Source organism: Diplotaxodon limnothrissa, linkage group LG13, assembly GCF_057381915.1.
Source record: "Diplotaxodon limnothrissa isolate DT_005_m linkage group LG13, D_limnothrissa_male_GT1.1, whole genome shotgun sequence".
NCBI classification, from domain to species: domain Eukaryota; kingdom Metazoa; phylum Chordata; class Actinopteri; order Cichliformes; family Cichlidae; genus Diplotaxodon; species Diplotaxodon limnothrissa.
The window spans coordinates 19,565,657-19,708,537 of record NC_140608.1 but is presented as its reverse complement, the minus strand read 5'-3'; the positions used below and the strand labels follow the sequence as shown (position 1 = coordinate 19,708,537).

Here is a 142,881-nt window from a genome sequence, read left to right as displayed (position 1 = left end):
TGTATTTTGCGTATTATCTGCACTGGTTTACCTGCACATTTCATTCTCCTAACTCATTTGCACACAAAAACACATGCAGTGGGGTTTTTTCAGATTTAGATTTAGTATAAGAGCGAAGGTTTTAGCAAACGCAGCTGGTGCCACACCACATTTACCACTAATGTCCATAGTTTAACGGCAAATGTAAAAACACTCAGGTTAACATGAGCAGCCACAAACAATAAAATCCTTTATCCCTCGCCGACAGCAGAAGCAGTTGCTCAACTAAATTTCCAGCATAATTAAGGCATTTTTTAACATCAGTTGCAACCCCCAAAATAGCAAATCTCACTTCAAAATAAGTTAATAATGTCTTTGAGAAATAAAAATGAAACTGCTGGAGACGAGTGGTCGTTATTTCCACAGCTGAAGCCTGTAATGAGCTTTCATTAGCACTAAAAACACCACACTCTCCTGTCAGATAAGAGACTGCTGCTGGAATGCGAGGAAGGCCAAAAGGCTGGGCTAAAGCTGTAAACCTTTGTTTGGATGGCATCCCTTTATGTATCTGGTGATGCTGATCACCGTCAAGGTGTTGATGCTCGCGAGGCCGAAGAGCAGCGTGAAGAAGCCGTCCACCTGGATGGAAAGAGAGAGAGAAAGATGGACTGGTAGTTCCTGATGTCACGTCTTCAAAATATCTGTGAGTGGTCAGTGACGCCTCGGGGTAGAGAGCCAGTGCCTGTCTAATGTCAGACCTTTGTCTGCCGAGTTTGCTTTAGATTTTATCAGATAGAGATGCTTCAGATAAAGAGCTCTTCCTCCCTTTTGGTCAATATGCTCCAGACACAGAGCCTTTCCTCTGATGTAAGCTGTACAGGTTCAATAAGAGGATGTTAAAATGGAAAATCTTTACTGCGTCTGCTAATTTGTAGATATTAACTTATATCACAGGAAAATTTGATTTGACTCTCAAATATGGCAACACATGGAGCTTTGTTGCAGTCAGCCCAATGTTTGGGAATCTTTTAATCACAGCTCTTCTTAAAGGAAATGATGCTACTGTGTTTCAGTCTGGCCCCAACTATGTAACACCCAGCTCCTGCTGTGCCATTTCCAGGTGATGGGGATCAGTTGAGGTCTGATTACTTTCTTGATCTTCCTTAAATGTAATCCTATTACTTCCAAGCATCATGTTTTTTCACCCTCATTTGGCAGAAAACTATCTTACTAACATTGGTATGGTTTTTATTAAGCGTTAATCTTATGTTTCATTTTAGTTCTTATAAAATTTCAGGACCCTTTGCAATAAAAATAGTGGTTTAGTGCAGTTTAGTGCAACTAATCTGTCTTTTATTTGGCTCTCAAGAAGGTGATGTAAACTTTCATAGACCTTTTACACTGCTGCATCATTTCTTCCTCCGAACTTTCCTTCTGTAATGTCACATGATCCTGAGAGGCTCTTTCATATCTAATAATGTCCTGCCCCACCGAGTGTGAAACACGGGGATGAGGCCCAGCTTGCAGCTCGCTCATGTCCCATCACGCTCCATGCAGTAATGTGCTTCTCACATGCCTGTCTCCTTCACCTTTCTATTCTTTTTCTCCACTATTTCTGTCACTTTTTACCTGATTCCCTTATTTACGTCTGAGGCTCCCTGCCTTAGCCCACTTCTCTTGGGGGAAGGTGAAATAAGAGAGGTGGGGTACTTCCCTTCCCAATATTTCTCTTTCACCGGAGATTGGATGACTGAGATATGAGATCATCTCTGTGACTGTAGGGAAGCCTAAGAGCAGCAGAGCTTGAGTTACAGTATCTCTTTCACTTAGATTTTTAAAGTTTACGTTCTCCAGACTAAAATATATTCTGGTTACACCGGCTTGTTTTTGTATGACTCCTCAGAGACTTCACTCGCTGCAGCACGGAAATCACAATTTCTACCACGCCTGGCTTCGAGCAAGAAAATATCCTGGATGAATTCCAAGCTAAAGTATGACAAATATTTCTTTTCAAGCTGAGGCTGTAGGAAGAGAAAAACACAGAAATGAATGGTTAAATATAAGATCCTGCAATATAAGTGCATGTAGGTATAAAATTCAACAAATAGCCACCAAAGCAGCTCTTAACCGTTCACTGTTTGGTTGTTGACAGGTGCCCTACTGCTAGAAGAAAGGCCTCCACAATGGTAATCTTATCACGATTTAACCTCCAGCCCACATGTCTACTAGAATAATCCCTTTCACGTACACACACCCACACGCATATACACCTTACTGTTACACTTCCACAGATTCTTTTAATGTACTTTATTAACTGAGGGCTGGCCAAAGACAGCAGATGCACACGGATGGTTTTTTGGTGACTCTGCACAGTCATAGCTCCTGCGATAAGACTTGTTGTTCCAAATGTCAGTATTTTGAAGTCTTGTTCGAGTTTGGCTTTTACCTGGCAGGTCCAGATCCAGGTGATCAAATATCCATCATCCTTGAAGATATTGAATATTTCTAGGATTCCCCGGGAGTAGCCGAATATTGAAATGCTGGCATCAGAGATTGCGAGGTTTAAGGTGAGCAAATCGGTTGATTGAAGTGTGGCCCGCTGCCTGTACAGGACAAACATCACTAAACTGTTTCCAAACCAGGACAGCCATCCTGCAGGGAGGGAAGCACACAGAATATTCAGGGGATACCTAATTAACCACATAGCATAGGATACTAAATCTTATGGTAGCATATGACATTGTATGGTGTTTTATTTTATTATATTTTATCATATTGTATCATATGTAGTAGTATAGTACTATTAGATAATATGTTACATACAGTATAGGAACATGTACGTATGTATCATTGCTGTTAGTTCTGGATCTCATCCTGAAGTGACTCCAATAGTGTGAATAACCCGTGAAGCTCAGAGTTAAACCCTTTTACTCTGTAGTCAGATAACAAGCCAACAGGGTCCCTTTCTTTTTATATCTCAGACTCTGTGTTACACAAAATCTCTCGACTATCTTAGCTGGCACGGTCCAAACCAAACTGTGGGTGTCAGCTGTGGACTGGCCTTTGGAAACAAGAGTCGGTTTTGTTCTTGACACTTGAATAATGTGTGACTCTTTCATGCGAATGTAGGAAATACAGTATATCAAGCAATACTGACACAGTAGCATAACGTACAATCCAAGTAAACATATTTCATCTGCAAACAATACACATAATGCAAAAAATAAACATTGCATTCTAGCGTATGGTGGTTTACTTACCCAGCACTAACAGGTAGACTCCAATGATGGTCTGTCCTTGATCAGACAGAGGAGGGTCTGTATGCAGGGTGCTCAGGTTATTATTCCTCCATGGAATATTCACCACCTTCAGAGTGAAAGCCTTCAGCGTCAGCTCCATGGCCTGAATTTCGATGCCTATGCATGAATTCTTTCTGTCCTCTTCAAAATCCCTGCTCTCCTCTGCTTTCAGTAGACACTGCAGTGACACACGAGCAGGGATGACCGGTCAGTTCATTTTAAATCCAGCTTAGACACAGTCACTAATACCTCACTACTAACTGTCCAAATGACTGCAGCTGTAATCCTATCTACTGCTTAACAACTAAGAAGATAGAGGTTTTGGGTGGAAATTTGAGGCAACAGGGAAAGGTTCAGTGGTCTAATTTTCAGAGTGGCTTCGTAAAGCTTAAAGACAAAGGTCTCGTCTCAAGCAAAGCTATCTTAAAGCCCTCAGCAGAGATCAAAGCGGTGCTGAACAATTTCAAACGCCATCTTGTGCATTTTCTTTGAATTGTGTCCTGCAGGTTTGTGTGAATGCCAAACAGGAATTGTTTTGAAGGGAGGAAGGTTCAGGGCTGAAGCAATCAGCTTCATGGGCTCATCCGGTTAGAATAAGAAAAGCAGCCATCTAATGCAGAATTATTTTCAGGGTACTCCTTTTATTCTCAAATAAATAAGGCAAAAAAGGAAGGAAACAAAGACACACATGGACTGCCAATGCTCAGCTGCCGCCCCGTGTGGAAGTGAGGAAAGAGTGAGCCAAAAGTGAATGCAGTCCTTATGTACTGTGTGACATATAATGTGTGACAGGTGAGTGCAATCAAGGACAAGCACCACACCCAATCAAAGGTGAGAGAACTAAACAAGGTGCATCTGGTGAAGTGAGTGGGTGTGCTGGGATGTGCTAAAAGGTGGGTCTCTACAACAGCCGCCCCCATATGTCTAGTGAGAAATATGTTGATATGATCAGGATCAGTCTTCTTCAGGAAGCGAGGGCAGGGGGATCAGACAGGAGACAGGGCGGATATAGGTTTTATCCTGTACTAAGACCTCCACAGTTCTGATGTGGTCATCTGGGCTTTTCAGCAAGCGCGTCACTCTTCCTACAGGCCAAAGGGCTCGTGGAAGGTGTGAATCCATAATCATGACGACAGAGTTCAATGTGAGATCTGGTTTTTCCTTCTGCCATTTGGGTCTTCTTTGGAGGGATGGTAGATAGTCTCTTATGAAGTGTCGCCAGAAGTGATCTGCCAATATTTGTGCATGTCGCCATCGTCGTCGGCCTAGGAGGTCAGAATCAGAATAGGATACCAGGGGGAGTGATGAATCATGTCGGCCCATAAGGAGAAGGTTTGGGGTTACGGGGTCAATGTCCGCAATGTCTGAGGATACATAGCCTAGGGGTTTTGAGTTAAGAATGCCTTCAATCTCAATTAGGACTGTTCTTAAGACCTCTTCAGTGACCATCTGTGCACCAATGGTTCTCTTCAGAGCATTCTTCACAGAACGTATCTCCCTCTCCCAGGCTCCACCGAAATGGGGTGCATGCGGGGGATTGAATTTGAAATGGATTCTTTTAGTCATCAGGACCGGCTGTAGAGTCGGAGCAAGGTTGTTAAAAGCTGCCCGTAGTTCCTTATCTCCTCCTTTGAAGTTAGTTCCTTGATCACATATAATTTCCAGGGGTGTTCCTCGTCGAGAAATGAATCGTTGGAGGGCCATGAGGAAGGAGTCTGTATCCATACTGTTTAGGAGGTCAAGATGTATACACCGAGTGGTGAGACATTTGAATATTATTCCCCACCTTTTCTCCGATCTGCGGCCTGTCTTGACCTTGTATGGTCCAAAGCAGTCTATTCCTGTGGAGTAGAAAGGTGGTTTGAATAACCTAAGACGAGCAGCAGGCAAGTCTGACATTTTTGGAATGATGGGCTGTGCTCTCCATTTCTGACATGCGACGCAGCTATACCGATGCCTGCGTACGGCTTCCCTTCCTCTGAGAATCCAGAATTTCCGACGTAGTTCAGCAAAAAGTCTTTCTGAACCAGCATGATGCAGTTTGTCATCATAATTTTGTATGATCAGTTTGGTCACTGGATGAGCAGGATCAAGTACTATTGGGTGAATGACATTCAATTCCAAGTCTGGGCTTTGCCGTAGTCGGCCTCCTACATGGATAAGTCCAGAATTCCTGCACAACACTGGTGACAAACACAATAGACGGCTGTCAGATGAGAGGGGTTTGTCTGACTGTAAACGGGCTAAATCTTCACCGAAACTGTCCAGTTGTGCCTGACGAAGGATTTCTTGTTCTGCTGTTTGATAATCAGCTGCAGAAGGAATGTTACCCTTTTGGTTGGAGAGTGAATGAGCCGTGAAATCCAATAGCTCTTGATACGTTCTGAAGCTGGGTGTGTATGTATGGGAGGGTATACTGACAATACCAAAAAAGTAGGATTTCTTTAACTCAGTCTGATCATCATCAGGATGGAGATCTGTAACTGTGGGCCAGTTATTTGGAGGTTCATGCAGAAACGAGGGACCCTCAGTCCACCTGTTTGGGCTAAGGAACTCTTTCAGGGATTTACCTCTCGTAACATCATCAGCAGGATTTGTGGCTGAATTGATGTATCTCCAGTCTTGACTGTTTGTGAGGTTTTGAATTTCTGAGACTCTGGCTCCTACGAATACCTTGAAACGGCAGGAATCTGACTGAAGCCAGTGAAGTACAGTTGTCGAGTCAGACCAAAGGGTGGTAGTCCTGACTGGTAAGGTGAGTTCTGTTTGTATGAGCTCACAGAGGCGTGCGCCTAGTAGGGCTGCGCATAGCTCCAGTCTGGGTATTGTTAAATGCCGTTTAGGAGCAACACGTGAGCGAGCTAACAAGAAACTCAGTTCTACATGGCCTTCAAGATCATCTGATCTCAAATATGCGACAGCACCATATGCTCGCTCTGAAGCGTCACAGAAGATATGAATGTCTCGAACTGTGGTAGAAACATCCATTTCCTTAGAAGTATAGCAACGTGGGATGGCAATTTGTGGGAGATAACAAAGTTCTTCTTCCCAGGACTTCCATGCCTCTAAGAGGTTGTGTGGAAGGGAAGGGTCGTCCCAATCTCTCTCTTTTCTCCATAGCTCTTGCACCAAGGTTTTGGCGCGTGTTGTGAATGGGAGTAAGTAGCCTAATGGGTTATACAGACGAGCAAGTACTGCATAGATACGACGCATTGTGGTGGGGTGTGAGGCTAGAGTTCTGTATTTATAGGCAAACAAATCAGTCTCACAATTCCACAATAATCCTAATGTGCGTTCATGTGGGCCAGATGGCTTGTCTTCAGTCAGGCAAAGTTCATTACTTGCCGTTCTTACCTCAGATGGTAGATGGCTAATCACAACAGGATTATTGCTGGCCCACTGGCGAAGGTCGAAGCCTCCTTCTGATAGATGGTTTCTTAATTTGTCTAGGAGTGTTCGAGCTAACTCTGCTGATGGAAAACTCTGCAAGCAGTTATCAACATAGAAACACTGCATTACTGAAGACTGCACATCTTTGTCAGATTGATATTCCTTCACATGTTTCTGCAGTGCATAGATTGCACAACAAGGGCTGCAGGTCGTACCAAAGGGGAGTACCTGCCACTCATACACTGAAGGGGGAGCTGCTTTGTTCATGTCACGCCACAGGAATCGGAGGAGTGGTTTATCAGGAGGCAGAAGACGGACTTGGTGAAACATGCCTTTGATGTCGCCACTTATTGCTACTGAATGTTGCCTAAAACGCAACAAAACACCAAGAAGTGTTGGGCCTAGGATTGGTCCTGGCAATAGGTACTTATTGAGACACTGACCTTGAAATGTGAAAGAGCAGTCAAAGACTATACGATCTTTATTGTTGTGACTTGTCATATGATGAGGGATATACCAGGTTTCTTTGCTATTGTGCATCTCCTCTGGGCTAAGTTTGACTATATAGCCTGCTTGCTCCAATTTCAAAATCTGATCCTTGTAAGACATGGCTTTGCCAGGATCTTTAGCTAACCGAGCCTCAGTGTTGCGGAGTCTAGACATGACTACATTTGGAGGGACATTCAAAGGAGGAAAGTTTGCCATCCGAAGAAGAGGAGTGGCGTAGCGATTAACACCATTGATCTCAACCCTTTTTGTGGCCTGTTCAAGGAGTTCCAGTGCCAGTTGATCTTGCTTTGATCGGATCACAGATTTCTCACTGTATTCAGGTAAAGTGTCTAGTTGCCATAGCTTCTCAACATGATAACGCAGTACATCTGCAGATGAACTGAGAGATGTGAACAAACACTGCACGTGCTCTGTACTGCTCTGGGGATGAAAATCTGTGATCGGGCCTTGAAGTGTCCATCCTAATTGGGTTTTAACTCCTGCAGGAGACCCATATGGTCCCTGTCTCAATGGAGCAGTAGGCGTGATGAGGTGAGTATGATCTGAGCCTATGAGCAGGAGTGGCGCTGCTTTATTAATAATGGGTAATGGGATACCTTGAAGATGCTTGTATCTCCGTTGGAGAGATGATACAGGGTAGGTGTGGTCTGAAAGTGCTAGGTGATTTGCAGTGAAGGCATTAGTAATCGTGTAGGTTTTCTCTGGGTGTGCGATGGGTGAGATTTTGAAACTTACGGAAGAACCATGAATAGTTTCAACTTCTTGACGGACCGTTCTAAGTGATAATCTCTCTGCTTCCCCAGTTAGGTTGAGATGCTGTGCAGCTGATGTCAGAAGAATGGTACGCTGGGAGCCATCGTCAAGTACTGCATATGTTTCAAGGGTTCTTTTGCCATTTCGCAGGAGCACTTTCACGACCTTTAAAAGGACACTAGGACAATCACTAGGTCTATCAAAGTATAGCGTCCTCACTACAGGATGAGTGTCAGTTTTAGATCTCTTATTTACATCGCATAGGATCTGGAGATGTAGTCCCATACAGGTGGCACATGCTTTCTTCAGGTCACACTTTGCGGCCTGATGATTCCTAGCACAACGCCAACACCGTTTGTTTACTTTTATCCAGTTTGTTTTCTCATCCTTTGTCTTCTGAATAAACCCAGGACACTTACTAATGTGATGTTCTGGTGAGCAGCAATATGCACATGTAGCCTTAGTTGTCATGATCGGCTGTGTTGCATGTACAGAATCATCAGATGTATTTGCTTCATGTAATATTGTTGTAAGTGGAGAAGCGTACTTACGGGCAGGTCGTGTCTGGTTGAAGGATGGAACAGGACTGGCCTTCTTTGGTTGACACCTGCATTCCATTTGCAACCAGGATGAGAACAAAGGCAAGGTATACGTCATTTCTCCCTGTTCCCTGTAAACATGCCGTTTGAAGCGACTGAAATGCTCTGCAGGCAACTTCACTAACAAGCGATCGACATGGGAGCCACAGTCTAGTTCTGCACGTCCTTGTTCTCCCATAGTGCTAAGCAACCCAACTAAAGCCTGTACTCGAAGAGCAAAATTATCAAGGCTCTGGCCATCACCTGCTCTGATAGGAGGCAGTTCCAGTATATTCTTTAGCTCTTTCAATGCCAGCTGTCTTGGTTGCCCATAACGCTCATCAAGGGCTTTGATGGCTTGAGTGTATGGGTCAGGAGCGTAGGAAAAGGCAAGAGCTAATCGTTTAGCTTGGTCTACTTTGAGGTGATCAAGAAGGACATGATATTTGAAGTGCTCTGTCTCATGAGGATCAAGAAGGTTTGTAAGGGCCATCCGTAACATCCTGTATTGCATTTCGTCTTCTCTACTAAGGTCTGGAAATGAAGGACCTTCAAGCTTATATACATGTGTTCTCGTGCTAGAGGAGTGACCCGAGCTAGCAGTACCAGATATCAAAGGTTTCTGTTCATATGAGGTATTGGATGTAGCTGGTTGCTGCTCTAGAGGAGGGCAATGCTTGTGGTCAGATATGCGAATGAGAGGTTGAACAGGGTCTTCAGCTAAAGGAACAGCAGGTTGAACACATGAGATCTGGTCGGGATCCTGCCGTGATAAGGCCAGGAAATCAAAGGGATTCTCATCTTCTGTAGCAAGGACTGGTCTAGGCAAACCAGTTGAAGGGATAGCAGCATCTAGTATTGTTGAATTAGGTAAAGGAGGGCTGGCAGCTGTAACTAAGCCAGACTGACGGCTAATCTGCGGGGGCTGGAAGGGTGATTGACAGGTTACTGTATCAATCACTGGGAGCTGCTCATGTTGTTGATGTGTTTGAGGACTGGCTCGTAAACTGCATACAGAAGCTTTGATTCCATCTGATGAGACTGTGCGAATGGAAGATCTGGAGCTACAAGAATGGGAAGGAGATGATTGAACCATAAATTGCTTAATCTCCCTCATGGTCGTTAGGAGTTCCCTCATGACCTCATCTTGGGTGGTGGGTAAAGGAACAAGGGATGTCTCTGGTGGTCTGTCTGACTCTCCGACAGGATCCTGCAGCCCATGTGTGTCTTTATCACTGTGCTGGCATTCAGTTTGGCTCTCTGTCTCACATGTAGCTCTTCTAGCTCCAGGGTACTGAACTTCATACTGTTGCAGGTAGGCAGGAGGTCTACTATCACGACTGGATTTTCTAAATGGCTGCTGTGTATCCATGATGCTAATACCTCTCCGGCTCGGAGGACCATGTTTTGAAGGGAGGAAGGTTCAGGGCTGAAGCAATCAGCTTCATGGGCTCATCCGGTTAGAATAAGAAAAGCAGCCATCTAATGCAGAATTATTTTCAGGGTACTCCTTTTATTCTCAAATAAATAAGGCAAAAAAGGAAGGAAACAAAGACACACATGGACTGCCAATGCTCAGCTGCCGCCCCGTGTGGAAGTGAGGAAAGAGTGAGCCAAAAGTGAATGCAGTCCTTATGTACTGTGTGACATATAATGTGTGACAGGTGAGTGCAATCAAGGACAAGCACCACACCCAATCAAAGGTGAGAGAACTAAACAAGGTGCATCTGGTGAAGTGAGTGGGTGTGCTGGGATGTGCTAAAAGGTGGGTCTCTACAACAGGAATTAATGACTGAAGCTTTTCAGTTGGGCAATAGCACAGAATTGGTATTAAAATTTCAATATATTACTATTAATAATGTTCTGAAAAATATAAATAAGAAATGTATTTACCCTTATCCAGTATTAACAGGCGCCTAACATCAAGTGTTTGGGCAGCATTTACATTTAAGAAAATTTTATTGTATTTAGTACATAAACATAATGTAGGTGTATCTACTGGATAATAGATACTGATTTTTAAATAACTGTACATGAATAACTTGACTTTATTATAAACTGTAATATTATGCTGCAGTATATTTCTAACCAGGCAGCTCATTCTCATTCTCTCGACAATACTTTTGTCATAGATATAACACATTTTGGGGTCAACTTGAAAGAGAAAGAGATATGAAATGTAAAAGTGAGGTCAGAGGTCAAATGTGATGTAATATTTGGATACTTAGAATCCCCATACAAAAGCCTAATTTCCTAAATGTTGCGAATGGCAGTAAGAAACATACTTTGAAATAGAGTTTCAGATCAATCTATTGACTTGAAGAAAAGATGAGAGCTCAAATGTGATGATACTTGAAGTCTTCATGCAGTACTTTCTGTATGCTGACAGCAAACATCACACTTGTACGAATTATAGTTAAAGTTATAAGGATTTTTGCCATCTTTTGATCAATAAATCATTAAGTTAACCTAGAAGACCTTGGTGGATGTAACCAAATTTTAATGGAGTTTTAACATGACTACGCTCTACACCCCTACAACGTTTTAGGGGTCAATTCAGAACATTTCAAGCCCATCATTTTAACAGAATGACACGCACACATGTAAACACTACTAAGAACATCTGTGGAGGTAACAAAAATCAATCCAAAAACAATAATAAAAAAAAAAAGTGCTGGGATACTAATAAAATTGAGCTTTGTCAGCTTTTCCATCTTGACCATTCAAATATCTGCTTACACTTTTAGTCCAACTCCTGAACTACTCTCAAGAGTTGTGTTCCTGTTTCTGTACTTCCATTTAGGAGGTGATGACTTTAGACCTGCTGCAGTAACCACACGTTGTCTAAACACAGATGACATTCATCTAAACATACACTAAACCCCAGAAATATCATATGAAGCATAATTTAGTTTGTTTGAGCTAATGTGTGCACTGAGAAATGTGCTCTGATGTCAGAGTGAGAACATCTGGCACTTCAGAAACACGATCTTTATTTAGCTCCACCAACAGATGCTGGTGCAGTGTTATTGATTAACATTGTTTTGTTCTGTGAAAACTTATAATTGCAGCACATCTCCCCTCGTCCACCTTCTCTCCTTCTTCTCTTCACAGTGAACTTCTCTGTGGTGACACACCCACCAAAGGGGTATCCTGAACACCCCCCCCTCAGTTTGTATTTAGTTCACAGTGTGCACCTTGTTTCTCTCTTCTGGCTGCCACAGTTCAGGATGTTGTGGGAAGGGCTGCTTGTGCTTCTGATGCCAGATGCCTCTGTGCTTCCGCGTCTTCTTTCAGCCTCTGAAAGCCAGCGAGCAAGAGAAGGAAGGAGCCAAAGGGGAAAATGAACCTCTGACCCCAACTGTCACCCGTCCAGCAGCAAACACTGAATGCAGTCTTTGCACACCATACCTTCAGCCAGAGACTCAGAATGACACTGTTGCTAGATGTTAAAGTTCCTATTTTTGTTCGCATAATATGAAGTCATGACACTGTTGATATCAATTTCCTGCAGCAGGCTGGAAAGCTATCCTCCTACAGTGAAATTAAGATGATTAGGAGTGCATGTTATAAAGTCATTGTTTAGTGCAGCTGCTCCTGAGATTAAACTGTTGCTAAAGGACAAAGGACAAAGAAGACCCCACATCCAATCTACAAGGACAAAGCTAAAGACAATGACATCTGTCCACAGAGGATAAATGTGTGAAGCTGGCATCTTGTGGTCTGTCAGCTGCTGTGCAGAGATGTGGGCTCTGTTCTGACAAAAATCCATGAATCAAATACAGGTTTTGCTGAGTTAAGCACAAAGCACTGGCACCTACCATACACCGCACAGTGCTTAAGTGTTGCCACATTACAGGAAGACGACAAGATTACCTTAGCGCTCACCTGTATACCTTGGCACGTGTTTGAGTTCACAAAGCTGGGCAATCACGGTGCACCTACAGTAGGTCACTGTATCTTTCTCTCGATCTCGCTCTGTCTTAAGCAAAGCCAGAGACAGAGCAAGCAATTTTCCAAATGGAAAATCACAGACACATATGCTATTATGAAGGTGTGTGTTAAAGGCTAAGAGCTGTCTGAAGGCCACAAAGCCTCTCTTCACTGGGGACATTCACCAGGTCAAGAAACCAATACAGGATCTGCTTGAAAAAAAGTGTGCGTACTTTTCCCCTCCCTGTCACTGAACGACAGACACAGGGACTGATTGTATGAAAGTAAATGGCTTGCCTGTCATTTTCGTCTGCTAGTCCATGCGTGGCATTCGTAGAAATACATTTTCACATCTACAGGAAATCTGTAATAAAAATTGTTCGAGGGGGTTTCTCAAAAGGTGGCCTCTAGCAAGGCTGGTAGTAGTGACGGTGATTCTACAATTTATCATAAATGGATTAGAAGTAAAGCTATTTACTGCCTCTCCATGCCCCTGTGTGCTGGGTCGTTAATATGAATAATAATCTCTGCAAGGCTGAAGCCTTTTAAAATTTCCTGCAGTGGCTCAGGAAGTAGAGCAGATCATCTACTAATCAGAAGGTTGGTGGTTTGATCGCTGGCTGCTCCAGTCTGCATGCCAAATTATCCTTGGGCAAGATACTGAGTATGAATGTGTGTGAATGTTAGATAGAAAGCACTTAGACATAAGAACAGTGCTTGTGTGAATGTGAGATAGCTGTGCTCAAGCAGAAAACTGCTATATAAGAACCAAGCCATTTATATTTTACATAAAATAGGGGAAAAAACTTCAAATCAAATCAAATCAAATCACTTTTATTGTCACATCACATGTGCAGGTACATTGGTACAGCACATGTGAGTGAAATTCTTGTGTGCGAGCTTCACAAGCAACAGAGTTGTGCAAAATACAATAATGTAAACAAGCAAAATACAAGAATGGCTACATCTGAAACTAATAAATATATGTACAATATATAATAGTATATGCATTTCAAGGAACATCGAGCTGGCTTACTGGCGATGGGATGGGATAGGTCCCATTAAAAAAAACACAAACCACGAATGCCTGCCCACAACATGTTCACACCTATGCTTCAAAGGCTTCGTCACTCTGCGCAAATATAATTTCACACAAGTGAGGAATATGTTTAAACACCGCGGGGAATCTTTTTACCCAATGACATAAACTTAAAGCTTCATGCTACAGTTAGATGCTTTGAAAAAGTTATAATTAAAATGTGGATATTACACGTTGTATGTGAAGCAAAGCTCTCATGAAGTAAACAGAGACCACAGTTCCTAAGTTCACCTCAGACAAAGACCAGACTGATTTTACTGTTCCCTCTGCACCTAACTGTTTCATGACTCCACAGCCAAGCCTGCTATAACCACAGATTGCTGCTCAAAATATAATTATGCTAAAATAGTGCATGGTGTTACAGTGTTAAGTTGTCCAGTTGAGCTGTCTGAAATTGCACAGAGGAAATGAACACTTTATATTATTGGTCTTATCTGCCAGCTTTTTATTTTCAGGACAAAAGTGCAGCACTTTTGTCTAAAATACCATTTTTTTGGATAACACCTTCATATAAAGCCCATATGAAATAATAGATGAATGGTTCAGTATGCATTTGAAGTGAACACAGGCTCTGTGTTGTGACCAGCAAGCAATGTGGACTGGTTTTGTGGCTCAAGATCTTTGGCTCTGGACCACATGCAAACATTTTTTTGGGCACTGGGTCTAGTTTGCAATTTCTCTTCCTGAGTGTGTTTGTGTAAGCAGGTAACTTATGTAAGAGAGTCTCACTGAGGGCTGAATGTTCGCCTTTCCTAAAGCGGTCTGCACATCACCTTCGACATAAAGGGATATTTGGCCAAAGTATAAATGCGGAAATATCAACCTACAAATCAAACTCTAGATCCTGTAAAACCTTACGTCCTAAAAGTATGTGAATACAACTGGTCACCTAGAGCCACGTGCTTTTCAAGACTAAATCTGACAGATGACGGCTTATGCTTCCATTTAAGTTTACATGGAAGCGCTAGTAGCTGATGTGAATGGCCAGCTCTTTGCATCAGCCTTCTTTACCTGTGCTCCAACACTGGAACTCTTCTTGAAACTTCTGGGGACTAAGAAAATTAGTGATCTCCTTTGACATCTTGAAGGAATCCAACCTGTCCCTTTGCATGATGCGTTGCAACACATAGGTGCCTGCTGGTGCGGGACAGGGGTAAACATGTTTCAGACATTTTAAACCTTTTAAAAAGCGTGACCTTATTAGTAACAGAAATGTCCACAGCTGTCCTAACGCCTCATCAGGGTGAGTGAGTTGACCCGTGTTTGACAGAAGGTTAGTGGGCTACATTATTATCCTCTCCCTGAGCAAAAACTTGTTATGCTTAATGATGACAGCTTCGCTACACCTAATCACCCATATGACACATGCCTGGCTGGGCTTAAATAAGACAGCTGTTACTGACCTGTTTACTTGGACGTCAGTGTAGCTCCTAAGCAAGAACATTTATACCTCTAGTCTTAAATTACTAAATTTCAGACAGTTTTAAAAATGTAAATGTTTTCTGCAACTCAGAGGAAGAAAAATCCAGTTTTTGTTGTCGTTAGCAATGTGCTAGGTGTCACTAAGCTAATAGCCAAGCTAGTTAGTGCTAGCTAGTGTGTACACAAGGCTAGATTAGTTTCCTTGTGATTACATTGAGTACCACGTAATTATAAGTCCAAACGGTGCATGTGCAGTTGTGGTCCGAAGTTTACATACACTCATCACAGGCAATGTCATGGTAATGTGGGGCTTTTAATAACTTCATTTAACAGTTCTTTTTCTAGGGTAGAATGATTGTACAGGATACATCTTCAACGACTTTAAAAACAGGAACTGGGTGGACAGGTTGGAATTCATTTTGAATTTCCTCTAATCCACATAATCAAATTTATACGTGAAAGCTCGAATATTCACACCACTTACCATTTGAACAATACTAATATTTGCAAATTTTATTGTAACTTGTACAGCCTCCAACAGAGAAATTGGGAAAGTACAACAATAGAAGAGAATGGTACTTTTAGGGATACTTTAACACCCCCACTGAGGGTCTAAACTCGACAATGCTAAAGACAGAAACTGAGGAATCTGAGAAGAAGAAGGAAGAAACATATTTGTAGTGACATCTATAAAAATTCAGTCCTTTTCTTTTATTTGCAGATGTGGAATGTGTACAAAATCACTATTCATGTGTAACAAAAAGCTATTTTTTCAGAGACACCCACATGGCAGGTAGAGGCTTTTATAGACAAATCATGTTTTTCGTGGTTTTAGTTCAGTTACAATGAACAACATCCACTTTGGGTCATTTTTCATCATCCCCACCTGCATTCCTACTCATTATCATTTATCCACCAACTGCAAAGTTTAAAATTTAAACTTGTTTAAACTTTCACTCAAACCAAAATATTCTAACAACATATTCTGTTCTAACTGACCGCATTCCTGTTTTCATGCTTTTTTCATTTGGCACCCTTAAAAGGATTAGTCCAAACAAATACATATATTTCTTTATAAAATAAAAGCAAATGGTTAAAGTGGGACTTTACTTGAGTTTTATTGTCAAATAAAGGAGAATTATTCTAGAACTATTGCCTGTCAACTCATTTTAATACAGTCATAAAAAAATAAAGTTTAAGTTATTCAGTACCATCAGTAATGTTTCTAAACAATATTAACATTGAATACGACTCTGAAGCACAGTGAATTATTGGATCATTTGCCCCTGTTGGAGGAAGATGGGTGGAGTCTTGTCAAGGCTGAACTGAAGCAGCAGCAGATTCTTTCTTCCAGAAAAACCTGAAGTGCTTTTTCTTCTTTTTCAGGCACAGTTCTTGGAGATCTTTGTTCTGCACTACGATACTTCACATCTCTTGGAAAAGCTCTTCATGCTGCACCTAAAGTTTTTTTTTTTTTTACACCTTTTCTTCAGTTTTTCTTATTTTTCTTGATACTTTCTCAAAGTTCTTTGTTTTTCTCTTGCAATTGTTTATATTTTTATTCTTGAACTTTCTTTTCATTGTGTGTGTCGTTGTGTTTTTTGTTGTACATTGTCATGGATGGCCAGTAACTCTTGATGTCTCCTCTGCAGTTCTTGAAGCGCAGACGGGATGTCTTGATGGTTTTCTCCTGTTGTCACTTCTCCTTTTGCATTTCAGTATTTGTATACTGCGCTAAGTTCCCTGCAAATGGGTATCTTTTCTCACCATTGCCTGGATTATACTCTGCATTTCAGTGCATATTTCCTCCAGTTCTTTTTTCTTGTACTCAATTTCAATGTTTTTGTCATTTATTTCCTTGTAAAATACTCATAATTCAATATTTTTCCCCTGGAAGTCTTAGAGAAGATGTTGCATCTCTCTCTGTCTCTTCCAGTCTTTCCTTGTCTTGTTTCTGTCGTGCATTTCTTTGGAGCATTTCATTAAACATCACTTCAAGCCCTTTGTTTTTTTCCCTCCATGTTCTAGAGCAGGGGTGTCGAGCTCCAGGCCTCAAGGGCCAGTGTCCTGCAGGTTTTAGACATCACCCTGGGTCAACACACCTAAATCAAATGATTAGTTCATTGCGAAGCCTCTGGAGAACTTGAAGGCATGCTGAGGAGGTAATTTAGCAATTTAAATCAGCTGTGTTGGATTAAGGACACATCTAAAACCTAAGGCCTTTGAGGCCTGGAGTTCGACACCTGTGTTCTAGAGCTTGCACTGCATCTCTTGGTGTTTTTCGTAAAGTTTGCCCTGCAGGTCTCTGTATTTAGCTTCCTTTTCTTCTTTCTCATTTTCCAGTTGTGCATTCTTTTGGAGCGCTTCATTCATTATCACTTGAAGCCCTTCGTTTTTCTTCTCCATGTTCTGGAGCCTGGACTGTATCTCTTGGTCTTGTTCTTGAAGCTTGCACTGCAGGTCTTCGTATTCAGCTTCATGCTCTTCATTTCTCTCTGCTTCTCCACTTGAGTTTTCTCCTCTTTCAGCTGGGTACACATTCAAATGTTACTGTCAACAGCTATGTAATTATTAGGATGACCTATTGTAGTTTCTACGAACAATTCAAAACAAATTTTCACAAATTACAATATAGTTGTAGTTGAAAACTGAGCCAAAGCCTTAATCATGTTGAGCAGAACTATTTACAGCAAAACAGACAAGCAGAGAAACATACACAGAATTGTTTAAGCCCTTCAGAATGAAAAATCAGACTGCCACTCCTTACATCTGGACAAAATGCAAACTGTTGACAGACTGTTGACAGACTCGCTTTTATACCCTCCCATTATTGTGCAGAATCAACTCACTCACTCAGGTACCCAAAGGACAGATTTGAAGTCTGTCACTGCCATGTAATGACAGCCATCCTGTTCAAGCCATATGTGGAATATTATGAATGCTGTTAAATGTTAGCAATTATTAATATGTTCTATGTCAAATCATCAAACAATGAATTTGGGCAAAACAGAATCTATCTTGGCTTCATAAATTTGTTGCATTTCTTTAACCATGTTCTCCAGGTGTTGTTTTTCCTTTATACAATGCTGAAATGCTCTTCTGAAGGCTTCATCCCACTGAGGAGTGCTGGAGTCATCTCTTTGTCTTAGGTTCTGTTTCTTCTCAGAAATTTTGGTACCTTGAAACAATGCTTGAAACAAAACTCCTTCAAATGTCTTCAAAAATATACAGACACTTATTCCAGTGTTAATAAAAACTTGACGTATACCTTGTGGCATCATGTCTTAGAACTGTCAAATCTCTTCCTATTGAATTTCTTGACTCGTTCAAATGGCACATAAATTTGTGCGTTTAGTTCCTCAGTAAGGCATGAAAATTTGGGATGTTAATCGTGACTCGTTACTTTGACGTGGAAGTTACTTTTTCTATCACCTGAATATTTACCACTTCTATATTTAACAACATTTTACAACTGCTAATATAATTGTGAAATTTTTGAACCTTCACAACTGAACTGTGTCATGAAATTACCTCTTCATCTTCTTTTTGTGAAGATTTTTCTTGCAACCATATTTCTCTTGAAATATGCCTTTAAATTACAATACAATCAATCTTTTTTTAAATTTATTAGTTTTCAAAAGAAAAAAAGAAAAATGTTCATTCTACCTTACTTGTATGCTTTAGTAAACAAGAAGCAAATTCAGGTCAGCGCCTTCGAACAATGAGGCCGCTGTGTTGTATCATGGAAACGTCGATGCAGTTTGTGGTCTGTTTATTGATTCCACTGATAGCTCCACTGATATCTTTGGAGAAAGTGGGTCAGCCATAGATGCTGAAAGAACAGGGAACTGTGCAAAAGGCACTGAAACAAAGTGAGTTGGTGAGACAGGCTGAATGTCAAATAAATGTGTTACAATGCAGTAGTCAATGAGTAGCCATGTAAAATACAAAAACAGCTCAGTGTTCTTATGAGATCATTTCTCATCCCTGAGCAAGGGTATTTATTTGGCTCACAGTGATCAGGTGCATGCAGACAGGTGATAAATGTGAGTAATTTACATAGATAAATGCACAGAACACAGAGGATTTTCAGCAGCTCTCTCCAGCTCATTTCCATATGTGTGGGTTCAACCTCTGAGACCTGGTCTCACTTAAAAGAAAGTGCTTTCCTGACCACCTGGACAACATACCAGACAGTCCTTAGTGGGTCACTTAAAAATGCAATGCACAGATGCAAAACACCTGGTACAGTCTGGGCCATTGGGTATCCGGTCTTTAAGTGACGACGTGATAAACCGGGGTCCAAACTACTCTGCGTTTTTATTACCACTATTCATTTTAAAGCTCAGTATATTATTTGAAAGTCCCAATGCAGCTTTCTTTAACAAAACAGACTGTACCGTCATGTCAAACACAGCAGGCAATGAGCAAGAACAGCTAATAAAGTTAGCACAGAATCTTGTTCATTTATTAGCTCCAGTCATTTAAAAGAACATGTCACAATCTTGTACAGATTCACAAATACCCTACCTAATCTCTGTTCTAGGACGCCCTCTGGACCCAGTTCAAATGCTCTCTACAGAAAAGGGCAGAGTTTTGGGTCCATAATTATTTTCTTTTTACATGTTTCCTTTAGCTGGCATTATGCAATCTTTTAGTGACATTTCTTAGCATTTCTATGCTGATGACATTCAACTGCATATGTCCTTTAACCTCCTATGACCCGAACTCTTCCATTACATGCATTTTTAATTTCTCTTTGATATTTGGGCCGATTGGGACCTGATGAATGTAAAAACAAAGAATTACCAGATCTTTTTTTTTTTTTTACCTAATTTTTGTTTCTAAGAAAAATGAGAGCCACATATGAGGATATTCGTTTAAAATTTCGATAGAACAGTGGCAGTATAATGTCCTCGTAAGTGGATATCAGGCCCCCGTAGAGCAAAGTTTAGTATTTTGGTCTAAATAACCCAAAATGTGATGTCCACATATGTGGACGCCAGGTCCTAGGAGGTTAAGCCTCATCAGATGGATAGGCTGTCCACCCTAGTCCAGTGCTTAACTCAGGTTTCTGATTGGCTTTCTAGCAACTAACTTGTTTTAAACACGAACAAGACAGAGACCATGATCATAACTCCTCCTGAGCTACACTCTAAAATCAGTCAGGTTCTTGCTTCTTACTGTCCTTCTGCTAAGTCAAATATTCGAAATCTTGGAGTAACATTTGATTCTTCTCTGGGCCTTGACTTACATGTAAAATCTTTGTCTCGTTCCTGTTTCTTTCGTTTAAGGAACATTTCTAAACTGCTACATACGGTCTCCTTAGGTGAACTGGAAACAATTGTTCATGCATTTGTGTCATCCCGTTTAGATTATTGTAGTGCTCTGTTACCAGCTTTGACAAATCATCTCTTTCTTGCCTCCAAGCTTTACAAAATGCAGGAGCCAGACTAGTAACTCGTTCTAGCAAGCAAGCTCACATTACTCCAATTTTATATTCTTTACATTGACTCCCAATTGATTTTAGAATTTATTTTAAAATTCTTGTTTTTTGACATACAGAGCACTAAATGGCCAGGCCCCAGGTTATTTATCCAAGCTTATACAATGCCAAATACAAATACACCACTGCTCGTTGTCTCCACTCACAGATAGTTTGTTGGTTGTACCCCGTATACGACTGAAGACAAAAGTGGACAGAACCTTTCAGTCTGTGGCCCCAAGGCTGTGGAACAGTCTACCAATACAACTACGTTTGGTTAACTCTGTGGAATCCTTTAAAAAGCAGTTAAAAACTTTTCTGTTTAAACAAGTCTTCTGTTGATCAGCACTTTTTAATTTTTTTAAATTTACATTTAACCTTTTATATTGCGTATATTGTCTGTTTTGTTACTTAACATTCTGTTTATTTGAATCTTTGTGTACAGCACTTTGTGACTTTCTATGAAAAGCGCTTAATAAATAAAATTTACTTACTTACTTAAGCACTCGCATACACATTCCAGAGAAATCAAAACAGAGACACAGAGAGCAAGATTAAAGAAAAAAGAAAAGCAAAAAAAATCTGCGCTAGAGGCATGTAGACCATGACAGACGTACTTTTAGCTGAAGCTCATGATAAGGAAATGACCATAATCCAAGCATGATGTAATGAATCCATGGATGACTTTTTTAAGGTCTGCTTGAGATCAAAATAATAATAATAATAATAAAAATAATTTTTGTAACATTTCTTAGCTGGGACAAACAGTTTTTAAATCAAACCAAAATTTAGAGTTCAAGGGTCAATATTTAAAAATAAACCTATACAATAAGCTTTAAACAAAGAATCATGTTTGACTTGACCCAGAAATATTTTTAAGGAGAAAAGATTTCTTCATCTTTTCAGAAAGTGCTGAACGTTGAAGTGACATAAAACGCTGAATGACACTGACTGATATAGAAACACATCATATTATTTTGATATGATGTTGTATTTATTAATGATTACTGCTGCTCCTCCTTCTTTTCGTGTCCCTCCTGCAGCTCTGTCTTCTCATGTGTCCTGCTTGTTCTTGTGTTCCTGCTGCTCCTATCGGTACTACTGCATCTCCAGCCGCTCCTGACACATTTCCTGCTGCTCCTGCTCCTCCTTCTGTTTCTGTCGCTCCTGCAGCTCCTGCTACTTCTGCCGCTTTTCCTACTCTTCTCGTCATTTCTCCTGCTCCTCTTTGTGTTCCTGCTGCTCCTATTGTTTCAACCGTGCGTCCTGATGCTCATGCTCCTCCTGGTCCTCCTTCTTTTTCTGTCACTTTTATGGCTCCAGCTTCTCCTACCACTTCTCCTGCTCCTGTTGATGCTGTTCCTAACGCACCTGCTACTCTTACCATTATTGTTACTCTTACAGCTCCGGTAACTGAATCTGAAATCTGGTAACTGAATTAAATGCCTATATCATAACAATTAAAGAATAATTTCATTCATACACACACAGACACACAAAGACAGACGCACACACAAATATATATTTTAAATCTTTTGTAAATTTGCACCAAAGCCAATTCTATCTATTGTCTTGCAAATGTCTTCCATAAATTGTAATCAAGAATTCTTTGCCTTTAATATCTTTCATATCTCAGCCTATAACCATGGCCTAATTTATTAGTGATAAATAACGTTTGAATAACAGCTAATTATTTACTTTTCTGTTGAAAGCATTTCACACTAAGTAGCAAGCAGGTACCTTAGAACAGCAACACATCTACAGGTCCACACTGTGTTTAGAAAAGTTTAACATTAACGTGGACACTGACTGTCAGCTTTACATGTCCACTTTATCATCTGTCACTTTCTGAGCAGTCCTTACCTTAGAAAATAATCTCTTCTTCCTTTTCTGTCCTCTGTTTTTCTCCACTGCAATCCAGAGCAATTGTGTATGCATCTTCCCAGCATCCTACAAAAATGTTTCATTCTGTTAATACTATGACAACATTCATTTGAATTAAAAGTATTCAAGGGCCTTTGGCACATTAGCAACAATCAACCTGGTTTCTATATTTCAAAATTTCATGTTTTTGTAAAATAACAAATTTTCCCCAGTCTCCAGGAGCCTCTGAAATGGCACAAGTCTCAATTTTTTTCAGGAAAGAGAAGCATTAAAGTGCCAGTGTGTGTTTTTTTTACTGATGGATGACACAAATTCAAGTGTGCTTTCAAGCATAAAATACAATTAAAACAAACACACACTCACACACACATGTACACATAGATGCATAGTTTCTGTAGCTAAATAACAAACAACACCAGATCCTAAGATACAAACATTTTCATGTCTCTGTTATAGGGTGTTGACTTTGTCTAGAGGCAGGCTGCAAAATGTTTAAACATGGTTGGTGTAAGAATGGGCTGTAAGAAAGTACTTGCTTTGTTATACCACACCAAAAGAATTACAAATACCCATGTACAATGCCATTGTCTCCTAAACCCAGTTAGACAAAATAAATAAGGAGGGATGCCAATCTGGAACAGTCTTTTATCTCCATGATCAGTGACAGGAGCATTTCTTTACTTCAGTAAAATTATTACAAATCCAGTAAGATAATATGCTACTACAGAGCAAAAACTTACTGAAGTAATATATATATAATTCAATTTTCTTTTGTAACAGCAACAGAAGTACAAGTCCACACTGCTTTTAGAAAAGTTTAACATTAACGTCACTGCCTTGTCACCTTTACGTTTCCACTTTATCATCTCTCACTTGCTGAGCAGAAAATAATCTCTTTTTCCTTTTCTGTCCTCTGTTTTTATCCACTGCAAGCCACGGCAATTGTGTGTGCATCTCGCCAGCATCTTACAAAATGTTTTATGCTATTAATGCTATGACAACATTCTAAAGGCACCTGACACATTTACTAAGCTCCACCCCTGGTTACGATTGAGTAGCAATCCGGTTGTTCAGTCTGACGTCACTAGCCGTGTCTGGGTCTAAACTCCGCTGCAGGTCCATATATCCAACGATCACTATGGCATTACTGAGAGTTGGAAAAACAGTCTAAAGTCTTTCATCTTTAATAAAATGATCAGCGTTCTGCTCTACCAGGTGTAACAATTGAGTTTAACATCCAGGCATCCATGAAAATGGAATTTATGACATTTAACGGAGTTAGAAGTTAGCAGGAAGTTAGCTCGCTAGCTTCTATCTAAATACAATATAGCATGTCCTGACTGCGGGGTTTTGGAAACAAATTAAAACGTACATCTCTGTTATCACTTCCAACATAAATGAAGACAGAAAACGAAACAGCAGTGACGTTTGTAGGGTTACTGAAGTTTGGCTAGCTGGTATATAATGATGTGCTACGTGACCGCTAGCGACACAGCTATGCTAGCATAATATGAACAAGCTAACTTTTTTCCCACTCGATAAAAGTTAACGTGAGTGTTTTCGGTGGTCAGGAACAAATGTAATCGCATGGCAGGGTGCTGTAAAAGGACAAAACTTCAGCCAGGAGAACAACTGAGATAATCCATCCACAATACGAGGTTAGTCATTCATATACTGCTGCATGGGCTGGGCTGTAGTTACATCCTAACGTTTTAAAAACTGAGCTTAAATAAATGATTAGCGGTAATAAAAGCCGAGGGAGGTCAGCAGTGATCACTGACTGTTTTAGGAGCTTTTTGAGATCAAATATAAGAAAATACAAAACATTAAACATGTTAACAACACAAAATCCATATTGAACGCAGACTACTTTAGGCCCGGAAGTAGGATTCGTCGCGTCATCACTGAACAACCGGATTCGGTCTTTAAGTGATGACGTGATAAACTTGCGTCCAAACTAAGGCTGTTGTTAGTTAAATGATTTTAAACTTGTTCTATTTAATCTGAACAAGCCTCTGAGAGATGCAGTAGTCACTGTCGGTTTTTCTGGGTTTTTATTACCACTATTCATTTTATAGCTCCGTTTTTAAAACCTTACGATGTAGCCCTTGCAGCAATAAATGAATGACTAACCTCGTATTCTGGATGTATTATCCAAGTTGTTCTCCTGACTGAAGTTTGGTCCGTTTACAGCACCCTGCCCTGCAATGGCATTTGTTCCTAACCATCGGGAACCCTCACGTTAACTTTTATCGAGTGTAAGAAAGTTAGCCATACTCCAGCTTTACTGTGCTAATGTGTTTATATTATGCTAACCGTAGCTGTGTAGCTAGCCACCACCTAACACACACAGCCAGCTGTATCCAGCTGTATCCAGTAACCATACAAACCTCATTACTGTTTAATTTTCTGATTTCATTTATGTCAGAAACATAGAAATCCCTCAGTCAGAACATGGTGTGTGTGTTTGCAAACAGCTGAGCCAACGGCTTAATCTGCTCTGTTACAATTACACCTAGCATCTTTTTTTTAAGCAGATGCAACACACCTTTCACCAAAAAGTAACACCTCATAAAAATTCGAGAAGCCATAAATCTGCGATGAAAGCAGAGCAAGGAAGGATATGATAAACTTGCTTTTCCTTTGAGGATTACACTGCCACATGTCCAATAAAAAAACATGCCAGCTTAGTAACTGATCTGATCACAGCTAGTATCTTAATTTTTGCTAACAAGCAGAATAAAAAACTAAAATCTGCAACCATATTTTACATGTTTAAAAAAACATAGTTTATATAGTAATCAATCTGTTATGAAAAAAGATTATTTGGAGCCATTTTTGGCTTCTTGGTGTGTTTATGTATGCACACTAGTCTCTGCTTTTGAGCTCACTGTTTGTGTGTACCATCTCCTGGGGCAAATATCTGTCTCTTTCGCTGCTAAAAGCCCCATTACGTTCACTAACTATGCGATAATTCTGTCTGCCAGCTGTTTGGTGATAAGTAGGTAGTGCACAGGTACAATGGAGTGGTGAGAGTGGGCCCATCAAAAACACTGACCTGGCAGAGCTTATGGCAGTTGATTCCTTCCTCTGAATATCCCCATAATTGCTGAAAGCAGCCACATACAATATGACGCATATGGCATTTTCATGCTTTTTACATTTCGTGTCACTGCAATAAGCTGTAAGCTCTGTGGCTTTGAGGCTCAGATGGGCATGCAATATAATGCCAGGTATCAGTGGTATCACTGGGCACACTGTAGAGGTAAATTCACACTTTACTTTAACTTTAATTATACAGTGGTTTCTACAGGATGCTGCAGTGGCACACATTAAACTTTAAAAGCCTCGGTGCTGTGCTACCCTATCATACACTGTATCAAAATTACTGTCTAAAACATTTAATAATTACAGCAGGATTTCTTCCTGTTCCTTATGTGGTACTTTCTCGGATGACATCACTTTGAAAGCAGTTGACACATGCAGCTTCTTCTGTGACTCAGCCCTCGTGACGTACATTTCGGCTCAGTATGCGTGTAATTAAAGTTTGTGATGTTTGTATTGTTTCCCTGGAAAGAAATCACAGCAAGCGCTGACTTGAGGGATTTCAAAAACACCGCTCTCATAGTGGCCTCATTCTTTCTCTCCAAGCGATTACGCTGCTTGATTCACTGCTTTGTATAGGGGCACCTCTGTTTTACAGGTCATGTGGCAGAGGTCAGAGTCTGCACTTGGATCAACTTAGTACTGCAGGGTGATCTGTTCGGTTCTGAGGCTCATGCTCAGTGGCAGAAACCAACCCAGAAGGGCAATTTCCACTTGGATTTCCTAAAAGAAGTCTATAAAATAGCGTAAAAATATGTGGTGTACTGGGTTATGTTTTGTGTTGTGAGCAGTGCTGTGAGAAACTGCAAGATGCTCTAGGCCCCATGGAGATGAAAGAGCTCCTGCCCTCTTCCTGTGCATGTGGCCAGGACATTCTGCTTTGAAACATCCTGATAAAACAAAATCTCACCATGGTGTCTTTGAGAGATTTTGTTGTGCTAGACAGAGGGACACCAGGGGGGCTATGGACACAGTATGTTGACTTAATCATGATAAACAGGCGGACATGACATATACCAACAGTAACAGTTTCGCTTCTGTAGCTCTCAGGGATGTGCTTTGATTGGATTGGAATCATCCTGTTACACATCTGTAAACGTTCCCTTGGTATGTTTTGCTGAAAACACGCAATGATAGATGAGCTGGAACTTATATAGAGTATTCAAAGTGCCTTTAACTACAAACCACACACACACAGTGCTTTTATTCTGCACCTTATAAGTACTTTCTAACTAGATGCATCAAGGGCAATTGGCAGAATACAGGAGCCAAGGACTGAACCACTAAATTTCTGATTGGTAGATAACTGGCTCTACTTCACTGCCTTTAGATCTGTGGCTAATACTGAAGCACTTTGTTTTAATTGTGTGCCTAACTCCTTCAGCACCTGGCAAAGCAAATCATATTCAAAAGGCATTTGATTACTTTAATCTTTACACATTCTTACTACATTACACATGGACGAATGTTTGTTTTTGATCCATATTTAATACTCTTAGGTGAGCTTATTTTATCAAGCAGAAGATTTGATGACCAGCCCATCTAAACCATCATTTTTGCTCTGATCAAGGGAGTGTGATTATGGTTTGATTTGTATTACTCTTTGATCAAGACTGAAATATTTCAAACTAATGAATGAGCATAAATTGCCTGGTTTTTCCTTTTGTGCCATTATAAGGTAGACTTTACTAGTTTTGTGAGCTTTCAATCGTTCATCAAACTAATGCTTTGTGTTTACACTAATTATTAAACTTAACATGCTACTAACCTAAAACTAATTTGAAACTGGAGATCCTGCTAAACATTAGCGCTGGACTAATCCAGACAGTGAGAGATGTAAATCAGCCTGTTGTCAAATTGCTTCACACTGAATCTGACCGGAATCTGAGGTGGAGCTGAACGTCACTCTTGTTCTCACTTGAATGTCCCAAGGGAAGGGCAAAGATGAGATAAAGCCAGAGAGGATAAGGAGAGTGTGAAAGGCAGAGTGACAGAGTATTATTCCTGTGAAAATGCTCAGTCCTTAACGGACTTGCACTTTTCATCAAGCGTTTTGGCTGCATATGAACTGAAGGAATGCCCCGCAGGGCAGCCTGCAACTCAACCTGACAGTGTACTGCTCCACCTCCCCCTCGCTGCACCAGGTCTACGTCTTAACATGTCCACCTCAGTCCAATTTAAGTCCTGAGCATCATCTCCGAGGGATATTTCTACAGAGCAAAAATAAAACACACCTCTCATTCCTTACAGATGTGGCCAAAATTAAGCTTTTCCACAAATCTTATGTTCGGTCTGGGAGTCATCTGGACGCGAGACTGAAAACTGTCCGTTTTAGTGATGTGTGGACAAACTGATGTCAAGTTCAATACAGCTGCACCAGTTCTGTGAAGTCAAAGTGAAGGGGGTTGGCTCCTGAGATTAATGGCTTTGCAGGACATGTGCAGGCATTAGTGATGGGTCGTTCGCGAACGAAATGGCTCTTAGAGCCGGCTCTTTGACGTGAACGACGCGAGCCGGCTCCTTATCGCGAGCCGTCACGTGGGTTTTTTTTTTTTTTTCCTTTCTCTCAGCCTCTCTCTCGCACTTTTTTTCCGCTTCACTCTGCACGCGAGCCTTGTGCTTTACGCTGGGCAGAGGGGGGGAGGGGCGGTAGTTACACTCAGTAGCACAGGAACAGAGCCAGAGAGAGAGAAAGAGAGGCAGGGACAACAACATTAGAAAGGTATAGTAATCATCCACAACTATTTTCGGTTGCAGATGATAAAGGATTGAGAAAGTTTATTCATGCAGGTCCATATGACAGAGAATATGCATGTTCTTTTAGTTTTCATATTATAATTTATATTTAATTGTGTTGTGGTTTGCAGTGTTTTGTGTTCTTTTCACTTTAAATTTGTGAAAGGAAAAAGCTGAAAATTTAAATAGTTAAAACTTGAAATGTGAATAGTTGATTTTTGTATTATATGATTTATTTATTACATTTTATGTGGAGTGAATAAATAAAAGTATATTTACGGTGGCCCCTAGAGACAAAGCACATACAAACTTCAAATCACGTACGAACTCTGAAGCATGTACAAACTCCAAAACACGTAAAAACACGTACAAACTCCAAAACACGTAAAAACACATACAAACTCCGAAGCACGTAAAAACTCAGAAGCATATAAAAACTCAGAAGCACATAAAAACTCAAAACACGTACAAAAGACAACAGAAGTGCTCCAGGATGCTGGGCGCAGTGTTGAGCCTTTGTTATCTTGTGGCTACACAAGCCAGCAAGTACCAACAACCGGATTTGGTGTGTGGTAATAACAGGTAAATGAACTTTTTTTTAAATTATTTGAATATATATATGAGTGCCTGTGTATAAATACACAAACAATACACACGTGCTTTCAATTGTGTAATTTAAGTGATCTAGTAGCTCTGCTTTGGAAGTTCAGTTCATGCTAGAAATGTGTTTTGGAGTTTGTACGTGTTTTGTCTCTAGGGGCCACCGCATATATTTATATATAAACATATATAAATAAAACCACTTGTTTTTACGTTAGTAATTCCTTTTGTGCATAATTTTATATTATTGTTAATAATAAATTAATTAAAGCAACAAAACAACCTGAAGAGCCGGTTCGGAGCCGAAAGAGCCGGCTCTTTCTAGTGAGCCGAACCGAAAGAGCCGGGTCTCTAAAAAGAGCCGGAAATCCCATCACTAGCAGGCATGACAGACAGTTTGTTCTTGTCCATCCACCTTGGCTTTCTTTTAGCTTTGTGGCTGCAGGAGGTCACTTCGGGCCATACAGACATGTATAATTTGTCTTTAAGAGGACTTTTTATTTCTTGCGAAAAAAGAAACAAACAAACTTGGTTTTAAAAAAGATTGTTTTTCCTATACACCTTGGCCTTTGAAAATTAGGTTGTGAGACCAACATGACCATGTCTTTTAACTTGCTACTTGAATCCTGTTACCTCTACAATCCAAATGCATCCACTTAACCCTAATTCTAAAGAGGCTTGGTTTATTGTGTAAAGTCAGTGTGAGCTGATATGGGCCACAGCACCCCAACAACCCTAAAGGTAAAGCTACCGTGGTTATGTTAATAGATGGATGTGCTGTAAAACTACCCATTACCGCCTCACCACATCTTTATCGGCCTCCTGGAGTGAACATTTAAGAGGCCTTCACTCGCGTCTGCACTGTAAACTCTTTCTGAAAATACAAATCAGACAGAAAAAAAAAACCCCAACACTCTACGGGCTCTTATAGAAGCAAAAGCTTCTATAAGCTCTTATTTTGGGGTTTTCCACAATGCATACTGAAACTGTGTGGAATGTCTGCCATCCTTTCACAGTCTGTATTTTTCCACTTACTTCCCAGTGCTTACATGTATTGCATGCATATCGGCCCATTGTTTAGACAAGAAACATGCAACATGAGCTCGGTTTTTACTAAATTAGCATTACTACTTATGGCAATTGTTTTCCTTTGTTTCACGTTCAAATAAAGCTAAAATAAACTAAGCTTCTTGTCCCGCTTTCTGAATACTGTCTTTAGTAATGACTTCATATGATCTAAATGACCCAGTTTTCCTCAGGCAGGAATAGGTCAGTTTTTCCATTTGTATATCGATTCATAACCATACACGAACAGCTCATTTGTTCTTAGCAAACACACCCACTGACACGCACGCACACGCACGCATGCATATATATATATATATATATATATATATATATATATATATCTCAATATCATTGTGCAAAAAAAATAAATGGGCTGATAAAGGACAGATGTTGCCTTTGGATAGATAATTAGTCTTGGTTTTGAGCTTCCCATGAGAGAGAAAGAGAAACACCCCTAAGATAAATGAAGTTATGAAGAGGGTGTAGCAGTTGGTTATACAGAAAAAGCCAGTGCTAGAAAGTGGATACAGCTCAGGTCTTGAAGGCTCTCCAGTGTTTAAGCCCTAAACCATATCTTTACTCCAAGGGCAACATCACCGAACTTCCCTCCAGCTCAAATGATTTACAATCAGACTGAATGTGGTGCTGTACACAGTTAGTTTGAACTTTCTTTGGAGTTTTAGCAGCTAATAGGGCAACTGATAAATTATATCACGGTAATAATTAACACAAGCTCAAAAAACAATCCTTTACAACCCAAACTGCCTTAAAGTGAGGCACGTGTAGTTGCTCCTTGCATAACTCTCCCATCCACATGCTGTTAAAATGGGCAACTCAAAGAAACAATCACCAGTCATTGTTTGCTCAGTCAGAGAGAGATCCTCACTATGCTAACTGTTTTACTCTCTACAGGGTGGGCTGTTAGCTGGCGGTATCAAATGATCACCAATTCTGTTTTCCCTTGAGTGGATGTCGTGGTCAAAGCATCAATGAACCACTGTGGAAGTGGAGGCCTGCTGACACGCAATCGAGAAGGGAAGCTGTCAATCATTTTATAGGTTTAGACCACCTCAGTAAAGCTCTGTCTTATGCCTGCTACAAGTAATGCGCAATGTGAACATATAATTGCTTTGTACTGTAATTGCAAGCTATTAAAAATACTTGTAGGAACGTTGCAATTACATGCTGCAGGTTTTTAGTTTCTACTCTTCTAAGTTCCAAGGTGAGAGAACAACATAAAATAGTCCTGCAACAAGTCTGCAATAAAATCTATTTGTTCACTGTCCAGGATAATCTCAGGGGAAGAGTAAACAGCAAGGGGAAAAAAGGTGATGACTAAACCCTAATGCTCTTCATCCCTGTCTGGCATCATGAAAGAAGCTCTTCAGTCATGACATGCAAAATGAAAAAAAAAACAACAACCCCAAAATCCTTACTCCATCCAACAAATCTCCCCTGAGGGAAAGAGCGCAGTCTTAGGTGTGGTTCTATGAGTGAATGTTTTGCATTTTAGCCTCCCCCCCCATTTTTAAAAAAGTCTTGAAGCAGTGTGGAAATAACTCATAAGAGTTTGAGAAAACTTCCTTAACTGCAGAAAATGTTTGCATACGTAGAGTCTGCAAACAGAACTGCAGGAACCAGATGATGCAGCTGCTCGGCCACATAAACCAAAAGCAACACTGCCAGCTGACCATAGGAAGGGCCGTAGGGAGAGAGCTGGAATTTAAGCACACTTTGACAGTGAAAGAGATTGGAGGGCACTTAAAAAAAGATCTAGTCAACCACAAGCATTTATGTTAGCTTGAATCAGCAAAGCTCCCACAGGTGGAACCTCCTGAATAAGCGGAGTTACGACGGGATAAGAGGTCTTGACCACAGAGCTGCATAATATAACTTCACTTACGATCTTGACTGCATATATGTTAGCACTGTTGCGCACACCCATGAAAATTGCATACTTCACTGATCTGTCAACCTGACAGTCAGCTCAGCAGAACATGATTTTTATTCTTATTAACAGCAATTTACTGCATACCACATAACTTTGGTTGCAGGCAAAAGAAAAAAAATCTGTCAGCTCTAAAAACATGCAGAATGAAGATGCAGAAAGTAGTGTGGAGCATGCAAAAACCAGATCTGCAGCACCATCTATCTACAAGGGTGAAGTACGTCAAAAGGCTTCATTCTTCTTTAGTTCACCTCACAGGTCTGTCAAAGATGTTTATTAGAAGTGAGAACTTCCCTACAATCCTCACGCCTGTAAGCATTAATATTTTAGATCTATTATAACTAGATGATAAAATATATTGTATGTAACAATTAGAATGACAGATACAAGCTGCTATTAAGTTCATGGGTATGTCTGGAGTGCTGCTGATATTAATCTTTTAAGCTCCCTTACTTCCCCAGGGATCACCATAGCAGAAGATGCTCGTGTTTGATTTGGCACAGATTTTCTGACACAAAGCTCTCATTTATCAGAGCTTGGGCTCAGCACAGGACTACACCAGCTTGCAATTCCTTAAGGCAAAGGAAATCATTCACATGTAAGGCAAACATGTTAATCACTGCACCACAGGGCTGCTATTGTGACTCAGATACACGTGACATGAGTTTTGCTTGTTTATGAAAGTTATCAGATTTCTGTTATTAAAGGCAAAAACACAGATGTAATGTAATGAATGCATTTATTGAAGAAGGAAAGTGGGAAACCACCACTGCAGTTTGGCTCAGTGAAATCATTTTCAGCTTATTGTAACAACACAGTTTACTGAGTCTCCAGCTGTCAAATACAAGTATTAATATCTATAGACGACTGGTGCAGATGGAAAACCTTCATAAACAAACTTATAATACAAAAAAGCCCACATAGGCAACTCTTCTCCCAATTATTGCTCGTGTTATGCATCTAGGCACGGAGAGTGTTAAAGTCAGTACCATCAATGTGTCAGAGTATCAGGTGACTAAATGATGTCATCTAAAAAAGGCGAGGTCACGCTCAAGATTGACTTGCTTCTTTTTGCGAGGCAAGTGGAAAGCTGTCATCTACAGGATGTTTTCAAAAATAAATATTACAATTTCAAGCAGCAATTCAATATTTTAGGAGTGTAAAATTACAGTTTCAAGAAAGCCCATAAGAATCGTATTAGCAAATTCCTTCTGTCAAACAAAAAAGGATCTGATAATGCATCCAAATGTCCCAACATTCATACATTATTGCTTTAACATTATTGCTTTAGGGTTTATTCCATCTTTAATTCAATTCAATTACCTGTAGAGGAAATGAAGGTAAACAAATTTGATTTAAATTCAGATTCTTTTCCAGTTGAGATGGTGAGTGAGTTTAAATTGCTGATGTATCACCAAAATCTTTGTTCCATTTTGTGTACATATTAAGAGTTGCTGGACTAACAGTTGGTTTGATTCGCTTCAGAGAATCCTCAAAGTCTTTCTTCTTAATGTTGCGCACCTGTGGATATACACGACAGTATAACTGTAAAAACAGTACAAATGAGACATATGTAGGATTGGAAGTAAAAGCTATTCTCTCACCTCAGCAGCAGCCATATTACGGACTTGGTCTGGTCCCAACTCTGTACAAAGCAAAGTTCATATAAGCATTAAAGATGTGGAAGTATGTGCGACTCTGTGACCAGCATGATAAAAGACTCATACCTCGTATTGGGCCAAGTGCAGCATCTCTGGCTAATGCTGTCAAATCGCTCCCTGAATATCCTGCAGTCACTCTGTGAAGAAAGTTTTGAGGGATTAATGCAAAGTGACATAAAATTATCCCTCTGAAGTCTTCAGAAGTGGAACTCACTTTGCAAGACAGGACAGTTCGTTTTGGCTCAGTGGACTCCCGTGCTTTCCCAAAAGATTTTTCAGCAGCGTAAATCTTGTCTGGAAGAACAAGAGTTACATCATATACAGTTATTAGATTTAACGGGCAACTGCTTTTTCCTCACAGGGACAGGTAGGTGTAGATAATCTTTTTCCCTTAATAAATGAAATAATAATTTTAAAACTGCATTTTGCATTTACTCAGGTTATCTTTATAAACAATTATTTCAGTATATTTGTGTATGTATATTTTTCTATGTATATACCTTCTCATCGGGTAAGGTCACATATACTCTTTTTGCAAAGCGCCTGAAGAACAAAAAACAACAAATGGTTGTAAGTCACGCATGAAAATAATCCTCCAACAAACAAAAAATATATTTACAGTATTTACAAATTGCTTTGTAAAATGTAAATACAGCCAGAATGCAATGATATGCAAATCTCATAAAACCTTATTGTATTCATGATTGAATATGGAAAACATAATATACTTAAACTGAGAAAATTTACCATTTTAAGAAAAATGCAAGGTCATTTTTAATTGGATGGCAGCAACATATTTCAAAACAGCTGCGACTTCTTTTCCCTATTTTTCATTTTATGATGTGACAAAAGTTTTCAACTGGTGAAAAGTCCGGACTGCAGGCAGGCCACTTCAGCACCTGGACTGTTCTATGAAGCCATGCTGTTCTAATAGATGTAGTATGCAGATTAATATTATCTTGCTGAAATATGCAAGGGCTTCCCTGAAAATTATGCCATGGGAGCATATGTTGCCCTAAAACCTGTATATGCTTTCAGCATTGATGGTGCCTTTCCAGATGTGCAAACTGCTAACGCCATAGGTGCTGATGCACCTCCATACCATTAGACATTTGAGCTGATTGCTGATAACAAGCCAGATGCTCCATTCTCCTCTTTAGATTCCTCTGACCACAGAACAGTTTTGCACCCGATCCATTTTAAATGAACTTTGGCCCTGACAACCCAAACTGTGTTCACAGATCATTTCTGGAAGCAGTGATTTCCATGATAGAATCACGTCTGTTTTTAATGCAGTGCTGCCTGAGGGCTCACACATTGAGCAGATTTTCAGCCTGGTCCCTTGCACACATTTCTCCAGATTCTCTGAGACTTTTAATAAGATTATGTACTATAGAGCAGCGGTCCTCAACCACCGTGCCACGGACCGGTAGCGATCCATAAGTCGTTTGGTACCAGGCCGTGAGAGTTGAGGCTCGGGTGTGAAATTTCAGAGTTTTTATCGTTAACTCGGTATCCCTGGGTCTTTTCCCGTGTTGTAGTTGAACGAAATGTTTACACGTTACCATAGCGACCAGAGAGCATTAAGGGGCAGAGAGGAGGACGTTACTTTCAGTGTTGTTGGCGCATTTCAGGAAGACACTGCTAATAAAGTTACACAATTACACAGTGAATTTGCATTTATTATTACATTTACAAAATACCACAGCTTTTGTCTTGATCGTATCATTTTATTTTGTTGTATTTATCCGCAACACCTAAAGGCTTGTCTGTGAAAATATTGGCTGACATTAAACCGGTCCGTGGCGCAAATAAGGTTGGGGACCGCTGCTGTAGATGATGAGATGTGAGTTTACACTACTATCATTTGTTCTGAAACTGTAGACTATTTGTAGACAGTATTTTGCAGATTAGTAGATTAGTGAAACTATTTACTTCTGAGATGCTCTCTAAGAGGATCTTTTTACACCCCATCGTTCTTACTTACGCATGTAGTTGCAAAAATTTCAAATGTTAAAATTTGGCTTTATGAGATCAGAAAATTGAGGCATTCTGCTTTTCTTTTGCATTTTACACAGGATTTAAACATTTTTGGAAATGTTAATGTAAAACAGCATAACATACCTTAATATTGCTTCATCGAGCTCCTGGGGCCTGTTAGTTGCTCCCATTACAAGTACCCTGTCATCCTTTCCTGACTGCACCTGAAACCCAGAAGAAGAACTTCAGAGAAAACACCACGGCTCTCCAAGTTAACTAGGATTTGAGCTCCTCTGACAATGTTTGATGAGTTAATTGCTGAGCTCTGCTGTGTTTAACAAATTTCTGAACTTACCCCGTCAAACTCAATGAGGAACTCAGTTTTTAAACGGCGAGAGGCGTCGTGCTCCCCCTCCCTCCTTTCACAGAGCAAGCTGTCCACTTCATCTGAGTGTCAAACAGTAAACAGTGAGGTTTATTCATGAGCTGAACATTTTTGAGATACACTGGTGTTTAAGGCACATCTATTCTTTAGTGTAACACACACCGATGAAGATTACTGAGGGCTGTAACTCTCTTGCAACCGCAAAGAGTGCTCGTACAAGCTTCTCGCCTTCTCCCACCTGTGATGGTGACGACATGAAACATTTAGAAGGACAAAAATGAGCTAGTAGGCAGAGAGAGCTCATTAAAAACTGTTAAAAGTGTTTCTTACATATTTGGAGGTCAAACTAGCAGCACTGATGTTGAAGAATGTTGCATTAGACTCTGCAGCAACTGCTTTGGCCTTGCAAGAGGAAATAAATGGCTGTGATTCAACTGAGGATAATAAGGGCTATCAACAGCTCTATGCAAAATACAAAACAGTTTAAAACATGACGCATATGATTTGTTGTGCTGTAAAAGGAACTTACGAGCATGGTCTTCCCATTTCCTGGTGGGCCAAATAAAAGCAAGCCACGTGCAGGAGCTCTCAGACCAGTAAAGAGCTAAACAGGAAAATGTAACAAAAAAAAAACTTTGCATCTTAACAAAGAAAAACTTTGAAAGTGTATTCATGGTAAGCAGACAGATAAAGGTTAAGAAGTAATAACCTCAGGTCTTAAGGCAGGAAGGATGACAATTTCTTGAAGTGCTTGCTTTGCCAGATCCTGCCCTGCGATGTCATCAAATGACACAGTCGCTCCACTGCAGTGAACAGAGGAAATATTTTAAATGTGCAATACTTTTTTTTTTTTTTTTTTTAATTTCACCCAGGGAAAAATGTCTTGTTGATTGTGATGCTTCTGATACCTTTCTACAATTTCATTCATAATTAAGTTGGCCAGTTTACTATCCACATTCTTGAAGTTTTTCATATCCCTCTTCGGGGGTTGTTTCACAGCTGCCGGTCTTCCATTCTGAGTTTTTCCCACCCGAGCGGTTGTCTTAGCAGGAATAAGATTGTCCCAGAAAGCATTACACATTAGAAAGGTAGCTTCAAATGGCATGTGCCTGCACTATTAAATAACCAAAAAAACCCACAAACCTTTGCATCAGTTAGTCTTAATGAAGGTCTTACAGGAGTGGAGGGTCTGATGGTGGTGGAAACACCTGCGGGTTGACTTTTAGGAACTGACTTTGGCTGTGGAAGAGCATGACGTGATGTCCCTTGGGGGTCATTTCTCCTTTTAGAGGCTAGTGTCGTCTCTGTGAAGGAAGACATTTGATGATTTCCAGCATGCCTTCTCAGCATACATTACTTTGATAAAAAATAATCAAGGCCAACTCACCTAAAAGGGTAAGCCTGTCTTTTGCCATGGTGAGGTTGGTGACCATTTTATCCTGGAGTCTCTTTGCTCGGTCATACTGCTCTCCTGCTTAAAAATACACTGAGTATGAAGTTACAGCTGATTGACAGCTCACAGCATACCTGAATGTATTTGTAATACCTTGCCCAGTGAGCTCTATTGCAATACCCCTTTCAAGCTCAGAAATCCCTTTCTTGTACCACTGCACAGCCTCCTTCTTCTCACCTGTTATGACAGAAAGGATGAGGTGTTTATTACTCTCTTGCACACGTACAACAGCATTTAATAACTCAATAAAAATTAATAACACAATAAACAAACCTGTGTCGTCCTCGTCGATCTTCAGTGCCTTGGATATATACTCAAACGCCTGCTTGTGGATGTTTTTTATAACTTCAGCGCTGTCTTTGGGCTTACTTGCGTTTGTTTTGGTCGACATTACTCTCGCGCTACTTCCCCCTGTTCTCAGTCATAACAAGCTAAGCTAGTCATAAACGAAAACGTTTAGGCTTTAAATCGCATTTAAAGGTGATGCAGTCCTCTTTCTTTGGGACAAAACACGACGCTTTAACTTCATAGAATAAAAATTCGGGCGCTTCGTGACAACACAAACATTTCCAACACAAGCTTCCGGTTTACCGAGCGACCCAGACAGACTCCGCCCCTCTCCGTTCGACGCAACAGCGCTAGAAGGCGCCCGCAGAGCTCGTCCTCGTGAATGTACCGTTACAGTCATTAATGGACATTTTACTAGGTAAACAGAAAATACACTATTTAAAGGTAAAAACAAAAACATATTTTGTTTTATCCCTTATATAGTATAAGTAACGCAAAAGAAGCAAAGACAATTTTAAAAAAACTTACGTAATTTCCTTTTTATTAAAGAAAAATTATATATCAGAACATGCAGGTTAAATGGGGAAGCAGTATTTCTGCCCCCTTTGGTGTCAGCAATGGTGTCAGACAGGGTGGGATTTTGTCTCCAATTTTATTTAATTTATATGTCGATGATTTGTCCATACAGCTGAGAGCCTGTAACACTGGGTGTATATTAGGTGAAGCACTGATAAATCATCTTATGTATGCAGATGACCTGGTTGTTTTTAGTCCAAGCAGTGCTGGGTTACAGGATCTTCTTAATGTCTGTACTGAATATGGTGTGCAATATGACATTGAGTACAATGCTGCTAAAAGTGCTGTTTTGATATGTAGAACCAAGCAGGATAAACAGCTAAATTTCCCTTTGTTTAAACTGGCACAAAAAACTCTTGAAGTTCATAAAAAGGTGAAATACCTCGGTCACTTTATTACTGAGCAAATGAATGATGATGATGACATATACAGACAACGGTGTAAGCTCTATGTGCAGGCAAATACTATTGCACGCAAATTCAGCTTTTGTTCACTTCCAGTTAAAGTGGCTTTGTTTAAAGCGTATTGCACACCGCTATATACTGCCCCCTTGTGGTCATCCTACAAACAATGTAGCATGCAGAAGCTGCATGTTGCATATAATGATGCGATGAGAATCCTTTGCAGGATACCTAGAAGTGGTAGTGCCAGTCAGATGTTTGTAGCTGTGGGTGTCTGGACTTTTAAAGCACTTTTAAGAAAGTTAATGTTCAGTTTTAGAGAACGACTGGATGGTTCGAGTAACAGTATAATTTTAGCACTTACAGATCCGACAGTGAGTGGTTCCCGTTACTCATCCAGTCTCAGAAAGCACTGGTTAAAGTGTTTGTGTATTTATTGATTTATTTTAAGTAATTGTGTTTTATGTATATTATGGTTTTATATTTTTACAAATGCTTTATATACTTATTTATATACATATATATATTTAATGGTATACCTTGTGTTGTGTGTGTGTGTTTCTTGTCTTGTTTTTATGGACATGTAGTCTGCCAATAAAGATTGAATTGAATTGAATTGAAATATAGAACAAGAAGTAACTTCCGGTTGAATTCCAGACTAAAAGTATGCGATGTCTGCATATTTCCGGGACACAAACTGAAAATCTTTTTTTCTAAAACCTTAATAATGTGCACATACTGGTTCTCTTTAAAACAAACAAACCAACAAAAAACAAAGCATGACATTTGATTCAAGATTACATTTTTAACAGAGGAAGGGTTAGCCATTCAGTCTTTTTTAATTCCACCCATTTCTTATCACTATACCTGTGTTGTGTGCTGCACCCATATGGTTGAATGAAAACTGAATTCAGGTATAACAACATGACTACAGCTTTATTTGATAAGTACGTTTTACATGAGTGGCACGAGACTAACCACTGAAGATCAGTGAGACAACTCTGAAGATCAGCTAAAAGTATGTGAAGATAAATAACTGTCACTAGACATTCGTATTAGTGTAATAATGTGCTCATACTGATTTGTGATGCTGATTTTTGTTTGAGAACGCAGTCTCACTTTAACAAGACTCAACCACAAATCTAAATGTTTGCAGAAAAGTTATGTCACCACCTACAGTGAAACATCTATTTTGACAAACATTTGTGTTCATTGTTATCCAAAACCCAAATGCTAAACAGAAAATAAATCTGAAGAGCATAATTATGGTAAACAGAATTAAAAACATTTAGAAGGAATAACCTCAGGTCTTAAAGCAGGAAAGTTGACAATTTCTTGAAGCACTTTTCCAAATACTGTCCTGTACTTGTTACAGCATAGGAGGGCCAGATATCCTTGGAAACATCTGCAAGGTGGATTTTGGAAACTGGCTTTGGTTTTGGAAGGACGAGATTAAGTGTCATTTGTCTCCTCTCCTTTTAAAGGGTGTTTTCTTACGTAAATAAGCTGATAAATAAGCTCTTTTCACATAGAGAAAATCTAAGCAAACAAAAATGCGCCACTACGAAGCACATTAGAATGTTCAGTCCGCCCCAAGCACATCTGGCCAATAAAGCAGATGTGTCTGACCAATAAGCCAATAAGCTGACTGAACTCAAGTTTAACAGGGTTTCACACCTTTGTTGTGAGAATGTTCAGCCCACTTACTGGACAGATGTGTCTGGGGCAGGAGTAACAAAAGTAAACAATTGTTGACAATTTTATCTTATTGTATGTTTGCTCTGTCATATTGATCTCCTGCTAAAATATGAAAGAGGGCATAGGACTTTTAGCTGTATTTTTATCAGTTTTACAGCTTTTTCAATAGACAAAGACCTTCCTCATGGCCGCTCATTCTACACACAGGACCTGAGTAACAGATTAACAATTAAGTTACAGAAGATAATGCTTTTCCCACAATGTACTACAGAGTTTTTTTGTTTTTTTGTTTGTTTTTTTTACTGTGGGTCCACAGTAAAAAGCCCAAAGTGCTGCACTGACCATATTTTTTTTATTCACTATGGCAGCATTTCTTTATCATGGAGAAAAACTGAGACATACTGTTGAAATTTTACTTCTTCCTATATTAAGATAGCTCAGGGATTAAATATGTAGTTAAAACATCTTTCCATTAACAAAAAAGGCAGTTTCTCGGGTACAGACTAAAGTGGACTGTAGGCCCACGATGTAATATGAGTTTGACATCTCTGGTTTAGACAGGTCTTTTTGAAAATAGAGAACACAAGTTTTGTATTTTGTCATCCAGTTTTCTTACAGTATTTAAAAGTAGAAAGGGAGAGAGAGCCTTCAGTTTTCAGGCCCCTCTTCTATGGAACCAGCTTCCAGTTTGGATTCGGGAGACAGACACTATCTCTACTTTTAAGATTGGGCTTAAAACTTTCCTTTTTTCTCTAAAGCATATAGTTAGGGCTCAATCAGGTGACCCTGAATCCTCCCTTAGTTATGCTGCAATGGGTGTAGGCTGGTGGGTGATTCCCATGATGCATTTAGTATTTCTTCTTCAGTTACCTTTCTCACTCACTATGTGTTAATAGACCTCATTGCATTGAATCATACTTGTTATTAATCTCTAGCTGTCTTCCACAGCGTGTCTTTTGTCTTGTCTTCCTTCTCTCACCCCAACTCTCACTCCAACCCAAATGGCTGGCCCTCCCTGAGCCTGGTTCTGCTGTAGGTTTCTTTCTGTTAAAATTGAGCTTTTCCTTCCATCCTCATAAAAGTGCTTGCTCATAGGGGGTCATATGATTATTGGGTTTTTCTCTGTATGTATTATTGCAGAGTCTACCTTATAATATAAAGTGCCTTGAGGCGGCTGTTGCTGTGATTTGGCACTGTATAAATAGTTGAATTGAATTGAATCTAAATCCATGAGAAAAGCAATTAGTTTTTAAACAGTCAAAAATCTCTCATGGTAGCAAACAATGACTGTAGAAATGACTGTTTTCTACAGTCACTGGTAGCAAAAGTACTCCTTTCAATCCTAAGAAGAGGAATAGGTACATTTTGGTGGATGCCCTATTGACGTCCCTGCTTTTTTGCCACGCTGTACCCGCTCACCTGACGGACAGCACAATTTCACAATCAAACAACATCTTAGTAATAGCTACGCCTCCTGGATTTTTTAACCAATCATGTAAAGATGAGCAATCAAACAGCCAATCGGACAGCTCTGACGTCTCTTCGATAACATTTTTTTCAGACCCGCCCCTTGCCTGGCTTGACAGACAAGTCTGTAATCCTCAGATCCCAACTGTGACATCGCTGCTTTTATTATTACTGTTCTGAGTGTTTCATATCGGCACATTACAAACATTCTGTAATTTGTGCCTTTCCGCATTGCATGCTGATATTAACAGACTTTATGCCAAACGGACCCTAGCTAACTTATTAACCGGTAACAACACAAGGGCCATCTGACGGTACACTGAGCTTGTTAGCCAGCTAGCTGCTGATTCTCCAGTCGAACTGCCCTTTGTCTTTTCAGGCAAGTCAGCTAGCAGGCGTTGGTTTCTTCTCTCGGGTAGTTAACCCAGGATTTTGGAGTTTTGTTTTTAATTTTTCGCCTGACAGGAGTGAAGCAAACCAAGATAGGCGGCTTGGGAACCAAGATGTCGAACCGAGTGGTGTGCAGAGAAGCAAGTCACGCCGGGAGCTGGTACTCTGCTTCGGGTAACTGTCAATGAAGCACCATCCGCGTTAGCACACCTTGTGCTAGCTGGCAGTCTTATTTGTTTGTTTTATGCTTTGTGTTCTATTAGTTTTTGAGGCTTCTCATTATGCGTAACTTACTGTCTTTGTAACTGGGCTCCTGGTGGCTTGCCACCACAGAAATGAATAGCCAGTGTCAGGGCTGTAACGTTAGTCCATCCGTTTTTGTTTTTTTTTTTAAGTCGGCTACCTAACTGTTATCGACTGCCGTCTCTGTATTATCCCATTTGGTGTACGATTGGTTTGAACTTGTTCAGCACCTCCTCCTCGGATAGTGCGTGGAAATGTCAAAACAAAGCATTTTTGACTATCAACTCAACCAACGCTAACTTGGCTAATATTGCAGAACTTCCTGGCCTACGTGCTAGCTAGCCAGCTACACTTAAGATTTCCCGAAGCTGATTATTGAGCATTATTGTGTTCTTGTTGGTGTCTGCCCCTGATCCGCTTAAGTTATGTGTACAAATGCTCCCTGTCACAGAACAAAGGATTGGGTAGGGCAGGGCAGAAAGCTGAAGGTTCATGTTGCACCCCTTCCCCCATTTCACAAGCTGTACGCTAGTTTATTTTTTTATTAAATCCCAAAAGGCTGCCCGATTATCCATTAGAAACTGCCATTTACAATCCTTTTTGAGACAACATATAAAGCAGATAAATACTGAAAACAACAAATGCTGAGCTAACATTGATTACCGTGATTCTGGTTGTTTTTCTAACAAATCATTCAGTTCTGTGTGCTGTTAATGTTGTCAACTATTGACACTGGTAAACATGAACTTTAGTAGTTTATACTGTAATATAGGCATTGTATTCCAGTTTAGTTAATCACGTTTAGTAAGGTTAAAATTGGATTATGACACAGTATAATGAGCTCCAGCTTTACAATGACAGTTGCCCAGAATATAAAAGATTGACAATACTATGTTAGGCTTTGTCAAGATGGGCTCTTATCCATTTCTTTCCCGTTCCAAAATAACTGACAAGGAATAATGAACTGCTGTCACAGCTGGATTTCAGCCCAGTGCATTGCTATTACAGTGCGACATTGGTAGGGATCTAAAATGATTGTAGCCTTATCAAAGTGTATTTGGACTATTTCTACAATTATCATTTGATTTTGTGACCCCTCTTTATTCTAGTGTTAGTCTACTCTAGTGAAATATACAGGTATATATCTTTTTTTGTTTGTTTACTTTTTCAGGATCCCAGCTGAATGCACAACTAGAAGGCTGGCTGTCTCAAGCACAGTCCACCATCAGACCCGCTAGAGCCATCATAGCACCGTAAGCACACATTAACAAACAGAAGGAAAATGTCTTCTGAATGTGTTCAATGCCTTCTTAATTGTAATATGGCTTGTTTTTGTTTGTAGCCATGCAGGGTATACTTACTGTGGTGCTTGTGCAGCACATGCCTACAAGCAGGTTGATCCCTCTATTACGTAAGTGATCCTGTTTTCTAGCTCTCTTCCTCATTTAAGAAGATGCTTTGCATGATTGTTTATCTTAATTCCACTTTTTCCACAGACTGAGCAGATGTGAGTGTAGATAGCAGAGTAAAGAAATGTTGGTGCTGTGCTTTTTGCAAAAACAGCTAATGAAATAAAGTTCTGTTGCCCTTCAGTCGTAGGGTGTTCATCCTGGGACCTTCACACCATGTGCCCCTCTCTCGCTGTGCCCTGTCACCTGCAGACATCTATAGAACACCCCTCTATGACCTGAGAATCGACCAGAAGGGTATTCACTGTTTTCAAATATGTCTTACATCTTAACTTGTGCTATAATTTATTTATAGGTATTTTGCACATCCTCATAAAAGGTGTTTTGAGGATGTGCGGTGATGTGAGGTAGTAACATGACAGTTTGGATAACATTTAAAGTGTAAATTTCATGTTTTGTGCCAAAAGCAAAGTGAAGAACTTTTTTTTTTTGGAGTCATTGCTCTTAAAAATGTGAAATGAAGCAAGCACAGAGCTTCAACATACAGACCTTATGCCAGTTTGGCAGGTGATACACTTTTAATGATCCTCCAACGACCAGACATTGCCTTGACTCTGTGGTCAGGGCTTTCTTTTTATTTTTTAGATTTTCCTCAGCTAGGCACTTGTCAGAATTCTAATCTCACTGACTTTATCAGTAGTCGTGACTATGAAAAAATTCTCAAAATAAAGTTAAATCTCTCTCTTTCAGTTTATGCTGACCTCTGGAAAACTGGGTTGTTTGAGAGAATGAGTCTGCAGACAGATGAAGATGAGCACAGTATTGAAATGCACTTGCCTTACACTGCTAAAGCCATGGAGAGGTAATGCACATGAGTGACATTCATTCAAGTGGAGAATCAATCTATGCATTTAAAGGGAACTGTCTGAGAGATTGAAGCTTTTTCTTGACTGTTTCTGACAAAAGTAAATACAAGGTACAAAAGCTCTGTTACTTCTGTTCTCTTATTTTCCTTCACGTCCTATACTATGCACCAGGCACTATTGTAAACCAGAATCACACTGGTGCAGGGACACATGGATGTGCATAATTTATACAACCTTCTGTTAGGTTGGCTGGAGACAGAGCCATTTTCATGGTTCTGAAAAACAGGGATCATGTAGTAGAACTTGAACTGAGCTAGGTGACTCCATAATGGGAAATAACAAGTTGAAATCACACCATTGATGTTGACCAGTGAGACTAAAGTCACAAAGTTGTTGTTTTTAGCATGTAAAAGTCAAGTTATTATTATTGATGTTGCAGCCACAAAGACGAGTTTAGCATCGTGCCTGTGCTGGTGGGTGCGCTGAGTGAGTCAAAGGAACAGGAGTATGGGAAGCTGCTTAGCAAATACCTGGCAGACCCTTCTAACCTTTTCATCATCTCATCTGACTTCTGCCATTGGGGTATGTACTGACATGACACACTGAAAACAGCAGTTTGTGATGCAAGGATAATTTGGTCTAAATGACATAATTACTTGACTGTACCCAGCTGTGTACTGCGGTGTGTTTCTCTCTTGAAGGTCAACGGTTTCGCTATACATACTATGATGAATCTCAAGGGGAGATCTACAGGTCTATTGAGCATCTTGATAAAATGGTAACTACTGAGATATGTAAGATATAACATGTAATATAAAATGTTGGGGAAAAAAGTGATTGTAATTTTTTTTCAATGAAAAGAATAAATCTGATCTATTTCACTGAGAAAAAACACTTTCATCGGCCACATGCACGGCTGCTGTGGGTAATTAAGCACATATAAAACGCGCACAACCAATAAAAGGTATTGGACATGGCATTTTGAAAATCTCATGGCCTTAATGAGACAGTTTATTTGCTTGTACAAGTCAAAGATTAACTAAATTTAATGATAAAAAAAAACTACTGAATAGCAAAGAAGATTTATAGATTTTTCTTAGGGTCATGATTTTTTGTGATAAACTCCAAAATAATTTGTATATCAATTAAGTACAGTATATAATGGACTCTGATGAGACTGATATATTGTTATATTGGTAGGGGCTTAGATATTGGCCATTTAACTACTTATGGATATCAGTATCTGCATTTATAACTGCCAATTAATGAAAATGTGAAAAGTGAAGAAGAAAAGGGAGACGTCATTCAACCACGCACAATTTGTCCACTAGAGGGCACTTACCAATTTACTGTGAAAGCAAAAAAACTACACTGCCATATTATCATAGTAAGGACTCAAATTTACATATAACCATGTGTAACTATGAGTGTGTGTCTCAAAGAAAAACAATTATTGGCCAATATATAGAATTTTTAAATTACACAGTATCAGTGTGAAAAATCTTATATCGGTCAGCCTCTAGTATATTACATGAATATAAAAAAGGAACGTGAATATCCAAGCTGATTTTCACTGCAGGGTTTCTGATTAATGACAGTTGCATTCCGCTTATCAAAGATCGTTTTATTGCACATGCTGATTCATTGTCATGACCTACTTGGCCAGTCGCAACACCTAATGGAACTGAGCCATTATGAGTGTTATTCATTTCACTTATTATTCCTGCTGCGGCGAGTCATAATGTGTTCTTATCCAAAAAAGATACAAATGTTTGCAGGTATGAGGGTACATTTAAGGTTTAATTTCTTTCTGTCTGTCAAGGGGATGGGCATTATAGAGCAGCTGGATCCCATGTCTTTCACCAACTACTTGAAGAAGTATCGCAACACCATATGTGGGCGTCACCCGATTGGAGTGCTGCTAAATGTAGGTAACCCAGGAAAAAGTCTTACCAAGTGTATTTCACTCACACTCGTGTTATTAGGTACACCCCCTTAATTCTTCATTACATAGATTCAGGATATTGACATGATGGGGGTGTGGATGCCATTTGAATACAGTGAACTCAGTGTCATGTTTAAGAAACCAGTTTGAGATGATTGGAGCTTTGTGACATTGCACGTTATCCTTCAGCCATCAGAAGATGGGTACACTGTGGTTAAAAACAGATGACCATATGTTTGCACATACTCAGAAAAAATACTCACACTGTGGCGTTTAAACAATTCTCTGTTGACACTAAGGGACCCAAGGTGTGCCAAGCAAATACCCCCACACACCATTAAGCAAGGATTATACTTTCTGCATCCGTGAGTTCACTTGGGTCCCAGTGACATGAATTTTGTCATCAAACAGTTTACTGAAATTGAGGAATTTCGATGAGCATCCCTAAATAAGAGCCTCAGTTTTCTGTTCTTGGCTGACAGGAGTGGCGTCCTGTGTGCTCTTCTGCTGCTGTAGCCCATCTGCTTCGAGGTTCGAGTTGTTGTGTGCACAGAGATGCTCTTCTGCATACCTTGGTTGTAACTAGTTGTTATTTGAGTAGATGTTGCCTTGCTATCAGTTTGAAGCAGTCTAGTCATTCTCCTCTGACATCAATACATTTTATTTCTTTTTCGAGCCATTCTCTCTGAACTTCATGTCTGTGTGCCCAAATGAGTTGCTGCCATCTGATTGCCTGATTACATATTTGTGTTTATTCATTTTTTGTGTGTATATAACAGTCGTTGATGAAATTCATGTTGTGGGCTGACTTTATTTGTATTTTTCAGTTTGACTGATAACCCCAAGTACAGAATCTTCAATGAAATGAGGTTTAAACTACATGTTTTAATCAAGAAGTCAGCATCCTCATCAGCTTTTCTATACAAGAAACACAGAAAATACAGAATCTAGATTCATCTTGAGGTGATCATCCAGAAAATCCTAAGGAAATATTACGCTGTTATTTGATTTTAATATAACCTTTCAACGTAACCTCTAGTCCCACATGTATGACATCCTTCTGGGCTCTGGAAGCAGTGCTTTCCAGCTAGTCCATTCGTCGTGACACCCCTATATTTCTTGTTTGTTTTTTATTTTACTTGGAAAAGCTAAATTAAGATGTGACATGAGGAGGATAGGTCTTAGTGCTACTCAGGTCCTCTGGCCAATGGTCAGTTGACATTCAGGATCCAAATTCATGTCCTTGTCGAGAATAATTCCCTAAAACGAGCCAATCTGTCATCGTTATCGTCTTTGTTTGTCTAAAGACTCTTGCTGTGTCCCATGATGTGAATTAGTGCCTAAGTGGATTTTGCTGTTTTGCAGGCTGTGGCTGAGCTGAGGAAGTCTGGTCTAGAAATGAACTTCACTTTCCTGAACTACGCCCAATCAAGTCAGTGCAGGAACTGGCAGGATAGCTCTGTGAGTTATGCTGCTGGGGCACTCATCGTTCATTGAGGTCAACTTTTTGCAGGGGCCACTGCAACGCCGCCACCCTGCCCTTACTATCTATCGCCATAACCCGACCTAGACACCCTCCCTCTCACCCCCCTCCCCCAGTTATGCCCACTATTTGCAGGAAGGACCTAGACACTCAAAGCCAATACAGTCTTCTTTCTGTCTCTCCCTCAGCTCTCCTCTGCCTTTTCTCCGCCAGTTTGAAGTGTGTCTCAGAGCTTTTGGTTGAAACATTTTGCTTGAAGTGCAGTTTTGAGATTTTGTAGGAGCAAATGGTTAGTGGAGATGGGAAGAGTATGCAGTGTTTTGGCTTGGAGTAAGCAATGAGAGGGGAAAAATAATCTTATTTAGGTTTTTGCAAGGACTGTAGTCCTCTTAGTTCCCTTTTATTTTCCTGACTAAACAGATTTGAGTTGTAAAAATGCAATCTTTATATTTGGACTCAATCTGTTCTCTTGTAATTTGCCTCAGAATAAGAATTAAAATAAAACTGCAGATATTAATGGAGACTATTTAAACGTTGCCAGATGAAAATGGAGTGTTTTGGCTGACTGCTTCAAGCTACATGCGATTTAAACTTTGAAAACAGTGTCATAGGTAATTACTACCATTGCTCAGCATGTGTTGTAGTTGCTAACAAAGGGCTGCACCCAACAAAGTTCACTAACCCCCCTTACTGTACAAAACCAAAAACAATATTATTATCCTTTTAGTTTATTAAACACAATATTTTAATCATATTTTATTCCTTTTTGTTTTCCTTATTTAGTAGTTTTAGATGTGATGATATTTACTCAATTAGTGTGTAGGTTTGAACAAAAGCCGAGTCGTCACTTGAGCTCTAAAGCCATCAGCCAGTTTGCCCAGTAAACTAGTGTATACAAACACCGCTTCCTGACTACAATCCCATGCTTTCTAGCATGCTAGAGCCAAACTGCAGTTATGTAGAAATACAATCAACGGTGGATATTGTGTGCGTGACTCCATCTATGAGACGTCCAGTCTCCGTTTACAACTCCACCCCGACTTTCTGTAGTTACTGAACTGTCAGAATAGGAGAAAGACAGTTTTGTTACACATTCAGCAACATTTCTTTTTGTCTAAACAACAGGCAAAGCACTGAAGACCACAATGACTTGCTTAAATAAGATCTGTACCTCTCCCCAGTGCAATGCGTGGTAAACCTTATCTGGATTTTTTTTGATTGAGGAATGCCAAAATTTATTGGAAAAATGTAAGTTTTCATCCTTATATTTGGTTTACAGTTTGGAGAATTCATTTCAGAATTACTAATGAGACAGTGCAAGTGTCTCTTAGGCAAGTACTGTGCACAAGGCAATTAAAGATGGCTCGAGTATTAATATCAGCACAAATGCTTTCCTGGTAGTTTTAACAATCTACCCGGTGTTGCTCCCTGCTACGTTTTGGATTTATCGGAAGTGTCAAGCACAAATATTTTATTTACTAACAAGCGAAATAGTTGCTGCCTGAAATAATTCAGTTTCCAAAAGAATGCTACATGCAGACCCCCCCCCCAGTGATTTTTAGTAGCAGTTTAGGCTTTTAGTACCAGTAACGATAATAGGCACACAAATGTCTGCTGTCCTGTTGTTTAAGATTGGAACGTCACTTTTCTCTGACTTTTGCTGCTAAAGTTGAATATTCCTATTTAAGCAAAGCAGTCCTCTAACATTAGCCCCTCCCCTCTTGGCACCAAAAGAGGCACCACACTCAGCATTAAACTACAGCATCTGTTCGAATGAAGTGGGCACAGACTGAAAGATGAAATCCCAGAATGGCTTGACCTCTATTGCTAATTTAAGGGAAACTAGTAAAGCATGACACACTGTGCTATTGTGCCTTTTATCACTGTTGCACATATACATATAAAGCATATTCTCACTTTTAGTCTTATTTTAGAATGTGTACTTGAGTTTTGTTTTTTCTCACGTGTACCCTCCCCTTTGCCTATTGCCCGACGGTGTCTCCAGCTCGCCCGACACACCAGGAATATTCTACCTGTCCCCCCGTCATCCGTTGGTCTAAAATGGCACCAACTGTTATCTCCTTTCTCCAGCAGGGAGTGGTATTCCTCTTTCTGCTAATCACCTCATTCCTGTAGAGAGAGACAAAGGCTAAACCTCAACACTGTTCATTTTCTGTTATATGAATATTTGTTTGTCTTTTAGAAATGTTTTTTGTATTTCTTGTTTTGTTTTTTGTTTTCTTTTCTTGGTTTGAGAATTGGAACTTACACGTCACAGACCTAAAAATATACTACTTAACTACTCCCTTAATGGAGTTTTTTTGATCTCAGGTTCCACTGGTAAAGCATCCCAAAAGGCTCTTCAGATGAGGCCGAGGATTCATGTAACAAAATGAGTAAAATGTACTGAAAAGCTTGTCTGCTCTGGTGTCTCGTTCTTCCGGTTTTTACAATCACAGAAAACGCACTGATCTCATACATCCATGTAACTTCTCAGTCACTGACTACATTGAAACCAATTATGTTTTTCAATACCAAACACTAATTTTCACCCCAGTTTACCAACTAACAGACATAAGCGAACAATAGGTTTACAGTGCAGCTTCTATAATAGACATCCTGTGCAAACTACATCAGTCATGAAGCAATTTTAAGGCCAATGTCACCAACAGGGGGAGGCAGGTTGCATGACAACACTAGTGTGTTTATTTTGGGAGGTAAAATATGTGAGGACTTCAATAGTCAAGTTTTTGTTTCAGATAGGAACCGATTCCACTTTGTGGTCATTTTCAAGGCTATAGTTTGAGTTGGTGTTAAATTGTACTGTTATACTGAGAATTATTTGTTATTTAGCCCATTCTTACTAATGGAGAGATGGTGGACAGAATATTACAAACACTAATCTGAAACTCTTTCAGCACCAATTGATCATTAAGTTCTTTTTCAAATAGGAAGGACACATTCTGGAGCAGTTTTACTACACTATAAGGTTTCCAAAATGTACCTATTAAAAAGGCAGCCGATTGTGCTTGTGTGTATTTGCACAAAACTACTACAGATTGTGTTGCTTTTTAAGTCTACCTTGCTTTATAGTACATATTTCTACTAGTTTTTTTTACATATTTGACCACTGAACTCAAATTTCCTTTTTTTTTTAAAGAAAATGTGTCTATATAAGTGCTGTAGCTGTGACTTGACTAATGAACTCGGATGCTAGATAGCTGCTGCTGGTTCCTTACTCATGCCATTTTCCCACCAGAAGCATTTGATCAGTTGTAGAAGGAGTCATAGTACAAGTTGAAGTTAACAAGAATTCTAACCACCAATGCTAAGTCTTTAGTTACCCTTCACTTTTTAATTAACTTGGTTGGTTGATTATTTCTTTGTTGTAACCTTGCTTCTGGGCAATAAATCTTGTACCGTTCAAAAGCCTGTTTATTTCCCCTTAAATGGTCCCACATTCGTGGAGATGCATTTGCGGGTTGTGCACATGAAAAACTTGCCAAATCATCTCTGCCAATGTCAAACAGCTTATTCTGCTATTGACTCTTGTTTGATGTCGTTTATTGGACTGGATCACTGAAGTCTGAAGAAATAACACCAAAAAAAGAGTGAATAGCAGAATAAGCTGTTTGGCATCAACAAAAAAAATTTAGCAAGAATTTTATGGGCTCAACCCACATACTCAACTTTGCTTCTCAGCCCAATTGTATCCCCTTAATGCCCTTTCCTTACTTTTTTATGTGAAGTTTATTTTGCTTTCAAGGAGGCAGACTTTGTTATTTTTAGTGCAAAAGTTCCTCAAGCTCTCCGAAGGTCTTTTGGAGTTTTTCTTTGGCTGACATTGGCTTCTTTTTCATTCATTTTAAGTGCAGTCCTTGTACCTGATCTTTTTCAGAGGAACTTTGTTTTGTTAAGCCACTTAATACTGACTTATTATTAAATAGACATAAAACAGGCAACATAGGCACTTTGTTGCCAGCGGCCTGTCACAAATACACATAATTCTTTCACATTTCTTTGGTTGAATATATGAAAGAAGCTTGGAGAACTCTTCTTGAAGACTACTTAAAGAAATGACAAGAAAATTTGACAGAGATATAAACGGCATTTCCATGTATGCTTGCACCTTTCAGTTCATTGCTGCACCTATTTCCCATTTTCCTAGCAAAGGTTAAAGAAATGAGGGGTGGTTTGATACTTTTACACAGTATGTTTACTGGGGAATGAACATCAAAGATAATACAAGTTAAATGGTGTTGCACAGAGTGCTGAATTTTTATGTTTCCCTCATTTTCACATGTATTTAGAATCCATGTGAAAATGAGGGAAATGTATCAAATTTCTACATTTGCTACATTTCTACATTTCCTGATCTGAAAGAACAGGTTCTGATGTTCTGTAACAGTGACCTAGCTGTGTGCTTGTCATGGTTTTATTGAGGCTGAATACTTCAAATGATTAATTTCAGTACTATATTCATACCGAGTTGAACATACCAAAAAAATGAACTTTTTGTGCAAATGCATATCATATATATCATCTGATCACTGAACTCTGAAGCTAGGTACATTTATATAATCTATAATCAGGATTATAATCTGGACTTTGACTTTGCTATAAATTTTTGATGACTTCAGTCAGTCCTCCTGTGCCAGCTGTACCCTCTTGGTGGTATTTAGTAGGAGAGAAACTCTTACTCTAAAGCTACAGGACTCTGAACATTTACCCTCATGCCTTTTACATATCACTTGGAAATACAAAAAGAGCAACATAACTGAAGTGCACTTCAGGGATTGCCATGTACATCTGTAAGCAGTGGTGGTTTTGAGCACTTTGGTCACCTCTCATACTCAAACTTGTGGTGACTCTTTTCATGTGTGTTACAGCTTTTGGAAATGTGACAGTTTAACATCAAAATGTCTTCCAAGACAGAGAAGGCTAATCGAGACATTGCCTCTAGCAATGTTTGTACCTACGCTCTGAAAGCTCAACCTGTCAACAGCCTGATGAACACACACACCTCTTTCTTTATTTTGGGAGGAGTCTGCAAGGCGGTTTACATCCATTGAGCTTCATACATATGCTTAGTTCGCGAGTGGAAACGGTCACAGCAGTTTTTACCGGCTGAGGCGAACACTTGCTAGGATGCACTGCCATCAGGACTTGGTGAGCTTTCTCAGCTGTGGACTTATTCTGGCAGGAGTTTGGCACCTGGTTTATCACAGGAAGACACAGAGCTCCTATGGACGCTACATGGCATGCCCTCCTGCTAGAATGGTTCCTGCTAGACTAGCCTGGTTCCTTCAGGAGATGCCGGCTTTCATCATCCCTCTACTTTTAATGCTCACCACGCACAAATCCACAATTATGGGGAAGTACCTGCTGCTAGCGACCTTTTGCGTGCACTACTTTCAAAGGTAAAAGCAGAAAAACAAGTCAGCTTTGTGCCATTTGCTATGCATGTGAAGGGAACAGGGAACATGTATTCACGACAGTAAACAGTCGTGAATACATGTATTCCTATTTACAATATTCCTATTTAATCTTTCCAACATAAGTGATCAACTTTGATGTTATTTAAAAAAAGGAAAGTTAAAATCCCTCCTCTCTAACAGTTTGTCTTTTCTATTTTACATAAAACAACAAAGACGTGGCGTAATCATCTTTTAGCTGCTGGATGTACATTACGTATTGAGACATTTAGTGAAAGCAAGAGACAAAATTTCAGATGGGGACCTAAAAAGCAAAAGAAAAAAACAAAAGGAGGTTTGAAAAGGATTTTTCCTGCTGCTATAATTCAAAACAACACTCTGAGGAATGCTTTCCTAACCTCCCATGAAGAGTGGAGCTTAGTGGCACCATTTTAGTTTTCACCTTAATGCCAAATCATTTATACAGTGTGCTTCCAGTGGATTGTAAAAACACAGCTTTTTCTGCATCTACCAGCATGGAAAAAATGTACCATTATCCCCGTCTTTTGCCACCCCTGCTGCATCTACCATTTTGTTCCCCAATCATAGAACATTTGTGTACTCGCTATTGATGAAAGGAAAGCCTTTCCCGCTGAGTGTGATGGTGACAGCGGGTTTGTTCTGCTCTCTAAATGGTTTCCTGCAAGGACACTACCTGCTGCATTGTGCCCAGTTTGATGATGAGTGGTTTACGGGCTATTGCTTTAAAATTGGTAAGTGGAATATTTACTCTTTGGATGTGAAAGTCAGAATCTAATTGTGCTTTTTTTTATGTCTCATATACTGAGAATTCTTTTTTTGTTGTTGTTGTTTTCAGGTTTACTGCTGTTTTACATCGGCATGGCCATTAATATTCACAGCGACTTTATTCTATGCAACTTGAGGAAACCAAAGGAAGTAATATACAAGATTCCTACTGGTAAGAGACAGATTAGTGACCAAACTCCCACTGTGCTTGTATTAACCTGCAGTCTACTTAATCTCCTGCAGGAGGTCTGTTTGAATATGTGTCTGGTGCCAACTACTTAGGGGAGATTGTGGAGTGGTTTGGATACGCTGTAGCCACCTGGTCTTTTCCAGCACTCTCATTCGCTCTGTTTACCCTCTGCTTCATTGGACCAAGAGCCTACTACCATCACAGGTGCCTAAGATATTGATGTGAAGGAGTCCTGACACAAATACTAACCCCTCAACTAAGGATTTTACCCACATGCTGTTTCTAAACCGTTGTTGTTTCTTCTGTTGCAGGTTTTATCTTGAGAAATTCAAAGACTATCCCAAGTTTCGAAAGGCTTTAGTTCCTTTTATCTTCTGAGGGAAAACATTCATGTATTGCAAAAAACTGTTTACCGTGGTCTATAACATGTTATACAACATTGTTATTAGTGAGGCCTTAACGTGGAATAGTCTAGTTAGCTTGGTTTAGTTAGTGTTTGTATTTAAGAAGGTAACAAGGTGAAGTGTATCAATAGTATTTGCAGCTTGTGAAATTTATGCATGATGTATTAATAAATGTATTTGTCTTGTTTATTACTGATACTCATACAACCGAGTTTCCAAAAGTCAGGAATGCTGTTTGAAATTAAATCAAATGTAAGAATCCACTGATTACCAATTTTACCAATCTTGCTTCAAAACTGCTGGTGCCATAATTTTTGGGACAATTTCACAGCTTTTGTAATTTTGTGTCCGTAGACCATCACAGTGGGATTAAAACTAAACAAAAAGATGTTAGTTTCAACTCAAATGGTGTAACAGCAATAGGACCATAGCCCACCATTTTCAGTTGTTGTGAAAGTAACTGGAAACTTAACAGACAGCCGGTTTCAATTGGCCAAGTTAGACCAGTTCTGTCATTATTCTGTGACAAATGAGATAGAGATTTGGAGTCGATCCAGTTGTTGAATTTTACATTGGAACTTAACATGAGGTCTAAAGACATGTTGATGCAAGTGAGGCCGTCATGAGGCTGAAAAAAGGAAAGTATAAATTAAAAACAAACCTCTCTGTTTAAGAATGTACCAGCAAAATGAAAAGCCCACAGAAGGCAATTACAGTATGTGATGGCAAATTCCTTCTTTGATTAAGAAAAACAACTTCTCCACCAGTGGAAATGTGCCACTAGTATTTAATGAAGTAGCAGGATGAACTGTGAAGCGTACAGGCCAATACTCTCTGCTCCAACTCAGCCAGATGTTGCAAAACTGATAGGAGACCCTTTCGCAGTGCAAATGGAAAATAACCCAGAGGCTACTGCCAAAGAAAGACAAGAGTTTCTCAAGGCAAAGACATGGGATATTCTTCAATGGGCAAGTCAGTGACTTGATCTCAACCCAACAAAGCGTGCTTTTCAGTTACTGAAGACAAGACTGAAGGCAGAAAGTCCCACAAACATGCAGGAACTGGCTGCACTGAAGGCCTGGGAGACTATTGATGTTGCCTAAGACTGTTTGTGAGCCACGGTTCAAATTCAAAGACTATCCCAACTTTCGAAAGGCTTTGTCCATAGGCTCTAGACTTCAAGCAGCCATTGACTACGCTGGCTACAAAGAATTTTTATCCAAGTTTTAAAAACAATCTTTATAATTAAAAATTTATATAAGTATATATATAACCTCTTGAATTAAAGCTGAATATATGCACATCTGTCACATTTGATTAAAAATCTACTTCGTTGGTTTACAGAGGAAGCATTACAAAAACTAATGGACCTAACTACAAGGCTCCAAAAAAAACCCCCAAACTTTAAAGTTACACTTTTTAAAATCAGAATACAGCATCAAGTCAGTGAATCGTCTGGGATATTGAGCTGGTCAGTTCAGTAGCAGAGGGGGTTGTTAATCAGTTTCTTCATCAGTTTCCTCTTTGATGTTAATGATATTAACGACAGGTGCACTAGATGGGCAACAATGAGACAAGCCCCAAAACAGGAATGGTTTTACACGTGGAGGACACTGACATTTTCGCCTTTTCTGTTTTGCATTTGGCTTAGAGTCAGAGTCACTACTGGTAGCACGAGGCAATACCTGATACCAGAAGGTTTGCTGGGTTTCCCATCACGGTCTCAAGAGCACGGAGGAGATTCCAGGGGACAGGCTCTGGGAGAGCTGGACAGCTGTGCATGTAAAAGGTCCTTAACACATCAGCAGGACCGGTATCTGCTCCTTTGTGCAAGGAGGAACAGGATGATCACTGTCAGAGCTACAAAATGACCTCCAGCAGGACACTCATGAGGGTGGTCTAAGGGCCTGATGTCCTCTAGTGGGCCCTGTGCTCACTGCCTGGCACCGTGGAGCAGATTAGCATTTGCCATAGAAAACCAGAATTGACAGGTCCACCACTAGTGACCTGTGCTTTTCACAGATGAGAACAGGTTCACCCTGAGCACATATGACAGATGTGAAAGGGTCTGGAGAAGCCGTGGAGAATGTAATGCTGCCTTTAACATGTGGGTGGGTGGGTGAGTGATGGTCTGGAGAGGCATATCCACTGAGGGGTACACAGACCTTTACAGGCTAGCCAACGACACCATGACTGCCATTGGTACCAGAATGAACCCCATGGACCCACTGTCAGAACCTATGCTGGTGCAGTGAGTCCTGGGTTCCTCCTGATGGATAACAATGCCCAGCCTCATGTGGTGAGAGTAAGGAGAGTGTCAGGGTACTCGGTCTCCTGACCCAGCATGTTAATTCTTTGTGATTTTTTGTATTATTGTACTTGTGTGAGTTATTCTATGGTTTCTAGTTTTGATCCCTTGTCCTTCATGTTTCTCTGTGTCCCCTCTGTTCTGTGTAAGTCTGTGTCTGCATGTTTGAGTTTCCCTCTGTGGCTTTCGGTTCTTAGAGCCCTCTGCCTTAGGTTTACGTCTCTGTGTTTCTTAGTTGCTGTCTCCACCGTGTCAAGTTCGCGTCTCTGTGTCTTACTTCCTGTTTTACTTTGAAGGTCCGTGTCTTATGTGAATGTGTTCAGGTTACGCTTCCTTGTCTCGTCAGTTCTGATTTCCCCCAGCTGTGCTCTCCTTCTGTGTCTCATTCCCCTCGTTACTTCCCAATGTATTTAAACCCTGTGTTTCTCTTAGTCAGTGTCGCCCCTCATGCCGTGTGGATCTCCCTGTGAGTTTAGTGTGTTATTCCCCAGTTTAGTTTACTTTGTATGCTCGTTTTTCTGTGACCAGCAGATAAAGCTGTGGTTTTGAGTTCATCCCTCGAGTCTGTGAGTCCTGCATTTTGAGTCCCCATCTCTTGCCTGCCACACAGCGTTTTATGACAGAACGACGCGACCAGACATGGACTCAGCAGGCTCCGCCCGGGAAATTGATTTGGCCCGCATCCAAGGTCTGGTAGAGCGGATTTCCCACACTGATGATGTTCGGGCTGTGACTGTAGGAATCAAAGCCATTGAAGCCATCCTCGAGAGGAACCCCCACTTTGGTCAACTCGGAGGATTTATGGACTCAATAAACATGGTGCGCGAGGCCCGGGAGGTACTGCAAGCCCGAGAGTTAGCTATTCTCGCCCGCTCCCGGTATTCAGCACCGAAGCCACCAGCGCTGCAGCAGCAGATGGAGCTCTCTGCAATGCAGCAGCGGCCATTAAAGCGCAAGGGGGTTGTTAAATCAGATTATTAATCCCGAGACTGTTTTTCCAAAAGCTGCATTTTTCAGGTCCCCGGGGGGTTTGTGTGTTTCCGTTGAGCCTGAAGACAAAATAACGAGCACTGCGAAAGAGCTCTAGGTTTGCGCCCACAAGGACAGATTCTATGGCAATTCCTGAGACTGCTACGCTCTCCAAGGCTTCCCCAGAAGCTGAGTTTGTAATTTCATCTGAATCTGGACCCCTGGAGACAACAGAATCCACTCAGCCTGTGACTATTGACGGTTTCTTGGCTTACTCAGAGCAGGAAATAAATACCTCCAAGACTGTTTTTCCCGAGACTGCTCTAGCCCAAAGTGAAGCTCACTTAGCTGCCTGGCCTACTGAAGCTCCATTCTCACCTCAGCTATCACTCCAGCCTCCTACATTGCCTTTAGGCCAGTCTGCTATTCATTGTTCAATTCAACCTTTAGTTCGGCCACTTGTAAATGGCCTGGCCTGTATTTATATAGCGCTTTACTAGTCCCTAAGGACCCCAAAGCGCTTTACGTAACCAGTCATCCACCCATTCACACACACATTCACACACTGGTGATGGCAAGCTACATTGTAGCCACAGCCACCCTGGGGCGCACTGACAGAGGCGAGGCTGCCGGACACTGGCGCCACCGGGCCCTCTGACCACCACCAGTAGGCAACGGGTGAAGTGTCTTGCCCAAGGACACAATCCATAGCTCAATTACCCATTCAGTCCATTGCTCATGTGCCTAGTCAGTTCCGAGCTCAGTCTCTTGCGTCGCCACCAGTTCAGTTCCCCGTAGCACTTCACTACACTCAGCCAGTCAGGCTGCTACTCAGTCAGTCATTCAACCTATAGCCCTGCCATTAATGCACTCTGTAGCTGAGCCGTTAGCCGCCCGGCCCGCAGCCAATTCAGCCACTCCTCCACTCGTTACACCTCCACCACAACCGTCACTGCAGTTCCCGGTTCAGTTTCCTGCAGCTCAGCTGTCCCCAGTGCAGTCTCCCTTAGCACAGTCATCCACTCAACCACCAGCTCCACTTTCTCCCCAACCGTCACTACTACCTCTAGCTCAGTTTCCTGTGCAGTCACCCCTAGTTCATTCTCCTGTGAAGTCATCAACTCCACCACCCACTCCACTCTCACCACCACCGTTACTACAGACATTAGTTCAGTCCCGTGCCAGTGCAGACGCCCTCAGTTCTGTCTCCCGTGCAGTCATCTACTTCACCACCATTAGTAGCTCAGCTCCCCATGTCTCCAGTAGCTCAGCTTGCACCTGAACCACTAGCCCAGTCCCCTGTAGCAGTTCAGTCTTCTGGTCAGCTTAACATTCAGCCAGGGGTCCCAATGCCCTCTGGTTCTACACCGGCTCCTGCTGGAAGCTCGGATGAGTCCATCCAGCACTCCGTGGCTCCCACGCCGCCACCCGCCTCGTCCGCTGGGGGTTCTGGTGAGCCCGGCTCTGTCACCTGTGCCACCCGCCTGGTCGCCCCCGACCGTTTGACTTATGAACTTTTGTGCCGGCGACCTCCGGGTCGGCCCCCTGACTTACTATTGAACTGTTCTTTGTGCGCCGGTGTTTTCTGTGCACGTGTTGTTTTTGGACTCCTGGTGCTCCTGTTTTGTTTTGCCACACAGCGTTTTATGACAGAGTTCCTAGAGAACAAAGTAACTGATGTTGCTGACTGGCACCCACACTTGCCTGACTTAAATCCAATAGAACACCTCTGGGAACACCTCTAATGACAGGAGCTCAATGATGCCCTGCTCCAGATCTGCGAGGAGATCCACCCCAGGACACCATCCGTCATCTCATTAAGGGCATATGCAGACGTTGTCAGGCATGCATGTGGGGGCCACACAAACTACTTACTAGTATTTTGAGTTGCTTTAATGACATTTCTGCAAAATGGACTAGCCTGAAGTATCAATGTTTCATTTTTATTTATGGGGTGTCTTTGAATTCAGCCCTCTGCAAGTTGATAATTTTCATTTCCATCCAACAACATGGTATCTCTTTATTGCTAACACATTACCCAGTCCAAATTACTATAAATGCCCAGCATGATTCCTTTCCCCATACACATCAGATGTGTTTTCAGCATAGTTAAACATTAATGCTACCTTCATAGATATAAGTTACCCATGTACTAATGTACCCCAGTGCCAGCATGGGTTTTTAAATGATATGCAAAAGGACTCCCTACTGTCTAAGCTCTTTTTTTTAAATTTGAAACCAAAAAGGCAGCATTCAGTCCCCATTTTAAACCCACAAACCAGAATTCCACACTACACAAAAAAATCTGTTCCGCTAATTCATATCTTGAATTATATATTTAACATCCAGAGCAAGATTAGCAGTTTCCACAGCAACTTGCAATGCGCTGAGTTTAGCTGTGAAGGAGTCTAGTACACGTGGCTGCACACGAGTGTCTCTAAACACCGGTGATGGACAGAAATCTGAATATTTAGTGTTTAGATAAGTCCACTTCTTACTTGGGCTACTTTGTACCAAACCGCAGCCACAGAAGCCCAAACTTTCCTCCATGGTTTCTTTGATGGCATCTGCAGGGAGCATCCAGCGATGAGCATGAGTCAGATCAATTAAAGAACTCCCACCATCGTGCTCCAGCGCTCGAGCTGCAGACTCCAGAGCACAGCAGAATAGCTCCACACCAAGAAGGTACTCTGTCTGTGAGCACATTAATACCGATGCAGTCTCTGGTACCTCACTCTTGCTCTAAGAAAAAAATATGGCATCATGAAGGCATGTCATTGTGAAAGACACGTGAAATCAATAAAACTGGGGTAAGTGAAGACCAAATACTGGATCTCACCTTGTGTCTAACATAAGCAGCCAAGTTTGTCTCAGTACAGCCACCCCCAACCAAGGCAAATGGTTCCCTTAGAGTGAGCCTCAGTACATGTTCTGCCGTCTGGCACACCACCTTTAGCACAAACACATCAGAAGTGACCCCTTTGTCACATTTACATGACAATAATGGGTATTCCATGACTGTGTTAAAAACGTATATTTTCTGAAGAAATTTGATCTCTCAATGGACGAACACTAAAACATTTACTTTGTGGGAAAATCCATTACTGACTTCTTATTTATTGAACTAACATACAGCAGGAATTGTAAATCTTAGCGATAGGGAGTCTTATGAGTGGAATCTACGTTGTTTCAGGCAATATGTCTCTCCATCCATCATTAACTCCAGAAGCCAACAGTACAGCTTTAACACCCACTTTATCTTACCTTCAGCTCATTTAACATGGTCTGGTTCCTGTGGCAGAGGATCATTGTGCAGATCGCAGACTCCCCAAGAGGGAATAAATGCAGCATTGTCTTGGATCCAAAGTGCTTTATACAGAGATCCCTCGCCTTCCCGTAGGTCTTGGGTGGGATTGTGGTATGTAATGTGGCCACAGGTTGAGCCCCTATTTGTAAAAGGTATGCAAAAAAACAAAACAAACAAACAAAAAAACCCCCACCATAAATACAACACAAGTATATTCCACTCGGACAGTAGATAGATTATTACAGTAGTGCAGTGAGCTGAATTGAAAAACAAATAAAGCTATTGGTGTTTAACTGGTGCTTGTATGTATGGCATGATTTTGCAGCCCACCTGTCAGCTGAGTAAGTGGCTCCATAAGAGCAATTCCCAGTCTCTCTACCACTATGACACCATGACTCCTGAGATATTGCTGCAAAACTGGGTGGATGACCTTCTGGCACATGAAGAGCTTCACTTCATCATTAATCACCTGTCTGCCAAGCTCCAGAAGTTGACCCAGGATCTGTGAGTCTGTGTCTACATCCGGGTGGGCCTCAATTACTCCATCTCCTAGTTCAGAAATGTCCCCAGCAAGAGACGCACTGAAAAGCACAACACTGAGGGGATTTAAAGGTTTGTCTTCCTCACTCAGGCCATCAGGCATCTCCACCAATAAACCTGGAAGCACTTCAGAGCTTAGCACAGAATGACCTTCTACAGGAACAGTCACTATTCTGCCAAAACTGACTATACCTGGACTGCTGCAGGGAACGGTGAGCAAAAAAGCTTGCACAGCCAGTTTGCTAATGTGAAGCGTCTCGGGCTCTGTTAGTACACATGCGGGTTTGCTGGAGATAACACTGCGAGCTAACGTGATCAAGTTCTGAGTGCTGCAGAAGTCGAGCTTCACTCTACAACCACAGTCTTCTCGTTGAAGGTAGCTGGTACACAGAGCGAGCAGGTAGTTGTTCACTCTGATAGCCACGCTTTCCCTGAGAGCAGACTTTTTGATTTGTTCAATAAGAGAAAGGCATAAGACAGCTGCAAACAAACCGCAGTCGCTGAAGCGAGAGACGTGGTTGAGGATGGAGGTTTTTATGAGATTGATAAAAGGCTGCGAGGAGGAAACGGATGAAAGAAGAACCGAGGAGGCAGAGGTGGTCACGACGTGTCCTCCAATGTTGTTGTGAACTTGTTTCAGTCTACCTGTGGGACCGAAACAAGACGTTAGTATCTGTTTCAGCAGGTGAAGCTTGCTGCAAATATCAGTGTTGTCCAGTGGCATATCAGTGCAAACAGATGGAGATTTCTTGCTGAGTCGAGACATGACCGAAGCACATTTAACATTGTTAAGGTAGACAGTACCAACATACGGCAAATCGGCAGTGATAAGTGTTAGCAATGATAGAATAGTGATGCTCGTAGCATTGCCTGACCAAATTGTGTTTTAAAAGAACGGGGAACAGTTGCAGATTAATTTATTAAATCCAACCAAAACCACCACTACCTTATTGTAGGGTCTAACATTTGATGCCATACATATTTAGATGTAATTTGACAGTGTGTAGTTTGAGAGATTGACAAAGGCGTTGTACAGACACAACTCGTTTCCATGGTAGCAACACAGCGCTTGGCCAAGCTGCGGTCCTACTCGAGAAACCGTCGCTTGCCTCTAGTACCGGCTTTTCATAAGGAATAAACCAACTAAAAGCGAATTTACGAGTCTTTATGTAGAAGAGTAGTTGTCTATCTCTATTATTATTTTTTATGCAAAAGGCATACAGTGAAACGTCCCACGCACAATGCGCTCAGTTATTGGACTACAAATTGAAGGTGACGTCATCTCCGGTCGCCCGGCTGTTGAAGAATCATTCAAAACTGTTGGCGGTATGAAGTTCTGGTTAACTTTAATATACTTATATGTTTTATGTCTAACGAACTTATATGTTATTATTTTACTTTATTATAACACTTGTTATGTTTTTGTAATTGTTGACGGTGGCCGTTTGTCGTACGAGCGTAACAAATAAAGAAATCTGTCTCTGTTGTCTTCAAAAAATACAGGTAATAGCTGCCCACCGTGCACTTACTCTAGTGAAGCTAACTGAATTCATGAGAATGGCTCCTATCAAACTTGTCATTAAGGTAAGTGAAACGATATACCCAGTACACGAATTCGTGCGGTGCTGCGTTGAATTAACATACTGTATATTATATTTGTTGATGATGAATGAATAAAACGAGGTAGAGAAGGGTGTGTGGATGGAGGACAGTACAGATCAGGAAGTACAGATGATTAGTAAAGAGGAAGTGAGGGCGGCTGTGAAGAAGTTAAAATTATCGTAAGACTCATTTGCGGAATATTTGTAGCAGTATGAGCAGTACTGTTTTAATTACTGGGATACTGCAGACACAGGAAGAAATCTACAAAACAATGTAGGCTTGAAGAGAATGCAGGGTAGGATCCCAAAGGAATAAATGTTGATTATTTTGTTGACAATAGGACATATAGGCTAAACCATACACTAGAACAGGCAAACACCGAACAGGTCTCTGCATTTATGTAATCCACCAAAACCTGTTGAACACGTGCCAATCCTTTGCATTAAGTTTGAGTGAAAAAGAAGAGAATCAGTGGCTTTGTTGAAGGACAGAAATTACAGTTTTACACTGAGGAATTTGTTACTGAAATTAAACAATTTTCTATTTAAATATCTTGAATTAGATGATTGATGCTAGTCTCCTGTCCACATTCCAGTCCACTAGGTGGCAGTAATGCACCTGTAAATTGGTTTGCCAACTTACAGGTGCATTACTGCATTGAAGAAAAAGCTACAAGAGGATGAAGAGTGGAAAAGCAGTTGGTTCAAATGACTTGCCTTTGGCGGCATAGAGATATCTATATGAGATGGAAGCATGTGATAGGATGCCAAGGAAGGAACTGTGTTATTGCACGAGGAAGTTAGAAGTGGCAGAGAAGTATTTGAGGGTAGTATAGAACATATATGAGGACACCAAGATGATAGTGAGGTGTGCAGTATGAGTGACAGGCTCTGCGTGAGCCCATCCTTTTTGCTGTTGTGATGGACAGCTGAAATGAGATCTGGCAGGAGTCTCAGTGAACTGTCATTTTCACAGATGACTGTGATCTTTAGTAAGAGTAGGGAGCAGGTGGAGCCTGGGGAGATGGAGGTGTGTTCAGGAGAGTAGAGGAATGAAACTCATTAGAACCAAGAAAGAATACATGTGTGTGAATAAGAGGGAGATGGGTGAAGATGCAAGGAGTAGAGGTACTGAAGGCACATGAGTTTAAATATCTGGGAACAACCATCCAAAGCAATGCACAATGCAGAAGAGAGGTGAAGAAGAGAGTGCAGGTAGAGTGGAGCAGGTCAGAGGTGATTTGTGGGAAAGGGATAGCAGCAAGACTGAAATGGAAAGTTTACAAGATGGTAGTAAGACCTGCTATGATGTATGGTTTGGAGATGGCATTGACAAAAAGACAGGAGGAGGAGCTGGAGGTAGCAGAATTGAGGAAGTTCACATTGGTACTAATCAGGATGGACAGAATTCGAGATGAGTAGTTTGGAGACACAGAGGGCCAAGTCTGTGCATGTGTGCAGATGATGGATAGTGGATATGTTGAGGAAATGATGTTTGCTATGGAGCCCCCAGGCAGGATGAAAATAGATATACAGAGAAGATGAATGAATGTGAAGGAAGACATGAAGATGGTTGGTGTGAAAGAGAAAGATGCTAAGGATATGGTGAGATGTAGGCAGATGGTTAGTTGTGGGAGCGCGTAAAGAGATCAGCTGAAATAAGAAGGAGATAATATATATTTGTTAAATTAAAGAACATTGCGCTCCCATGTTCAGCTGCGCAACAGCAGTTGTACCTCAAGGTGCTTTACATAGTATGGTAAAGACAGAGTTTGAAATTCTTATCAACACTCATTTTAAAAGCCTGCATCTCTGATGGTGCATTAATGTCTGTGGGCTTGCCAGCTAACACATCTGGAATACACTCTCATCCAGATGATGATTTTTTCAGGGAAGGCCTTGCATATTTCAGCAATACAATGCTAAAGCATGTACTGGATCTATTACAACAGCATGGCTTCACAGTAGAAGAGTCTCAATGCTGAACTGGTCTGGCTGTATTCCAAACCTTTCACCAGTTAGAAAGATTTGACAGAATGAAAAATAGAAAAAGGAAGACGCAAGACTTTTGAGCAACTAGAATCCTGTATCAGATAAGAATGGGATAATGTTCCTCTCCTAAAAGCTCAGCATCTGACCTCCTCAGTTTACAGATATTTACGTTATTGAAAGAAGAGGACATGCTACGCAGTAGTAAACATGTTGCTGCCATCAAATTCAAAATGACTTTGTTTTTTTCTTGAAATAGTACTACAATTTTCTCAAGTTTAAACATTTGGTATGTTTTCCATGTTCTCTTGTAAATAAAATGGGGAATTATAAGATTGCAGATCATTGAATTCTGCTTTTATTAACATTTTATACAGTGTCCCAGATATTTTGGAATTGGGTCTGTAACTCTAATTGAAGTACATTTGCTGAGAGCTTTCCCAGTAAACTTTGCTCAGGGCTATAAAGCTGTTTATAGCTTATTTCAGCGTCTTGTCAACAAGTACTTGCCATATGTATTTGGGAAATATTTTGCTTCTAAGAAGCTGTTTTGTGTTTTTCACTCACCACAAAATGCATTTTTCTGACGTAAGATGCACACAAGGTACCAAGCGACGTGATGAATATGCTTTCTTTTCAAACGTTTTTAGCCGTCATGATAAACAGCTCTCTGTGTTTGTGCTACGTCCAAATAGTAGAACAGCTACACAAACTACTTCCAGCAAGTGACATGAGTTTTTATGGTCTGTGCTAAACCTTTGAAAAGCTCTCGTGCAGCCCTGGAAAATATGCAACCCAGCAATACAGCATGTGGTTGTTTTTCTAGCATTTGCTGTATTCCAATTCTGATGTAAGATTTTCTTTCTTTTTTCCCGTCTAAGTAGCACTGTATTTGTCCACAAGAGGGCACTACAGATGCATGTTTCAGCTGCTGTTACACCATGTTACCATGTTGTGGTTCATTCTTTAGAAAAAGTTGGAGTTTCTGGTCACCTTTTGGGAATCTCATGCCTTCCCAAGAGCCTTTTGTTAATGGGCACAACCATACGGCGAAGAGGAAACTCATTCTATGAAAAATCCGAGCTGTTCATCCTCAGTCTGTTGCTCTGACAGAAATAATGCACATCAGATGTTTTTGTTAAGTGCAGGGAAAGCCGTTGGTCTCTCTTTTGTTGATGTTTCATTTATTGAGAGTTTTGGATGAGGGGCTGCAGACATTTTCGCTGATCTCTCACATCCTCCGTAATGCCATGTGTGCCTAGCTGACCAGATATTGCGTTCATTCCCTTTTATTTGTTTCATATGCATGCCTGCATACAGGCTACCCCACCACCCCCCTCGGTTGGATGTGGGAGAGTAAAAACGCTGGAGGTTCACGGAAGGTTCCTTCCCACTGGGCACATAATGATACTGTTGTGTTAGTCTGCCTGAGAAAATCCACACAGCCTCTACCATGCTTAACCAGCTAACCGCAACAAGTATGTTAGAAGGGATCAGACCAAACAATAGCATTCAAGGCTCTGCCTATGGCTTCTCTTTTACAAGACATACAGCACTGCCACCATGTTTTCTTAATGACTGAATTAACTTCTTAGAATAATAAAGAGAAAAAAATCTCCTGGTTTCTGTTTTCACAGATGTTGCTGATTGTGTTTGCCATCTTGCACAGAGAATAAGGTTTATCTGAGAAATTATGATTTTTATGTTCTTGGATTCATTGGGCCATGTTCAGTAGGTTGTTCGGGGTGTTTTATGGTCCTTTCTACTGGGATGTTTTCAAAGCAGCTCCCTCCGTGGTCTGTGGAACTGCAGGAGGTGTTGGTATGCTCCTTCTTAAATAGGCTTAGACCATATAGTGACCTGCCACTTCTCAGACCTCCCGAAAAGGCCCTGTGGGCTAAAAGGCTGATCCACTCAAGTGCATGCTGTGTCTGCCAGGACATTATTGCTACAGAGCCCTGCAATCTGCCTTCTATTAAGAGCATACACCACCAACTTTTTACCCATCTAATGTAGTAAGTTGAGACAGACCAAAGTGTTTTTTTAAGGAATAAAAGATCTGAGTTATCACAGAACAGTTTAATGTCAGAGGTTTATGTGCTGTTTAGTGTTATTGTTGGTCTGGAGATGAGCTCATAACAGACCACACATCGCGGCTCTGAACAAAAATTATTGCATTTTCTTCTTGGAAACATTTTTGACACTTTCCATTTTCAAAAAGAGAAAGTGACAAGGATAAAAAAAAAAGAGGAAAAAAACGCTTTCATCTCAAAACTGGCCTACATTGCAGTACAGAAATCACATCTCCTAATGAGGCAAAATGCTTCTCAGCTTGCTATTTCTGTCTATCTACCAATTTCTCAGGGATGTGTCTGCCTACACTTTGTTTGCCGAGTGTTACCTGGAGATATTCTTGTCTGTTCTTGCTGCTGGAATTCCTCTCCTGGGTTGTGTCTCTTTTTATCATCAAATAAAGGAAACTCAGGTGTGCTAACATTCATCCAGAGTGAAGGGAGGCTTGCATACAAAACACTTTGGTGCACTGTTTGTAAATAACATTTGCATTTGGGAATAATCAAGTTTCAAATGTTAATGTTAAGTAGCCAGTGGTTTGAAAAACTGGAAAACAGTTTTTTTGTGTGTTTTTTGCTTTTTTTTACAAGGGGAAACCCAGGTGACTCACAGCACAAAGAAAGAGAGCTGGGAATGAGAAAAATAAAGCCAAAGTTGTCACACCCACATATCTAAAGAGTTCCCCAGGGTGCTTTGCAGACTTGCAGAAAGAGTCAGAAAAAGAGAGAGAGAGACAAAGGGAGAGTTGGGATAGATGCAAGTTTTATTGAGTGAGACCGCATCTGCTGCCCCTTCTCTCCCAATGTAAACATCTGCGGCTGGTTAGTGTTAGCCTCTGAGCTAAGTGCAGTCTGAGAAGGTCTGGTTCTTACACTGCGATAGCAATGGCAAAGGGCAGCGAGGTGGGGAGGCGGGTGAAGCTGGGCTCCGTGCCCAAGTTTGAGCAGCGCAGGCAGGAGGTTTGGAGAGCTGGGTCTGGGAGAGAGATAAGGGAAGGTAAAGAGTGTTTTGGGAACTGAGTGTGACATAGACCAGAGCTCTGCAAACGAGAGAAAGTAAAAGAGTCATCGGGATGTGTTTATTTACAGGCAGAAAATAGAGAGGACCTTTCTTGTGTTGTGCTGTGGGCTGTGGGCAGGTTTAGTGTCTGCTTTTTTGGATTTTATTTCTCTTGGTTAACCTTTTTTTTCCCCCACGCAAGTTATCGGTTCAGAAGCAGGGAGACTTGGGATAGAGAAGCTGAGCCTTAGCCTGCAGGAAGACTCGGTCCTATCTATTCAATATGTGACAGCAGACCACAAAAGATGGCACAATAAAGGATTTGGGATTAAGTAGCGCTTCTTGCCGCCTCTCGTTCAGCCTTCAGCCTCTGTTCATAACTCTAAAGCCCGAGCAAAGCAGAGAACAAAGCGGTGCTGGCCCACTTTAGTATGTATGAAAAGAGTAACTTCCTCTTGAACTTGGCCCTTTATCAAACTGTTCCTTTCCAACAACAGTGGCAGAAGCTCTGAGTATTTCCTTAAATGTGTCACAACGTAAAATAGCTCTTCAGTTTCTCAGTGAATATGTCACATTTAATGAAACCCTTAGGGTCCTGAGTATGACATGGTAGAAACTGTCACAGAAAGAATAAAATATGGAGTTTTTACTGATGGGGTGATGCAAAATTTTCTGTTGCCTTTTTACTGTGTTTTCTAAAAAACAAAAGAGAGAGAGAGAGAAAACTTGTGGTTTCATCGCTGCATCTAAAAAGTATACTACTCCTTGCGAAGATCTCACTTTAAAAAGACCAATAAATAAACATACACGAAGGTTATGGTTCGTGGCATAGTTCAGCCAAGAGATGCACTGGTCACTCTTTGTGCTGGGAGTTGACAAATTTAGGCCACATGATGTGATTGTACTCAGAGCCTTTGTGCAAAATTAAATTAAATGCCAAATTCTGCTGCTATTTTGTCTTGTCTGCGATATTCAACATAAATGTCCCTTGTAAAAAGCTCTAGTAGCTGTAGTGCCCAAGCAGCACAGCGTTGGCCAAGATATCAATACTTTTGCAGGTAATTTGTCTCTCTACCAAACTGGCACTTTTGCTGGGCAAATTAATTGGTTTCTCATTAGGGTGATTGCATTAGTTTGCATTCCTGACAAAATCCCCCGTTTCCGAGAATCTGGCAGAATCACATGCTGTTTTTGTATAAGGGCAGACCAGTGTTTATCATTAACTTCCAATTCCCAGTCGAGCCTTGTCTGCTGTTCTAATGTGATAAAAAGAAGTTAGTCTAAAGCTTGATACTTGTCTGGCTTGTAGCCCAAAGGACACTCACTCAGAAGCACAGAAACCACGTCAGGGGATTTACAATGCTGTGCTTTTCTATAACGATCTCCCTCTGAACCCTATACTGATTGCATATTTTTAGCAAATTAATGTGACATCACACTTTTTTGTGATTGCAAAAAAGTTTGCATGATATTTTGTCCTTTCTGATGTCAACACAGCTGAGCAGGCAGATAACCGCTGGTCAGGTTCAGTCTCTGCCAGCACACATGAGATTGTGTGATTTTGAGCCATCTAATTCAATGATTGTAAGATTTTGAGAAAACAGAAAAAGTGCACAAGTCCAGTAGCCACAAAAATGTTGATAAGTGTCAACTGAACATTTGTCTTGCACATTGTCAGTAAAAACTAAAGATCATAAGGATCAAAGGGTGGTTAGACTGGATAATCTGGTAACTTGTACGCAGTGAAAAGAGTTAAGTCTTAGAAGTCGGGAACCAGTATACCAAAAAATCCAGTCTGCATGTGTCATCTCCACTAGCTGGTCTCTGTGTTTTGATTGACAGGGTCTGACCCTCTGTTGCTAGGTTTTCCCACACATGGGTATTTGTAGGAGGCCACCAGTCATTGGTGCGCAACTGTGAGACAAAGGTCAAAAGATGAAGAGAATGCTGATCTTTAGGGACGAGCTGATACTGACAGGCAACATGCACACAATTTAAACATGAGGAGCGGGCATTAAATGGGGCTCCGTTCTGGTCCATGGGGTTCATTTCTTTGTGCATGCATGCTATTGTATAAGAACCTTTCAGTATTTTTTGCACACTCTGTTTTTATTTTTTAAACAGTTTTCCATTTGTAAATGTATTTTAACATTTAGACTTGCATTTTAACATGAATTGGCATGCATTAATGCTGTAGGGCTGCACATACTCAATACTACAAGACATGTCTGAGATTAAAACCAACTAGAAAGATTCACTTATCAGTCATGTGGGGGCACCCTCTGCACTCGTTTAGCTGTGGAAATAAGAAAGCAGATTCACTTCAGTTATTATAATACAGAAAGAACGAGAGAGGATAATGCTCTCAAGGGGAAAATAATGCAGAGTATTTGGCAGGCTGATTTGCTCACATGTAGCCTTTAATAACATTTGATGAAAGGTTCACAGCCAAGCTTTACTTTTACCAGTTGAGAAACAATGCAGTACTTTAATGAGCAAGCTAAGCTAATCTTAACTAACAAAAGAAAGCGACAACTGGAAAAAGTTTGGAGGTGGGAAGTGTACATTTGTGTCCAGAGTTAGAACATTAGTAGACGGTTATACCCCTGTGGGATGAGGTCTCTCACGTCATGCTGAGAGCATGCTGGATTGTAGAGTTTAGTCATCTTGTCTATAATACTATGCTTTAACACTAGCCCAGAGGATGTGCCTGCTTAAAAACAAAGCTTTCAGTGTGCACCAGTTTCCCCTGTTACTGAATGATCCAGTGATCCTTCTCCTCTTGTTACACACTCTTCAAGTTCCACAATGTGATCCTCAGGTCAGTGTCTGGTTTTGGCTTTTCGTGACCTTAGTGTTTTTGCACCGTCATTCTCATGAATGCTTTTTGCCGCATTATCACTCTGGGTTTTAGTACTCGCTGCTCCACTGTGTCATGTTGTGGGTGGTCTCAGTCCATCCATTACTTCCTTGACCATGGAGAGGCTAAGTTCACACGAGACTCACATCCATTTGCTCTCTGCAGAGGGCAGCTTTTGCACTCATGTGTAAACCATAATCAGGCTAGCTTGAGAAAGATGTAACAGCAACTTAAACAGCAGCGGCACTTTTGGCCTCCTTGTTCCTTATTGCTTATTGTCACAAGGACATAGTGATTCAGGAATCCACCCTGCTGCTCTTTTCCTTTCTTTCTGCAACACACACACAAAAACAAGGTTTTATTACCTCTCTGATACAAACTGGGATAATAATCCTCATTTTTATGGTACATCTTTAGATTTTCCTGTAGCTTACTGTGTCCTCAGGCACTGTATTGCAGATATAATTTACGCTGAGTGAGGGGAAATATGAGGAGACAAACGGGGCCATACTTTTTGTAAAGAGATTGGTAGGGAGATGGCTAGACAGAGAAAAAGGAGGGATCGGACTGCTGTGAGAGGCCTGGGGTGATGTTTGAGGACACAGGGGGTCATTGTGGTTTGTCTCGCTGTCAATCACCCGCACTTTGATTCCCTTTGTTGCCTGTGAGCTCAATGCCCCTCAGCAACCTGTGGCTATCCTTCCTCTTTGTGTTACAGTGTGGGAACTATGCTGTGCTGGTGGATCTCCACGTTCTATCCCTGGGCGGCCAAGAGGACACTAGCTGGTTCACTACGAGCCACATCGAGGTACAGACACGGGGAGATGGGCGTGGCTGTTATTAAGTGTGAAAGGGAATACATGGCGTCTTTCCTGCTGGAGACCTTTTCAAAAGGCAGAAGCAGCGTAGAATCTAAAATGACTCTGAGCCTCGTCTATTTTCATTGTTGGAGAACTGTTCCCATCTCCCTCTCAGCCACATGTGGAATTTCAGTAATCATCTTTGCCTCATCTGAACTTTAAACTTTACTTGTTACGCCAAATCAAATTTTGTGTTCTCTTACCAATTCAACATATGTTTACTTTACATACATTAAATATGTGTTTTTAGGAGGTTACAACCCTGGTTCAAGATTCTGTGGACCAGAGGGTTAAGCAGTATACCGAGTTCCTCCGCAATAGAAGACAGCCCAAACAGAAGAAGGAGCTGGCATCAGCTTCAGCCTTTTCTGTGGAAGGTAAAACCCCATTATCCCGACCCTCGTTATACTGGATTGTTTTCTCTAGCGGCAAATATTCCAGTGTTTATCAGTTTATATAATTTAGTGCTTTAAAATCCATTATTTAGCACAACACTGTGTTTTTCAGTTGTTTTCCTCCAGCACTGGTTTTAATTGTCATGTGCCAGTTGTATTTATTCTGTTTTGAAATCATTGTTGCTCATTCTAATGACGTCATCTACGTCTTCCCTTTCCTTCTCCTAGGCGTGTCTGTCGTTAATTCTTGGATAAGTAAAATGGTTTACTTTGGCTGTGAACGCAGTACCATACTTACACACACAAAGCAGACTGTTGAAGTCTGTACGCACAATGCAAATTGGGTTACAAAACAAAGTTACAGGAAAGGATTTCACGGCTACCTTGTTGAGTGGGTGAAAAGACAACAGAACTAGTTGGGACATGGTGGTTCCCTACGCCCAGGGTGTGACCTGTAAAGGCAAGAGCTGATAGGAGTTTTTATATTGTGTTGTGGTGTTTGACTTGGCAGGTCTCAGGTGCATTTGTATGCGCAAGACGCATGTTCATTAAAACTTCTAACGTTTATTATCATTCTGTTTAATGCGCCACTGGGTAGTCTGAGTTTATCTGCGCCTGTAGTTAAACGATAACATCAAAAACCAGCTGCTGTGACACAAAAAAGTATGTACAGTAAATATCAATAAATTATGCACAAATTTACATAAGTCGATTCGGTTTGTCCCTGTTTATGCAGAAAAGATACATTCCCCCAGCCATCCACATGCATGCCTTTGAAGCACTATAAACCTATAAAGCATCAGAGGAACCTCCAGCTGTGTGGTGTAAGACAGACAGGTTTTGTCACAGGTAGCAGTTAAGGGCAGTTAAACTGGGCTCTCTCAGCGGGGCAAGCCTGACTGTTAGAGTGGGATTACAGGGCAGTCGGCCCCATAAAGTTTCTCCTGCGGCTGTAGCTCTGCCTCTCACGCTACCTCCCACACACACACCCACACGCACACTTAGTCCTACCACCTTTTCGTAGTTTTCACACGTTGTGTATATGTACTCATTTTTCAACTTTCTGTCCATATAGTCCCGATATAGTACGACAGTGCGTGCACACAGGTGCTCATATGCATCAGAGAGAGTGTGAATCAGAAGTTGTACAGTGTGTTTGAGACACATATCCTCCCCCTGGGTTAGGTGTGAACAGGCTGACAGTGTAAGGTTACTGAAAAGCCTGACTCATATTTCCCATGACAGACTGACGAGAGACAGACATGTCTAATGATGGTGATCGTAGACTAAGGCTCCACGTGCGCGCGCACACACACACACACACCCCAAATGGTTGTGCACAGTTTAGAGTGTGAACAAGGGGACTATCAGTATTTCAGCAGTGAAATATGCATGTAAAAATGATTAAGCTCCTTGCAGCTTCACCACAAAGAATGTAACCAGTGGAACATGACTCCATAGCATATCAGAGAATTTTCCCCTCTTACAACATGAAAAGGTATAGTGCCTCAAACAGGCCTACACAGTTCATGTTCTCTAGTCCTATTAAAGGTCTTAAGTGAGTGTAATGACATTCTTGGGCTTTTCATTGTCCCAAGTGAGGGAGGTGGCTGAGCAGTAAAGACTGAGGCTGTGACTGTGAGAAGTGAGCATGCAAGCAGGAGCCATAAAAAAGGGGAGGACAGACTATAGGCTTAGGGAGGGAAACCCAGCAAACCACAGGAGGGTATTAAGTATTGATGGTATCCATTCAGCAGTGGAGGTAGATATTAATCTTTCAGACTGTTGGAGAGATTGTTCTTTGTTTTAGCAGAGGACCTGTTTGCATCTGTTTGTTTTATGTTTGATGGCAGGATGGTCCTGGATATCAAGGGGTGAGCCACATGCGATGAAACATGTGCACGTGCATGTAGTTGCATATAGAGAAAGGTGTCAGGCAGGATAGTACTGATGTCTACGCCAAGAATAGGCAGATGGACCGTTGCGCTATGTGTGGGATGGTGCGGGAGGGGGCTTGTGGGTCTTGTGTGAGGCGGCGTTTGAGCTGGTGCCAGTGTAAAATCACAGGGACTTCCGCCAACAGACAGCAGTAAGAACGGCGTAACAGTCTCAGCTGTTGGCACTTCAAATGAGCCATCAACAGCTTTTAGCATTCCAAGACTCCTCAGCACAAGTGTCTGTATCGGACTTCTTTCTGTGAGTTATGGTATTTATGTATGTACGCTGTGCTGAATGCATATGTGTGTGTATAGCACCCAGTGAACAAGTCAGAGAGCGGCTTATCTCATGTCTTCTGTCAACATAAATCTAAGCCATTTCTACAAATCTCAGCTGCAGAAGCCAATTCCAACTGTCGGCCCCCCACCCCTCTCGTTTTTTTTATACAGGCTACTTGAGACTTCGTGATTAGCTCACAGTGATGTGATTTATTTATGTTTTTAGAGAGATGAACAGAGGGAACTTTTCCCACCAAGCATTTTGGCTCTGGACTTGCAGAATGGACATGGTAGACTTTAAAAGTCCAGGGAAGGGGAGCATGAGTAAGGCCTCATGCATTCTCACTGGTAGACCGTGTTCAACACACCCACATTTCTCATAGTAATTACAAAATGAAAATCGGAGCATAATATGTTCTGTGTTTTGAATGACATTTTTGTCATGCAAGATGTTATTTGAGTAATGAAAATGAGTGCATAATATGTTCTCTGTGTTCTCAATGACATTTTTATCATTCAAAATGTTATTCGAGTAAAGAAGCTACAACAAAGACTATCCACAATAACATTCATGAAAATTCATGACAGATGCTAATACCTTGATCATCATGCTGTCTAAAAACATACAGACTTGGAAAAACATACAGACTGTCTAAAAGATTGCCATACACCACCTACTGTATTTCCTTTTCCTTTACCGGATTAAATATGATCCTGCACTTTCTTGCCTCATATTGTTTCCACTCAAGAGAATATTGATTTTGTAGACCATAATAGCAATATGTATGTGTCTATGGGTATAGTGTAAACTGAGAAGTCCCATTTTACATGGGTTTAGTTAACGTGCCATTTCAACTTCCCAAAGTACATTGCCAGATGTCTTTTGTCTACCATTGGTATTGAAATAGGCACACTGATCTGCCTATGTGAGGCAGAGCTCAGGTGTGGTTTAACCTGGCATTTGGAGTCCTGCTACCAGTCGGAGGACTTAGAGGCACTGTGGCAAAATGGTACCTAGAGTCAGTTTGAACCCATGAGCTGGTTCCTTCTTCCTCTCCCTGCACAGGTGCCAGGGCTTAGAGGGAGGGAACACCTGCCAGCCTGTTTCCCCATGGCCACGGCAGGCTGGAGAGGCATTTTCCCAGGCTCCCCAGATGAATGGTCACTAATAGCCGTGGGAGAGGGCTTTGCGAGTGCTGCACAGTGTACCACTGACTCCTTTTGGCAGGCCTATGAAGGGGGCTTAAGGCAGCCTGGACACGGCCAATGCAGGAAAAGCACAAGTGTTGCTGGATAGCTTTACTGCTGGAGAATGTGTTTACGAATGACCATCTCCCTTCCAATAAAGACTGCGGAGGATGTTCAGGGACAAGAAGGGAGATGGCTCACTTTTACTCAGCTCTGATTTAACTGTTGTTTGACTTAACCATGCATTTCAAGATCTACAGCCCAACAGTGAGTTTCTAATTAGGATAGGATTGTAGTAGCATATGACATTTTCTGTGCAGATATACAAAGCAGTGCACGTGTTGCTTGGGATCATTTTGAAGAGTGTTCGGCCTGGATGCAAACCTTTCTGCTTAGTACTGTGATGCTTCTTTTGAGGCAGACTTTTTATCAAATGTCATTAAGTGGTGACGGTCTGATTTAACACACTTTGTTGGTTTGTAATGTAACGTCAGCTATTATTATTTATATTAGCAACTATTATGTGGGAACTCGTCTGTAAATAGGGAAGCATGCCTGTGTGGTTTAGTTACCTGCCCTGCTCTATGTTACTGGGCGTGAGGCAGGCTGGGATTAAGGCAAGAGGGAAACGGAGACCTGTGACAGGAACAAAGGAATTCCAAGGCCTAGGCTGGAAATGGATCCTGATCAGAGTAGCCGCTCCATCCAGCCCACCTCTCTCTCTGCTTGCTCTCCCTCCCTTGGCCCCTGCCAGGCAAGCCCCTTCCCCATGGTGCTTTGTGGTGTTGCTGTGGCTCTTTAAATCCTTTCTCTAAGCCTCTAGCCTTACTCAGCAGCAACACATAGGACAGTCCGACTCCATTGTTAACCCCACTACCTATTATTTCTCACAAACACGCACACTTCTCTTATTTGTCTTTCTTTTTTCCCCCTTACATTTTATGCATTTATATTTATTATCGCCTCTTCTCTGCCTTCCATGTCTGCACTTCTCTGCTCTCCTAATGCTGTCTTTTTATGTTTTCCCACTTTCCCTGCTTCACTTTCTCCACAGGGTCAGCTGTAGTCTCTTAGGACACAACCGCAATCCCCACCATAGCTGTCACACCACACTCTTTTCCCATATAATTAGGGCCTGAGTCTTAGCCTGAGCATGGATCACATTCATGTGACTGTTCCCTTTTACCACAATCTGGTGTGGGAGACGGAACACACACACACACACACTCTGTTGAACTCATGCTAAGTGTTCAGCCTGACCAGAATGCCTTGTTGCAGGCATTACTAAAACATGTCAGAGAACAGCAGTTTCGTGCCCTTTCACTTTGGAAGAAATGGGCTTATGTCACGTGCTTTTGAGTTTTGTTTTTTTTGTTGTTGTTTTTTCCATGGACAGGTGTTGTTATAGTAGTTTGCCTAATGCACTGTGTTTTGTCAACACTGGTGAGGTCATAATTGAAAACAATATTGCATTACACTTTCAAATTGTACATAAAGTAACAGTTTCTAGTTAATCCACAATCACTTAAATTGCAGCAGTATAACTTTAACATTTACATAAAACAGCATATCATGACAAATTTCTAGATTATGACTAGATCTTTGAACTTTAGCGTAACACGCTTGCATTTTTACGCAACAAATTCCAAGTAATGTGTATATCTACTACCCACAAGTCATAGGCCGCTCTTAAACGTTTCCCCTTGTTGCACAAGTGGAGTTGCAGCAATGCATTACCTTGTAATACACTACCTCCAACACAGGTTATCAGAAAAGCCTGCCGACAATGGCTTTAACAAAAGCAAATACAGTGGATAGTGCACGCTGACCATTTCCAGTTCATGTAGTGTTACATCATTTAACTATTTACAACAGATTATAATAAGATTCAGACCTAGTCAGAGGAAAACAGTTTTGTTTTTTCACTCACTCACTTTGTACCTTCCTGTTATCAATAAACAGTGGTAGACATTCCAGGTAGGAGAGGCTTCTTTCAATGAGACTTCAGCCCTGGTTTTAAAGAGTGAACACTTTGCATAACTCAAAGCCCCAAAATGCACTTATTTTATTTAAATGCAGATTAAGCAGATTGCTCCGTTTGACTGCACTTTGGGAAATTTGTAACCTCGCGAGCTACTTAAGATATAATGATGATTGAACACGACATTTTGTATTGTGACTTCATGTCTCTCATCAGATTATGTTCCTGAAAAATATATTTTTCCCTTTGGTAATTGTTCTGCACTTCAGAATGCTCCCCACCACTTTTATTCACATGCTGCATTATGGGTTGGCCTGAGCTACCATGCTGCGGCGTATTTTGTAACTGCGATGAAGGGGTCACCCAAATGTTAAATTGAACACTCATGTGCAAATATTGTTTCAGGTGGAAGTTGTGCGGGATGATAAGGCACAGTTCTCTGCTACGGCCGTAGTTACAGTTACACACACACAGAGTGATGTCCAGGAAAGCCCCCACTTACATATGGGTAACTTCCTCATGCGCTCTCATCCCTCACAACTCCACCCCACTCTTGCGCACTAAGCCTCGACTCTCCACCCACACTTGAGGACAGAGGGAGGGGGTCTACATCAAAGAAGAGATGTCAGGAGATCAGGATTCTCAGGCACTGGTGTCTGAGTGTCCTGCTGGTTCAACTCCTGTTCGTAAAGAGGTTTCGTGGGAATTACAGTTCTCCCAACATGCAGTCATTAGTTTTACATGCACACTAAGAATATGTTAATGAGAGAAATTAGGTTAGAGGAGGAAATCGGTGCCTTTGCAACCACTGCAGTAATCAGATTTTTGTTTTTGAGGCAGTGCAGGCATAATTTAAACATATAATACTGTGGCCTGTAGAATTCTGTTCATTTTGAGTTGAAACAGTTAAACTGACTGACTAAGCAGCTCTTTCCCCCCCCCCAAGAGCCTGAATTTGACATAAAATCTTTGTTAAACTGTGGAAATTGGTTTCAAGGATGCATCCAAGTTTTGGATAATCAAGTAACTTAAGAGTCTGTAAACACAGAGAGAAAAAACTGAAGTTTTCCTCGTCACCACAGGACAGGCTGCTAGAAATGCCGATGGTAAGACCAAGTATGCTGTGTTTTCTATGGGTGTTTTAATGATCTCCTCAGGATATGACTGAAGTTAATGAAGTCTTTTCCATGGGTGCTTACCTTTGACCCTGGTCTGAATGCCTCTCACTCCTGTCTGGTCCATTTTACTGTCCTACTCACTCTGGGCGCCTTCTGGTTTGTTGACTTTTCTTTCCTCTCATTGTTTTCCCAGGAAGTGGTGAAAACTGCACTGTGTGTGTATGTGTGTTTCGAAAGCATAGCACTCTAGCATTGGTCTTTCTTCTGCAGTTGTTCTGCGGTATGTTACAAGATGGCAGAAGTCTCTCCAAACAAGAGGTTAAAATATTATCTACCACATTTCTAAAAACATGGCATACTAGCTTTTTTATTGTTTGATTTGACCTGTCATAATATTGTTGTGCATTGGATTTCAAAACAATTAAGCAAGGCCATCTTCTTTTTAAGGAAGTACAAATGAAACCTTTTAAAGTCTCTGCTCTGCAGATTTGAGTATTGCACCACTGTGGGCCACAGTTGCCGCAAAAAGGGGCCACTTATTCCCAGAGGAGGGACCAGCAAACTGTTTGTGAGAGAGAAACATGAATGTAAGCTTAGCACGAGAGAACCTGGGCAGAGGGCCAAGAGCAACTCTGCGCTGCGCAGGACGTTTCAACATTGGAGCAACAGCTGATGTCTCGGGCCGCGGCATTGCACTGGTTCCCAACTCCATGTCCAGACATCCCTGTCAAGTTTGTCCTGGGAATTGGCAAGCTCAACTCACCAAGGGAAAGCAGTGAGAACAGTTGTACAGCTAGACAAGCGGCTAAGAGGGCTAAATCAGAGCCTCCAAAAACAAAGAGTCATGAAAGTGCAAAGAAAGATGCTTGCTTCCTGGTTCCTCATGGACTAAGAGCAGTCAGAGAAAACAAAACGGAGATACAGATCAGCATTCCACAGTGGGTGATAAATGATTTGCTCCTTTGCTATTTAGGGAAAAACACAATATTAGATTTTGTTCCTGATAAAGCATTCCTGAAGGTGAAATTGAAAAGATTGTAGCCTATGGGTAACAATTTTCCCTGATTGTCATTAAAATACTGATTGTAATTGCTTAGTATCACAGTAACTCATAGTAACACACGTCCAGTTTCAAAGGCTCTGTGATGAAGTTCACGATTGATGGATTTTAGTCTATATTTATAATGTCAGACTGATTTGATTTGTGTTTCATAATCTATGTTGGTATTGTCTTTTCTAATGATGAATATTATTCTTGATGTGCTGACTCTAGTTGCTAATTATACCGCAGGCACCAACAGAAAGAAACCAGACATGATGCTATCAATCACTGGGTAGTAAACTTAAGAATATACAATAATATCTTGAAGTGTTGACACTGTTTTTGTAGTTTTGCCTCTGTTCACCACCAGATTGGATTCTAATTTAAACAATTAAGATGTGATTGAAGTGGAGACTTTCAGATTTAATTCAGGGGATTTAACAAAGGTATTGCATTAACTGTCTTTTAGTCTGGACCTGTTGTTCTTGAGTGTAATGGGTGGTTTGCACCTTGTTGTAAATGCTCTGTAGTTTCACTCATAAAGCCATTGCTTGATCGTGGACTTTAACAGTGATACACCTTCTTTTTTAAATTTTGTAAAGGGTTTGTCATGAAATAATGCACCAACAGGCTTCACAGACATGGGCATGAAACTAGTTGTAGTTTATTATTTGAAGTAGACTTGTCCAAGTTGTTCCAAGTTTTCTTGATGGGTGACCGTTAGTGTCACTACTGGCAGATTTAAAAAGACTTCCAAAACAGCAGCTTTTCAGAAATCTAGACAGCCTCATTTTTAGCCTGATGACAGTGCACATTTGAGATTATCCAGGGACTTCTGAAAGAGCCTTAAGTGCAAGAGGTCATGATTTTCTCAAACTTAGGAAGACATGTAATCCTTTAATTGAAGCGGGGAAAAAAAACAAACAACCCAAACCCAGACAGTTTGCAGAAAATGTTTTTTTTATATGTCCACACATGACAGAGAATGTCAAATAAGAAATAATAGGAAGGTGGTGTTAAAGTTTCACATTCACTTTCTTATGAGGACAAAAAGGGTACGAAGAAGATATCAAAGGATGAACTGGCTTGGTCAGCTTCCCAGCACTGTGTGTCTGTTTGCAAAGAACAACTGCATAGCGTGTTAGCCAGGCCCTTGCTTTTAGTCAACAAATTCCTGCCAGATTAGGCAACAAGCTGCTGTTTCTGCACAGCACATCTTACATACCATGAAATCATTCCATGACAAATAGAGCAGAGACCCCAGAAATGGTTTCTGTGCTTGTGCCAAACTGGAAGGTCTTTTAAATTAAAGGAGAATGAATTGTTTCACACTCGATAAATAATTTGGCTTGTTTTAGCATGCTGTGCCTTAGACCAAGCATAAACTTAAAGTTAGTAGAAAATTCCAAGCATATGGAGCCATGTGCAGCACTGTTATCTGCATTAATGGAGTGTGCTATATTGCTGCAAAATACCCTAATGCTGTGGGGGTTTTTTTGTGTGTTTTTTTTTAAACTTTACTGTGATTCTTCTACTGCATGTGACAGCAGTAAGGCCAGTTGTGGAACTCATCATACGAGGGGCTTTATACTCACGTAGTGTGTCCATTATTTAACCACTTAGTCTCACTATAACATTTGCAGCTGTTTCGTGTAATGATGGGAAATAGAATTTAGTTTGTAATCGGTGTATCAAAGCATGCACCGTCTCACCAAAATGTGCCCACTGTTAAATAGGTAATACAACCTTTTATGTTAACTGTCTCTCTGTTTTGGTTTATACAGGTGAAAAATTCAACCTGGTGGCCAATTTTCTGAAGCGACACTCCAGTCTCAGATGTATTGTCAAGCAGGGTAAGTGACCTACATGTTTTCAATAAATCCATCCCCAGTTAGAACTCAGAAATAGACCTCTCAAGGGTTTATACTCAGCCAAATTTCCCACAGAATGAGTGAGGCATCTGTGGTCTGCATGTTGATGTTTCTCCCCCTCACTTGTTTTTATGTCCTGTCCCTACCTGATCGGGGTGTTGTTGAGAACAAGCGGCCATTAAGTGGTTCCCTTGAGAGGCTACTGAGAGAGGCAGAGAGAGAAGGATTCCTTAGCTGTCTGTGGAGGGCAGTGAGAATCTATCTCCATGGCTCATCTAATGCCTGTGACCCTTGGCCACCTTTTCATGGGACCAACATGGTTCTCTTCCTGTCAGTAAAGTTAATATCTGCTCCTTGGGGGAGGACCAGGCCTTGGCTGTTGAGGCAACGGTGACCTGTTGCTGGCTGAGATGACGGCTTCTCTCAGCAGGTCCATTACACATCAAATTAGACTCGGTCTCCTGAGGTCAAAGGTTGTGTAATTTGGTCCACTGAGTTGGCAGTACATATGTGGTTAGATCATTAAAAAAAATCAATTAGCTATAAAATGGATGGTGAAAAGTTTTTATCGTGGTTGACGAGACGGCTACAAAAAAACGTTCTTAAAAGGAGTTCAAGGCTGAACCACAATAGGTCTTCTTAAAGCTATATTACGGTAATTAGTTGGTCAGAATGCAGTGAAATATTCTGATTTAGCTGACTTAAATTTCACTCCACAATGCCAACATTTTAAAGAATAAAGAAGGAAAAGCTGACATTTGGTGGAACAAAGACTGTAAAGTTTGTCCAGGGGTTGGCATTAAAGGAATAGTTACGAGGTCATTGAGACTAAATTCCTCTTATTTAATATGATTTGCAAATTCCCTGTCAATCTACTTGTTAGATTTCAAGAAGGCTTTTGGGTTTGCTTTAAATTTGAACTGGGATCGGGGTCCTTCGAAGAAAAGTTAGATTTCCAAACTCCAAGAAGTTCTCTGTCTAAAAGTGTCCTGAGAAATTTTCATTGAAGGTTCCAATTTCGCTTGAAACATTTCATGAGCTCTGAACTTTTTGTTGAGCAATCAAGCAGAACCCAAACCCAACTGAAAACAGCAGATATTATAAATTTAATTATTATTAGTGTCACATGTCATCCGGGCAGAGACCTTTGGAATATAGCTGGACCTGAGTTTCTTGACATTGTTTGGAAAAGCGGCTTAAATGATCTTTCCTTCTGAAGTCAGTGAGACAGTATTATTACTCCCAAGAGCCATTGTTAATGTAAAATTTCCTAATATTTCATGCTGTTTATGCAGCTCATAAAATTCAGCAATTATATATAAACTGCTATTTTCTCCCCGGTCTGAGGGATAGTAAATACTTGGTACTGGTAGATGTAAAAATTAAACATTGACCACAATTCCCTCTGTCTGAGTTTGACTGATAATTAGAGGTGAGCCCACGTTATTAACCAGCAGGGTCTGTGTTGTTTCTCTGCCTGCTCTCAGATTTGCGTGTGTTTCCCGAACGATATGTTGTGTGTGTGAGCCGTCCAGAAGATGCCTCAGCGCACCATAGAAACCCGAGCCTGCCCGCGGTGAGTGCTGTTTATACTCCTCTATTTCCTCTTCCAGTCGCCTGGCAAAAAGTCGTCCATGTGTCTGTGTGTTATTATAGGGATGTGCTGCCAAATTGCACTCTCGCTTATATATGCTTATCCTCTGTATAAGGGGTGGACTCTGAACCTACATGGGCTTTAAGGAGACCTAGTGAGAGGAAAACCAATGATCGTGGGAGGCTGGGTGAAGCGGTGCCAAGTCACGCTTTTTTGAAAAGCTCCTGCTCCCACATTTTTAATTACTTACCTGCAGAACTTTAGTTCTCTCTGTCAGTTTCAAGCATGAGGTTTTGGGGTTTGCATGCTCAAGAGAACCACAACAAAACCCTCTGTCCTGTGGTTGCATGTGCATTGTTTGGGTCTTTAAGAGAGAATTCGGTTAACTTTACTGTCTGCAGTTGAATGCCGCGTGCCTTGATTAATTGGACTCAAATAAAGTTGGGTTCAGTGAGTATTTCCCTGTAGCCTGTGCTGTGTAGACCAAGTTCAACTCTTGTCAGTGCCATAAGACCTACTGCTGTAGTTCTTTTTTTGTCCGCCTGTATTATAATCAGTTGTCCTTTGGTCAGTGTTCATTTGATCTCAAACTCCCCAGAGTATTCTGGGAAAAGCCTGTGGAGCCTCTCACCTTGGCACTCACATCAAGGACAGACATCTCTCCCATCACATCCCATGATCAGTGGCCTGATGTTTTTCTACAGGGTTTTTGCTATTGTTTCCCTTTGAAATGTCTCTGCACTCTCCACAGTTTGGCTTCCAATGAAAGCAGCGATTGTAATATTTTTAGTGGAGCAACATAGTCGTCAGTGAAAAGTTCAGATTGTGTAACCAATTTTCCAGTTCAAGGAGGCACTGTTGTCGATTGCGTTCCTCTCCTCAGGATGTGGTTCTCTGGGCTCATACAGTATAAGCTGAGGGAATTGGAGGGTGGGAGTCTTGTGGTGAAGCTCTCACTAGCTCAACCTCGAGCCCGCTTTGTAAGGGAAAGATACCAGACAGAGAGGCTGAAGTTTTTCACATGACAAAAACAATAATTTGTTTACATCCCTCACTCTGTTCTTATTTGTCAAAAAGGGAGTTTTTGCAGTTTTAATGCTGCCAAGGAATTCAGAAATCGGAAAGGAAAAAAAAGGTTTAGACTGTGAGTCACAACTGATGTAAGGTATAATGTTGCTGTCTATAAATAATGGGGTGTTTGGAGTTCTGTGTCAGAATTGATATCATGTTTAAAAAGGGGTCTTTTATCCCCCAATTCTTGACAGCACAAGACGGGCAGTCTCAAAAAAAAATGCCACATTTGTCCGTGTTTAGGGAGGTTTCAGGTTTGTTGTTAGGATTCAGTTTGTGTGACTAGTTGTGCAAAAATCTTCAGCCGCAGTGGAAATGTAGACTCATCAATAAGCAGTTTTCACAAGGTCAGGGGGTTATGTTATGAGGGAGCTAAGGTGACATCACTGAAAGGCAGCTTCTCACTCCCGCATTGAGTGTACTCTATTTTAATTTTATACGGTTTGTTCACTCTATATTAGTCATATTTTCAACTGACATTTTGGTCAGGAAGCAGAAGCATTTTCCTTCTAAACAGCCACACACGATGAGAGAAAAGGCATGCTATATAAAAAGGTGAGATTCTATTTCTATCAAACAACCTTCCCAGGAAGGGATTAGCAGTGTAATATGCAAACTATGGGAAAGAGCAAACTTAAGGGGGAAAAAAAAGGCCAACTCCAGCTGTTTTGGTTTCAGATGGTCATTTGCTGCAGAAACAACCATGATTGTCCAGTTTGAAATGCTTGATTCAAATGTTACTGGGGCAGAGAGTGTTCAAGCATCCGGCAAATGTTTTGGTTCAGACATACTGAGTGCCATGTCTGGGATAAATGCTGAAATCCTATCAGCCTAATTGACTCTGTTTGTTAGGCACCTAGAATCCACTGTTGCTATGCAGAGGTTGGGCAATTGATGCTGCTTTGTTTTCATGTGATAATGGAAAAAAGGCATACGCAGAGGATTTGAAGATTTACGTCCCTTCCCTTCATAAAAGCTTGCTCCTATTGTGAGTCAGCACCAACACCGAAGAGGGCAGCATGGGAAGGAAGATCTAGTGTTTATAATTGCGGCCGTTGTTTTTTAGTCAGGCACAGAGTGGGCAGCTGAGGTGAGTGGCGTGCTGGGCTGCAGAAGTTTGGATCAAAGGCAGAACAGATGTGTTTCCAGTCTCCCCCCCTCCCCTCCTCTTTTGAGCTCTGGACAAGCTTGTGTGTTTACTCGTGACCTCAGCACGCCTCTGTTCTTCAGAGCTCACAACAGCTAACAGCAGTCCGTTCCCAAGCGTCCAGTGTCTACTGACCTCCTCTACACCTAGGCCGAATGCACGACTATGATCTCTTACAGGTCCTCATTCCAGCCCATCTTAAACTGCTTTAAATGATTTACATGAAGTGTGTTTGGTTAACCACTTGTCTCAGTCCTTTGATATGGGTGGATCCAGAAACTCTTGTTTGGGGATAAGAACTGTCCCCTATTTTAGACATGTGCCCATGCATGTTTGTTGACTTTGTTGCAGAGAAGATGTGGTGAGCCTACACAAACAGGGCATGCTTGCCCTGTGGGAGCAGGGTGGGTGCACGATGAGGAGTGGAATTTGTGCACTGCATTCACGAATATCTCTGCAGGAGGTTTTTCATCCTCTGACAGTTAAATACTCTTGTTGTTTCTTGGTGCCAGTTTGAGGACTTTGTATACTTAGATGTGTCATCAAAACAAAAAAGTTCCAGTGGAAAGAATAATTCATTTTTTATAATATGAGTGCTGTGAGGGATTCAAGCATTTCAAGCTACCACAGATTTCAAGTTGAGACACTATTATTTTGTGACAGATGAGTGGAAAATTGCTTTATGGGATTGCATCTCACTGGTTTTGTATATGTTAGGTGAGGTACAAAGATATTAAAGTAATCCCAGAACAAACAATCCGACTTCCACTGTGGCACATGAAAGTTGATGGTTCATCGGAGCCTCCCATGCTGACTTGTTAGATTTTTTTATTTGAAGTTTTTATGTTAAAATGCTTAAAAGCTTTTGGAAAAAGATTAACTGAAAAATGCTCTTTTTCTACAAAGCAAAATTGTTAAAGTAGTATTTAGATGAATGTGCATGTGTATTTGTGCAGACTATATACAAAAAAGCTGTAGTGTGTATAAATATGGCATTGTATATCAATAAGCATTGTCTTTAAACACCAAGAGAAGGTTTGTCATCCTTTGCAGCAACATTTTAAACAGCTCAGAGACCTTTTGGCCATATCGCTGCATTACTTTTGAGTGCAGCTGCATTAAAAGATAACCAACATAATCTGTGTTCTACCTTATCTTGGACGGCTTAGAGGTTGTTGCCTGTATTTTATGGAGGCTGTTGCTGGTTATCCTTTTGAAGTTTTTTTCCAGGAGTCATTCAGAGTTGGGGCAAGTGCTGAGAATCTGTCCTGGTAGCCTTTTAAACCAAATGAATCATTCTCTCTGCTATCCTTGCCCTTTTGCCAGGCTTATCGCTGTAATCTGACATCCAGATGTGCTGTTTTGTTGCAGCTCCTGTGGCGAAGCTGTGTTGTTTTGGAAGCTCTGGGGCCAGGGAGGGCACTGTTGGTCTGCTCTACATGTTGTATCACGAGGAGCATTTTTCAGCTTTGTGTGGGGGCGAGCAGACTGGCTGGCGGTGGGGGGGTTAAATCCTTTTTTTTTCTCTCAGAGAGAGGTGGTAGCAACGGCGGGTAGACGTTCTTATTTACCACCATCCCTCCCTCCTTTTTCATGGGACTCTCTCCAGCTATTTAGAGTTTGCATCATTCCTTACAAGATTAGGCCACCTCGGTTCCCACACAATTCTTACCGTTTTATCCACATAGCTTGTGATAATTATAAGGTTATTTAATCCGTCTGATTTCTTCTGTAGTTGCTATATACTCCAACCTCTAGACCCCTGCTGAAAATAATTTATGCACAATCTCTCTCGCTCTCTCTGTTTATCTATCTTTTCTCTACTTGCTATCTATATCCAGCCTCTTCCTCTCTTCATGCTTCTTCCTTTCTCTGACTCTCCTCTTTCACTCTCTTGCTCTTTTGAAGTCGTGCCGACAGGAACAGAAAGGCACTAAACTTTCCCAGAGAGCCTCCCTTTAGCTCCTTGTTGATTTTTCTTTCAAGTTCATTTTCAAACGGCATTTATTCATATTAAACAGGCTAGAATACATATCAAGGCATTACAATGCAAACGATAGCACCCACATTTTTCTCAGAATTGTTGTTGTTGGGGTGGGTGTGTGAGTGTGGAGGCGAAATGAGAGTTTGTATGTGTGTCACTGTCCCAAATCCATGTTGAAGGTTAGCTGTAGCTCTGGGTATGAGAGAAAAAGTCTAAAGACCAGAGCTCTGCCCACACTGTAGCATGACTCCATCTCGACACAAAGAGGAGCCTGTGTGGAACTTCCTGTGTGAGGATTCTTGCGTTTGTGGGCATGCTGGAGAGACTGTTGAGGTCAGGCAGTGTGACTCTGAGGGGGTGCCTTTGCTTTTGTTGTGCTCCACTCTCTTTTTTTCTCTTATACACTCTGTAGTATCTTGTCTCTTGTATTTCGCCAGCTCCGCCTCCTTCCCTGCTGCCCGGCCTCCCCTCCCTCTGTCTGGCCTCTTTATTCCCGTCTACCACACCACAGACCAGAGTTGCTAGGTCTCAACACCCAGCGCAAAGCCACAATGCCCCAGCTTGCCCTCGCAGCTCGGGTCGATCACTCCATTTCCCCCTTGCGTGTCGGGTCATATGTTGTCACTAGTATCGTGACGTGCGGGGGAGGACATTTATGATATTTCTCTCAGTTTTCACAACATCTGCAGGATGCCAGAGCTTACCGCACTGGCTTTCCCCATCTTAGAGTGCACATTGATCATTTTACCAACCAGTTTATATAATAGTAATGATCTGAAAAATGGCTGATGTTGAATAAACATAGCGGCCACGACCTTGAATTTTCCCAGATTTAATTTCTGTCCAGTTGTTGTTTCCCCTTTGCAAAAACCAATAAAGTTTAGCGGCGTGAAGCTGTGGATAGCGGTCTCAGCCACGTTGATCCAAACAGCGATAGCTTCAAAAGTATTGGATGGTTTGCTATGAGCTTGGGCATAGCATAGCGCAGTGGCCAGAGAATAGATCCTGATTATTAATAAATCCTATTTTTGGTGATGCCTTAAATCTTGTGCCGCCACTAGATCAAATTTTTCACTTGTCAGTGAAATAGCTCAACTTTTATTACACAGAAATACACTAGAGGATAAAGCTTAACCACTGTGGCGATCCCCTAACTTTTTGCTGTCAGGTTGATATGAATGTTTTTGAGTGAAATATCTCAACAGATAATTTAGCAGGCATGAAACTTGTCCCATCTTCTCCTTTAAACTATAAACTCGCTACCAGCACCCAGGAAAGTACTACTCAATACCATGGGGTTAAAAACATAAAAACAAAAAAACAAGATCACGTTCTTTTCCTGTCAAATTTACACTGTCCATTAACATTACAGACAGGCAGAACTTATGTTTGCTGCCTAGCTCCAACATTAACATGATCATTTTATTATTAGCCATAACCTCTACCTTACAGAAATGGCTATTGCTAATTGTTAAAAAGCTAATGTTAGCATGTGTTCCAGCCAGGTTAATATTCATTACTGTTTTAAAAAAAAAAATCTTGCTGGAACAGGAGCTTTACTTACCTCACAAAAATATTCCTAAAGACCAGGGTGTCTGTCTTACATTTCCTTTGCCAGGGTTGTGGTGCTACTGTTTACATCTTCAGCTGCTAATGAGGGGAGGGCCTTTCTGCCCACCAATCTGCAGCCATCCTGTGCAAAGCTATCTGCCAACTGTAGGAAGTGAAGACGGCACTGCTGGTGTCAATAGTGAAATATTTAGTGATCTGTCAAGAGACCTAAAAACAAAACAGTCAAAGAAACATAGGTTAAAATGACAAGCTTTATTTCATGACTTTTGACCTTTAAAATTGGGTCATCAGATGGATTCCTATTTAATTCTGTAGCCTAAAAATGCACACGCCAACCTTAAAATGATTGCAAATACATCAAATGTGCATATCACTGCAAAACCTACAATGTATGCAAACACATAATAAAATCATTCTTACAAACCCACAAGGTAAAATTGAGGCCCATTATAAATTTCCAGACAGAGACCTCACCCAACCACATATGCATTAGGATTTAATTCGGTTCAACTGAATTTTATTTATATACCATCAAATCACAACAGCAGTTACTTCAAGTCACTTGTAAGGTAAAGACCCTACAATAATAGAGAGAAAACCCTAGAAAAGAACAACAACTCACCCCATCTCTCTTTGCCTTCATTGGCAGCAGCCCTAAACAGCTGCAAACAACCTCGTTCACCTTGAGGTAAGTGCAGATACACCATATAATGTTCTGTGCCTTGCTTACACACACGTCAAATGCCCATTGTTTGCTTCTGTCAAGTCCCACAGTCTGACCGCCTGTGATATCAGTCATTCCTGTTGGACGAGTGACAATGAGTTCAGAGTTCATTCCAGTCACATATAATGCAGTTGCAAATGGACGTCTAATCCAAAAGTAATTTTTAGTATCAGTTAGTATCTAAGTATCAATTTCGTTGACAACCCAACTTGGTTGGTATGCCGCTTAGGTAACTACTGTACTGAAAAAAAAAGTAGCTTTTTCAGTTTTATACAAAGATTACTTATAAGTATCAGTTCTGGCAACATCCCCATTCTAGACCATGAGCTGATATAAATGCCTTTGTACAGCTTCAGACTTTTAGAAGTTCTAGTATACAAAATATAATATAATATACTGCTTCTCCAGATAAAAACTAGCAGACATGCTCATTTTCTAAACCATTGCTAGTCTACTATTCCACCAACTTTTTTTGATTTGATTAATTTATGATGAATTGACAGTGCTTCAGCCTTTGAAGCTCTGCTCAATTTGCCACCAGCGTCTCTTGTTCTCATAAATCCAGAGTCTGTTCTGGGGCAGCCAAGGAAAAGACCCCATGATTAACCGTCATTAGTGGCCTGTTGAGGGCACACGTTGGTGAGATCCAATTTTCAGCTTGTTCCTCGTTCTGCCTCAGAGGTTTCCCTTAGTATGTGGATATTTTGAACTTTCACCCCAGAGTTTTAGCAAATAAGACTTGCTTTTCAGAGACACTTAGGGGTGTAGCAGAATTACAGATGAAAGTTTTAGACACATAAGGACAGAAGAAGCGCTCGGCACTCATCCTGCTTTGTTCAGTTACTAAAAGTAAAGAAGGTTTTTTTCCCCTTCAGTCTGTTTACATTTGCAGCTGTCCCATAACATGCTTTTTACACCTTTAAAAAAAAAAAAAATTCTTTCCCACGCAATGCTGCCCTTGCGTCACATTTTTTCTCTATTACTGAATCTTCGTTATTCGCTGTTTTAACTTGTCAATATGGTCACCGTTTCGTAACTCTGCCTAAGGCTGAGAGCATTATTTTAAACCTCAGGTAGTGTAGGCTGAACAATTGTCACGCCATAATGAGCCAGTGATTCGTTTCAAACTTTGAGGTGGAGGATTTGGGGAGTTTACGGTGGGTGCGGGGGGCAGCTGCTACTCTCTCTGAAGGCCCTTTCATCTTTCATGTTGGGCAGCATCATAGTTTAAATAATAAGGTGACTACATTGATTGAACTTCAGACAATCTGACATGAACTCTTTTAGTTTTTAGTCTAATGGATTTAATGAAGGTGTTCAATGAAGGATGATGACAGCACTGTGAGGCGAAATGTTTCCAGGGTATGCCAGTAATAATATTTGTGTTTACACTGATTCTGTTTGTCCTCTTTAGACTGAGCTGTGCGAACAAAGCAGATCGGAATATTTTTCCAGTGTGGGAGAAACCCAAGAGCCTTTAAACAGCCCCACAAAAACAAAGAAGACTGTGCTTCAAAAGATGTAAGTATGATCTAATGCAGAACTTTCCAACCCCACCAGTCAGAGAGGACACTCAAGTATCTGTTTATATCCTTTATACCCATTTTTTTTTCTTTCTCAGAGCCAAACAAGCCAGTGTCCAGCAAGACCTTTGTGGTTCCACTATGGCAGAGCAGCAGATTGACCAGAGAGTCTGTGCTGAAAACCAGAAACCGGAACTTCAAGTTGTCAAGTCAGAATCAGGCTCAGTGAGTCTGTCCAGATCTGAACAGAAGGTCCTGTCAGAGGCAAACCACAAGGTGCCTTGCTCCAGTGCATTAACTGTAGCAGGAGCTCTAATTGGGACTACTCAAAAGCAGGAGCGGCATGCTGAGAACGATCTTCCAGACTGTATCAACCTAAATGGGACCTCAGCAGGTTTCTGCCAAAATGAAATCAGTCAGGAGACCAGCACGAGCAAGAGGTGCAAGCTGAGTGATGCTGGGGAAGACCCTCACCCACACGGGGCCAAGAGGACATGCCTTGGAAGACCTCCAGCCCTAATGCAAACTTACTCTGCACAAACATCCAAGCACGACCTCCTTCCTCTGCCACCCCTCCCTCCACTTGAAGCCAAGGCAGAGTCCCAGGCTTCCCCTGTCTCAGAGTGCAAGAAAACCACACTGGAAGTAGAGCTGCTTACTCCAGGGAAACAAGCCCAAAGGCTCTCCCTCACAAGCAATAACACGGCACAGACAAACCAAAACAGGCTGGCCGCAAGTCTGAGGAGCCTATCTGTCAAGCCTGCATCCTCAGGCTCCTCTATTGGTTCCAGATCCACACTCGGAGAGGAGTGGAGTGAAAATGTGCCCAGAACCTCTAGATTACGACGACTGAAGAGGTCCTGAGGGGGAGAGAGAGACAGGCTACAGTAAAGATGCCTGACGCCACAGAAATAGAGATGAGACTCTGTCAGACTACATGCTTCCCCCATACTGTCCATGTGGTCTGCTCAGATGACTTGCATTTGTGCTTGTGTCACTTTTTACTGCGATATCTGTTCTTTTCACATATGCTGCACACGCACAGATCAAATGCTGAACACATTATGGCAACTGATACATGTGCATTTGAGTTATGCTTTGTCAAATACTTGAAACGGATCTCTGCCTCCACCCATAAGTAGTGGTGGTCAAGAGCGGCTCGCAAATGAAAGTCAAAAACCTTTAATTGGAGTTAAGATTTGGTTTTGTGTTAAAGATTGGGGATTTCAGACAGGCAGGAGCCATGCAGTACGTCATGGCTTTCAGACTCAAATACTGGCTCCTACGTGTCTCAAAACTGTCCAGTTTACCCGCCGAAGCTCGAGCATGATTGATTGCTGTTTCCAGGTTTATTTCATCACCCCATTCTCAAAAAGTGTTTTTGTAGCTAGATATTTTTCATATACCAGTTAGTTGCTAAGCACCTGAAAACAAATCTATAAGTGGAAACATACTGTGCTGTTTGTTTTTTTTAACCTAAACCAACTAAATGCAGGAAGGTGATCAGTTTTCAAATCAGAGGTTGAACAACAGCTGCTGTCACCAGCCGTAAAGCTCCATTTACAACCCAGTATTTCTATTTCACAACAAAATGTTGACTGAAAATTTTACTCCTGTTTTATTTTACTGGAAAGACATTTCGATATAAATAAATTTTTCCCTCAGTCAAAACAAAACAAAAAAAAGCCCCATTTGAATCATTGTGTAAAATTCACAGAGAATTTTGGGAAAGCAGCCGGCACAGATCTCATTGCATTGTTTTCCTCTCACAGAGTCCAAACCAAATGCTGCTTGTGGCAGTTCGACAGTGGGGTCTGTCCAAAAAATGGAAAAAAAAGTATTAGTGGTTACAACTTGAGTGTCACCACTAGGAGCCAGTTCAGCTATCAGCTATTAGTCCCAACATGTTGAGGATCTTTCTCAAGGGGTGTTGTAATCTCTCGTCTTTGTTTTAATTCTGGCAAGAAGAGTTTGCCCAAAAAAATAAAGAACATAATAAATCACTTTTACTCCACAGCTTAGGCTTCTCCAGCCCAACTTTGTTTTTTGTTTTTTAAAAGAAAAAAAACTTGCTACAGTATCTTAACCAGACCATAAAGGGCTACAATATCTGAGCGTTATGAGTACTGCGTCTCCAGGACTCGACTAGGAAACCATTAGCTGTAGTTCCCACGCCACGAGAGATCTTTAATATGCTCCAACACGTTTGGCTCAATGCATCAGACTCGTCACTCTCTCTCCAGAACAGAGACAACTTTAATTCTCGTTTCATACAAAATATTTAATAAATATGACTTTCAAAAATATATTGCCAGATCAACACATAATTCTCAAGTTCATAACACAAAGTCAAAAAAAGAAAAGGGACAAAGTGTTGCCACGATCTCAAAGGGTTATTAACAAATGAGATAAAACATGTTTGTCTTTAAGAGCCTCAATTTTTAAAAAGAAACAAAATGTGCACAGAAACAAAGCGGACTCTTGCAGAGCAAGGCAGTGTATTTATCTGATACTACAGTGTTCCCATTGCTCCCCTACTGTTCAAGTACTCACAGTCTAGCTTATGATATTATGCTGACTAAAGCAGATGGGAATTCTGGCGTGTCATACTGATGTGACTTGCCTTGCAACTTGGTTGATTTCGACAGCCTTTGAAATACGTCTGGGTTAAACTGAAGCTGCTGAAGAATTTTTGTTCCCTTAAGTATTTATCCATTAGTGGCAAGCAATGTGTCTGCCACCATGTCCAACCCTTGCAGCAGCCGTGATCTTTTGTTGTCCTAACCTCACTTGTCTACAATTAAGGTCCTGGCAACAAATAATGAAATGTCCAACGTGTGTATGGGAGGGAAACAAAAATGAAGTGTTTCTTTCAGGGCCAAAGCACCCATCTTTTGTCTTCTCTGAAATTTGGCTTTTATTGAATGCATTGGAAACAAAACAAAACAAAAAAACCTTGAAAGAAATGGTAGGCTTCCACAGCTATCAAAACCTTCAAACTAAACTGGAACGTATAAATAAAAAGGAATGATATCTTAAGGCTCTTGATTATTAAGTTAATAAATCAAATATACACAATGATTAATAAAAAAAAAAAATGTACATATCTACACGTTCTAAATTGTCACATAAATTCTTCATATTGACAGCAACTGCTGACATCGAACCCCTTTCATCTCCCTCCCCACCCAACCCTAAAAATAAAAATAAATAATAAAGTTGATCTTTTTTTTTTTTTTTTTGTGTCTCATTTGACAGTTGCTGAAGTCTAAAGCTGAAAAAGCACTTTCTCCAAATAGAACTAGAAAAAATTCAAACACATACTAAAAATAATTAGCTCTAGTGTTGAACACGTCGGGTAGTTTAAACTCATTGTACAACAATTACACCAGGAGCCCCTTAAATGTGTCCGCTAAAAAAAAAAAAAGAAAAGGAAACTGGGAAATGAAATGCATAGGAGGACACGTTTGCAACTAGTTCTACAGTGAAATGTATACCAGTGCTTTGTGTTTCCAGCCAACCAAAGCAACTGTCACTGCCAGTGTAAGCCAGCTTGTCAAAACTTAAATTAGCACGGGGAAATATCTGAAAATACTGAGGGGGAGGAGGGGGGGTCACAACTGACATGACTATTTACACATGCCAAAGCTCCCCCAGTTTCACCCACCACCTGGGTGTGAAGGCGTAAGGCTAGGTTGCACAGCAACACAGCTGTCTGCTATACAATGTAGTCCATCCTGTTTATGCTGTTTGCCGTCTCCAAGTCTCTATTGTCCTGTTTGTTAGTCCAATTAGCGTGCTTGGATGTCGAGTTGGGATTGGAGATGGTCGCCTTCTCGTCCCTCTCCACCAGTGTGTATGCTGGCTGTTTGGCAAAGCGGCCCTTCTGCAAGTGCCTCTCCTTGTCGTCCTCATCTCCCTCGGGATGATTTGTCCTTATTTTGGCAATGATGGAGTTCTTATTTTCATAGTCTTTAATGGCCACTGTGAGGCCCACGTGCTTCTCTATAGGGTTCTTGATCTGGTTAAGCTGCTCCCGGACGTTGTTGGTCGTGTTGTCCTCTGAGCTGGTCGCTGATGTCCCGTTGTGGTTGCTCTGTTTCCGCCGCCGGCGCATGCACCACAGCAAAATGGAGACCAGCACGAGGACCCAGATGACAATGAAAATGGAGCTGAGAAGGGGCACTAGGTAATCTGGTAGAAGAAAACAATGACAAGTCAGAAAGAGACCACAAATAAAAAAGAATTGACTCAAACGGTGAATAGTAGGATTTCTGTATTAATGCATCAAGCTAGCTCAGTCATTAATGCGCTTTTGCCAGAACAACCTGACCTCCAAGCCTGGAGCTGAAGAGGAGGCTGCTTCTACTTGGCTGTATCAGCAGTCTGCTGTCACCGTACTGATGAATGGTGAACACAAGTGGGAGTCTGACTAAAAGTCCAGCCAGTTGGACCGCGAGCCAATCTAAAGCCATGTAGCCAAGCAGCTCTGCTCTTTCCATTGAAGATCCTGGCTAGATTCTTTTTAAGCTCCATCACAACTGCCATGAGTCGTGTGGGAGGTTAAGGAATCAGTTTACATATACATGGAATGTTTTTTCTTTGGTGTGCAGCTATGTTGTCACTTTTAGGGCTTGGCTCTATCTCATGATCTGATCTTTAGAGAGAAAAAAATTGAAAAAAAATCCTCCCACCCATTTCAGCACATGCAGGTGTGTGCAAGTGTGGAAAACTTCATAATCAAACAAATAGTTTCAGTTCATACCAGTTTTGCTGGGGCTTGGCACACGCACTTCTGCGATGGCGGAGATGATCGTGTTGTTCCCGTTATGCTTGCTAACCAGGTCAATTATCCTTTCTGTGATCTTTTTAACGGGGCTCCCGTCCAAGCGGTCGTCGTCAGTCGACTAAAGGCAAAGAATAAAGCGAGGTGTGAAATTTAAGTGTTTAGTTGTTGTAAACTGAAGCCACAGAAACTCAACCCTACGTCCATAACACATCCTACCGCAGCTGCAAGAACTCTACGATGCAGGTTATGAATCAAAAGCATTTTTTTGTGTGTGCTTTAATGGAAGCAGTCAAACATGGCAGAGTGAGTGGAAGGAAGTACTCACGATGCAGACGTGGATCTCGTTGCTGGCTGAGAATGAGGGGTCACAGGTTATGGACACAGAATGCTCCAAGGAGAAATTCTTGACCACGTATAAGCTCCTCAGCTGCTTACATACTCCTTCCACAGTCAAGCCCTGGACCTGAAGGGAATGAAGCAAATGTTAACAAACACAGGAGAAAAAAAAAAAAAAGGGAGGAAAAAAGGGCAATCAAGAAGAAGAAGAAAAAAAAAGAAGAGCCAAGGCTGCATTTTGGCAGCATGTTCCAACATCCTATCCACCTAATTTAGATTAAAGACCGCAAACTCATATGCTTGTCACTATCTGCTGTCATGCTTGTTAGGCAACTGGCAAGTGATCATTCTATGTGGTGACAGAGTCGCCAGTGGTCCTGTTCAGCTCAAAATCCATATCATCCTGAAATTAATCTCCCCATGTGGTTGGTTTAAGATTGGGATTGGCAGAAGCTAAAAAGTCATGAATGCCTCAGTCTCAGGAACAAAACTTGTATGCAGACAAGGCTCCGAGAGAAATATTCCCCCCACTCCTTCATGGAGCACATTTAAATACATGGCTGAGTTGTTAAGGAGTCTTTCTGCCCTGGAGGAATGGGTAATCTTTCACAGTTTGCTGCTCCCATTCATTTAAGACTGCTGGTGGAGGGGAGGGATGGAAAACGAGCCCAAAACCTGTTAAATTCAATCTCTTCCTCCCTGGTGCCTAGGTAACTCACTCGAGGCATGATCTCCTTGTTGAAGGTGAAGGTGATGTTGGCGCAGCTGTTGTCCTGGTAAGTGGAGCTGGGGTGGCATTTGGTGGGGGGCTGGGGAGGGTCGGAGTGCCAGCACTCTCCCAGCTCAATGCAGGGCTTCACAAAGCAGTGGCCCTCCCTGAGGGGGATGCAGCTCTGGCCTGACGGGCACTCGCCTCGGCCCTTGGCACCCAGTTTGCATGACATCGGGCCACACCACATCTGGAGAGGAAAAACACAGGAGCATTGATACATTTATATTATACTGAGTACGCTATACAGTAGAAAACACTTTCAAACTGTCACTGCCATATCCCCAGATACATCTGCATAACTGTGGAGAGATTTGTATTTCATTTACTACTCTGGGTCTCCAGAGGATGAGTCACACTGTACGAATGTCTAAAAACAAAAAACTGGACCAGTGGTAACAGCTGTCCAAAGATTGATTTGTCTCCACTGCATGTCAGAGATCGTTATGTATCACAAACAAACAATACTGTGATGTCAGGCCAAGTTTTAAATCCATCTCCCAGATCTTTTTCAATCCTACGATGCATTTTCTTGCCGAGGTGAGCTCCACTAGTAAGCCAGCAATGTTCATCTAGCGGTTAGACAGCCATGACGATGACAGCACTACTGTCTAACTCACCCAATCGTCCCTTAGTGGGAACCGGTGTGTGTGTTCGTGTTCTAATCAACTAACTGCATCACAAAATTGGCACTCCCGAGCCAACTCCACCCAGTGACACGTAATGTCGTGGCCCTGCCTACACCTTCTCATGGAAAACAAGGCACCAAACATCAACGCGATCCATTTTGTGCAGTTCTCCGCAGCACTTCTTCCATTCGGAAGCATGACATAGACTTCACAGGTGTGCCGAGCATTCATAAATACTTTACCTTTGTGCACACAACTTTCCCATTGGAACAGTGGCAAGTGTTGCAGTCTTCATCCCATTTCACTCCATCAGGGGTGACGTGTCCATTAACGGAGCAAGGTTTTCTTGTAACTGTGTAAAAGCAGTCACATTGTTAGAAATATTTTCAATTATTATTTTTTCCCCCCTTCATTTTCATATTTGTTGGGGGTTGTTTTCCCCATCATGTGGAGGCTGCTACCTTCTTGGCAGTGGGATCCAGTCCTGTCTGGTGGGCATAGGCAGCGATATCCATTGATCTCATCCACGCAGGTGGAGCCCAAGGCACATGGAGAGGACTGGCACTCATTAATATCTGCCACAGAGGAGAGAAGCCAGGGGTAAGAATTGGTTCCTTTGTGGCATAAAGAGCACAGCAACACAGCATTCAAATATTTCACTCTGCACACAAGTCTAACTGCTAGGCTAAACTCACGAAGGCTGTGCATCATTTGAACAGTACATACTAACCAGTTAATAATAATAATAATGATTACTTAGAAAAAACCAAACAAACAAGCAAACATGCTTTATGCCAGCCCTGGTCTTATTAGGCAGCATCATTAGCAGGTATGCAGGAGCTAAAGGCTGGACTTAGGCGAACAAAGGGTTTGCAATGGGAAAGAATGTGGCCATCTGAAAGCCTTTAAGAGGGAAAACAATCTGTGTAATCAGTGTCAGAGAGCATGGCTGATTAGCCGTTGGCCTGCTAAGCTGGTTTCCCCCAGGGAAAGCAGCGAGGCTTGGTGGAGTGACACCAAAATGACTCAGCCTGGCCTGAAGCCCAATGAAAAGATAATTGGCTGACTAGACCTTCCATTTGGAGTGACTGATGGTCCCGGGCATGCTCTAACTGACTGCTCAAACTGCGATCAGGGGGACGTTCTGGAGGCAGGGTTAATACTCACTGATCCGACAGTCTGGGCCAGCGAAGCCTGGGGCGCACTCGCAGCGGTACCAGTTATCCCCATCGACACAAGTTCCACTGTTGTAGCTGGGGAAAAAAGAGAGAGAGGGCAGGGGGATAATTTCAGTCTGGAATTTTCTCACCAGTCAACTGAACAATTTCTCAAAGATAATTAAAGCAATCACTCCTATTCTTTGTTTTGGACAAGTGTGCTTGGGTTAGGGAGTTCACTAAACAGAGTTAAGTGACTGCATCCCAGGAATGACAGGGGCAGGGTGTATGCCTGGTTCCCAGCAGAGAGTGAAAGTGTCGCAGGTGAGAAACTATCACACGAGGAGGAGCAGCTTGTTTACATGTGTCTAAATCTGCAGGAAATGTTTGGCTTCCACTTACCATGGGTGTGGACTGCAGTCGTTGGTATCTGAAAGAGACAAAAAAAATAGAATGGGGAGGGAGGGAGACGAGAGCAGTGAGCATGTTGATTGTTCTCATGTTTTGTGCACATGACAACAAGAGCACGTCTAAGCTTGCGTGTGCAGAGGCGTGTTGGGCCGGTCGAGCCCGGACTCAGCGCTGCCTGATCACGATGCCTTATTAACAACACTGAGTCGAATCTCACCCTCAAAAATGCAACCCACCTCCCCACCCACCCCTTGGCAACACCCATAATTCCATCCCGACCTTCTCCCTCCCGTCCAAAAAAGTTTCAAGAGGAATTCATGTTTTAGAGTGCATGCATACATGGCAGGGATCCCAGAAAAAAGGGATGGATATATATGTGTGTGTGTATATGTGTGTATATATATATATATATATATATATATATATATATATATATATATATATATATATATATATAAAAATCAGGGAAGTGGAGGAGGAGAGCTCTAGAACAAGCAGACATGTCACTGTTTGGACAGGAATGCAACGAATGAGAGGGGAGAGAGGGGCGCGTGTTGAGCTAGCAGAAAGGGGGAGAAACATCTGTCTCCACTTTCCTGAGCCCTTTTCTCCCTCCTCCTTTGCTTTCTCCTCTCATGGAGCAGCAGCCAGGGAGAGAAGAAAGAAGAGGAAGGAGGGGGAGAGGAGAAAAAAAAAGCTACAGATCAAAAGATGATGGGAGAGTCTGCTCTAATCAGATGCAGGAGTTCACCTTTGCACTAGGTAGCACAATGTTTATCATAATTTAATGGCAGTAACTGTCCACCTTTATCTATTACACCACCACCCTCCGCCCTTTCTTACTTTGGGTGCACGTGGGACCCTCCCAGCCTTCCTTGCAGACGCAGGTGAACGAATCCCCCGTCACCACGCAGGTACCTCCATTCTCACACGGGTTTGGAAGGCAGCTCGAGTTTTTGGCTGAGAACAGAGAGAGAAAGGTCAAGTTTGCTTTTGTCAGTGAGCTTTCCCAAACAACCAAGAGGATCATCAGCACAATCATGAACCTCAACCCAACTCAGACTGCCTTTGACTGGGCTTTTTTTTCCTTCTTCTCCCTGACAGCCTTAATTTTCCTTTTTCTTACGCCCTATATTCTTTGACTTTGAAGTGTACTGTCAGTGCAATCAGGCATTTTAAGCATACGTCTGTCGGCACTCAAAGGAGAGAGAGAAATGGGCGAGATGAGAGTGGGAGGGAGAGCTGACAGCACGAAGGGATAAAAACTGTTTGTGGACCTCGCAGATCTGACAGATCTGATTAAGATCTGACACAACACGGAGCTCTCCCATAAAGCAAACTTCTTCGTGTGCGTGCATGCAGAGATGAAACATTAAACCAAGCTGGATGACTCACCTATGTTGCACGTCGTTCCCTCCCACCCCGGGGAACACTTGCACTGGAATGTGTCACCCTCATCATAGCAGGTGCCTCCGTTGTTGCATGTGGCTTCATCGCACTGACTCTCGCCTGGAGGGTGCATGGATAGTCTTTCTTACATGACACTCAGCACAATGTAGAAAATACTGGGTAATTACAAAGAGCCATTAGCACATACCATGAGCCTGCACAAACAGTCTACAGGGGTGTGGAAAAAATCAGGAAAAAAAAAAGAAAAGCTTACGGGAGTGGCAAGTTTTTCCCTTCCAGCCATTTTTGCATTCGCAGAAGAAGTCCGTCACCAGGTCTCGACATGTCCCTCCATTATGACAGGGGTTGGTGCTGCAGTCATCTATGTCTGGTTGCAACAATAAACAACGGCGTGATTTATGTGCGGCATATCAAACAAACGTCGTGTTGAAAGCTGAATCGACAGGCACCATGAAGGAAGTGTGGCCTTGTTTTGAGGTTGCAGGATAAACAATCGTACTCACTGATCTCGCAGTGGTCGCCTTCCCAGCCGTCACCGCAGATGCACTGGTACACGCTGACTTTGTCAATACACGTGCCCCCGTTGCGGCACGGGTTACTCTCACAATCATTGATGTCTGAAGATGGCAAGAGATGTGTTAGATTTACGACGTGATACATTGCGATCAGTTGTAGATTTGGACTCTGTCCTTACTCTCGTGGCAGTAGGTGCCTCTGAAACCCTCTTGGCACTCGCAGCTGAACTGGCCCCCGGCCTGACTCTGACAGCGACCGTGAGGTCCACAAACGTTTGATGAGATGTAACGCTCTCCTCCTGGTGTGCTGTTGGATGCCACGGCAACCGTGCAGCTATCAATCACTGCAGAGAGGCAATCAAGTTAAATAGTAAAACCAATGACTTTATGAAAGGCTTATTGCAAATTATAAATAAGCCTTAAACCAGGACCCATGTTTACCATAAACAAGAAGGGATGTAAGACACATTACGACAGATCTAAAGGGCAACAGGCCTTTACAGATATAATGCCCATGTGGTTAAAAAAAAAAAAAAAGTCCAGAGGAAAAACAGTACTGTCAAAAAAGAAAAGGCAAATAAAAAGAATGACAGAGATAAGCTGTTATGCTTTCATAAGCAATTCATTCATTCTCTATTTTACTCGGAACTGAAATCCCTTCCTTTGCCCCCGTCTGATCAGGTTAGGTGAGCTGGGTGAATTTGTTCCCCTGTAATCACTTAATTCTTGCCAAGAGCAGAAAGAATCTTGCGCCTGGTATCTGACTCTGTGGTTGGTCCACTCACTCAATTACACAGACGGGGAGAAAGAGAGAGAAATGTGTGCATTCACTGAGGGGGAAAAGAAGAGGTAGCCCACCAAGTCATTACTAAGAACACACACGGTGCTATCAGCCCTTTGCCAGGTTTTCAGGGAAGAATCATCGGAAAAGCTTTGCTGAGGAGAGGGAGGGAGGGCCATCATCAAGAGAGCGGAACAAAAAAACCAAAACAAAACCCCTGCTCACCTTGGCCAAGAAATTACTTTGAGTGAAACTAAAATACAGGTATTGCCCTCATGGGAAAAATGTGGGCAAAGTATCCAGGCAAATAGTGAATATCTGGCCTTATTCAGCATTATACAACATCACAGTGCACAGATCATCTTTCAGGCCCCTCGCTGGGGGGGGCAAAGAGCTTGCAGTACTTGCATCAGGAGACGTACCTTTGCACGTGGTGGTGCGACAGTGGTCCTTAAGGTGAGAACAGTTTTTGCCCTCGTAGTCCTCTGGGCAGGCGCAGTAGTAGTCTGTGGCCAGGTTGAAGCAGACTGCTCCGTTCTGACACGGGTTGGGCAAGCAGTAATCAATATCCAGCTATGGAAGAAAAGGTTTTGAATAGAGAGTAATGAACCTGATAGTTGACATAGTTTCTGCTACAGAAAACAGAGCAAAACCCACAGCATCCTCCCCACAAACTGTGCCAGGAAACAACACACGCACAGCGCTCAGAGGAGGGGAGGGGGTGGGACGAGCCAGAGACATAGGACCCGTCCTCTGAGTCTGGGCTTCAGCGCTGAGGAATGTATCCCACTGTAGCCAGGAGCAGCTTCAACAAAGCACTCCCTTTTTAAAAAAGGAGGACTGTGGAACAACAGCCGTTTAAGAGGGTGGGGCAGGAAAACTTTACAAGCCCAAAAGATACAGGCAGCGCTAGCAAAAAGAGAGGCTTAAAAACGCTGAATGAGGAAAGGGAAGATGCTCGCACGCACTGGTGTGGGATAGTGGTGGGAGTCGTGTCTCACCTGGCAGAGATTTCCTGAGAAGCCAGTCAGACACAGGCACTGAAATCCGTTCACTTCGTCCTGGCAGCGGCCGCCGTTCAGACACGGCGAGCTCGCGCACTCGTCGATGTCCCTCTCGCAGTGCTCGCCGGTGAACCCAGGCGGGCACGCGCACCGATAGCCGTTTACCAAGTCCTGGGAAAGAGAGGGAGAAAGAGAGTATGAGGGAGAGAAGCCGGAGCTAACCTCGCACAGCCACAAATTTGATTAACTGCTTTCAAAGGGTGGGGTCCAAACAATAACTGTCAAACCAGAGCACAGAATGAACAGGACGGGGGGTAAATATCACAGCTACACAATTATTTCAACACATTTTCCTGGCACGGGCTCAACGCAATAATGTTTATGGTAATTCTATCTAGTGTGGTCGAGAAACTTGCGCGCCCCTCCCTCAGAAACCCCTCTGAACCCACTCCTCTCAGATTTGATTTCAGAGGAATTCCACAACAATTCCACTGTCGGTTTGGAGGGAACCGTTTACGGCAGCTATTTATACAACCGCTGCAAATGTCTCTGGCTTTGACAAAAGAGACACAATAAAGCAAACAAGTTGGCAAGCAAACCAGCAATACCAGATAAAGCGAGATGGGTTTTTGACCTTACCTTACAAGTTCCCCCATTCTGGCACTGGTCCTTGCAGTCGTTTATATCTGCACATGAAAACAAATCCGAGATTTAATTCTGAACAGCTTAACTAAATAGTCTGTCTTTAAAAACAAGTCTGTGCTTTGAGTTTCCCATGCTAGGGGCCTTTAAAAACATTGTCGGAGCTGGAGAGTGCTGTGCATGTGAGCTGGATGATGTGGCTGCAAAACTCGGTGCAAAACAGCGTATTGAGCAATCCCCTCTGCTGCCAAGTGAAACTAGTCCCTGCGATTGTTTTGAGCCACCCTTAATCACCGTGGCCTTGGCCACACACAGGCCTCATAATGATAAAGCAGATTCATTTATACTGCAGGAGGAAAAAATAAAAAGGAGGACTGCACTTGTCCAACTCTCCCCAACACCTTCACATTACAGCTTCTATGCAGCATGTAGACGATGAAAGGAACTGAAATATCTAAAAGAGCAACAGGAGCTGGACAGACGTTCTGACCCGCAGCTGCCGCTGCTGACAGGATTCAGACTCACTGATGTCACAGTTCTGCCCCGTCCAACCAGGGAGGCACTCGCAGAAGTATCCACCAATCAGGTTGCGGCATGAGTTGGCATTGACGCAAGGCTTGCTGTCGCATTCGTTGGCATCTAGAGGGTGAGAGAATGCAGTTAGTGGCATGCACACGTGTTGCTGACAGCTGTGAAGTGGTGTAGAAAGGGCGAGCGATTCACCAATTAGACACGTCTTCCCCGTCCACTGTGAAGGACAGTGGCACTTGTAGCTGTTAACCAGATCCTGGCAGGTACCGCCATGGTTGCAGGGGTTGGGAAGGCAGTCGTCAACATCTGCGCAAGAGAAGAGGGTCTCGTGTAAGCAACAGGATATTTTCTGTGAAAAGGTACTGACATTAAGAATGTGCACACATTCAGGCTTACTGATCGTGCAGGAGGGGCCGGTCCAGCCTGGTGCGCACTGACATTCGTAGCCTTGACTGGTTTCTGAGCAGCTCCCTCCATTCGAACATGGATTTGAGAGACAGGCGTGTTCGGCTACAAAGAGAGATCACAAAACAAAAATCCTTGTTGTTTTAATGACAAACTAAGCATCACAAATATACATATTTCTGCCACTGTGCCTGCTAACAGAATATATGTTATTTGTATTGATACTGAAACAAGTCGTGATGTGCAAATGCAGGTTCTGGCTTTGATCCCTTAGAAACGTGAGCCCTCTACCCGCGGTCCAAGCTGTTACACGTCCACGATCGAGTCATTCCTTCACCTCTGAAACCTCCTCCTCTGCCCCGAAAGGCCGCTCAAAAATCCCCCTCTCTCTCGCTCTCATTACCCGCCCAGGCAGACTACACCACCAGGAAATCATCTTTCATGCTAAGTTGACCCAGCCAATGCACCGTGACTTCCCTCTGACTCCCCGCCATTCTTCTTCTGAGAGGCGGCACAAGATGAGAGTAGCGGGAGGGAGAGCGGGAGAGGGGGCAGTCGCGGCACCTCCTTCACAGATGAGTTAAGGATGAGTGAGCACCAAACAAATCAAAAAATTAATGATTCGCTCGAGGAATAACTCGGCAGTAGGAGGTGATCGGCGGACGTCCCCTCGGTATGCCGTGGGGAGGAGGGAAGGGATGCAGCGCTCGCACCCTGGGGCCTCCTTGTTACAATAGCCCAACGCATCGTCCGGTCTGCAGACCTCCTGTTATGAGGGGCATGGTTTCCTGACATCTCTGCAGTTAAGCTGTCAGCACCCTGCGAGCCTCAGATTTAATGAGGAAAAAAAAAAAAACATCATCTCCATGGTAAGTGTTTGCAACAGCTGAACCTTAGCAACACACCCCATCTGTCTCGAGGAGAGAAGGATGACAGGCCCCAAAAGATCAAGATCGGTGGATTACCTGACTCAGGGGCCACTTACTCTGGAGTGGAAACAGATTATTGCCGAGTTACTGCCTCCTCTGATTACAAACTGAAGGCACCTCTGACCTTTTGTCTGCAAGCTTGGTGAGCCCAGAACATTCCCATTTATTCTAACTGTAAGAATGCTTGGAAGATATAGACAACACGGACACTCACCTCTCTCACAGTTGGCTCCCGAGTAACCCTCCGCGCAGGTACACTGGTACTTATCAGGTCCTGTGTTGATACACGTCCCTCTATTCAGGCACGGCTGGTGAGTGCCACAGTAGTTCAGGTCTGGGAGAAGGAGAAAAAAGAAGAGAGGGGGGGGAGGATCACAGTTTGTTTGGGCACAACAGTGGCTGCTCCTACAGTGAGCTGAAATAAGAGAAGGAAATTAACCTTTATCACAAAGGTGACCGCCCCAGTTGATGTCACAAAGGCACTGCCACGGCTCTTTACAGGTGCCGTGCACACAGCCGGGGTGGGGGATGCACTTGTCGCAGTACTGACCCTGCCAGCCATACAGACACCTGGAAAACACAGAGATATAGATTTTTTTATTAGTCTTTTATTTATCCAGGTAAAAAAAAAAAAAATCTCATTTTCAAGAGAGACCCGGAATCATGGATGCAGAAAATTAAAAAAACAAAAACAAGTAGAGACAGACAGTGACAGACGCACAGCCTTCAGAAAAGTTCACAACCTTCACAGAAGAGGTCAGATAATCCACGCGCTGCCTGAAAATGTTAATATTTTAATCTTCCATGTATTCCAGATTCGTTCAGCAGCTACTGAGCCATAATCTTAACTTAATAAAGTACACACTAGCGTGAAACAAACCAGCTCCCACAACTGGGCTGCATCTTAAAAGACCGCAAATGAATTTTAAGTAGCAGGGTGTTTATGTAACGGCCTTTAAACAATACTTGGAGCTGCCGCCGCCGACGAAAGAGGAGCATTTAGCTTTTTACTAAACAAGGAAAACAAAAACCCAACACACTAAATTACAGTTCCAATGGGACCTTTAGCACAGCTAACATTAGCATGCGACTAGACGCTCCCTTTAACATCACTACGCCTGTGGCTTGGCAGCGGCAGACGAGGAGGGTTCAGCCTTCTTGGCTGTTACACTGCTGCTCGTCCTGGTTCCCATGAGTCAGAAGTCAGACTTGCGCCCCGAGGGTGAGGACACAGCCTGCTGACCACTGAAATATCCAGGTTCATAATTACACCGATAATGCTGCTCCCTTTCTCGCTCGGCTCCATAATTAAGACAGCAATCCAGCCCCGGTTGATAAATCGGCTCTTTAAAAAGCTGGCAAAGCGGCGATGCAGTCCCTGCTGCTGAGCCCAGCGACAGGAAACGTAGCGTCCCCCCACCCCCTGCGGGCAACTGGGGGGGGGGAGCGGCACGCTGATTAGCCTCAAGAAACGGACGGACTGTAAAAATAAACGCGGCAGTTAAGTAAACCTCAGTCTGTGATTAAAGAGGCTATTCTTAAAAGTGTGCTAATCCCCCTCCATGAGAAGTGGAGCTGGAATCCCCGCAGCAGGATCCCAAATCATTTACAGTTATTACACAGCCAAATTACTGGGGAATGTGACATTAGACTGTGCAGTTCTGCTGATGCACAAAGATTTCATACCCATGAGAATCTGATAGGTTGCAGCGGTGCACATGTGCCTTCTCAAAGTGTTGTGCAGGCCACAGGTGCACTGTTGTTACTCCATTAGCAACAGCGGACGCTCAGGGTATCACTAAAGACTCTAAAGTCATTAAGCTACGGCTTTGCTGCGACAACGGGGCTGCCAAGCCTGCAGCTAATGTTGCTATGTACTGCAGTTGTTTGAGACGCCGCAACAGCCCAACGATGGGAAACTGCTCACTGACTACAGCAGCAGTAGATCTTGCTTGGAGAGTTTGTTGGCGGAGTGCATATAAACAGAGTTAAACCCTGAGCTTTAAATATAGCCACACCTGTACAGGGACTAAAAGACATTCAGGCTCTTGTTCTGCCAGTAGTCACACAAGCAATTACATGAAACTCGATGATGTCAAAAGCTTGGGAAAAACAACAAAGCTGCAGCACAGAATGAACAAACCTGATCATCCCTGTGCTTGATTTATGGCCAAATCAGACAAGTAAGAAAGCAACCATTGCCTGAACTGTGGGAAGAGCCGGACGCCGTGGGGCCCTTCTCCGGGATGAGGATGAGAGTCGACTCTTACTGCGCGCACACAATGCCCTAACGCCGATACCCTTCTGTGCTGGGCTTTTCCTCTGGCTGTGCGTGTAAACAGCATTAGGAAGCCATTAGCTACATAAACAATACACTTTAAGACTCATCCGAATGTTACACACGATTTCGCTGCTTAACACTTCCCCTCGTTTGGAGAGCTACATTTCCAGCAGGGCTGTGGCAGTCGAGCCCTACTGCGCAGACTGGCAGCCCCCATCCACAAGAGCTCCACGAGAGATTTACAAGCAGCTCAGCCTACATCTCTGTTAAAGCCCTGGTAGTGATAGTCTGTTGGCTGGGAAGCCAAAAACATGTACAGAGAAAGATCTGTGCCATGTCAAAACTGGTGCTTGGACACAATCCCTACACATCTAAATGATCACCACCACAGGCTTCTGGCAACACACCCCACAGCAAGTGAAGGCACTTGAATCAAATGGCTCTCTGCGCAGGGTATTCTAGCCAAAGAAGATAAAAGGCTGGCTCAGTCCAAAAGGAGCGAAGACTGGGATATTTTGTGGGGAAAACAACATTTGGACTGTTAAAAGAAAAGAGGCTTAGATTAGCTGTTGTCCCAACTGATATTAGATGACAGCTGGTAAATAATCAGCATACTGATATACATAAATTGGAAAACATTGGTAGAACTTATTTTGAGAACACCATCATACATTTTGCAAAGTAATCAAATCACTTTTTTACCAGAGGGTGCAAATAATTCAACTCTGGGTAGTTTGTTTTCACTCATGTGTGTATTTTTGCTTCGTTTTTAATCTGTGAAAATAAATCATTTGAGCACGGGCCCCTGATGTGCAAACATCATCACCCTTCAGCTTACGTCACTGCGACTTTGTGGCTAGATTTTTCTACTCTTTTCCCCTTCGCTTCAAAAAAGCGCCTCGAGACACATCTAGCGTCAGCCACCGGTAGTGTTTCACCGCAAGCACGCGGCTCTTTCCCACCGCAGGCGAACTACTTCTTTTTTTTTTTTTTTTTTCCTGTGTCTGAGCTGGTTGCACCTGCAAAGTTTTTGTTTTTGTGGTTTGTTACCCAGGAGAAGAATGCGCATGGTGCGAAACACTGCATAAAAAACTCTCTCATTGTACCAGGAAATCGCTCAAAAATCACAGAGTATGGGGATTTTGTTCGAAAGACACATCCCTCCCCTGGAAACGTATGTTTATTGACAGTTTATTACTGCAGAAGCTCAAACTGTTATATTTGAGCAAGCGTTGGTATTTGGAATATGGAGGAATATGGTCGAGGGAAGTTCCCTTAGCTGACATCCTATGGATCAGGAAGTAGTGTAAATGTACAAGAAGGGGAAACTGGGTAATCAACGGTCGGCATTTCATTTGGAAAAGTGCAGAAAAGTCTCACGAAGCAGCACTTACTTGCATCCACCTGGTTCCTTACATGATCCGTGCTCAGTGCTGCAGCCCTGTCGACATATAGCTAGAAGAAGAGGAAGAATTAATCATTTAACTGCACGGTGACTAGATTCACACTTGGCCTGTGGCAGTTATAACAGCAAATAATATGATTAGCGCTATTTGACATTTCTGTCTGTAGAACAATCAGAGCTGTTTACAGACAACCATGCATGCCTTGCCAAAACTACCCTGGATCCAACTTCTCCTGGTTGCCCTCTTCACAGCCCACAACTGTTAGTCAATCAACATTTAACAACATTTTAGTGACATACAAATCAGCAGACTGACAGTCTAAGAACCGCAGTCTCATGGCATGAGACATTTATTAAACTGATTACTGCCCAGGCTTGTTTTTAGGAGGAAATATGATTTTTTTCACACTCCTAGCAGGAAAGAAGAAAAAAAAGAAAGGAAAAAAAGGGGGGGCAGAACGGAGATGTCATTCAATTCAACAGAAAGCATTTCCTTCATACACATAAAGACTAATCCTGCAGTCTTACGCAGTTTTCTCCAGAAGCATCTGTTTCAAAGTGACTTCTTCCATTACTTCATGCTGCCATCTCACCCAAGGCCTCACCTGTGTTGCAGTCAGGTCCAGACCAGCCTTCCAGGCAGGTTTTGTTTCCATTGTTGTCACACGTATAATGCCCGAAGAACTCGTCTCTGGGCCGACAAAACTTGTTGCAGCCGAAACCGTAGTAGTGCTCGTCGCAGCTGACCCGGATCTGGTATTCAAACTGGGCTACGGGGCCGTTGTGCGTCAGCTTCTGCCATTGCGGGCTGGGGTTGATCATGCCAGAATGAGAGGCTTTTTCTATCAACCTCCCATCTACACCTTAAAGGGGGGGGGGGGAAGCACAAGCAGTCGTACTTGTGAATTTCATAGTAAAGGAAAGAAAAATACTATCTTTTTCTGTTCTGGTTCTTTTGAGTTTCATCAAATGTTTGGGCCTGAGAGGAGAAAACAAAAACACCCCAACATCAGTGGAATGCAGCATCCTACATTACGCTTTTGGCTTTTGCACTTTGCTCCGAGAGCCTAAAACCGGACCAAGAATTCTGACACAAATTGCAGAAGATCCCTTACATAGCAGATTATATGTAATTAAAGCAACTATGTGTGTTGGAGAGGAAGAAAAGTAGTGGGATGAAATGCAGGAAAGAAAGAAAAAAAAAAAGGATGCGGGTAATGAGCACTTTTAACTGCTTTTTTTCTCACGCTTCCCTTTCCAACTCTCCATGGTTGGTTTGTGATTCTCAGGTTTACAGCTTGAGGAAACTGCTGGTCTCTGACGCTGCCCTCTGCATCTGCTCAGGCGAGGACAGAACTGCAGCCGCCGTAAATTACAGTGCGAGGATGCCACAGTCACTACTGGGAAGCCAGCCAGTGTGCCATCAGCACTTTTCCCCCCAGTCTGCCTTCCTCACATGCATTTTTTTTTTTTTTTTGGGCACCAACAGCTCCCAAAAGTATTGAAATCAACACTTGGAAGATTCCATCTTCACTTCAGGAGGGAACCAAGTTTATGTTTTGATTGTAAAGATCCACACAGAAACAGACCTGCGTTTTAGTCAATGTGGAAGAGGTCACAGCTCTGGCAAATAGAGGACGGAGGCGAGAGCCACGCTCGCAGAGCAAACACGCTCACCCCAACCTCCAGACACCGCACCGTCTACATGCAAGCCCTTTCGCATTAACACCGCTCATTCACTCGCGCTCGCTACTCCATGTCTAAATCTTCCACCTGGGAGAGAATGAAAAATGTGTCACAGTCATCATTTACTGCGCTCACACGAGCAGGGGTGGTTGACCGCGAGGTAAATCGCTCCTGTGTGTAGTATGATGCAACGCAGCGCGGGGGGGCGGGTGGATGGCCCGCTGTTATTTATTTACTACGCTGTGTACGGCGGCATCCTGAAATCACAGTGCCCGGTGATATTTCGCAGTACTCTGGAATCCAAAGATTAACCGTGTGGTATTTCTCTACCGACTGCTGGCCTGCAGTGTCAGGAGTAGCACGCCCTTGCTACCTGCTGCCTGGCTCGTAGCTTAACATAAATCAGACCAACTTTAAAAAGTTTAGAAAGGACATGCTAGAAAAGAAAAAATTTTTTTTTAATCTAATTTAAAAAAAAGGAAAGCTGGTTTCTCAAACACGCTATAAAACTAAACAATTCATGTTCTACATTTACACAGGTGTTTTAACTTGAGCCAGATGTTTTATTCTGTTCAGGAATCTGTTTAGATGTCGGTCAAACACACGAAGCCTACAGAACCTCAAGCCAGCCTGCTGGAGGCTCAGAGGCTTAAACAGCACCTCATGTGTACATTCGGGGGGCTTTTCACACCAATGCCCTAATGGGTCTCCGGGGAGCGGCAAATACAGCAGAAAAGACCGAAACCTCGCTGAGCTCGAAAAAGACATAAACAAGCACGGGATAAGGCCCTGCCCTCATCTGGAATCACAAAGCTGACCACCAGCCAGCAGGAATCCCAGCAGGAACCAGAATTTAGTCAGGTTGATCGCATAATTATGGGAGGAGCAGCTCAAGTCTCAGAGTGGCAGAGTTGTCAAAAATAATTTCAAGCAGTTTAAGTACCAATATTTCACAGATACCCCGCTGGGCCCTCTCTTACTCTGCCCATGTGAAAATCCCCACATAGCGCCACCTCCTCTCTCATAGTGGTGTCTACTTCTTGTCACTTGTCCTACTCACTCCAGTTCACTAGCATTTTGCGTGGTGATAGAAAGCTGCTTTTGTGGCTGAACATCTTTTTATAATCATCTTAACCCCCACCCGTCTGTGGTATTGACCATCTGTATTTTTCAAGGCATTTACCCAAACATTATTGACTAGTAGTCGTCCACCGCACATGCTCTGAGCTCAGCCCGCCTATATGCCTGCGGTCATGCACAGGCCAGAGGTCACTTTAACCTCAAACAGAGCAGAGCTCTGAGGCTTCAGTCTCCTACACACCAGTCAAAGCCTCAAGCTGGTCGGCTGGATGAACTATGTTTCACGCCTCAGTGACAGTGAGACAGTGTGACCCCGACCCTGGCTGGCAGCACCCGCCATCAGTCATGAGCCAAATAAAAATGTTTTTTCTATTGGGGGAGCAGCGAGGCTCTGTTGTCTTAAAAAAGAAAAAAAAAAACAGCCCTCCCCAATCCCATCTTCTTCCTCTTACTTCCTTTAACTCATCTCCTCCCTGTAGCCACCTGTCAACACACTTTAACACACACGCACACACAAAACCACCCAGTGGACCATGTGGAAGAGGGCAGGGGGGTTCAGGAAGAATCAACTTCCTTCCCTGACCTTCAACGAAACTCCTCCCAGGCACTGCTGTGACAGGGGGAAAGGAAAAAAAAAAGAGAAAAAAAAAGAAGAAGAAATGAACAGAAGGTAAGATGGAGATACCAGACAAGGAGAAATACTTACCACTGGTTTCATTGTTGAAGTCCAAGGCTTCCACTATCAAAGTGTAGGACCTCTGAGGAAGACAAGACATACAGGGAGCGTTAGTGGAGAGGAGGAGTTCCTGCATCATAAACAAAATGACTCAGTGGCAAATCTTTTGAAAGACTTCATGATAAGTTCAGTGAATTACGTCACAGTAGTGCCCTTGTGGTTTTTTTTACTGACCATGCAAACTAACTCGTAGGAGGTTCACACGTTCTCCCATTTATCGGGAATGCTGCAGTTCTTGGGCCCATTTATCTGTGAGGTCTGAGGGCTGGAACGTGTTTTTCCTCAAGTGTCATAAATGGTACATTTGTAACGCCTACGAAAAAAGAGACTAAAATCCAGAACTTTTCCATTTCCCATGACCTCACCAACCTTGCCAATGACGTTTCATCTGCCTCTCACCGGGTTAGCCCAAAACAAAGCCTAGTACAGAAACCAACGTGAACTATGAACAATAGTCCCGTTGATCTGATTAAGAGGATAAGCTCGAGGTGGTGCGGAGGTCTCTGTGATTAGAATGGCAGACACAGTGAGCAGTGGTCTGGTCTAGGTGGACAAGCACCCGGCAGGACGGCGCTGGACGTGCCAAAAAAAACAACCGTAAGTCAAAAATAAGAGCGCACAGAAAAAGCAGAGCCAAAGATCTGTCTTCATATTAGCCGTTGTAACAGTTTTTCCCCAAATACAGTTTTTCCACATGTTTATAAAACGGTGGTGAGAGGCCAGTTGATTCCTTTTATATATTTTTTTTCTTTTGCAGCGTAGGTGGGGTTTTCAGTTTCATCCTAATTTATGTACTTCAATAGGCGTGCTATGATGAAGCCAGGCAGAAGTGCTTAGGAACGCCACTTTATTTTTTAAAGGACAAGCAGAAAAATGGGACACACACACAAAAAAAAGCGTGAGATGGTGAAATGGGGAAAAAAACTGAAATACAAGAAAGGGGAAACCACAGAGAAACTGAATGAGAGCTACACTCTGGAGGGCCCGTCTACATTTCAGCACTGCCAAAAACGCTTTGTCCGATTCAGGGTCGGTAGCGCTCACACCGATATCGGCTTACACATCCACCCTGCGCTGCAGTTATGAGGGAATCGGACAAAGTGTCTGCGAGCGCACACGACAGAGTCCCAGAAAAAAAGCATGCGGCTGTGAGAAGGTGTAATCCACTTACATTAACTTGGGCATCCAACTTAAACACCTACTTGTTACATTCACACGCGTACTCGGCCGTAGCAGCGATGCTTGGAGGCATTTCAGATATATATAATTCTTTTTTTTTGCATGGCCTCTTTCTGCCGCAGCAATGACTTCACGATAAACAAACCAGCTTGAAGGAAAACCCCTGGTCTCTTTCCACAGAGGAACAAAAGGGGGCATGAGTCATTCCTGATGCTTTTTCACGGCTTCACCTTGTTTTCTCAGGCATTCGCCTTTCCATCTTTCCAGGAGACATTCGTCTCATCCCGTGCCAGTATTTCGCTGCAATCAGGGCAGCCATTATTTGAGATGCAGCGCTCATCAGCAACAGCCTTTACAGTATATTCTGACTCACAATTGAATGCAATCGCTTGCTGCAGAGCTCCAACAAGTGAGTCAGTAGTTATGTGATACCTAATCACCTAAAGCCACAGCCCAACCTACAGAGAGTTGCTTTAACAGTAGGAACAAGAGTCTTCTGGCTTCTCTTCAAGCATTAAGTAGTATTGTGTAAATGTTGTCATTCACCTCCTGTGACCAGCACTTGACACAGTTGCAAAAGAGTAGACTTCTCATTAGAGAACCAATACTCCAGCGTAAAGAACAGCGCTTGGATACATCTAGCAAATGTTTACAGACTTTTGAAATATCAGGATATCACCCATGTGACAGCACAGCACACGTGGAGAAGTCATCTTAAAAAATGGGAACTCAACTGAAAGATAAAAAAAAAAAATGACGAGAAACATCTTTGGAATTTTGTTTTGTTGTTTGCACTTGCCAACACGTTATCATTCTACTGGCAGTTAAATAGGGAACAGCAATGGATCCCTGCCAAGTGAAAACATCAACAAGCCCGGATTCACCTGCTGCACAGCAACATTTCACAATGTGTCCGAGACTGATGGGAAAGAAATCCCTCATTGTAGTGAACTGGGCGTTAACAGGCGTCAAATCTAATGGAGTACTCCTAAAATAAGTAAACAAAAAAATATACACAGAAAAAATTCTTTAACGTGACACACACACTTACACACCCATATCTTCTATCATTAGACTTGCCTGAACACGGACGCTTTTGAAGCTATGCAATCGTGCAGTCACGTGATCGTGTAGTGCTCCTTCGTTAACATGATTAAAAGGGCTCGCAGTTAAAAACTGGGGGGGAAAAAACAAACAAACAAAAATTCGATATCGATGTTTTCTGTTCTGCCCTTTTTGGCACACTCCTAATGTTTCTATACCACGGGGTTCCCAACGTCAAGTGAAACATCAGTGCGGCTTGATCCAACAAGTAGCTTCCCCATTAATGGGATGTTTAGTTTCATGCTAAATAACTGCTCCCAGAAAGTGAGATACTGGCTGGCTCCTCATTCGCCAACACTCCATAACTCCTTGGCGCTTTTCAGCGCCGAACCGTCTGCCACTGCCAGGTTCACTTTTCCCAGGCTCCCAGCTGACTCACTTCTCCTCTTTGAACTACATAGCACACTCTCTAACCCCCTCCCCTCTCTCACACTTGCACACAGACACACACATCCAAGTGCAATAAGTGTGGCCATATGTCTTCTTATCTTTCCGGGCCAAGCAGGCACTGTCCAACAGACAAGCGGCATAAGCGATAAAGATCATTCCAGTTCGAATCACATTCACTTGCCAAAAAACACTACTGAATCCTCTCAGTAGGGGAATTTTTCCCCTCACACACCCTCTTATCTTCCCTCTTTCTGAAAATGAAGCCATTTGATGTACCATTACTAAGAAATATAAGGGGAAAAAAAGTACAGGGGGAGAGGGGGTGTCTCATGGAACAGGTCAAAGGTCTAAATAACGGCAAGGTAGAACAGATTGGACTAGTCTAGGCTTCAGTCAGCACAGAGGAAATGTAAACAGTTTCATCAAAGGCATGTTGACTTTCTGTATCAGCTCTCCTGAGTCAATCACTTTCATGGTATCAGCCTGCAATCTAACCAATGATTGGGGCTGCTAAATAACACACCCTGTTTGCCACCAAAACCTTGGTTCAGTCCTGAAAAGCCCGCTCTTGTGATCTTCTTTAAAGCCCACTGGCTTTCACTGATTGGGGTTGGAAGGAAGGAATGCATTGTTTCCCCAGGACTTTTTCATCACAGGAGTTACACGGAGACTCAGTTTATGTATCCTGTTAAAAGGTACGTCGGCCCCTGGTACAAACAGAACCTCACCCCGACCAAAAGAATCTCACCTTTTGCCAACTAAAACACGAGGCACCGCAAACAGATTACTCACAAGGCAAAGTTAATCAAAACATGAACCCGAGTCCAGGAATGAAAACCATATCGAAGTGTTTAAAGAAGCAGGCAGTCATCGGTCTTTGTCAAGGTTCACAGGCCATTAAGGGAAAGAAACAAAATTAAAAGGTGCAGGTTATCTTTTCCAGTTAAATACATATTTTCGATTCATGTCTCCCTTCCAAGAAGCTGCGAGCAACTGATAAGAAGTGAAGCATCAGAGGGCATTATGTAATGCCGCGGTGACAAAACACAGCAATTACACTATTATAAAAAATAAAACAAAAACCCAACAACATTCTTTTCTCTCTTTCACTTGAGTAATTTGCACTTAACTGCCACATCAGAGCCAACTACAAACATGTCATTACTCCCACTGCTCCCACGCTCACAGTCCGACTGAGCTCAGCATTGTTCTTTGACGCACCTGATCCCGGTTCTCAGACTGCTTTGACTCACTCCAAAACCCAAAAACAGGGATACCACCGGGTCTCAGGCCTCAGAGACACCAGAGGTTTTCTTTTTGTTTGGTTTTGTTTGGTTGGTTTTTTTCAAAATGGAAAGATACTTTGAAATCCAGGCATCACTGGAGCGAGGGAAAGGAATCGCTCAAAGATACAGACGATGGCGGGGAGGAGGGGACTCCAGAGCAAAGTTCTGGCCTTTGCCTTTTACAGGTGTTACACGGGCAAATTACTGAAGGCCTGAGAGCCAACCTTTATATCACTGCTGAGTCTACTACTGCAGCTTCCTGTTGCTTGCCCTGCGCTGGCATTACAGCTGCAGTGCATCTATTATGCTCTGTAATCCTCACTGTAGTCACCGAGGGCTCACTATTGTCCCAGCTTGCCACTGTAGCAGGGCCCTCACTTCTCTGTGGGGCACAAGCATGAGGCGGACATTAACCAGGACCTGCACAGGGCTCTGAAACACTTCTGAAAGAGATGTGCGGCTGATGTCATTCAGCTGGATGCCTGGCTCTTGCCTCTACCTGATCTAAGCGCATGTGTGTAGCCTCATTAAGTGCCGCAGTTACCGTGGGTGGCAAGGTTAAAGCGATGAAATGCCTGGGGTCCAACCGAGCGTGACTTAAACAAAGCCCTTAGCCTGGACAAGAGGCCAACTTCATGCAGCTCAGTAGAGAGGATGAAGGGAGAGAAAGAGTGGGGGGCTGGGGGGAGTTTCATGAACTCAGAGTACCCAAGAACCCAACTGCACCACACTGCCATCTGTCCACAACAGCCAATCAACTGATGAAAAGGACAAAGAGTGATATCATACCTAACCTGACAATTGTTAATGTGCAGTGAAGTAAAGCACTTAAAGTGAAGGATGGGAGAAGCTAGCGAGCAGCTCCAAACTCCTGATTTCTACAGATATGGGTTCAAAACAAGTGACCTGATGGATTGTGCAGAACTTTTTTCTTTTTTAGAAAAACAGCATATTTCTATGTATCTGGAGATTTTAAAACACGACATGGACATCCTTCATTAGGCCCAGAACATGCCTGGAAAGAAAGCATTCACATTATCAGCGTGCGAGAAGAGAAATGTGAGGAAAGCGAGCAGAGCGCCGGGTTGCATTTCAATGTCAACAATGTGCCGTTTCCAAGCAGAAATGGTTTTATCCAGTAAGATGAAACTAGTCGGGCTGCAAGGATTAATACTAACTTAGTGTTGCCATAGTGTGAACATAAACACAAACCTTTGTCTTTTAAAGAAAGTTGTGAGGTGCCAGAGACTAAGAGGAGAACAAATAAAAGTACAGGCTAGATCAAACTGCACGCCATCCTGCTGAGAACATGATTTTACTGGCAGATTGCAGGGAAAACACAAATTTAAATGATCTGTTCGACCTCACAGGTAAGGCACACAACAATGAACCACATGAAAGGGGAAAACTGAAAAGTCCACTTCTTCCCCCACTCTCATCCTCGAGGCCTTTCAAGTGCAGTGCCTGAAATTACAACAAGAACCTCCATCAAGTTTGAGGTAAAAATAGCCTTGATGTAATTGAACAACACATACCAACAGACTGTGCCTTTCACCCATCAGGCACAGCAGAGGAGTTTGCGGGCCAAGCTGTGGGGCCAGTCAGTCTGTGCAGTCCTTTTTTTTTTTTCTTTTCTCCCCCTTCTTCTCTCTCACTACATAGAAATGTGCTCCAGCATGGCAAATCATCTCCCTCTCACAGAGCTACAACACTCCCACAGGCCTGTCAGGCCCATTTATTTATTCAATGAGGAAGAGCTGACACTCAAGGAAACCAGAAAGTGGGTTTTCACCCTGGAGTTGCTGTACTGTGCTACATGACCAGCTTTGCCAGGAAGGCAGACAAGGGGAATCTGAGAGTTAAAAATTATTTTAATCTACTCAATCGGGCCAGACAAGGGGGCACACATTCATAAGGACTGGTAGGAAAGGAGGAAACCCATTCAACACATTAATAACAACAACAACAACAAAAGAGTGGATTTCTTGAAATGTTTCATCTTTTTTTTTTTCTACTAGATTAGATGACCCAGGAGTTCAGATTAACTGCAAGTCATAATCTGCCCACTTGCACTCCCTTAAGCCAAATTCTAACTCGGGTTTTATGATTATATGTAACGCGGTTTTAACAACCTTACACATAAGCAGACAGGTCTAGGCCTGATGGTGCAAAAATGCCTGCACCTGGTCAATTAGCGCACATAATGAGGAGGGGAGGGGGGGCGCTTTCTCAAAGGGACAATTCACTGAGAACCAAGTGCCAAATGAGAAACTCACTCTTTGTTTGTTGTGCTTTCTATCCTTTTTTTCTCCTATTTTTTGAGGGGAGGGGGGTTAAGAATGATTGACAGGCAGTAATTGCGCAGAATTGCCCTGCAAACACACATTTTCTCTCTTTGGAGATTTTTTTTTTTCTTTCTTTTCTTAGAGTCTCCACTCACCGGCCAGGCAAAACTGAAGGGTAAAACTATCCTGGATTTGTCATTCCTGACAGAGCTCTTGAAAGAAAAGGTATTCCCTCCCAGGACAGGCGTAGATCCCATTCCGAAGCTGCAGGGCCCTGCAGCGGAAACTCTGGACTGGTATTCCTTTAGGCAAACTTTAAAAAACGTATTGCACTCGTCCCGTGTGCACTTTCTATCCGCGCCGCTCCGTGCGCCGTCGCAACACACGCCGCTCAGCAGCTCTCCGTTCGCATTGCGCATCGATAAGATTTGTAACTCGAATTGTCCGGATCCCTCTGACACCTGTTGAAGACAGAAAAGTGAGTGCAATGGGACTGTGTGTGGAGGGGACTAAACAAAAAAACAAAAGCTACACTTTTAACACTTTTGCGTCACATGTACGCTAGTTTTTACGCACGCAGCATGCTAACTGTTGAGATTTTTCTTGCAGAGGCATGCCTACATGTAATGTTAGCATAGCTGTGAACTTTCAAAGGCGACACGCATGCAGAAAGCAGAGGACATCCAAACGGCCCGAACTGAGTGACCTTTCCCGCTCGTTTTCAGCGGAAAAAAGGAACCAATCCACGTACCTTCGCGAGAAAGCAGAGTAAAAAGGCAGCAACCACCGAGCCCCGTCTCAAAATCATGCCTCCGGACTGCTGTTGCCACTCGTTTGTACTAATCGTCTGGCCGACACACGGCACCAGAGCTCTCCTCTGGTTTAAACATGCACGAGTGGGGAGCAACGATTTGTTCAGTGGAGCGCAGGTTCCTGATTCATAGACCTTCCTAGTACGTCCCTCAGGTTCTCCGAGCCTGTGCGCCTCTTCGTTTATCTTACACTCTCCACTTGTTGTTGTTGAGCAAAGTTTACACAGTAGCCATGCGGCGGCCGAGCTCACTGCTGACTGACTGCTGCTCAGAGTTGGAGAAAGCTACACAAGTTCAGCAACGAGGGAGTGTCCAAGCCTGCAAACTTCATATTCATGAGCGCTAAGCCCGGCCCCATATTTCTTTCTCTCGTTCTCTCTCTCTCTCTCTCTCTCTCTCTCTCTCTCTCTCTCTCTCTCTCTCTCTCTCTCTCTCTCTCTCTAACACACGCACGCGCGCGCGCGCATTATTATGAGGATAACCATAAGGACTCTTTGGCAGTGCTGTGGTGGAAAAATAAAAGTGGAAATAATCTATGACCCGAAGTCATTTTGATACTCATAAGTCAGCACAAGCCACAAACATAAACGAATTATACCTTAAGACACGCATCATGCTCCACCTCCCCACTTCTAGATAGATTTTATCTGTTTTTAAACGATTGTTATTATTTAAACGCTACTCTCACCACAGTGTATACTCTTATTTTACCTCATAAAGATTTATGTCAGCTTAAAAGATGGACAGAGCGAGTTCGGCTGGGTTTTACCCCCCTCCCCTTCAATATTTGAAGCAATAAGGAACATACTAAATCATCTGGGCTGCAAAATGGGCTCGCATCAAGGCCAGTGCTGAGTCAAGGGCAGATTCCAAATGCATGGTATGTCAGAGAAGCCTTGGATAAAGAGCATAAAATTCCACAGTAGGAAAAAAAAGAAGCTCAATCTCTTCGCCTTTTTTAAGCACACTTTATGGGCAGAAATACTTAATTGTCTGACATTTTAAACAACCTAAAAGTGGCAGCTTGATAGTATTAGGAGTATATGCAACAGTGCCCCCAGAGTGGAAGACATGCCATAAGAAATGTAACTTACATTTTAAAGCTGTTTCCAATCTGCTTCTATAGCCAAGCATAATATCGAGATGGGAAACCCCGCTGTCTGGATTTAGAGCTTCAAGGTTCAAAATCACTGATAGTTTGCTGAAAGATGTTATTACCACACTGTCCTTTTGGTGTCAAAGGGCAATGTGTCCCAGGTGTATCTCTGCCAGAAGGTAATCCGTAAACCGGATAGGTGAGTGCCTTACGTACACATGTACACATGTGGATATGAGAGGATGGAAACCACCCACCCCCTCCCCTCCCTGCCCCTGTGGTTAGTGATTTGTGTGGACCAATTACACAGGTCACTCAATGGGTCAGAATCAAAGAAACACACAAAACTGGCAAAGTGAGGAGCATCATCAATCAGTAACTATGTAATACTTCACCATCTCACTTTATAGCTGTTTATGAGCCTATCGCATGTCTCAGATGTATCCGTTTGTATCTGATAAGCAGAAAGGTCATGGGTTTTCTCAAACCCCACAAGTAACCGAGGTGCAGTGAGACATGTAGCTTATCTGATATTTTGTCGAGATGTGTTATGACACAGGGTTGGTGCATGGTAGCACTGTAAGTAGCGGTAGCCCTTTAATGTATTTGAAAAGGGAGGCATGTGTGAGCGTGCAAAATAATTGAACCACCGCTTATTTCTTTATATAGAAAAATGGGAAACAGGTGCAGTGATTTATTGAAATATGTGCATACATGAATGGATGTGCATGATTAGTCAATATAAGTATGTAGCAGTCATACCAAATATTGCAATAGTCACTATATTTCAAGTATGACCACCTTTATTCTTCAGCACAGTCTGAACTCTCTTAGTCAAACTTTCATGTCATTTCTTTAAGTAGTCTTCAGGAATAATTCTCCACCTGAAGGACATTGCCTTTGAGGACAGGCGTAGATCCCATTCCGAAGCCGCAGGGAAACTCATCCAAAGAAGAGCTTTGAATGTCTTTCAGTGACATTCAAAGCTCTTCTTTGGATGTCGGCTGTCTTTAATATTCATCTCTCTAAAGATGATCCCACATTGCTTCAGTAATGTAGAGGTCTGGGCTCTGGGGAGGCCAGTCCATGACTAATAGTGTTCCACTGTGTGTTTCTCTATCCAAGTGTGCTTTTACTGCACTGGCAGTGTTTTGGGGATTATTGTCCTGCTGAAAAATGAAGCTGCTTCCAATCAGATTCTTTCCAGGTGGTATTAAATGGTGGTTCAAAATCTGATGGCACTTTTCTGAGTTCATAATTCCATCAATTTTGATAAGATGACAGAGCCTCCGTTGTGTTTTACTGTTGTACCTCTCTCCAGACCACCTCTGAACATACTGATGTTGGATGAACCAAAAAAATTCCAATTTGGATTAATCACTCCATAAGTCCACAAGGACTGGACTGAAAATCAGTCCAGTCCTTGTGTAATCTTGCAAACCTCAGCCTTTTCTCTTGTTTCCCTTTCTTGGGAATGGCTTCTTGACTGGCGTTTTCCCACTGAAACCATTTCTGATGAGGCTTTGTTGAACAGTAGATGGATCAGTTGAAGGGCCAGATACATATCTCGGGTCCTGTGTCAGTGTATGTTTTCACCTTATGTTTCTTTGGGAATCAATTCTTGGTCTAAAAAATGCTATTTTGAGCCTGTCAAACTGTTATCTTTGGCATTTTTATGGCGATTCAACTAAAGAAATTTGAGCAAATGATGTATTTTTGCTACAGGCTCTTAGTAACAAAGTGCCTAATAGAATTTAAAATTGGTTCTTTGCTAAGTTGTCTGTGTGTAGACTCAACACTGGTTCACCTCATGAGTTAGGAGCCTTTTTTAAGCTTGAATGATTCGCAGGCTAAGCGGCTTACCAAATCGAACCAAAAGCATTCCTCTGAAAATGAGCCTGTACTAGGACTGGACTATAAATGAGGGAAAAAGCAGCCAATGTACAAAGAAAACCTTTGAAGGACTTTTAGAAAACCTGGAGAACTATTACTCAAAACCACTTAAAAAAATACCAAAATGTCACTGGAAGAATAATATTTTTAAAAAATGAGGGGAGGCTCAAGACTTTTGCCCAGCACTCTAAGTGGTCTTAAATCACCGCTGTCAATATTCAGGTGTCACATTTCCTGTGGTTGAACTTCAAGATGAAAGGTGCAGCTTCCTCTACCCCAGCTCCACTCACTGACCTGATAAGCATCTCAGGTTACAGGCCTAATTTCAATGCTGTTCTGGGTAATTAGGGTTAATTGGAGAAGTTTTTAACCTCAGGGAGCATTTTTTCTTCTTGATGGGAAAAGCCAATCTTGCGGACACTTTGAGTGGGGTGGGGAAATCTGTCGGGTCTTCACTATCTGCCCAGAGGTGATGCTGGTGTTTGGGTTGATGACAGGAGTGGTGTGAGAAGTGAGAGTACATCCAGAAAAATAAGAGGGGTCTTTCTTTCTTTCTTTCTTTTTTTTTTTTAACAAAGACGGGATGTTTTTTGTGTTTCCACGTTTGCACAGGAAGCCTCCACCCCCACCGATGATTGGTGCTCCCTGTAAGCATGGCTCGTAGCCGACACGGCGCACAGACAGGGTTTCTCCTCTGAGGCCACGGTGATAATCTCCTGCAGCCTTAATGTGATTATGGTAATGATCACACAAATGACCCCTGGGCTTTGGGGGATCTGTGTTTCATAGATCCCCACACATGGGCTGCAAAGGCACTGTGACTCCATTGGCCAGCATAAGAGACCACCGGACTGAACCAGTCCTGGTGGGCCACTTCTGTTCTTATGTCCTTGCTGAGCTTGGAAGAGTAGAGTGAATGACCAAATAAATTCCAGCCAGCCACAAAAGAGCTGAACGGCCATGAGAGAGATGGATATCTTTTGTTGTCTGACACTCAGTGCCGTATACCAATCCAATTACCTCAGCCTTTTGCAACCCCTCCTATCACAGGGCATGGCATTGAAGCCTGCCTGAATTCAGACTCAGACCCCTAACAAGAATGCGGTGGATTAGATGGTTAGTGAGCATTCCCTTCCCCCCTATTTTTACTAAGATCTGTGCACTCTCTCCTAAAGAGATTTACTCCTCGTGCTATCTTTTAAAACATGTATCCTGTTCACATTTTAATGTCCAGCCACCAAAGGCAGAGAACGGAATAATTACTTTCCTCTGTAACCAAACACTACGTGGCTCTGTTGTTTCAACATGGACTTTTATTGTGGACAGTCAACAGTGAAAGGCAAGAAAGCACCGTGTGACACACGTTGTGGATTTGATCACGGGGTAGTACAGGGGTGCCCAATCCCAGTCCTCGAGATCTACTATCCTGCAGCTTTTAGATGCATCCCTACTCCAACACAGCTGAATCAAATGGTGTGATTACCTCTTCAGCATGCCATCAAGTTTGGCAAAGGCCTGATAACAAGCCATTCAGTTGATTCAGGTGTGTCAGAAGAAGGGTGCGTCTAAAAGCTGCAGGACGGTAGCTCTCGAGGACTGGGATTGGGCACCCCTGGGGTAGTAAAAGTGATGCCGCACTACTACAGACATGCGGCTGCACATCAGGGCTAAGAGGACTACTTGTTTGTTGGTGACGAGTGTGTAGAGCAAAATGGAAGTCCCCCTTCCACTCAGAAATGTGGTTTTCTTGTAACTACACCTCCGTAGTGTACAGCAGGGGTCCCCAATCCCAGTCCACGAGGGCTGGTTTCCCTGCAGGTTTTAGATGTGTCCTTGATCCATCACAGCTGATTTAAATGGATAAATTACCTTCTCAACATGTCTTGAAGTTCTCCAGAGGAATGGTAATGAACTAATCATGTGATTCAGGTGTGTTGACCCAGGGTGAGATCTAAAAATTGGGGACCCCTGGTGTACAGCATATACTACACTGTGTGCGGAGTTACACTTTAAGGTTGTTTGTGGTCATCTGCTGAAGGCTGCAAGATTTTCTGTTCTCACCATAAAATCTAATGTTGGACTATCACAATGCTCTAAACATAAATCCTGTTTTCCCCCTCATGAGTTCTTTAACTCACAATCTTTAGCTGAGAATCTAAAATAATGTTTTTTCATGGTTTCAAAATTGTAACCACTCTATATAAGATGTCTTAAGATTCATTCAGTGTATGTATGTGGCAGATTGCATGTTGGCCCAGTACTGACTTCCAGCTTATTATTACAAATTATGATTTAAAATAGCAACAGAGTATTTTTTGTTGTAAAAGATGTCTATTTAAGAACAGCTGTGCATTAAAATACTCCAAAAGTTTGCTGCCCATTGGGGGAAATATTGGAAACTTGGAAACTGACAGCTGTAGTTATGTATGAGCTCCTTTGTACTGCAGTTCTTCGTGAAAACACAACACCTCTGAATCATAGACGCAACTGGGTTTGTCCTCTGAACTTCTCGGATGATTTCATCTCTGCCAGTGCTGTAAATTACATAAAAGTACCTCATTATATTAATGTCTTCATAATGCTGCATGCTAAGGAACTGCTTTTTGTGTACAACTTGGGCTGAGATTTTACACAAACAGACCAGGCAGGAGGGAAAAGTGGCTTAAACCTCCCACTATCACATTTCCTCTGATTTTTCTTGCAACCCTTTGAAGGTGGTGTATCACTTACATTAGTATTAGCCACAGGCACATCAAAAAGGGCATAAATGTTTTAGCTTAAAGAAATCCAGTACTATGTCAAAGTCTTGCACCACCTCTCATTTCAAACAAATTTCGACTCATTTCTTTGAGTAGTCTTTAGTAATAGTTTTCCAGGCTTCCTGAAGGACATTCAAACCTCATTTTTGGATGCCGGCTGCCTTTTGTTCTGTCCTCTGTTAAACTGATCCCATACTGCTTCAACAATGTTGACATCCATGCTCTGGGGAGGCCAATCCATGACTGACGTTGTTCAAGTGTGCGTTTTTCTATCCAGGTTATGTGTTTAGTGGGCTGGGGTTGTGTTTGCCATCGTTTTCATGCTGAAGAATGAAGCTGATACCAATCAGATGCTTTCCAGATGGTATTACATGGTGGACCAAATCTCATGGTACTTTTCCATGTTCATCATTCTATCAATTTTGAAATACACAAACCATGACAGAGCCTCCACTGTCACTGTGTTTAGTCCAGTTCTTGTGTAATTTGTCATACCTCAGCTTGTTCTCGTGTTTCTCTTCATTAAGAATAGCTTCTTGGCTGCTACTCTTCCACTGAGACCATTTCTGATAAGACTTCACTGAACAGTAGATGGATCAACTGAAGAGCCAGGTACATCTCCCACACCCTGTGTCAGGTCTTTTTTTTCTGAAGGACAGGATTTAAGATACTGTCAGACTGTGTTACTTTTATCATTTTTGTAGATAGAAATCAAACAAATTATGTTTTAGTGAGAGACAACACACAACAAAGTGCCTAAAGATACAATTTAGGTACTTTGCTGAGTTTTCTGTCATGTGTAGACAACAACGATTTGCTTGAGTTAGGAGCCATTTTTACTTTTGAAAACGGTCAGGTACAAAGCCTGGATGAAAAAAACAGCGAAAAAGCAGCCAATGCCCAAAGAAAAACTGAATAACCTTCAGAAAGTCTGGAGAACTATTGCTCAAGAGCACTTTAAAAGACTCCAAGAACGTCTGGCTCCTTGGAAGGAAAATATAAAGAACTTTTGCAGAGCACCGTACTGTAAATTAAGTTTTCTTTATGTCAATTTTTATGGCCAGGCCGAGTTTAACTGCATGTGAGTCAAAGATGTGCAAGGTAAAACAGGAGAAGGAGATGAGTGCCTAGACCACTATAGAGGGAAAAGGGAGGCTCTCTGTAGTGACATTTAAAAATATCACAGTGTTTACATGACGTGTTTATGGGACCTGCTTTTACAGAACGTGTGACAGATGGTATCAGCAGTCGGCACTGAGATAAATATTATTTTCCACCGTTAAAGGCGGCCTCTTTGTTATTTTCAACATTTATCCAAAAACCCTTTCTGTGAGGTGATGGTATTTTTTTTTATGTCTGAGTGTATATGTGGTAAGTACCTCAATGCAGTTAGTGCACAGGGAGTCCAGCTGCTCTGTAGAGGTTAAGTAAAAATTGGATTATGGAGGGTTTGTTTGAGAGCATAGGTTTTGATTTTCATTGGTTCAAACTGTGCCTAATTGCTGTGGTGATGCTGTGGGTGAGTCTTTTATGTCGTGTTTATTCTCCTCTTTCTTTCTTTCTTTCTTTCTTTCTTTCTTTCTTTCTTTCTTTCCAAATTCGTGTTGTGTGTCAGTAATATAGATGAACTACAGAGCACAGTGACAGCGTCATAAGAGATGAGTGGATCAGCAGTCTGCACAAGCACTCAGGTTAAGAACCTTTGAATGGATCATCTGTGTGCGTGCGTGTGTCAGTGCACATCGTTAATGGCCAGAGGTGTTCGATCCTCTAAGGGGAGGAGGGCTGCGGTTGGTGAAAGAAATCAGATTATCCCTTCTTACTCTACTAGCTTGCTACTCACCAGGTCTCGTGGTCCCGAGCTGACCCTCGGGATCATGTGATTAAGTGATTTGTCTGTGAGTGTGTAACGTCAGAGCACAATTGTTGTCACTGTGAGTTTACAGACGCATTTGATTGCCCCTGCAGGACACAGAGGAATGTTTAGGGGTTAAATCGTTAATCTGGGTGACAATTTCTTAGGTGGGAGGATGCAAACTATCCGTGCAGGAAGATTAGATACTTTGCCCATCACACCATTGAAGGTGGTCTCCCTTTGGTAAGGAGGGACTGTGAGTGTCCCCCTCAGGATCAGTGAGTCAGAACAGTGCTCTCTTCAAACAGGATATTTGCCTTCGCTTGAGGTGAGTGCAGCTAATTACCTGAGCTTCCTATCTGGAGGAGGTGACACTGATAAAACTCTTCCTTTCTTTTGTCTCCTTTTTTAGTCAGTCGCCTGACACTTTGGATCCTTGAAAAGAGCCCCTTACTCTTCAGACCTCACAGTGTTTTAGAAAAACAGCCTGTAGACTTGCAGAGAGGACTCTAAACTCGAACATGAGGCCCATCAAAATGACATCCACTGCCAGCCTTGAGGGGAAAATATTGATGCTGGCAAAGTCTTGACGTCCACTCGCACCATGACGTAACGGTTTTTCCATGACACATTTGATGATTGCTTCAAAATGGTTCTGTCAGCTTTAATATACCCTAGAAGAAACCAGCATTTCACTTTCCTCTAAAGTAAACAAAATCCACTAGCTCTCTCCCACACACACACACACACACACACACACACACACACACACACACACACACACACACACACACACACACACACACACGTACAGATGTGCGATCACACTCCAGGAATGAGTTTTGAGATAGAACAGGCATTTGTGAGCTGATATATGTTTTCATGGTCAATCTTTTCACTCTTGAGTGAAGCAGTTTGAATCGATGTTGTTTTTGTAAGTTTGCAGACTGAGAGCCACGGTGTTATTTCAGGAAACATGGATGTAAGTCCATGACATGGTGTTAAACGCTAGTATGTGGTGGATCTAAAGAGATTTTGCTTAGAGGAAGCCTGTCAGAGAGTTTACCTTACGCTTTTCCTCACGGTAATAAATTAAAACATTGCTCAAGTGCGCTTTGTTAATTTTATATGACAATAAACCAATTTCTTGTCATACTTACTCCTGGGCTAAGACCCAATGCCAACATTTAGTGAGTCAATATACTGACAATTGGATTATTTAGTGTCAACTAACAAAAAGGAAGGACAACATCCAGTTTGTTTATAGACATATGTGAGAGGCTGGGCTGTAAAAGGCGGAGCGGTCACAAAGAACATGGAAATTGTCATGGTCCTGGGCCATGTTGGCCCAGTGTTCTTAGTTTCCTTGTATGTTTGTATTTTGTTCCTTGCTTAGGCCATGTTTTCTGAGTTGCCCTGTTGTGTTGTTCCCTAAGTGTTTTCCCTTCATGGCTTTTACCCCCTGTGTGCCCCTCTGTGTATCTGTGAGCCCTCGTCTCTCCTTATGTTTTATTCCATGTTTCCCCTGCCCATTATGTCCAAGTTCTCCCCGTGCTCTCTCTCCCCCCCCTGTGTGCCCTGTGTATTTATGAGCCCTCGTCTCCCTTTGTGGTTGTTTCATGTTTCCCCAGCCCGTTATGTCTGTGTTTTCCCCGTGCTCTCTCTCCTCCTGTCTGAACCTCTGTGCACTTCCTGTTTACTTTGTGACTCTCACGCCTGTACATGTCATGTTCAGTTCACCCCGCCCTGTCTCGTTATGATTATCAGTGTCACCTGTGTTCCCCGTGTGTTCCCACTTTCCTCGTTAACCCTCTGTGTATTTCTGTCTGCGTCTCCCTCTGTTCGGCGTGACGTCGTCCCTCATGTTGTGTGGATCTTCCTGTGCCTTCCTGCGAATGTTAGTTTACTTTTTCCCAGTTAGTTCTGTATTTCCTGTATTCTGCCGTGCCAGCATTAAAGCTGTGTTCTTTAAGTTTATCCCCGTGTCTGTGAGTCTGCATCCTGGGTCCTTCTCCTGCCTGCCGCACAGCGATTCATGACAGAAATATGTGGGAACAGCGCAATTACAAGATGCACTGCGAAGCTGAATATTGGACGGTACAGTTCGCTGGAGCATGTCAACTACCTGTTAATGTTAAACTAATGAGTCTACTTTCTTTCCCATTTCTGTGAAAAGGCTGACGCACAATGTAAATCACCATGTGCTAGTCTGTGGTGGAACAGAGCTGATTATTGCAGCATGTGTTGCAACTTTTACACACTGTAACAGCTATCTGCTATGACTTTAATGAAACAAACTGACATTTTGGAGAAGCGGGTTATTTGCTTTCTTAGCGGCGGTCTTGATTACACCATCCTGCCTGTGTGCTAAAAATAACGTCAGGGAAACAGTTAGTCTGGTTCTTCGATGAGTGAAAAAAAAAGTTTCTATTTCTGTGAAGATTCAAAACTGAAATGCGGTTTTGCTGCTTAGTGTTTAAGTGTTAGCCGAATCTTCTTGTAAGGCTTTTAGAGAGTCACGACAATCCTCTGAGAGTTCATCGCTGTGAGTCACTCATTTCATACAATTTATAATTGGCAGTGTAATCCGCGGTTAACATAAAAATACTGACTTCTTTTAAATTGGATTAACTAATGTTTTGTTGATGCACTCGTTTAATCTCCACCTCGAGCTGTGTTTGTGGTTTTTTTTTTTTTTAGCCAGAAAATTTTTACGATGCTGTCACCATAATTTTCCCAAGGTACTGATAAAGCTGTTCAGCTGCTGTAATCTGATTTTAAATTATCCTGCTCAAAAAAATTAATGGAGCACTTTTTAATCAGAGTACTCATGATGTCAGTTAGACCTCTGGGATATTGATCTGATCAGTTAAGTAGTAGACGGGGCTTTTCTGTTTTGCATTTTGCTAGGGTGAGTGTTACTGCTGGTAGCATGAGGTTATACCTGGACCCTATTGAGGTTGTGCAGGTAGTCCATATCCTCCTCGATAGCACATCAATATGTGCCAGAAGGTTTGCTGTGTCACAGCATGGAGGAGATTCTAGGAGACAGGAAGTTACTCTGGGAGAGCTGGGCAGGGCCGTAGAAGGCCCTTAACCCATCAGCAGGACCAGTATTGGCTCCTTTTTGCAAGGATGAACAGAATGACATCCAGCAGGAGCACGATTGGTATTTGGCATAGAATACCACAACTGGCAGGTATGCTGTGCTTTGTCAGAGATGAGAGCAGGTTCACCCTGAGCACATGTGACAGACGTCTTGGAGAACATTATGACTGGTTTAGTGGTGAGTGAAGGTTTGGGGACGCATATACTTGGAGTGGCACACAGACTTCTACATGCTGGGCAGTGGCAGCTTGGGTGTCATTAGGTATCAGGATGAAATCCTTGATGCACAACAATGGATGGTGTCATGTGGTGAGAGTATCCCTGCAGTTCCTGGAAGATGAAGGACTCGATACCACTGAGTTTCCTCCACACCTGCCTGACCTAAATCCAATAGATCTCCTCTGGGATCTTTATATTTCAGTCCATCCGACATTCCCAGGTTCCACCTCTTACTGTCCAGGACCTCAGTGACCAGTGCCCTGGCCCAGTGCTGTGAGGAAATCTCCCAGGGCACCACCTCTCATCTCATTAGGGGCAGGCCCCGGCGTTGTCAGACATGCATATGATACAGCGGGGCTCACTGAAACTTCTGAATACTATTTTGAGCTTTTGTAATGAAATTTCAACAAAATGACTAGCCCGACGCATCATTTTTTCACTTTGATTTTTGGGGTGTCTTTGATTTCAGCCCTGTGCAGGTTGATAATTTTCCTTTCCATCAAGCGATGTGGCATCCTATTGTTCCTAACACAGTACCCAATCCATATCAGTATAAATATCCAGTACGATTTTTTTTCCCCCCCCAATTGACATGATTCGAAATTGAAATGAAATTCTGAATCTGAATTTAAGTACTTAGCGCAATAACACTGAAACAAAATAAACTTTATCACTCCGCCTCAGCTAGTTGTTTATACAACTAGTTAATATACACTGCTAATATGACTGCCTTGTTGTTGTTGTGTGGGGGTTTTTTTTTTTTTTTTTTTTTTTTTTTTTTCCAACTTGTTGTTGACAGATCTTGTTTCGTAAGAAACTTCGACATATTTCAGGCCGTTTGGGAAACACAAAGAGGACGTCACGCTTCTGTTCTGTCTGCACAATAGGAGTAGTGACACACCATCAATGGTAAACCTCAGTATGGTTAAATTTCACTATGGCTTAATAAGCAACAGGAGGGTTTTATTGCCATGTCTTTTTGTTCTTGGCCATGAGTCTCAAAATGCTGTGAAGTAATCATAAAGCTGTCAGTAGGAGGAATATTTTCCACACGGCTTGATGACAAATAGCATGTAGGCCATACATGTGTGGGTGTTAAACAGACAACATACCGTAATGTGCAGTTTTCTTTTTTTTCATTATCAGTCTGCATCAGTGGGCTGTCGTCTGAATGCTGTGTGTGTGTGTTTGTCGATGTAAGCCAAAGAAACAAAAAACAGTCTGGTTCCCAATTCTAAAAAAAATCATAACAAAGATAAGAAAGAAAACATCTGTTTTTCTTCGGTTGAAACATGTTGCCTCCCTAAGACTTTTTCATCATCTGAAGATAGTGGAAGCCTGTGCGTAAAAAGAATCCAGCACATCATGAAACGTGGGAAATGTTAATGTTAAGGCTCAAAATTTCCTTCACCCCGTACCTCTGATTATTTAGACAAACGCAGGAAAAACAAAACCTAAGCATGCAGTTCTGAAAGTGTCCAAAAGTCTGAAACACAATGCAGTTTTAAAACGTATCGTGCTGTTAAGTTAAAGATTCCATCAGCTTTAAGTGTGAATGTCAGAAAGAGGATACCTCTGCATGGTTGGTAGACTCTCAGCCCTTTGAAAAGGTGTCAGCTTGCAACAAGCTGGCATTTCTGCCTGGCTCTGTCCTCTTGTGGTTACTCCGCACTAAATGGCCCGAAACACTAAAGCAAAGCACGCTCATTAGCAAATAGAACAGAGGGGGGAAAAAAATCACATTAAAATGTTGAAATTCAAAGATAATAGTGAAGGCAAAGAGATCAAACTTTTAACTGAAAGAGAATAAGAAGATGAGGTCTGCAGATCAGAGAGGGGATGGTGTATGGAAGAACTTCACAAAGCATTTAATAGTAAAAATACATGACTGTTTGCTGGGGTGGGCAAAAAGACGTGTTACTCTTTTATGTTGTCGTCATACGTACAAGAATGCACTGGATACATAAGTGCGTGAGCACATAGGGTGACAGTAACCGTGTTTTGCTGCTTACAGTCTCTGTTTTGACATGAGAGTGCCTGTCTGTCACTGGCCAAGTCAACTTGTGCAGAAAGAGAGCGAAGCGCTGGCAAGTCTCACGGGATCCGTGAATCAAGGTCGGCGCAGCAGAAGGGGCCCAGTGTTTTCTTAATTCACTGACAGACACAGCTAACTCTGTTTACAGCAGCGTAACAAAAGCAGTCTGGAAACCATAGAGTCAAAACCTTGTTTTAATTATTTGCATTTGATAATGTTTTTTCACTCTGACCTAGTCAGAATTCCTGAATGCATTTTAATGTGGGGCGCAAATCCCTGGATGTCTCATCTCCCCTCAGCGCATTATGCTTTATGTAAATCAAGGCGGAAAAGGAGAGATCTTTTGTGTCAGCACATCTGACGTTCTTTTGTGCTAAGTTAAAGGCTTGTCTCGCGTAATCATGCCTCGCTGCTATTGTGGAGTTGTGGTTTGTGCACATTCATTAGGAGGAGCTTGTGAGTGACATTATGTTAGCTCTTACGGTTGAAAGTGAGAGGCTGTGCTCATTAACAAGACTACAATAAGTCCCATTCGGGGACCAGTCTATCCAGTCTTAACGATCATCCACTACCATGCAACTACTATGTGAAAAAAATAAATGAATAAGAAAAACACGAACATTTAGTCATGGTTACTCAACAGGTTTCCTTGCCAACTTATATATGAAAAAGAAAGGGAGAAAAAAAAGAAAAACAAACTTTATATTAATTCTGGCTCAATTAATACAGAGTGCATTCACGTTAACCAGTAATCATTACGCTCCACTGATCTAAAGGCCATTGTCACTCAGGCACTTGAAGAAGTCTTTTGTGTAACAGAAGAATGGCAGAGTAACCCCCGACAGTGCCGAGCAAGGCCAGGGAGACATTTCTCCAGCCCCACTCCTCTCAGCAGCCTGGAGTAGGATTTCAGGGTCTGAGTGGCCATGAGTGTTGCTGAGTGATAGGCAAAGAGAAGGGACCCTAAACCCAATAGCTTTGATGATTGAAACAAAACACGGGAGTCCCCTCGGACCACAGCCTGCGGCTCTGTGACTAAGCAAGCTGTCATGCTAACTTGAGGGTTGCAGCTACCAGACTTTGAGTATGAGTGCACCCTTCCTTGCTATAGGTGTTTAGTTCAGACATACACCAACAACCCACTCTAAAAGCTGATATAGCGTACACTTTCAATCAACAGTCGCTGCAGTTTTTCCCAAGAGACTGTGAGTAGAAGGCTGGAAAGTCTTGACAATGACAGTAATTTTACGGGGTCAAAGGTGGTTAGGAGTTGCACTTCTCTGAAACGAAACGCTGTTCTCATGAATTCTAATGACGTTCTGAATGTTCTTTCCATGTCGCCTAGAAAACATTTCTAGACTACGACATTTCTTTGCCAAATACTTTTGGGAGGAAACATAATTGCTGCTGCCTCGATTACTTTAACTTCCAGTGTTTCTTTTTCTGAGTTCATGGACTGCGATGCTTTCATACCATCAGATCTATTTGGAAGCGATACAGAGAGACAGGACCACATGGCAACTTCACCTGGCCACAAAAAAGTTCATTTGTAGGCAAATAAGTACTGATTTCTTTATTTACTAGTCATTTATGAACCCGACAAAAAAGGTCCTGCAATGACAGGATGACAGTTCGTCACTGTCGCTGTTATTTTGCGAAAGTCATTTAAAAACAAGTTGAAAGCGGCGACACTTTGCTCCCTCTGAAGATTTAACGCTATAGCTGATGCATTTTTTTGGCCAGTAAAGTATTTGTTTACCCAACAGTTGGATGTATGATTGATGTTTTCAATATTTTGAGGTATAAACCATGTCCTGTGGGTGTGCTTCCTATAGGTGTGGTGACCAGCAGTTCAGCTGGTTGTGGCTATTGAGTGGCCTCAGTGTTGGGAAATCATAAAGCATCAAGAAATGTAGAAAACAGTCCCAAGAAAAAGCAAAGAGTAACAGGACTGCATCTGAGTGTCACGTTGGACCCATGGAAGTTGACTGGTTATCAACAATAGGGATCATGCTGCCTCACAGTGAAAAGTTTGACATGACTTATTCTGAGCAGCCACACACAATCATGTGTTTCTTGATGAAAAATGTTCAACATCTTTATCCCTTTTCACTTGTTATTGTAGCTTTCATAAAAAGTTGTACATATTTGAAGTACTCTGCAAGTCTTGAGCAACCCCTCATTTCTTCATCTTTTGCTTGCCAGACCATCTAGTAATTTTTACGAAGGCCTTTTGAAAGTTTCTTTTTTGTTAGACATTGGCTGCTTTTTCACTCATTTTCATTCCAGTCCAGACCTGATCATTTTTAGAGGAATGTTTTTGTTTTTTCACTTAACACTGACCTATGAATCATTCAAACATAAAAAATGCGCCTAACTCAAGCGCAGAACCAGTGTTGTGTCCACACATATCAGACAATTTGGCAATGAACCCATTTTATCTTTAGGCACTTTTTTTTTTAAACTAGCAAAATAGTTTAGTTAAATCTTCAAAGCTGCCAAAGTCTGGCAGGCATAAAACAGTATTTTTGCAAGGTCATTCATGAAGAGCTTTTAGCTAGAATTTATTTTCTTTAAAACAACTGAGGAAATTGACAAGTGGAAGAAAAAAGAAGAAGTGGGAGGCCTAAAAAAAACTATACAGCAGATTAACAGGATCTGAAAGTAAAGTCATTAATAAAAAGTTGTTTTTTTTAAAAAAAATCTGACACTGACCAGACACAGTACATGCAGCTTCCCCTTTGGTTCATCCAGCTAGAATTTGCTGAACTTTTATCATAAATGATCTCATTGGAAGGGTGGCTGTCAAAAAGCCACTCTTAAGTAAAGGAAACAAGGCAAAAGGCTGAGTTCTGTCAGATTACTCAAGAACTGGTCTGAAAATCAAAAGACAACAGGTCTTTTGGAGTGATGGATCCAAATTTGAAAGTTTTGGTTCAGATTGTCATCAGTAGGTACGGGAACAGTCTGGAGAGAGGCACAGCAGTGAGTGACTACAGCCATCTGTAAAACACGGTGGAGGCTCTGCCATGGTTTGGACCTGCACTTTAGTCAATGGTGTTGGAGATTTTGTCAAAATTGATGGACTTATGAACGTAGAAAAAGTGGGGTACAAAATTTTGGTCAACCACTTAGCACCATCTGGAAAGTATCTGCTTGGTAACGGCCTATTTTTCACCACGACAATGATCCTAAATACACTGACAATGCAGTAAAAGCATACCTGGATAAAAAAAAAAACCACACAATGAAACAGTATCAGTCATGGACTGGCCTCCCCAGAGCCTGGACCGCAACATTATTGAAGCATTTTGGGATCATCTTGATAGAAAACAGAACAAAAGACAGCCAACATCCAACAGCTTTGAATTTTTTTCCTTTAGCCTGAAGGACTACTCCTGAAGACTACCTAAAGAAATAAGAAAACTAAATAAATTAAGGGTAAAGATAGTAATACCAAATATTCACTTTCAAGCCCTTAGAACTGTACAGTACAGCTTTTTTTGCCTTGCATCTTCTATTGAAGTGCAATTTTTCAATAAACTACTGCACTTATTTCTTATTTTTCTAGCAAAATATAAAGAAATGAGAGGTGACTTAGGACTTTACTCTATGCTGTATGTGGAATGACTTCCCTGTTGCACGTTATAGGTCAGCGGTCCCCAACCCCTGGGCCTCGGACCGGTACCGGTCTGTGAGTCGTTTGGTACCGGGCCGCGAGACTTGAGGCTCAGGTGTGAAATGTATGGTTTTCAGGGGTTTTATCAGTTTTCAGCGTTATTTTGTTATCGTTTTTATCGTTAACTCGCTTTTCCTGGGTCTTTTCACGTGTGTTATGAATAAATTTTTTTTTTTTTGGTACCGGTACTAGTTTTATTTTGTTGTATTTATCCACGACACCTTAAAGGCCGGTCCGTGAAAATATTGTCGGGCATAAACCGGTCCCTGGCGCAAAAAACGTTGGGGACCGCTGTTATAGATGTACCAATGACCCACACTGAATCTTGATCACATCATGGATTTGTAAATTGGCATAACAAATAATAATACTCAGTTGATCTTAACTATAAGTTTTTCTTCTTTTGTTTCATGCAAAGAAAAAAAGAGAATTGGAAACATTTTCATAACAGAATGTTAAACTAATGATACTGGTACCTCTTGTAAGGTGTTTCCCTAAAAGAATTTAAAAAATGAGAATTTTACCTTTTTAGGCCGAAGCTCTTTAACATGGTTGCAGCCAGTTAATAAATCAAAAATGTTCAACATCAAATGCACAAACAAACGTGAATCTCTTTGAGGGTTAAAAAGAAAATAATTCTCCGAGCCTTTCAACTCCGCTGCGTGCTTCACATCTTCAGGATGTGTGAAAGACGGAGAGAAAACACTGCATGCTAAAATGTTCCAGCTTCATGGGACGTGTTTAAAACTGCCGTTGCTCAATCAAAGCGCCGATAGCATCTCCTTCTCTTTTTATTACCCTTTGGAAACATGCTCAGAGTATTATGTTATCAAACTGGGAAAAGGGAGGGAGCGCGCAGACAGCTGAACAAAGGCAACGCAAACAGCTGTGCCAGTGCAAACAGCAGACAGATTATTTGTGAGAGAAAAGTTAGGCAGGCCTCACTATCATAACACTGTTCTAAAATCATAGCAGCCATGAAGTGCTCTTCAGCTGTGTTTATTTACACACTTTTTTTTTTGAGCAGTTTCTGGAAATGACAGTTGTGTCGGTAAAAACCAAACTGCAGCCTTTGATGTAAAACTCTAATCCCACTCAGCCTGAATGACAGCGCTTGCCTCTTGTCTGTCAGGACGGTCTCGGACTCGACGGTTTCTGTCTTGAGGTGGCTGGCTGCAGTAGGAGGACCAGTGTTGATACAGCTGATCGCTGTTATTCCAAGTGAAATATATGGTCCTGTTTGTTTTCAGAGATAGACCCAATGCTTTGCTTCAAGTTCATATTCATCTATGGAGGGAAATATCTCAGCACAGATACAGTCTCTTCTCCTCATCGTGCCGCCGAGGAGCATTTCTAGTACATTAAAAGTCTCACCAGGGTGGGATTATAAACCAGATTCTGACCAAGCTCTGACTGACTTCCTGCATTTTTCCTCACAGCAAACTACACCAATTACACGCGATTATGCCCTGTGAACGCCATACGATGAGACGGTGGGTGGATTTTATGAGCCGCGTTCCAAGAGATATGATTGCAGTTAAAAAATAAAAAAAAATTGACACGACAAACATAAGTGCCCTCAAGGTGTTGAAGGAGCGCCAGTAACAGGGGATAGCAGTAATTTTAGAGTTGCGTGCAAGAGACACTACCATGTGGAGCTGCTGCACACCCATGTGATGGATTTCCCCTCAAGAAGGTTTCATTGGTATCTATCAGGGGGGAAACATAAAAAAATGACTAAAAGCATTGTTTGATGCTCTTGGCAGGAGTCGGGGTGATGCGTTCTGCTGCAGGACTCTCACAAGCTCGTGTTACAACCAGAGGAAACTTTGTCACACAGCACTAAAATGTATTCAGCTCCAGCAACAATCCCAGTAATGTTACTGCCTTAATATTTGTCAAGACAAATTGGCCTTTCTATATGCTCTCACTTAATTTGGTCTTGGACTCTTAAGACAATATTGAGGTTAGACTGCAGCATTTGGTTTAAGTAATGATATTACCTCAGTGGTGGATGAGGCAATACAGTATTCCTCTACATCTTTGGAGGGAAGGGGAAGTCCCCGCGTCTGTGTGCTGTTTGACTGAGCCGGTTGAGTAATGCAGCCTGGGATTAGGTGGAGCAGCCTCACAGCAGCAAGCCCTCCCTCACACTGATCTGTCTGGACCCACACATGTGAACAGCTGGATCAGAACTGTAGCTGGCCTGCCTCCTTCCAAGGTGTCAGACCATTTATATATCAGTCCTAATGGAAGAACATTCTTTCTCTTTTAAAGCTGTAAAAGAGCAAATAAACCAAATTTACTGTTTTAACAAACCCTCGCTAAAAAAGCACACGGAGGAATGCATTCCTCCTCTGATTTATGGTCACTCAGTGTTTTTATGAACAAAAGGCATTGTGCTTTTCCTCAAAAGGCCATCGCCAACAAGCAGATGATGAAATTAAGAGTCTGTGCCTCTGTGTAAACTTTTAAGGGTTTTTTTTAAAGCAAAAATAAAGATTTACAAGATAAATCCTGAGTACGCTTTAACTTAAGATTTTGTTTCTGGCAGAAACAAAAAAGAAAAAACTTTCAGGGCAGCACGACCTGCTCTCTCATTCTCTGTGTCACCAGCGGCAATAAATTAGCGGTACACTTCGTCACTTATTGCAAAAGCCGCTGAATGTTTAACATAAATTGATGGATTTTTACGGCCAACGAAATATTTGTTTACCCAACCCAAGGAACATGGACAATACTTCCAATATTTTGAGGCTTCAACAATGTCCTGTTTGTGTGTTGCCTATAGGTGTGGTGACCAGGAGTCAGCTGGGCTGTGGTAACTGAGGCTAGTGGCCACAATGTTGGGAAATCATCGCATAACAACAAATGGAGAAACCAGCAAGAGACATAAGATGTTGCTGGAAGAGAGAGCGTGAGAACTCAGGATAATAATGATGACATTCTTGAGGTCTAAAACAAGTGGAAGTGAAAAAAGTAGCATTGCCAGTAGTGTGACTTTTGTAGAATGACTTTCCAGACATGCTCCTCAAAAGAATGCTCCCCGCGCCTCACCATATCAAATCTACTACGATGTGGAGCACTAATTTGGTTAAAATGAGTTACGACTGCTTCATTGCATTAGAGCATCAGAATATATTAGCGGCAGAAAAACAACTCACTGTGTAATATGTCGACATTAAATCATTAGGCAGATATTAAGGGTGGCAGCTTAAATGCGCGACTAAAACAATGATTAATGCCACGACATGACAGAGTGAGAAAGTATAGAACAATCCAATCATATAAGTGGTTGAAGGAACTGCCAAAGATGGAGAACACCCCTAGTTTAGAGACGACAGCAGCAAATATTTGACGCCCCCCCCCACCCTCCTTAGCTTGCGCTGCTGTATTGCAACATATTTATGGAAAATAAATTAAAATGTAATTTACACACGCACAGTCTCGTATACAAAGAACTGTGTTTGCTTAATTAAAAAAGAAGCAATGATTAGTCTTTGAGAAAAAGTAATGGGAGCACAGCAGATGAAAGGCTTCAATTATCTGATTGTTTATAATGCAGCACCGGGGACCTGGACCCATACTGTTCATTATAAAGGAGTGTGATCCTGAATAAGGCAAGGCCAGCTCTGCACCGATCAGATATATGTAGCAGTGTGGAAATTGGCTGTATATTATGAAAGATTACAATCTAAGCAGTGTGGTGTGTGCATGTAATTCATGCCATATCCTGTGAGGGCCTGGGGTTAAACAGGCAGACTTAGTGACAAGAACGAGATTTCAATCAGCGTGAGGCCCCAGTAGGGTACGGAGAAAAATCCACCGCTGGCAGTCGATTGTGAACGACATTAGCTGGGACGGAAATTGAACAGCGATAGCTGAGAAAATGTGTTAGGTTCGACTTGTGTGGTTTCAAGTTGGAAATGTCTGTAAGGTGGTTTGAGTTACAAATCTCATGTTTATTCTGGATTTTAGCATTGCAATGGAACGAAGCGTGTGCAGATAGAGGAGATGGGTGATATGGTGTGTGTGGGGGGCTCACAGCTGGTTAGTGTGTTTCTTCCGAGGCGGCAGTGGCAGCCTCCGTGGAGTGTCTATATTTAATGTCCTTGGAGAGGCTCAGATGAACTCTCATACACAGGTCCAGGCTTTAGCGAAGCATGCAGCAGTGTGGAGAGACAGATTGAAATGCTGAGGGAAGTATTTAACCCCTACCACCTCTCCAATTAGACAACTTATGTCCCATTTCCTTAAAGATCTTGAGAACATATTTATTGAAAAGGGGCTTTATTTTGGCCACGAAACAATGGCATGTCCTTGTCCGCAGTAGGCTTCAAGTTACCGTTTTTAGCTAGATGCTACTTTTCAACCAACATCTTCTGATTTTAAAAGAAGGAATTGTGAGCCAAGGATTTTTAAGTCACTTTGTCCAATACCATTGCATTTCTGTTTGCTTTTCCTTTCATGATGTGTTGTCTTTACAAACTTTGTTCATTAATCTTAGTGCAGAAATATGCAGCGCCTCCACTCTCCAACCCTAACTCGCTCACTAGGAATAAAACGGACAAACCTCTGATCGCACTGTTCTGTTCTTCTAGGATTACCCATCAGTGATTTTAAATGATGAACAAAAAGCTTAAATGTGTAGAAACAAGCCACGACATGGGAGGAAGTATTGTGCCAGTTAAATGGAATATCCCATTAAATAAAGTGGGAAAGTATACTATCATTAAACTAGTCTCACAGGAAAAATACATCCACCAGCCACTTCATTAAGTACACATGTTCAACTGTTTACTAATGCAAATATCTAATCAGCCAATGACATGGAGTTAACTCAGTGCATTTATTCATGGTCAAGGGAACCTGTTGAATTTCAAACTGATTATCAGAATGGGGATAAAGCTGCTTTGTGGTGCTTTAAATGTGGTATGGTTGTTGGTGCCAGACGAGCTGAGTATTTCAGAAATTGCTGATCTGCTAAGATTTTCCCTCACAACCATATCTGGGCTTTGAGAAATGTTTTCTGCAACTTACTGAATCTGTTTAAGGCAGTTCTGAAGGCAAAAGAGAATCCAACCCAGTACTAGCAAGGAGTACCTAATAAAGTGGCTGGTGAGTGCATATATTCCCGATTTGTATCAGAACAAGGGGGAAAGTCTAAACTCCCAAATACGCAATGATGAAAAAATGTACACAGTAAGTACCATGCAGCTTCTTTGTTCCAGGTGTTGTTGAAAGGTAGATAATAAAAGTAGAACGTCATGAATCTGTCATGATTTCAGGGCTGCCACTGAGAACAAAGTGGAGGAAATGAAGTGGTGTCCAGGGATAATGCCTCCTTTCTCCAAACTCTTAAAGGCTCCCAAGCTGCCAGTCAGCACCTGATTAACACCAAAGGTCTCCCGTTTTCCACTCCCCCTTTCATCTCTACCCTTGGAGTGAAATGGAGACCATGGACTTGTCAAAACTGAGTCTGCGGACAGTCTGTATCCCGTTATTCGCACATCAGTGGGTTTTACCGAAGCCAAAAAGGAATACAAATTAGACCTGGTCCGTCATTTAGGTGTTTTTTTCCCCTCTCAAAGCGTAAAGCTTCCGGGAAATTATCATGAGTCCAATCATGCGTCTTTTGAACAATGATCAAATCGACTATTAAATTTCGTGATTTTTCTCCGACCTGTTTTACAAAGTGATTACTTTGAACTAGAATGTCACAAAAAACAAGAAATTTGATCTGATGGGGGGTTTAAGATCTATACACTCCAAAGTCCTGAGAGACGGACTATCTAATGGTTCGTGTGGTTAACAGATATGAAAGGACACAGATGAGCCACGGCTATATCACCACGTCTCCTAAATGTGCAATAGTAAACATTTACTATTTCAGGGTTTCAGTGA

At 42.0% G+C, this 142,881-nt stretch overlaps 7 protein-coding genes across 8 annotated transcripts in view; 3 read left to right on the top strand and 4 right to left on the bottom strand.

Annotated features, from left to right (window-relative positions):
* Positions 1 to 3,378, bottom strand: part of LOC146620192 (visual pigment-like receptor peropsin) — a 4,784-nt gene extending 1,406 nt beyond the window's left edge. Inside the window, exons 1-3 of the mRNA XM_085369450.1 lie at positions 3,240 to 3,378; positions 2,426 to 2,631; positions 519 to 618 (exon numbers count right to left, since the gene is read on the bottom strand). Coding sequence (XP_085225576.1) covers positions 519 to 618; positions 2,426 to 2,631; positions 3,240 to 3,378 — 445 coding nt within the window. The remainder of the gene's footprint in view (positions 1 to 518; positions 619 to 2,425; positions 2,632 to 3,239) is intronic.
* Positions 3,379 to 32,532: 29,154 nt separating this feature from the next.
* Positions 32,533 to 37,855, bottom strand: LOC146620191 (spastin-like). The gene is made up of 16 exons (XM_085369449.1): positions 37,542 to 37,855; positions 37,362 to 37,445; positions 37,203 to 37,286; positions 36,959 to 37,119; positions 36,724 to 36,857; positions 36,525 to 36,618; positions 36,345 to 36,419; positions 36,146 to 36,217; positions 35,978 to 36,053; positions 35,786 to 35,877; positions 35,575 to 35,654; positions 33,951 to 33,993; positions 33,665 to 33,744; positions 33,517 to 33,587; positions 33,394 to 33,434; positions 32,533 to 33,310 (listed from the first exon to the last, which is right to left on the bottom strand). Exons 1-16 carry the CDS (start codon positions 37,657 to 37,659, stop codon positions 33,185 to 33,187), a joined length of 1,431 nt encoding a protein of 476 aa, XP_085225575.1. The 5' UTR covers positions 37,660 to 37,855; the 3' UTR covers positions 32,533 to 33,184.
* A 3,975-nt stretch (positions 37,856 to 41,830) lies between these two features.
* memo1 (mediator of cell motility 1) lies at positions 41,831 to 50,493 on the top strand. The gene is made up of 9 exons (XM_085369448.1): positions 41,831 to 42,262; positions 43,503 to 43,584; positions 43,674 to 43,742; positions 43,925 to 44,037; positions 44,491 to 44,602; positions 45,046 to 45,188; positions 45,308 to 45,384; positions 46,429 to 46,533; positions 47,917 to 50,493. Exons 1-9 carry the CDS (start codon positions 42,202 to 42,204, stop codon positions 48,046 to 48,048), a joined length of 894 nt encoding a protein of 297 aa, XP_085225574.1. The 5' UTR covers positions 41,831 to 42,201; the 3' UTR covers positions 48,049 to 50,493.
* Positions 50,494 to 53,182: 2,689 nt separating this feature from the next.
* On the top strand, positions 53,183 to 54,823 carry srd5a2b (steroid-5-alpha-reductase, alpha polypeptide 2b). Its single transcript, XM_085369447.1, has 5 exons — positions 53,183 to 53,454; positions 54,058 to 54,221; positions 54,326 to 54,427; positions 54,499 to 54,649; positions 54,757 to 54,823. Exons 1-5 carry the CDS (start codon positions 53,183 to 53,185, stop codon positions 54,821 to 54,823), a joined length of 756 nt encoding a protein of 251 aa, XP_085225573.1.
* A 5,616-nt stretch (positions 54,824 to 60,439) lies between these two features.
* Positions 60,440 to 62,739, bottom strand: mkks (MKKS centrosomal shuttling protein). The gene is made up of 4 exons (XM_085369578.1): positions 61,764 to 62,739; positions 61,391 to 61,572; positions 60,966 to 61,076; positions 60,440 to 60,868 (listed from the first exon to the last, which is right to left on the bottom strand). The coding sequence occupies exons 1-4, from the start codon at positions 62,737 to 62,739 to the stop codon at positions 60,440 to 60,442; spliced, it is 1,698 nt and encodes a 565-aa protein (XP_085225704.1).
* A 440-nt stretch (positions 62,740 to 63,179) lies between these two features.
* Positions 63,180 to 92,645, top strand: slx4ip (SLX4 interacting protein). Of its 2 annotated transcripts, none has more exons than XM_085369733.1 (8): positions 63,180 to 63,299; positions 63,477 to 63,557; positions 72,214 to 72,303; positions 72,606 to 72,732; positions 82,080 to 82,148; positions 83,654 to 83,742; positions 91,673 to 91,779; positions 91,880 to 92,645. In XM_085369733.1, exons 1-8 carry the CDS (start codon positions 63,180 to 63,182, stop codon positions 92,643 to 92,645), a joined length of 1,449 nt encoding a protein of 482 aa, XP_085225859.1. The 2 variants fall into 2 exon arrangements, with proteins under 2 accessions (XP_085225859.1, XP_085225860.1); XM_085369734.1 differs by lacking the exon at positions 63,180 to 63,299 and having other exon boundaries at positions 63,531 to 63,557; positions 91,880 to 91,982; positions 92,133 to 92,645.
* A 2,495-nt stretch (positions 92,646 to 95,140) lies between these two features.
* On the bottom strand, positions 95,141 to 120,584 carry jag1b (jagged canonical Notch ligand 1b). Its single transcript, XM_085368819.1, has 26 exons — positions 120,273 to 120,584; positions 119,677 to 119,982; positions 113,248 to 113,299; positions 110,381 to 110,638; positions 109,765 to 109,825; positions 106,529 to 106,659; positions 106,304 to 106,423; positions 105,152 to 105,265; positions 104,948 to 105,061; positions 104,750 to 104,863; positions 104,222 to 104,268; positions 103,580 to 103,753; positions 103,001 to 103,151; positions 101,977 to 102,141; positions 101,786 to 101,899; positions 101,536 to 101,649; positions 101,268 to 101,381; positions 100,716 to 100,832; positions 99,864 to 99,891; positions 99,472 to 99,557; positions 98,766 to 98,879; positions 98,547 to 98,656; positions 97,626 to 97,865; positions 96,896 to 97,033; positions 96,547 to 96,688; positions 95,141 to 95,975 (listed from the first exon to the last, which is right to left on the bottom strand). The coding sequence occupies exons 1-26, from the start codon at positions 120,327 to 120,329 to the stop codon at positions 95,500 to 95,502; spliced, it is 3,657 nt and encodes a 1,218-aa protein (XP_085224945.1). The 5' UTR covers positions 120,330 to 120,584; the 3' UTR covers positions 95,141 to 95,499.
* Positions 120,585 to 142,881: the final 22,297 nt, after the last annotated feature.

Bases quoted from the DNA above. Each gene is read 5' to 3' on its own strand.
- LOC146620191 (XM_085369449.1), bottom strand. From the start codon at position 37,659: ATGTCGACCAAAACAAACGCAAGTAAGCCCAAAGACAGCGCTGAAGTT. The intron at 36,619-36,723 runs GTATCAGAAGCA...TGTTCACTGCAG, and splicing joins ATGAATGAAATTGTAGAAAG to TGGAGCGACTGTGTCATTTG. The intron at 36,420-36,524 runs GTTATTACTTCT...TTTCCTGTTTAG, and splicing joins TTCCTGCCTTAAGACCTGAG to CTCTTTACTGGTCTGAGAGC.
- memo1 (XM_085369448.1), top strand. From the start codon at position 42,202: ATGTCGAACCGAGTGGTGTGCAGAGAAGCAAGTCACGCCGGGAGCTGG. The intron at 44,038-44,490 runs GTATTCACTGTT...TCTCTCTTTCAG, and splicing joins CCTGAGAATCGACCAGAAGG to TTTATGCTGACCTCTGGAAA. The intron at 45,385-46,428 runs GTAACTACTGAG...CTGTCTGTCAAG, and splicing joins TTGAGCATCTTGATAAAATG to GGGATGGGCATTATAGAGCA.
- srd5a2b (XM_085369447.1), top strand. From the start codon at position 53,183: ATGCACTGCCATCAGGACTTGGTGAGCTTTCTCAGCTGTGGACTTATT. The intron at 53,455-54,057 runs GTAAAAGCAGAA...CCCCAATCATAG, and splicing joins TGCGTGCACTACTTTCAAAG to AACATTTGTGTACTCGCTAT. The intron at 54,428-54,498 runs GTAAGAGACAGA...AATCTCCTGCAG, and splicing joins AATATACAAGATTCCTACTG to GAGGTCTGTTTGAATATGTG.
- mkks (XM_085369578.1), bottom strand. From the start codon at position 62,739: ATGTCTCGACTCAGCAAGAAATCTCCATCTGTTTGCACTGATATGCCA. The intron at 61,077-61,390 runs GTAAGATAAAGT...TTTGTGCTAAAG, and splicing joins CCATGTTAAATGAGCTGAAG to GTGGTGTGCCAGACGGCAGA. The intron at 60,869-60,965 runs GTGAGATCCAGT...TTTTTTTCTTAG, and splicing joins CTGCTTATGTTAGACACAAG to AGCAAGAGTGAGGTACCAGA.
- slx4ip (XM_085369733.1), top strand. From the start codon at position 63,180: ATGCAAAAGGCATACAGTGAAACGTCCCACGCACAATGCGCTCAGTTA. The intron at 63,558-72,213 runs GTAAGTGAAACG...TTTGTGTTACAG, and splicing joins CTATCAAACTTGTCATTAAG to TGTGGGAACTATGCTGTGCT. The intron at 72,733-82,079 runs GTAAAACCCCAT...TGGTTTATACAG, and splicing joins TTCAGCCTTTTCTGTGGAAG to GTGAAAAATTCAACCTGGTG.
- jag1b (XM_085368819.1), bottom strand. From the start codon at position 120,329: ATGATTTTGAGACGGGGCTCGGTGGTTGCTGCCTTTTTACTCTGCTTT. The intron at 103,152-103,579 runs GTGAGACACGAC...TTTCTTCCATAG, and splicing joins TCTCAGGAAATCTCTGCCAG to CTGGATATTGATTACTGCTT. The intron at 97,866-98,546 runs GTAAAGTATTTA...TTTCCTCTCCAG, and splicing joins GGAAAGTTGTGTGCACAAAG to ATGTGGTGTGGCCCGATGTC.